Source organism: Onychostruthus taczanowskii, unplaced genomic scaffold (assembly GCF_017590055.1).
Source record: "Onychostruthus taczanowskii isolate IOZ18803 unplaced genomic scaffold, ASM1759005v1 scaffold82, whole genome shotgun sequence".
Classification (NCBI taxonomy): domain Eukaryota; kingdom Metazoa; phylum Chordata; class Aves; order Passeriformes; family Passeridae; genus Onychostruthus; species Onychostruthus taczanowskii.
The window spans coordinates 5231567-5353284 of record NW_024506112.1 but is presented as its reverse complement, the minus strand read 5'-3'; the positions used below and the strand labels follow the sequence as shown (position 1 = coordinate 5353284).

Genomic DNA, 121718 nt, shown 5'->3' with positions numbered 1-121718 from the left:
GATCTGCCAGTGCCATTCTGGCAAGGGCTTCTCCCTCTATGGACACCACCAAGGAGGGACTTGGAGGAACGTGCAAGTTGGAGCTTCCCAGCAAGGGCTGTGCTTCCAGCCAGCTTCCCGTGGCACCCACAGAGAACAACTGAGTTGTGCAGCTCCCCTTTTGTCCCTTCCCCTCCCACTAAATCTGAAAGGACAACAATATGTGGATCCTTACCTGTGAGTAGCAACTCATGCAAAGCACACAGAGGAGACTTCCCGAGGGCCTGCTGTTATAGAGAACAGGTGCAGGAAGAACATGCAGCCATTAATTTCACCATGCATGACAGGTTACTGATACAGAAACGCCAAAAATAAAAGACCTCTTATTCTGATTTAGCAACATCCCAGCCCAATTTCAATTTACTTTTATGTACCTCAGCCTCTTCAGTGTTACTAAAGTGTTACTGAAAGATACATTTAATTAGGACTTCATGAACAGGCTAAAAACCCCATAATGCTTGGCAGAAACTTGTTTATACCATATATCAGAAATTAGACTTTGAAGAGCCATTTTATCTGTCACATACAAGTCAATATCTTGCAGTTCCTCTTCCCTCTCATTTGCCAGTACTTCAGCTGCATTCTCTTCTGCTCTGGAACCAAGTGGGTACTGCTGGCTCTGCTCCCAGCAATAGGGTAAAAATGGAGACAGATTAGGAGCTGCCTGAATATTGCTGAACAACCTGCTCTCCTGCATCAGTTCCCTATGCTAATTTGGCCTGGAGCTTTTTCTTTCCCTCTTTCTCCCCCAGAAGGCCCAATGATTAATCCAAACACTTTGTGTTAGACAGCTGCTAACAAATAGAAACCATAATAGGAACTTGGAGCACAGAATTCAAGTTTGCTGCTGTATTGGCACCAGGCAAACAGGGCTTGGACTATGTGCAGTGTGCCACTCAATGCTATAGAACTATAAGGATCACCCAGATCTGCCAGTGTCATCCTGGCTTCTCCCTCTATGGACACCATTACAGAAAGGACTTGGAGGGATGTGCAAGTTAGAGCTTCCCAGCAAGGGCTGTGGATCCTCACCTCTGCACAGGCATCCTCAGAAATCGGAGGACTAATGAGACGTGCTGTCCATGCACTAGAGGGAGCAGAACGAGAACAATAAGCAGCTGTCAATTTCACAGTGCACAGAGGGCTTCCGAGACATAAACTTTCAGAAATTGAAACAACCCCTTATTCTGATTTATCAACATCCCAGCCCAGAAACAGTTACTGCAAGCATTAGAGTATATCGCAATCCATCATTTAAGAAACATGCCATAATGATTTCCTGAATGGAGAAGAAAGTTTTCTCCTGGATTTGGGTGGTTTTTAGGGTTTTCTTTACATTATTTCTCTTCCAGAAAGATCACTAAGTGTCAAGTGACAATTCTCCAAACAAAATCAAGTAGAAGCCAAAAGACTGGCAAAACCCTGTGTCTACCATGCATCAGAATTTACACTTTGGAGAGACTCTGCATGTGTCACATACTCATTGTTATCTCTTGGCTCCTCTTCATTGTCACTTGCCCATAGCTCAGCTGAACTCTCTGTGTCTCTAGAAGCAAGTGGGTACTGCTGGCTCTGTTCCTTGTCCTGCACCTGTGAGCTGTCACCCTCGCTCATCGGAGGACTAGCAGGAGCTGCTGGCTGTTCACTAAAAGAGAGCAGAAGCAGAAGAACATGCAGCCATTTAAACATGGAGAGAAAAATTTCACTGGGCACCATGGATTACCAGCAAAGAAAACATTGGTACTTAAAACATCTCCTATTCTGATTAAGCAACATCCCAGCCCAGAAACAAATCAATCCAAAATTTTATGGACAGCAAGCATTTCAGAGTGGCCAGCCGTACTCTTGCAGTCAGTGTTAGATGGACAGCTTCTAAGAAGCTAAGGCTTCACAAACAGAGAAGAAAGGCTTCTGCTGGACTTTGCTGGGTTTATTTTAATTCTCTTCCAGGCAGGCCACTATATTCCAGGTCTGAAGTATTTGCACAGAGTTAGGCAGAACCCAAAAGCTTGGCAAAAACCTCTTCCAACCACTTATCTGAAATTAATGTTCTGATAGACAATTTCTCTCTCACATACCCATCATCTTCTCTTGGTTCCTCTTCATCGTTCCTTGCCAGTGGCTCGACAGAATCCTCTGATGCTCTGGAAACATGTGGCTGCTGCTGGCTCTGCTCCCTGTCCTGAAATGGGGTAGAAATGGAGGCACTTAGGAACCACCTGAACACTGTGCTTCCTGCTTCCCTGTCTCAGTTCCCTAACTGGATTGGGGATGGAGCTATTTCTTGCTCTCTTTCTCCCCCAGCCTGGCAATTTCACCTGTGATAGCCTGAACACTACTTATTGTATGAACAGCTGCTGAAGAGAAAAAACCCCAGACCCAAACCTGCTCATGTGCTTGGTGCACAAGGAGCTGGGCCATGCAAATTCTCTTGCAAAAATTGTCAGGTGTTCAACTACTCCTCTAGCAGAATTTCCCAGCAGGGCTGAGGAGTTTTGCTCTGCTCCCAGGGACAGCACCTTCCTCCTGAGGCCCTGCTCTGCTATGGAAGGTGACACAGCAGAAAAGGCAGAATTAGTATGCAGTTTTCCTTGCAGCCACTCTGCCACAGGACCTGTGCTCAGAAGGATGGGCTGTGGCTCCTGAGAGCGGCAGGGAACCCAGCTCAGTCCTGCCAGGTGCAGGGCAGCTCCTCAGCCCCTGGTCCTGCTGGGTGCTCTGTGCTGTGGCAGAATGGCAGGAATTGATCCAGTGCCATGGAGAGCACAAGGATATGTTCAGCTCACGCTCTACATGAGGACACTCATTTCTTACAGAAGTTTCTCTGTTATTACAATTCCTCCTTTTGGGTAATCTTCAACATGTTGAGTGTTGAAGAATGGGTAGGGATGACTTTTCCATTTCTTGAAAAATCCCAAAAGAGATTTAACACTATATAAAAACACTAAGATGCTAAAGGAATTCAACATACATTTGACATATGAATAATTAAGCTCCTTGTACGACCTCCAAAGCACTATTTATGAGAAATGAACAATTGAAATATGCTGTTTTTCTGGTCTGGGGTTTCAATGCTCAAAAAACCTCACTTTTTCTGTGCCTACACATCAATGATGGAATGAGCTGTTTTAGCAATGTCCCCTTCATGGGATGTGCACCATATACTCCTTGGAGGAATTTGCACAGGAGTCATTCCTGTGCCATCTGTAGTCTGGAAAAGACATCCCTGCCTTTCTCTACATGGCTTTGTTAAAAACTGCCCTTTTCAACACAGCAGTGCTGGGTCAGCTGTGGTCGTGCTTTATGCACACATTCAGCTTTTTACCTCCACCCAGATCTTAAATTAAATCCAAAGTATAAGAAGGAGGAATCCTGACACTAAAAATGTCAGTGGGGTTCTTGCATCCCTGGGGTAAGCAGGTGTGAATTTATGTACCTGTGCATCCTCTGGGAGAATAAAATTAAAGCATGTCACCCTCCATTCTGATAATATTGCAGCTGGCAGATGTGTGGGTCAGAAGAGGAGAGAAAGATCTTTGTTTTGCACTTGGAAACAAACTTGTCTGAAAAACTCCAGCTTTCCAAGCCTTGCTGTGGATTGCAGAAATAAGGTGACACCTAGATCCAGAAATGTTTGATTAAAAATATTCCAGACTCTTTCCCCACCCATTAAATGAGGACACCTAGCACCGTGGTTTACTGTGCCAGTTTTGGACACTATCATTAGGATTCAGCTGCAGTGCAAAGAGAATGCACTAACCTTAGCTGAGTTTCAGTCATTAAGCACATATTTCTATTTTCCATAGCTGTGTCTGGCATAAAAAATTTGTTATTTTGCCCCTGTGTGTTGGAAACAGCAGCAATTAGTGTATAGACAGCATACCTGGTAAAGCAAAATAAAGAAAAGTTAATGGCTAAAATTACTACTGCAAGAAATTCAGGTATTTAAGGTTGGCAAGAAACCCTAACTATTATGGATTAAATAATCTCACAGCTTTCAGAGATCTCTTTCCAACAGAGCACATGAATATTTGGAGTCCGTGTTTTCTAAGAGAAAATGAGTGACATTATTCCCACATTACCAAGGGGAAAAACTAGAGTGAAAGAGCTTCACCTTGCCAAGGCATGGCACATGCTTGTGGTGTGGACAGGGACAGCAGCCATCCAAGGCTCACTCCTGTTTTGCTCTGCAGGTTTCATGCCCAGGAAAACACATTTCAGGCCTCAAGTCTGGCAAGTGAGACAGAAAATGGGGGAAATTGTAATAGCTGATTATCTTTTTAGAGGCTAACACTGATATAATGTTAACTCCTTTTATCGTTTAAACTGACCTAAGTGATTTATTATAAAACTATTCTCAGCATCCTTCTCTATTTTGAAAATTTAAGTATTTTCTTAAATTCATTTTGAAAAGACTGCAGACAAGGGTACTTCTTTACTCATGTAATTTCTGTTTAAATAAAAGCTACAACCAAAGAAAATTAAGTTGCTTTCATTTTTACTCTGTGTATAGAATCTTAATATATTATTGACTTAGAAAATTGAATTTCTTTTAATGATAGTTCTAGTAAGCTGAAACTTGCTAAGCTACTGAACAGAAACCTTGGTAGCCAGGTAGTTTAAGTGTAGGTCTGAGCATGGAAAGTTCAAAGTTTTCTTCATTTTATTAGGGGCATGTAAGTAACACTAGACATATAGACAGGTAAAAGCATGATACCTAGGTTTCAATTTTGTATAAAAAATGGCAATAAAACCACAGGAACTTAGACTGAGATTGTACACGAGGAATTTGTTATGACAGGCAAATGGTCCAAGGCAAGAGCACTGAAAGTAGTACTTGATTATGCTTAAAGGAAAATGTGCTTTTCCTTTGGCTGACAGCTAGGCACCAAGACTGAAACCAACAAACCAATGCTTCAACTCTTCAGTTACTATTTGCTAATCAGTACTATCCTAGATCAATAATTTCTAGAAGTTATACATATATATATATATATATGTATATAATATATGTTTATATATGTACATATATGTTTAAACCTATTATAAAATCAGCTGAGTGCCATTTCATTGCAGGTTACTTAAAATTACCTGACCATAAATGTTTTTTTAAATGCTCTTTTTAATAAGAATACCTGGCATTGCACATCACCTAGGAATACAGCTATTTAGAAAGACATTTCTGCTTAATGTCATTGCATCCACCATGTAGCTAAAAGCCTAGCAAAAATGAGAAACAGAAAATATCGGTCTAAAATTCGTGGCCACCCTATAAGCAAATAATTTTATGTGTGCTTGTCTAAGGATTACCTTCGAATCATTTTGGCCACTCATGCAGTTTTCATTAATAGCAAAAATCAAAACATGGCTTTATCAGAATAATAAGATTTTACCTTTTTTTGTTTAGATCAAGCCACATAAAAATTAAAGGGCACAATGAACCTACTAGGAATGTCCCTTGTTTATTACTACCCCTGCCTAAATACAGCAATATTAAGACATCTTGAAATATGGCTGAAGAAGCAGATAAATAACACAATAAAGACAAAAATGAAAAACCAAAAATAAGGATACATGTCCATACATTGACTAACTTCTAACACAGCTTGGTGATCTGTTTCCTGTTATAAGGTTACTTTTTCCAGCATTACAGGATAGAAGGGAAACAAAAGACTGTCAAGAATAATGGAAAATCATGACTATGCTAGGGCAGCATTTTGTTCACCCTACAGCTGGTCCCAATGGGCCAGACAAATGAAAAACATAAATAGTATTTAGATATACACCTTGGACATCAAGATAGCTCCTTGCATAACTAGCTGCTACAACAATAGTCGTTCAGTCACCAGGACCACACTGTTTAGTCACCTTGTTTAGGCAATTTTATGCTCTATTAATTCTATACCATTTATGTATACAGAAACACAGGGCAAAGTACCATACCTAAAAATTAATATAATTGAGTTCATCTTTCTAGAGAAAAGTACATGCCACAGTTTAGCAATTTAATCTGTGGTGAATTAGGTGGTATCTCTTGCTGCAGGTCTTTATGCTTGTTTTCATCTGCTTCAGTTTTCAATAAGCATCAGTTCATCTGAAGTATAGTTCAGGCTTTACTATTCATAGCAACATAACTCCATCCTTGGACAGGAGAAAGATTCTGTTCTACTGAGAAGAAACCAGAGCCCATTGACGCCAATAGCGACAAGCTCACACCAGTATCACAAATGGAATGCAGCCTCACTAATCCTGTAAGCCATCAAGATGATGGATATTGTGAGATGCCATTAAAATATTCCCAATTTTGGGAAGGAAAAAAAAATTGTCATAAACTCACTTTGTACAGTTTGGCTCTTCCAAGAAAAAATGGGATGCCATCATGCATATAAACATAGCACTACTTCTGCAGGTTTTCTCCCTTGCTTCTATAAATCTTTTCTTTCTGTGAAGCCTATTTCTTTGTGGGGTTGCAGATACAAAATCATTTACTTAAGTCACAAGTAAGCAACACATGTGGGAAACTGTCATTAACATGAAAACAGGTACTTTAATAAAATGGGAAAAAATGGGAAACAGAGATTGGTATTTGGATTCTTGTTTCACTTTACCTGTTTTTCTAGACCATCTGAAGCATCTAATAAATGCTTGGTTATTTGTCCAAATAAGGTTGCTTTCCCACCTCTCTTTTTAAGAAATCCTGGTTTTGCCTGTTAAAAACCCCATTTTTATCTTTTGATCAGTAGCATACATGTTCCCTGTTGTACACCCCAAATGTATTCCTTCTTTTCAGGTAGATCAAAAACCATTACAGACTATTGATACAGATATTGCAAAGAATGTGAAGCATGTAAGAGCAGAGAATTCTGCTCTACTGAAAGCTCTGTACTATTGCATAGTATCAAACCATGCAGAATGTTCAACAGTGCCATAATTAAAATACTGATATTGCTACCCACTGCCTGGAGCAGTGAAGTGTGAAAACCCTTACTGTAAACGGCATCAGTTTCCAACTGCCTCACCTTGATGAGTTCTTCCTTCAGCACAAGAAGGTCATAAAGACACATTTGCTCACTCCAGAAAAGTAATCTAACATGACTAATGTTCAGATTGACATACCACTAATTTAGAAACTGAATTCTCATTGGACAAGTATTGCAGAAAACTCTGGAGACAACTGGTATCGCAAATATTTTGTATTTGCTATACATTCTTCAAAACTCAAGTTCCTCCTGCAACCACAAATAGCTGCAAAAAAAGTATTTCATCATCATCTATGGAATAACTCAAGCTAAAGGTAGGAATTCACTCCTACTTACTCACTTTTGTGCTTTTTAAATAAGTAGGTAACATTCCATATGTTCACATTAAAAAACCCCCAAGTATTTAGATGTTTATGTTTCAGGAATAATAAAATACTTTTGGATTCTGTTTTTTGCTCTAATACCTATTGTTTGTAATTCAGTTAGCCACATCTGGAAGCTACGTTCACAGTTTTCAACTTCAGACTATTTAAATTGAAACATGGCAGAATTCACAGATGTGTAATACCCCTAAACATGCAGTAAAAATCTCATTAGGAGCTACCTTCCTTTGTGTTTGTATTAGGGGGAAAATGGAGCACAGGAGAACACTTATTTTAATTTTAGAGCAGAGTAACCATGATTATATTTTCAAATGGTTCCACTCTGCAACGTTGGTCAAATTTTAAACTGAACATAAAATCAGTGAAGATGATGTATGTAGACACATGAACTGTTCTTAAACATTTCTTCTGACAGCAAATTTCTTAGGAATGGGAATCAACACACTTCTATTACCAATGCAACAGTGAAGGATCCATTCACTAACATCATGTCTAGCTCCCACTTTCTGGTCAATGGATAACAAGGAGTTTGGTTTCTTTAAGCCAAATGTCAAATGCCTGGTTACAGAATCCTTGCATATTATTTAAAAGTAAATCTGAAGTATTTTAAATAAAATATTGGCAAGGTAGTATACATTTTTAATAAGCAGATTGAGGCCAAAGTATTGTGATGAACTTGTATTAAAAATAATCTTCCTACAGTAGTATGGAATTCTTTAGCAAAATCAGGCCACCACCTGTTGCACAGCCATCTTCACAAACACAATAAATTTGATCTTCTCTGTTCCTCTGGTGATCAGCACTGCTGGCTGATAACTGCTCTGCTTACGAACACAAACGCTGTTTTGACCACGAATGCAATTTCCAAGCAGCCAAGACACAGCTTTACTGAAAAGGAAATCACCTTTCCTTCAACAAAGCCAGTTTTTTCTAAACATTTACAGATGGATATAATTCCATGCACAGTCATTAGATCCAGAAACTTCTCAGTATGAGAACCAAAAATTGCTTAATGACACATTACAAGTTGATTTGTGCTGCTCTGCATGCAGTTTGCTTTTCAGGACTTTGGGGGCTGCTTCCCTTTCCGAAGGCAATGCGTTCAAGATGCGGGATGTCTGCTTCCCAGCACTGCCTCTATCTGCTGGATGTCATTATGCACTGAAGATTTATGTTCAGCTTCAAATCGAATGCAAGCTTCACACTCTAAGTAGGGATGCCCACAAACATATTGTTCTTTGGAGAGCAACTCTCTGGCTCCATAGATATAACTTGGACAGAATAGTTATGTTCTTCTGCAGCCCATGCCCGATCCAGATCCACAAGTCCCATACACTGCTTTCCTAAAATGAGAGCAAGAGAGAGCACAGAAACTCAAAATGTAGAAACGTTAGCAGAAACGTGCATGTAAATATTCAATGTTAGGAAAACACATCAGTAAGCCATCTAAAAAATAAGTTCCAAATCTACTTTAAAAAACATCTTAATCTGGTTTACGTTCCAAATCACATCTGTGACTTGTAACCCTCATTTTGCAAAGAACTTGAAGAGATTATTAACTCCTTATATATGGAAAAAAGGCACAACTATTTAAAAGTATTCTCAAAACTTACAGAAAAAAGTATGCTTCAATATAAATGGGAAGAAAAATGCCTGGTTTACACCTTAGCCCTCTGAATTGCCAGACTTCTAGTCCCTTTATAACCATAGCTGTTTCCCTCCTGTACTTTCATCTAAAAATCTGAAAAATCTCTGGTGACTGAACATGGACAATAGACTAAAATACCAAAAAGTGATCCAGTGTAATTGATTTGAGACATATTATTCTAACTACTTATAAACAAACATACTCAATTGGTAATGCAAAATAAGCTTATTTCAGATTTACCTGCAGAAAAAACCCAGGAAGGATAGAGAGTTTTTTCTGCTTAGAAGTTTTTTATTATGATACAGCCATGACAAGATGATGGGACCATTTGTCTTTACTTATTTACTCATTATAACTGATTATTATGTTCTGAAAAACAGAATTGACTTGTCAGATTGTATTTTCAGCAGCTTGAAACTCTATTGAAAGAAAAATTTAATGCTACTTTGAAATGTTTTATCACTAGTAGTTAGTCTCAAGTCTCAAGTCAACAGGGCACAATCCTGCTTCAGTCTCAAACACAATGATCCTGCCTCTTCCCTTGTTCCTGACAGAATTGTATAGTTAAATGTATTTGGAGTCTGAGATGAAGAGAGAGGAGCACATCCCGTTTTCCTTTGGATTAGGAGTCTGGCATTCCAAATTATCCTCTGGAACAGCTCACCTCTCTTCCCTGAATATATAAAGAGCTTTTGTGCCTGTATCATTACCAACCCTGTTAGGCATCCTGGTCAGGTGCCTTGAGAAGCTTGGGGCAGGTGGCACCAACACACCCTGCAGTTATCCTTGTATTTCAGAGCAGTTGATACATATCACAATTGAATGCAGGGCTCAGTCCAACCTACCCTGTCTGTCCACAGTGAGTCCAGAGCCAGGACTCTCCTTCTCAGCTGGATTCCTTAGCTACAAAAGAATTTCACTGCTTTGAATTCACTATTATGACATTTGGCCTCAGTTCTGTTGGTGGCTTGAGATTTGAGGAGGGTAGTAATTGGGTTGGAGACAATTTAAAGATACAATAATAAGGGAGGGCCTGAAAAAGATTTTTCCAACTCAGTCCTGTATGGATTTGTATGTTGCAGGGAGAAATCACCAGCTTATGTAACCAACCAGGACAGAACTCTGCAAACTACGTTTTGTAGCCCTATCCTCCCACATTTGTGGTTTCATAGAAAACCACTTTCTGTGGTTGCTTCAAAAAAATGGCCACTGTCTCCAATATTATTATTATAATTACAATACACACTGTCAGGGAAAAACACTTAAAAGTTACATTTGTGGAAAAAATCCCTGTGGTTTTAGACACTGAGAACAGAGAAAAGTTACAATCCTTAAAAAAAAAAAAATTTGGGTCCATTTCAATTTTCAGTCCACAGCGTGGGGTCCAACACTAGTAAATGAATATTGACCTTTTTAAAATTTGTTTTTCAAATATTGTGATGATGACAAAAGAAACTGACAAATTTACTGTCAGCTTTTACACAGGATCTCTATTTTTTGCTTTTTACGCAGTGAGTGTAAGAAGCACTTTCAGTTGTTGAAATTAAGCTTCTTAAAAACATCATGCTTATTAACTAGTACTAATACTTTGCAAATGATTCTTCTAAGCCAAAAAAGCAGACTTATCTCTAAGAAGACTTAAGAGTTCCTAGCCCCTTCTGTCTTTTCTGGCCTGGAAGCCAGTTTACAACTTCCAGCAAAACAACAATACCAGACAGTAAAACAAAATTTCACTTGAATACTGAATGATGATTTTGGATGAAGAAAAACATTTCTATAGCAAGAATAGAACGGCAAGATGTGAAGCGTGACAAAACTTAAATTTTTCAACTGTTATCTGAAGACATCTACTTAATGCCCCACTCATAAATGTCCTACTTCTTCCTTTATGTATCAAGGTAAAACCATTACTGGGATGGTTTACACAACAGCTGCAGAAATTCATACCAATTAGCCTGCGTTCAGGTGGAAGCTGAACAGCTGTCTGATCTGCAAATCTGCAAAGGATCATGTGCTCCTACAAAAAAGACCAAAAAAAAAGAATTCATCAAGAAAAATCTGATTAAATGCTTAAGTGTATCAGAAATGCTACCACGTTGAAGACAGTATTTCTAAAAAAATTTACCAGTGTGGAAATCCCAATTTTTATATTGCAAATACTTGTGTAGGTCAAGTGTTTGTAATCACTGTCTCATTTCTCCTCATGAGTATTTATTTCTTGCTAAACTTCCCAATTCTTTGCAGCAGTTGAATGGGATGCAATGTACACAAGACAGCAATCTTCAAAGACATCCTGAAGACTAATTTTGCCTTCAATAACTGATGAGCAACATAGCCATCTTTCAGCACAGTCATAATAGGGCAGCCTCCCTGCATCAATAAGCAGCTGAGACAAGATTATTTAACACCTGATTTGAACATTTCTCCCAGGTAGTGATTTTGAATCCCAGGATAGGCTGGTGGGTCAAACTTCCTCTGCCCGACCAAATCCAATGAGATCCTGAAGGCAAAAAATACCTGGCTGTGAATAGGAAAGTTTCCTCCAACAAAAGCAGCACAATTTAGTTTCAAACTACCCCTGTTGCAATAAAATTTTCTGCAGACACTTCTGCAGAAGAATTTCTCCCTGCCCACTGAGCCAGGGGGATGGTGCAGGGGAGGGGCAGCAGCAGAGCCCCATCCTCACTTGCTTTCAATGGCCACCGCCCGTGCCAGCACAACGGCCCCTCAAAGACCAGCCAAGGCAAGGAAGGCAGGTTAGCCAGGTGGAGAGAGCAAGAGCCTTGCAGGTGTGGCACTGGAATTACTGCTCGGGTGACAGCTGCGCTTTGTGGGACAGCTGCAATTCTCAGTACAGGGCAGAGGAAATCAGAACCATCTTAGAATCACACAACACTCTCACACCTCCCACAATGTCACGGGGAGAAAAGAAAAATGGGCAACAATGCAAAGTGCTCTCCTAAGCAAAGCTTCCAGGGCTATAGTTCTGAAACAAGGACATGTGTCTTGCATCAAAAAGATTTTTTTTTTTTATTCTTGCCTGATATAAAATTATGATTTTGAAGATTTGGTTCTTGTAACAGGTGGAGAGAGCAACTACACCTAAGGATACTTCAGGTTCTTCCACTATTCTGAAGTAAGGATACTTACTCCAGCTTTTTTTAGAGAGCCATAAACATCCAAGCCTTCACTCCACAAAAACCCTTCATATTAAATCAAAATGGCAATTCCCTCAGTACACTCCACTCAATTCATAAACAGACATTTGACCGCAAAAAGTTTTCCCATATACTATAAAATAAAATATTATCATTGCTTGATACACAAATATTACTCATTTAAATATATTTATAATATCTTGATGCAAGGATATTTGGTCCCTACTACAGTGCATTGACATGAAGGTTTCCAGCTCACAGCTTCATAAAAAATATGGAAGCAAAATAAGAACATGTCATAACACATTTAGGGCCTTAAACATGTTACACCTGGTCAGTTCAGTTCAAGTGTGGCTCCTCCTATAGTACAAAAGAGGTGAAAATGTTAAACCCAGGTGTGACCACTGAAGAACAGAGAAGAGGGGGTGCCATGGACAATGTGGCCACTGTTAGGAGAGAAGCAGCAGTGACAGGTAGCTTGCGGAGCAAAAGAAGGATTTAGAGGAGAGGGAGAAGACCCATGTTAGCACACAACTCCTCACCAGTCTTCAGGCACCTGACAGAATTCGGCTCTTTGCAACAGCAAGTTCCCAGCTCTTTGGACCAGACCAGAGCCAAGGTAAGTCATGTCACTTAACCTGAACATCTGAACTGACTCTAATCTTTGGCTTCTTACAGAGTGATCCAAAAAGATAAACTAGACACTGTTATGACTACATTGTTTCCCCCTGACACAATGATTGTCATATTCCCTGTTGGCTGAAATAAAAAAAAGCAGTTCTAAAGGAATGATTAGAAACTCCCCAATGTGTGCATAAACAGTTAACTTGTTTACTAGAACACCCACCTGTTCCATTTCTACTAAATTTCCAGAGCTGTATTTGCAAATTTATACAGTTCTACTTTCCAATTCTCCTTGTGTCTTGACAGAATCTCAAAATGCATCACAGTAGAAATCTACAGCTAGCATAACGTTATTCCTTGCAACTATAAACAAATGAATTACAGCATAATGTTCTCATCAAAAAAGTTTTGGAAATGCCAGACTTCTGGATGTCTTTTTAGATCTCACTAAAATGAAAGATAAGAGAAATTAATTTAAAATGGGAACTGGAGTGGGTGACACAGACAATGTCTGGCTAACACATGGCAACTCTGGCTGCTAGCCAATAACCTGTAAGAATTTATTAATATGAAACACAAAAACACATACAGCTAGCTGCATAACAGAAGTTATTTATAACTAGGATTATTTGAGGCACCAACCAGCCTAGACCAATTGTATAGACTCTCATGTTACTAAGAGCACCAATATTTTTTGGCCTTATCTTTGACTCCTGTGCCCTTCTGCAACACAATTAATAAAATTCTGGAGCTTCTACAGTATTGACAAACCCCGTGATTTAAATCTTCATGGTTTAACAGATTAAGAAGAAATTCACTGATTTGCACCGTCCTAAACTAGGCATCCTTGACTTTATAATTGACACCATCTCTCTCTGTACTGTCAGCAGGTTTAATAATGCTAGTAAATAAATTTTTTCTGAGCTGAAACCTGAGTTCTTTGAGATGATGTCACAGTGATGCTGAAAGGAACATTAATCATGGGAAAAATAATCCATCATGTGGCTTCTGGCATCTCAATCTTTGGGCATTTATTACCTGATAAGTGACCTTCCCTTATAAGATGGCTGGAGATTTTCTGAATCCTTAAAACTCTCTCTAATTTAGGGATCAAAGAGGATAATCTCTATTTTCCTGCCACATACATTATTTTTGCACTGCCCACTGTTTCCAAAAGCATTTGGATATCAGAAATACTCTCCTTTATTTCCATATTTCTTTTACAAAGAATTATTCTGCACTTCCAAAAATCACTTCTATATTGTAAAAGCCAAGAGTCCTGTCTAGGATTTGAGCTGTAAGTTTACATAACCTTGCTTCTTTCAGAAGGAAACACGTTCTTTCCATGCCACATTAAGTGCCTCTAACCCTCAAATTTTGAGTTGCTCATCACTAACTAGTTTAAAGTCACACGACAAAACTTAACAGATCAGTACCAGTTTTCTGCTGCCCGGCTCTCTGCTCTTCCTTTTCCACTCTCCTGTTACCCTTCACTCTGTCAGATCTGTATGCTTCAGTGATAATTTCTCCTGTGTTACTCTCAGATTATTTCCACAGACCCCAGCTGCTCAGGGTCAAAACACACTTTAATATTTAAAAAATAACTTTTAACAACATTTTTAAAACTGCATAGAATATAAATACTGTATTAAATTCTTGCTGATCTGTTTAAGCTCTTCCCATTTACTATGTCCAACGTTTTAGAAATATATTAGAGGGAGGAATCTAATGTTTATTACTACAGTCGTATTTAACACCTAAACAAATTGGTATCCTGTAATTTTTAACTGATACACATTGAAGTACCTTAGGAACAGCTCACTTAGACATTATGACAAACAAATGGGGTTTTTGTGGAGAAACTATTTAATTTTATTGAAGAAAAAAGCCTTTAAAATTGATGGTGGAGAGAAAACACAATGGCACCTGCTCTAATAATGAACATTTCACATAACACATGCCCCTCCTCGCAATTAGAAGATAAGTACCTATATTTCATTTGATAAGAAGACCCAGTGAAATGCAGGAAACTGCACATAAACATCTTCCCTCTGTCCTTTTACATACCTTGTAGGACAAAATTTCTTTGAACTGATGACTGAAAAAAAAAATAGATCAATTAAATTCACATCTGAAAACATCAAAGGTGGAAAATAGAAGCAATCATTATATACTTGAACACATTTTTTAAAAAACCAGCAATATCTGTATCATACAGAAAGGCTTTAAAAATACCAAAACCCATTACAGTTCCAGTTCACTACAAAAGTGTATTTAGTGGTGGTTTTTTTTCCTAGGTTATTAATAAAAATTCTCTCTTTAAATCATTATGAATGCTAACATGTACTTACTATGGTTTTCTCACTGTCACACAAACACTTTACATATATTTAATAACACACACATATATTTTGTTTGTATCACAAAGCTAAAGGGTCTTTACAATGGAACTGGGTACAGAACACAGCTGCTATGGGGATGTGGCCAGGCTATCATGTTTTATGATCATATAACATAAGGAAAAAAAGAAAAAGCAATGTAGCTCAAAATGTAGCTCAAGACCAGGCTGATAGTTTTTCACAGACTTATGAGATTAGACTGAAAATTTCAGCAAACACAACCATTCTTGCAGCATCCACAGCAACAAAAATTTTCTAAGTGATCATTTCCGGTCACTGTGGTCTAAAAATTAAGCTGGTGAAAAGTTAAACATTAACCAGCCAATTTTAAAACAAATCTACTGAGAAAAATTATAGGCCTGTTAATTTTAGAATGCTTGGAATTTTATTGCCTCTTCATTAGAAGACTTATTTGTATTGTTGTGTCACAAGAGAAAACAAAAGAGATGGAAGCATCAAATTGACTAAGAAAGAACAGTTAAATGCAAAGGTTATCAAACTGACAAGTTATAAAAAATTACTTTCCATACACTTCTGTACCACAACACTTTGATACTATAGAAAAGTATGAAAAATATTTCACATGAATGCATATTATCTTTTTAGATTTGTTGATACCTTTTAAGACTGCGTGTTTCAGTTTCTTATTTTAGCAAATATATACTTAAGTCATTGATGTAATTCCTGGTAGAATTAAATCTAATTCATCTTCAACATCCAAAATTCAAAGCTCAGTTTTATGAACAAAAAAAACCCACCAACTAAAACACAACCCTTTTCCTCCACCTAGTTCTGACTCAGAAGCTGCTTAACCTTTTATCTTCTGCCACTTTTTGCTTATCTTTTACATTTTATTTATATCAAAGACATTAAAATTCTTAAGCAAGAGATACATTAGTATCTCCCACAAGGCAGATTTGAAGACAAAATATGTACACAATCCATTGAAAAAGTATTAAAAATATGAACTGAAACACAGGAGAGCTTATCTACTTGGGAATAAATCGAAGGAGTTCTACAAGCCGTAAACTGTGGTATAAAGCAGACCCATTTCTTTACACTGACTGCTTACATCTTCCTCCAACATTAAAATGTCAATTCCCCTTCTTAAAGTAATTTTCATGAGTTTTCTATTAACTTTGTGATTTGAAGGTAGAAGGTCTGCATAGAAGATACTGTATCTACTTTGATGATTGTATAAATCCTTCTGAACCATGAATAGATAAATCGAGAAAAAAAATAATCCAGGAATTACCAATCTGCCCATGAGGATGGGTTGACAAACAGGAGGAAACAGTTTCATTGTAAGTGTGAATCAGCTTAGCCTGGTCATTCTCAATGGCCTGGTCATTCTCAATGACCCTCAAATTATTAACTCTATACTCTTTTAGGATTTTATTCCTTCTCTTAAATTGATATTTCAGGGTTTATCTTGCAAACTTTAGTTTACCTTCGTGGATATTTGAACTTGACTGTATTTTGAATGAAGCCGTAGCAGCAGGGGGAGATGACAAAGGCTGCCCGTGCCCTGAGGCAGTGCTCAATCACCATGTCTGTGGCCACCCCGCAGGCGTGCAGGGCCACCTACAGCAGGAAAAACAACAAAGAAAACAGGGAAATTCGTCATTGGAACATTCTAAATACAATCCAGCATTTTTTTTTTTGGTTGACTTAGTTAATTAAATGCATGAGGAAATTTTTGCAACTAAAGCTGTTACACAGAAGGCCTGGTCCTTAATTCTCCAGTTTTTCATTTCTCTCCTTCATATCTATGTTGAGGAAAATTTAGGGTGTATTTCATTAACATTCACTGAAGAAGGGTCACTCCCCAAAAGCACTCAAAAGGCAGGTGCACTTCATTGTCATCTCAAATAAATTAAACACAAATCCCCAGGAAAAATAGTAGTTGTGGAATACATAATAACAGAAAAACTATGTGGTGATTTGTAAAAAGTTTTTGTCAAGCAAAAAGGACCTAGAAACAGAAAGAACTATGTCAAAACTGGATTTGAACTAAGCAGTATGAGAAGAAGCAGATATACCTGAAGGTCATATCTAAAGGAAAAAATTGTGCATAAATTTAGATAATTTGATTTTCAAGTACTGAGTAAAACCTATAGGAAACAAACACTGGAGCTAGGGGAGGCATCAAATACAACTTGCCCTCCTTTAATTATTTTTTTCCTCTCCTTATTCTTTTATTTCTTTTTGTTAGTGAGGGGCTCTTCAACTGAAACTAAAATAACATTTGATCACAACTACCTGCGAGCACTGACGTGTTTGGGCAACATAGAGGTTGCACCCAAATTCTTTCTGCTCTCCTACAGAAAAGCAAATGACTCAATATACTGCAAGGGAACACAGGCAGCTCTTTCCTGTCTACAGCTGGGATGCCAAATGCACCACTGAAATGGGGCATTACCTTCTCTGCCTCCTCCCATGTGCTCAGCACCACAAAGAGTAGACCTGGTGCATACTTAAACCAAGGATGTTTTTGAGGCATATTTCTGATTTTATGCAGCAGTGTGGATTTATTAAACTACATTGCTTGCTTTGTTTTTAGTTCACTGTACGTTTAGAGAAGAGGTTTAAGACTGCAGAGCTCAAATTTCAGGGTTCAAAGCTCTTTTTCAAGGTAGAGCAACTGGAAGATAAAAACTTTGCTCTCAGATATAGATTAAAACAAAGTCTTTTTTGTTTCCAGTCTGCTTGCTGTAAGCTCAGCTGAGGAGACCATTAATCATCAACTGAACTGTAATTGCATACAGATGGAAAAAAATATTCTTGTCTCAGGCAAAACACTAAAAAATTAACAAGAAAATAATTGCACAATGAAATTTTCTGCTCATATGAATTTAACAACAAAAATAAAACATCAGTTTTACATCAGAAACAGAATCTTAATATCACAGCTATCAGATTATCATGGAATGCAATTATAGTTACTTCCTCATCCATCCAAGTAGAAAACAAAGCTAGCTCTCTGCTTTGCTCTTTTTGCTTGCAGAAAGAGACCTTAAAACAGCAGCAGATAAACCAGTAGCTTTGCTGAGCCTTTATGACCTGCTATACCAAATGATTTCTTTGGCTTTCTGAAAACCCAATTAGTTAAGAGAAAATCCCAAATAAAATTCAAGACAAAGCTTTCTCAGTATACCCTACATATTGAACTCACTATGTGAAACAAAATAAAATGTGAAGACTAATGCAGATATTTGGAAATGAAGGGCTGGAAAAGAAGAATTTCCAAGTGAACTCTTCTGACATATACTTCAATATCTCCCTTGTCACAAAACTTGAAAGAGAGAATATAATGGTTTTTTTTATTAAATAAAAACTCCACAGGGTTAACATTGTTAATACAATGTTAACCCTGTGGTTAACATTTAAAACCTTTAAAATGGGCCCCCAGAAATCAAGACCAGAATTCCAATGACCACAAAATTGGATACTCACTTCATAAAACAACTATTAAGCATTTCACACACACAATTCAGTGTATTATTCATGAGATCCTGGTATTTTGAAATAGCTTTCTAGTTCACGCACTGAGATTTATATGACAATGTAGCACAGAAAATAAAACCAGAGAATTGGAAATTTGCACTTGGAAGGACTGGGCTAAAGCCATTTATTTTCTCATCTTTCTCCTGCATTAAATTTCTTTTCCTTTCTTAAATAAACCAACCAAACAGTTAAACAGCACTGTTCATGTACCATAAACCTTCAGCATTACCTATCCCCAGCTACAGTCAAAACAGGCTTTTAGATGGATGATTTAAAGAACAGTCAGTCTTGCATGGAAAGCTTGCACCTTGCCACACAGGTTCACATTCTATTAACAGCATAAAAACCTAGATGACAGGAATATTCACAGAGCGACAAAATACTATTTATGCCTTATTCTTCACTAGGGATGCAAAATTCTAGACAGAAGATTAATCTCATTTACTTTCAGTCTGTATAGACATACAGAATTTTATTCTCTCATGTATATCAGTTGTTTTAAGAATAATTAATCAGACAGAAGTTTTGAAATTGTAAAGTTATAATCACTTACCCCAATGTTAAAAGTCCCATTAAAATAGTCCAAATTTGCTTGAATGAACCAAATGTTGTTTAAACCTAGTTCATCACTTCTGTCTTTAGCACGGATCAGAGACAACTCCTTATTTTCTATGAGTACCACCTGAATTTCACACACAGGAGAAAGTAAGGCAAAATAATACTGAGAAATCAAAGTACAACATTACCAAGCAGAAAACTTTGTAGTTTGTTAAGAAAACCTCTGAATCACTTGTGGCAGAGTCTGAAATCTACAACCTTAGCTGGAAACCCGGGAACAATCAAAGACTTTTAATACTTGCCAATATTAATCAGCTTGAAAATATTTTATATATTTTCCTACCATCTTTGTCTTCTCTGGAAAGCACCACACTCATTTGGGGATTATGCTAAACAATTTGCATGTTCCAATCCTAAGTCCTCTGCTGAGACAACTGTGACCTCTATATGTCCTCTCTACATACACATCTTTTAAAGATGATTACCAGAAATCTTTTTATTGAGGATTTACCTGACATGATGGCATCATATAAGCAAGAACAATTCCAACATGGCCCTGTGAAAACAAAAAGAAACAACAAAATCTGAGTCACTTTTCAGTGTTCCCTGGTGTTCACTAATTATGTGATGAGCATCCCCGTAGCAATGAGAGAACCTTTGAAAGCAGCTAAAATTTCAGCATCTGCACATCTGCTTTTCTTTGCAGCAGCAACCACCTAGCACTGCAAAGATGAAAACTGAAAGAAATTGCACCACATAAACAAAAACATACATTACCCCTCCACTGCAAAAATCCACAATCAAATTTCCAGGTTTTGCAAGTTTTGTCACTGCTGCTACCAAATTATTCAGCTGCTGCTGCTTCCTGAGAGCCCGGTCTCGAGACATCTTTCCTGGGGATGACAGAGAAAATGTCTAAGTAATGATCAGCAGCGCTCAACACCGACAATTTTACACGGATAACTGCAAAGCACTGCAAATGCAATTTATCACTGAGATTAAAAACCACTGGAACACTTGCACATCTTAATCCACTTCACGCTAAATTCATATTTAATGTATTAAATATTTGGTAAAACCTTCTCCAAAAATAACTTTCTAGTTGTTGCTGTTAATGTATCCTTAGGAACAAGCTCATATAACCTTAATGTACAGCAATCAAACTCATGTAAGCTCTGGCCTAATTCTCCTCCAAACCTGTGATTCATGCTGAGAGACAGAGTTCAAACACATTCACTGTTTGAGGCTACAAAAGTAAATCCTCTATTTACTCTATCTATATACACTATCCTTAAGCATTTTGGTTTTAAAATTTGTACTCTTTCTACTGTCAATTTTTACTTTTTATATTAACCAGCCCTATTTATTTGAATGACTGCATGTGCAAGGAAGTACTTCTCAAAGTGACTATTTCTACATAGCAAAGACTGGCTTTCCATCACATCTCTAACAACCAGAAGTGGAAAAACTATTAATTTCTTTCAAATGTGCTTGGAAAAGTCCAACAAGAGTTGCTTCAGATACAATAAATTTGTTGAGTCAGCACTTATGTATTTGTAATGCTGTGTTTTGTCTCAGTGGGGCTGAGTGCTGACAGACCTATTAAAGACTCCTTTTGCTTGTTCAGACAGCAGAGTTTGACACAGATACTGACAGCTCATCTTCACAATAAGAAAAAAGTACTGAAATGATTCTTTAGTATTAAGTACAACTCCTGAAAACCATCAAATTTTCATACTGTGCAAAATTTGCAAATAGATTCTAAGATCCCTAAAAATCAAAAAGTAAAATAGTCACAGGTTTCATCAGCAAAAACAGATCCACTACTTAGTACTGTTAGTCAACGTCCTGAGTATTAATTTATTAAGAAAAATAATTTTTTTAAGAATTAGCCTACAGGCTTCAAAAACTAGCAATTAACTCTTCATGGTCACCAACTAACCAGGTTCATCCTCCTTTACTGTGCAGGCAGTAAGTAGTAAATACTCCCTTGAAAGATGGATAAAATCAAGCTTGAATCAATTGGACTTTTGCCTGCTCTACCTCTGTATTTTGAGCTTGGTAGCCAGAATTACAGAAACACAGCAAGCTGTGATGTGGTCTGCAGAGAATGTTAGTTAGCATGGCTAATTGGTCCTTCTCTACAGTAAACAGGAAATAAATTCAACTAAAACTTCTGCATCTAAAAATACTACAGTTCACTTTGCATTTCACAAGCTCTGTGATTGTAAAGGATGTTAATTGCTGTCTTCAAGAACAGTAAGAAAAAAAGTAGTTTGAAATTTAGCTCTACAAGGCAAAACCTTGAAGAACTTGATATTTTTTATACAATACACTGAAAGGCCCCCTAAAATTATTTGCTTCCTTCATGGGAACCCAACTAATAGATTGCCATGCAGTCCCAGAAAAATTAATTTTCAATAAACAGTCACAACAAAAATATTTTATTTGGTTGCACAAATCCAACATTACTGTTAATTCAGCCCATGTCAAGCAGAACTTTAAAGTTTCTGTGGCATTTAGAGGTCTTGTACTTTGGCACAAATAAATATCAACTTTTCAGAAGGCAAAGCCCCCTTTATTTTTGTGTTAACTTGGTCTGTATTCAAGTTCATATAATCCTTTAGTCCTCAAATAATTCTTTCATAATTCTCAAGTTAAACTTGAAAAGTCACTAAAGTACCCTTAAAAAAACCACATCCCATATATCACCTCTAAGAATTTAACCCTATTCAACTTCCAAGTCCTACCACAGTACATCTGCACACGCAGCTACCCACACATAACACAGCATGTGCATTCTCCTGTTACATACAGTAGGGTTGCATACTTCCATTGTTTCAGCACAAGTATCTTTTTCATTTTACATAAGCCTTGGTTAACTAATTCAAATGATAATATGTTTCTACTTTTCATGGAAATTCAGGGGAAGTGTATTCATTGCTATACTGTTTAAGTACAGCAAAAAGGCTCAGTAAATACAAAACAAGAGATACTGTTTTATACTGAGCTGAAAAAGTTTTTCTGAAAGCAATGCTTTTCTTAATGGTAGTTCCTTAAGATAATTCAGGATATTCTAATTATTTCCTAACACCCACAATATCTTTTGCTAAACTCTTTTTGATACCTGTTGACAAGTAGGGGGTGTTATTTGCTTCTTTGTTGTGGGGGTTGTTGTACTTTTGTGTCTACACAGAGTATTAGTCACATTAATACAGTGGTTCAGTGGTTCCCATGGAACCACTAGAAAAAGCAGAACTCAAGAAAGACGTAATGAATCCAGCTCAGCTGACATTTATTTACAAAGAAATACTCTAAGCAGTCAAAAATAATACCACCTTCTTCCAATTAACTCTGCCAAATCTTGCAATAAATACAATTAGCAAAGCCAATCATTTTGCTGAGGTCCAACAGTTGCCTTGGTTACTTGAACAACATTCTTCTTCAAATTCAGCTGCTTTTATTAAATCTGTGTGAGCCAGTGCTGAAAGCTCAAGATCTGCCCTCCCCTTCTCCAGCCTGGGACCACCTTCCAGCTGCCCCCTTTTACTGCACTGCCCTGTCTCCCTTCCCCTCCCTCCCAAGCAGCAACCTGTCAGCTTTCAGCAACATCTGTTCCCTACTTGTTGCACGACCACACCAGAGGAGAGAGGGGAAGCATCAGGAGATGCTTCCAGGACAGCCAACCCCAGCATCATCTCCAAGGATGCCCTGGCAAGGACCCAGTGGAATCACAGTCTGAAATACACACTATACCAAAAGGCAAAGAGGCATGCCGGAGGAAAATGTCTCAGTTCTCCTCTATCTTTTGTAATAGTGCAGGGAGCCAAATTTGATTGGGCAAAAAGGATGATTATATTTTTTGAGCACTACCTGATTTCAATATAGCAAATAGTGTGTCTGTGGCTTGTTCACTTGGGCATAACTCAAAGTAGGGGACACAGCAAGCACGGCTGTTGAGAGAGAAGTTGGACCACATCCTATACTGGGACTTGAATACCTCCTCATTGACATAAATCTGTCCATTTAAAAACAAAACGTTACATTCTCATGGTTTCAGCTTTGGGAATAAAGCAGACTTTCACTCCAGAGTAGCCATAAAACAATTAACACTACAAAATGTTTCTAAGCAATTCCCCAATGCAATCTAGATTGTGGAATGACACTGACCTTGGCTCTCCAGTTGTCAGGCTCAGTGTAAATTGTTTTCCTTATGTTCAATTCTCTTACAGTTGTGAAGTAATTCAGTCAGGATGTTTGAGTGATACTGGACTAAAAAGTATCTGTCACTGGAAGTCTGCCTCTTAGTTACAAAGAACATACTTCTTTACTATGTGTGTTAAGCCTAAGGGTCAGACTTTGAGCTCTGACCTGAATGCAGAATTCAGAAGCTGGCCTCTAAAAGAGCAGTTTTAAAAAACCTGTTGAATTTGATCATCAAAATCTTTCTTATAATGTGGGATACCTAATCTGCTGAAATTCACTAAGACAACATCATCACATTATCCAAAAAGCTTCACGTCTTTTACATTTTCCGCTCCATCAGAAATGAACCCCCAAAATCTAATGCAACTAACTTACACAATAGATGGATTTTCAAAAATTGAAAAGCAAATGGAACATTTAACAGCTTTCTGAACATCTTCATGAAATCTTAAAGTAAGTATTTAATCAGCATTTTCATAATGTTGAGATAATATTTCTGTGTTATCCTACCTTCAGCAATATAAAAGTCTAATTCACATTTTGGAAGGCCAGGGGAAAAAATATCAGAAAGAAAAGAAAACCCACTTTGAAGCATCACGAATATCAACTATCCTAGCAGACAAAGCTCTATGCTGGACTTTTTTCTTTTTTTTTTTTTTTTTTTAATTTAGAGAAAACTAGAGCAAACGTCAATTTTCTTTGTTTTTCATTCTCTTGACCTAGTTGCTTTACCAAGACTTTAGCCCCAAGGTATACCCAAAAAGGAACCTGTAGGTGGGAAAGTATATGCTTTCTGGCTTTGCAGAGTCTCACAGAGTTACAATGTGCTATGAAGACAGAGGGGCCAGAAACCCCTGAATAGCACCAGGAGAACTAAACGCTCACCTTTCCAAAAGGCACATCCACAAGCTGCAGCAGAAAGATGCAGTTAGCACAAGATGATGTGGCAACTCTGATGGCTTCTGAGCAGTTTGAGCCCTGTTATTGCAGAGGCAAACAAAGAATTCCTTTCTCTACCATTTCCTTGTCTGGTACTACTACTTTTAGGAATCCCCAGACGCTCTCTGGGTGCTACACCACTCCATATGGTGTGGGTCTCTCACTGCTTGTTGAGCTATGTCCCAGTGCTGCACTCCATGTACACGGCATATGTAAGCTTCAGCTTCCTCACTGGCCTTCTCCAGGCACTGTGACACTGGCCCAGAAAGCCAAACAGCTTTTGGCACAAAACAGAATTGTTTTGTACTTACAAAGAAAGTTGGTCATAATTCTTGTAGGTTTTTTAATGTGCACAGTCATGACTGAAGCCCTCAGAGTGTAACTTCTTCTCTTTAACCAGGTATGCAAGGACTAAAGGATATGCTTTATTATTTGTGTCATCAAAAGACAACATTTACCAACCTTTTCTTTTCCCCTAGATTTGGATATAATATTAAAATAATTGCAATGTACAAAATGAAGCTTGATCACTGAACAATTCTCAAGAGAAAACATGGTGTAAAGCAGAATAGCACCTATGGTAATTGCCTGCTTCATAACTCTGCTAACACAGACGACTCACAATAATCTATCATTACATCTTAGTTCTCAGTGAAATAGAAGTCTATTATATTATAACTAAATTTATGTGTTTGTTTACAAAGGCTAAAACATTTGCTCAATCAAATACAAGATCAGATAGCTTAAGGTTATTATTGATCCATTTGCTCTTTCTTTGCATTTGAAAATTGCTATTCTGATCTTTCTTTTAACACAGTGGATATGACAATATTGATTTCCTCTTAAAACACTTTTCTGATTTAAGTTCAAAAGTAATGGAGTTGAGGCAAATTAAAAAAACCAAACCATCTAGTCCTGATTCTATAAGTATTTCCTTACTTTTGCATCAGAGTTTTAATGCATTAGTCCTATCGTGAAATATACCACTTTATCACAGACATTAAAAAAAAACCTCCCAGTAACACTAACCAAAGGGCTGTGCTCTTATTACTGTCCTCCAGACCTCAGCTTCTCCCATTTTTAAGTTTTCTCTCCATTCACTCTTGGACAATTAAAATATGAACTAGTGATACAGTGAAAACACTGTTTTATAGATGAGGCTGCATTGCTGAAAACCTAATTTTCCTTCCTTTTTAGTATTAACCTTTTACAGAATATCTTGTTTTATAATATGCCTGTTTGAAGCAGAAGCACATCCTGAAGGCCAGAGTGTATTTTTATGAATAAAAGCAATCAGCAGCCACATTTTTCCGCTCAGTTCAGATGTAGGTGGTTGGGCGCTTTTTGTTGTTGTTTTTGTAAGCTTTTTTCCATCCTGCTGGATGTTTATCAAAACATACTCTGGAACTATGAGGTTTGGAAACACCCCACATGCTATTACTAGTTGGTAAAAGGACATGCAAATGCTTACTTTTCTAAGAGGTAACAGGCACATATGCCAACTCCGCAGCTTCACATATTTCTAAAACCAGCAATCTCTATTAAATGAACAAAATTGCTATAAAGTTGTCTTGGCATAGTAGGAATGTCTATTCACTATTTCCTATCAAAGCACTGCATTAATTTAGTTCATCCCAACAACTATTAGATTTTCAGGAAAGTTGTGTTTTGTTTCTTAACTAACCTCTGAGAAGCTTGGGACTAACAAATGGCCAACATTTTTTGCCTGGAGCCTCCTTACAGCTGAGAACACATGGCTACTCTGCACTTGGCAGCTCAGAAGGCATCGGTCGCCATCCTGCAAAGACCACACTTGGAACACTTGAATGTTCCTGAGAAGCGTCAGAGAACAAGCAGCATTCCTAAAGTTACTCATGTGCACACATTGTAAAAATGGCCTTAGCATTCACTGGGCTAGGGGAAAACAAACAAACAAAACCTCCTAAACATTACAAATGAAGCCTATAAACCACCCCTCTGGAGAATGTGCAGTATGCACTGAGAGTCAACAGGTAAGGCCAGAAAAGAAAATCCCAGAGGCCACATAATTTTTTATTACAAAAAGTTTTTTTATGATGAAATGTGATGATGTTTTAGCTAGAGTCAAGGGAATAGGAGAAGAGAATGCTACAATGCATGATTTAAAATATATTGGGCCATAATCAAAAGGACAGGAAAGACAACTGCACTCCATGAGAGCATTTTTGTTGTTTTTTTTTTAGGTAGGAGTCCCTCCTGATGTTAGTAACCAATCTGCTCTTTATTAAAGCAAGCTGTGCAAAATAGTTTTATCACTTCAGGCACAAAAACCCCCTACATCTCACATACGCTATCTTGGTGTAGTCTAAAAAGGTCAGACAGCTATGAAAATTGACCCTTGACAACCTAAGCAGGAACTCGGCCTGCTTTCTTTTTTTCTTTTTTTTTTTTTTTGCATTAAAGTATTTTAAGCAAGAAAAGAGTAAGGCACCTTTAAAAACCATAAAGATCTACAGACACTAGTAAAAAGAAATGAAAATTAATGTTGAGGTCCCCCTGAATGTAACTATGTTCTATTTTAAAAAGACTTGTTTTTTGGTTTTTTCCCAATTAATTATCTTCAAAACTTTTCTTCTAAATATTCAGCAAAAAGCAAAGTAGAAAACCAAGACCTAACATAACTAGAAAACAAAGACCTAACATTAATCTACTATTTACACTATTTTAAAACTATTTTGTACTAGATTGTGAAGCCTCTATATGTACTTAAATTAATGAGCGTTATCCACATTAGTATGTATTTGCTAGCCATGCTCTTCCAAGTTTTTCACATTATAATATTGCCAACAGCAATCTTCTTAAAAATCATGGGTCAGCACCTTTCCCAAAGCACTAGATTAGTTCCAAAGTTCTCAGCTCCTACACATTTAAGCTGACAATATCTGTTCACCCTTCTTCTCCTTCTGAAGCCTTTGAGACTCCTACTTTCAAGCTATTTTTCTAGAATCCCAAAGATTAGGGAATTACTTTGTTTTAAAATGTCATGACAGAATTATGGGCAGAAACAAAGACTCTGAAGTCACCCTTCTTCCACTTCTTTGCACATGTATTCATGCACTCCCTCTCTCCCACTCTTCTTTCTTCACCTCTCTGCCTAACCCTCACTCCTTTAGGGTCAAGATTCCATCAAGCCAGCTATTTTGCCTGTATCTTATGCTCCTTAGGTGCCCAAGCCCACCTATCACTTATGGCGAAGTGTTTAACATGTGATGAAGAAAGCACAGCAATACAAAACTTAAAAAGTGAAAGATGATAAAACATTTGGGGAAGAACAAAGGAAAGGGAAAAGCAGCCTCTGCTGTACTAAATGTGGAAAAAGGTCTCTAAACCAAAAGGAGTGCTGTTCTTCCCATGCACAGCATAGGTAGAACACACATTTAGTCATGTATATATACACATTATACCAAATGTCAGCAACACCCAGGCTTGGGAGGCAGGGGTTGCTCGCTTTCTGCAAAATCTCTTCCAATGAAGATGTCACTGTCTGACAAGGAAACCAGAATCAAAAGTTTTGTTTACCTTTCACAAGCCTAATATACTGATTAACAGCTACTGTCTTACTGAGATAGGGCAACTGAAGTCAGTTCTCACCAGCGACTATGAGTGCTTGTCCTTGTAAAAACAGGAGAGCTCCTTCCCCAGCAGGCAGCAGAGGCGGCTGCTGCCGAGGTCAGAGCAGGGGCCAGAAGCTCCTGCAGTTCACACTCACAGCTGGCCAGCAGCAGCTTGCCTGCAGGGGACCAGCTCTCAGCAGGTCAGAGGCTGCAGGAACAGAGATTTCCCTTTCTGAGCTCCGTATGCTGAATTGTTTATAACTGATTGTTAAGGAAAAGGTAAGGACTGAATTGCCTCTGTACAGGAAGTCGTGAATTGCAGAATTAAAGGAAAGCCCAAAAGACCCCTTCAGATACACTGTATACACCAACTCATGAATTCCCATCACCACCTCTAATTGAGAAAAAAATTTACATATTAGCTATATGGATAATTTGGATGATTCCTGCATTTGATTTGCTCATCAATAAGAGTGAGAGAGCCTGAAATAATAAAACAGAAACAAAAAAAAGCTGCTTGGAAGACAGACATGCTGAATTTGTCCCTTGTGTGTCAAGCAATTGGACAACTGGCTGCAGGACAAACAGCAGGACTTTCAGCTTGACTTCACACATTATGCCTGTTTACTTTACAAAGATGAATGGCTGGAGGAATTCCTCCAGAACATCCTGATGAAAAGGAATTTCATCTTTGAAATTTCATCCTGAATTTCTGTCATTACGAAAATTAAATCCCACACTGCAAAGGTTTGATGACATTTCAACATGCAAATAACATAATTTCACAGTGGCTGTATGTAACTTCCAAACAAAGGCATCCAAGTTGCACATAGAAAGGCCAAGGTTACACATTTCTCCATTCTCTGAATTCTGCCTGATCTACACACTGCAATTATAACAACACTTACAGCTTGATCCTGTATAAATGTGGAGTTTATGAAAATTTTAGGAAATTCAATCGAATTTGCTTTATGAAATTAGTGTCTTTGGTATTCATGTGCTTTATGTTAGCTAAAAAGGCTGAAAAAACATTCAAGAGTTCAGAGGAAATACAGGAATTACAGAGCTCCATCATAAGGTTTTCATTCAGTAATAGTAACTGCTTGACCACTCAACGTTTTCCTTTCATTTCTTTTTTTTCTAATTAAGTTTTGAAGCAAAGTTGGGGTAGAGGGGAATCAAAATGAACAGCAGTTTAGATAGCAAATACATTTATTTCCCTTCAATATATAGCTAAGTAGAGTATTTTCCATATAATTTAAGCAAGTCACCAGTGTTCTTTTAATCTCTGATGTGGAACATCAGCATCTGCTTGAGCCAGGTTACCACTGTAAACGCTGATGATCAACATTAAAGTTTGTTTAACCTCCAGAGCTGCGCTCTGGAATAAATAAACTTTTGCCATTAGTAGTCTGTATGACAGATTTTAGAAAAGCAAACAAACAAAACCACCACTAATAAAAATTTTCAATCAGCATTTCTCTTTGCACAGTGTTTTCCCCCCAGTGCTCCCTCAGCCTGTGAAGGCACAATGAGCAAGCCCCAAGCTGCTGAGACGGCAGTCCCGCAGCCACAATCAAGCTCCTCTTACAGAATGCCTGCTGTGCAACTTGCAGGTAGCGCGCCATGGCCAAGCACAGCTCCTACATCGCCCTTTGAAATGTTTGTGGTGCTCTTAGTAACCAGTTTGGGTGGAAACCAACATGTATCTCAGCATTCTCAGCTGAGAATGTGCTGTAACTATGTAGAAAGAACCAGACCACCGGCTAATCAAGACTGGCATTTACTACTAGAGAAAATAACCCAGGCTTTGTAACAAACACATTCCTAAAGACAGCCAGGCCATTGGTACGCCCACCACCTTTAAAGTTGTCACAGATATTTATCCACACTAACAGAATTAGGGCATTTTGTAGAATGCTTCTGTTCAAAGTGCTCCTTTTCATTGTTGTCTGTAATCCAAATGACCCATTCAAATCCTGCCAAGTTAGGTAAAGCACAAATTGACAATAATCAGCACAAACAAACTATGATGCAGTAGAAGACAAACCAATGAAATAAACAAAAAAAATACCTACTTCTTTCCTTTTAATATATAAAAATGATAGTGTGGTCATCTGGATCATATTACATAGCAATAATCACCCATTACCAACGAATGCTACTTTATTGCACCTTTTATGTCAGAAAGATTGTGAAGTAAAACAATCCTGCCATAAACAGAAATTCTTCATGACAAGTCAAAAACATGCAACATGATGACAGTAACATTTTATATCAAGTTTAGAGGATGAAAATTAAATAAAATTTCAATGTGTTTTAATGCATTTCTAAAGGACTACACATTAAAAAAAGAAAAAAAAGGGGGGGTGCGAAATGCCTCTCAAATAACACAGAACTGTCAGCTTATGCTACACAACACGTCACATGTTCCTAGAAGGCTTTCAGAGCATATATAAAATACCAGTTAAGAGACAAGTTGATTGTATCAATTCAAAAGCTGCCTAATGGTGGATTTTTTTTTTTTTTTAATTCTGGCTAATCCAATGAAAGATAACCTCAGAAACACTGATGAAAAGTTAGTTGTGCACACAGTTCTCCACAACGTACATACATGCTTGACAAAAGAGCAGAAGAGAGTGTTCTGTTATTATAAGGAATAAAAGTACCCAAGCTTGAAAACATTGTCACAGGTTAATTCACTTTCCTGAAATCCAAAGCAGAGGCAAAAGTGAGTTTCCAAGACAACAAATACATAAAATTGGCACTTGTTGCCCAATCAATGGTTCTAATAATAAAAGGCTCCTTTTTCTTGTGTCGTAACCAGCTTTGTGCCAGGTGGCCTTTTGTATTATTCTTACATAGTTTATGAAAGCAAGTAATCAAGAAAATCCATAAATCCCTTCAACCATCTTTGAAACAGAGACCTGGATTCAAATGGGGGGAGAAAGAAGTTAATGAAACTCTGGGCACCAGCCCAGTACTGCACTCCAGCTCCCCAGGCTTTTCAAGTGGGAGCATCAGGAAACAAAGTCATGACTTCATCTGGCCCTTCCACAGCGAGTGACTTGGAGCAGCTGGCTGCAGACAGAGCGGCAGTTTCTGCTTTACACATCACTTCTGTTTCCTCTACAAACTACCAGCATACTTAAGGCCACCTAACTAAACAGAAAGGTCATCCATAAATTTATCTCCCGCACAAAAACTCCGCACTAATTAGTTAAGGGAGAAAATGTACACAGTATCCCCTTCATGTCCTCATTTTGTTACTTTATAACAGTTTTGAGGGGACGGAGACAGAAACACTGTGCAGCACGAACAAAAGCGAATTCAAACAGCTTGCTGAATTTCTGTAAACTGAAGCCAACAGAAATGAAAAATTATGAACTCTTTTCCAACAGAAATTAATCGCTCTGTCAACTAAACAAAGACTCAGACTAAAGAAATATCTGCCTCCAGAAACTTAAAAAGAAAATATATCTCCCACCAACTGCCAGAAGGCATGTTCATGAAACATCTGCCTTAATGAAAAAATACACAACTAAACATAGACTAAGATATTAAAACAACAGTTAATAATTTGTAGCTTGTGTAGCAAATGGGCTTTGACACTAACTTTATGGGCCAGTATAATGTCAAAGGAGCCAAAAGCTGGAAAACAAGCTAAAAAACCCAGCACAAAAAGTCATCCCAGGAATGGGGCTTTTTTGGGTAAGACCTCTGGAGGCCCTATTGCCCTTCTAGTGCAAAAACCACCTCAGAGCTCCTTTTCCTACACCATCACCAAATGTGGATAGAGTTGTGGTACTGGAGGTCATACAGATACACTTACTCTGCCATCATCTTCTAATGCTGATGCAGAAATTGATCTAATAGGTCACCAAGTATCTGCAGCTACAGACCCCATCATCACCTAATAAACTGAAAGAGGGGATGTCTAGCATTGAAACAAATGAATGAATTTGTAGACTTATAGTGGTGGTACCTGTTAAAGAAATGCCTCAGTAGTGCATCTGCTAGGCACTGCCTCAGCTAGCAGTTCTAAAACATAAGATCTGTTCTAATATATATATAAGCACACATTTCTGATAAATGACTATAGGAATGCTTCACGCAATTTAATAATGAGGGCATTCTAAAATCACTACATAAGGAGGAAAATAAAACCTCTATACTGCAAGGATTATTTGGTATATTTGAACAAATTTGGCCTGTCACATGCACACACACAAAAATAGGCTTAAGCAAATGCACATCAAGCTCAGACAGCAATAGTCACCTTCAGAATGGGGTTAATAGTTTGCATGTTCTGTCACCCTACTGTCCTAAGTCTTCCTATTCACAAGCTCCACACAGAAGAATGCAAGATTCTGCATCCCATTCTACATCCACATTGACAGCCAGCATTCTTTCTCTGGACTTATAACTGTGCAGGGAATTGAGAAGGAAAGACCCCAGTAATACTGGTCTCAAGGAAATAAAAGCTCTCCTAAGTGGGTGAAAGGAACTGAGAAACACAGGGATCCTTCACCTTTGCACAGACCCCACCTCTGAGAGCAGGGCATATCCACACTCCTATTGGGAGCTCTGAGACAGATGTTCTGCAGATGCTCGAGCTCTTATTGACCCAGAGAGCAGAGGAAGCATTTGGAGAAGAGTAAGCTAATGGGGTATGGATGTTGTGTGCAAATTCTCCTCAAGCCAAAGGCACAAAACTGTCCTGACAGTAACTAATGCAGCACAGCACCCAAAGCCTAACCCATAGTGAGAAGGTTCATCAGTCAAATCAATAGTGTTGTACAAATAAAATCCTTAAAATGGGTGTTTCTGTTTTAAGAGTGGGATTATTGTGAGGAAATGTGATGGGATAATTTTACTTAGATTAAACCACTTCTGGAGTAAACCAAGCTAAGAAGATCCAAGTCAGAACATGCACATCAACACTACAAATTATACTGCAATTACATGGAAAAGTGTTTGTACATGGCAGGAGGAAAGACTATATGGGACTACAGAAATATCCTTAACTGAGTATTCAGTAATTTTAGGAGGTATTTTTCATTCAAAAAGCCATGAAAACCTGAGCTGCAAAATAGTAATCACAACCTCCATTGTGTACCTGCATAATGGCAAATATTGGCAGAAAAATGCAAGATAGTCTACAGGCACTGAAATTTGAGCATGGAAGAGAGAATCACTGGTTTGCCATTCAATCCCCCCCTAAGCACAAAGGAATTCAAGATCCTTTGAAAAATCAAAGTCTGTAAAGCCCATTTCTTCTCTTCTACTGCAGCTTTATACAAAAAATATAATAACAAAGTATGCTTCTAATTTTACTCATGCAGCAGCCACTGGATATCTTACAAATGGACAACAGACCACATTATGTCAGATTTGAATTCTACATAAAGCTGTATTGAGTTAATAACTAAAATACTACAGAGCTAGGGTTTTTCTTTTAATTAATTAATTAGTACTGAAAATATTTCAGAAAAATTAGTTGCTTACTGTGCTCTGTCCCTCTCTGACACACAACAAAATTAAATGAAATATAAAATTCCTGCAGTAGGGAGCACTCACCTATGTACCATATTTCTGATACAAACTGAAAGAAATAACTAGTCTTAATCCTTGTTTCCTCAGCATTGTATATACTGCACAGTAGCAAATCTGAGTCATCTTAATAAACAACATAAAACTAATTACGATTCTACTGAAGATCTCGTTGCTCCTTTTTTACATGACCTCAGCAGGACTCTTTCTACTCTGAAACAAAGTACACATATGGTTGCAGTGAGGAAGCGTAAGCTCTACAAGCCACTGCAAAAATTAAATTTACAAAATAAAACAAAGTCAGAAGGAAGTTTCCTTATATCTGTTTAGCTAGCTTCAGAAACAGTTTTTAAGCAGCTATTTCCATATTTATTAAAATTATCAACAACTTATTCAAAAAAAGCTCTATTCATAAAAAGTCTTGAACTAGATATGAGATACTACCTAATTATTCAAAATTAATTTATGCTTGTAGGACTTTCAGGAAAAAATGTACCACAAAATCTGCTCATCTTTCCAACAGCCCAATCGCGAACAAGGGTGTCCACCTAAACCTGCATGTTTTGAATGTGACACAAACCCAGGCAAAGTGCAATCTACAAGCAACTCCAATGTTATGCAGAAAGTTGTTCCTGTGATTTTCAGCCCTACTGCTTGTCATTGCAATAACCTACCAACCTGATCTTTACATGAAATTTCTGACCTTGTGGCTCAAATAGGAGTTCAGCATTGATAATCTGTGCCATATGTTCTACTTGCTGCCTACAAGTGGGAATCAGCTGTGACCATGATATTCATGGCACAGTTAAAAACATACAGAGGTGCAAAATGCATGTATTAACCACAAAAAAAAAAAAAAAAAAAAAAAAAAAATTTGGGGAATTAGGCAACACAAACAAGAACTGACTAACCTTTGTTTACAAAACAACTAAGATGCAAAGTGTCAAGAAAGCTTGACTGAAGGTGTGATTTATTTTCTGCATTTTGCCTTACCTAACATCATCCAACTAAGTTACAGAGAGCTTATAATGCCAATATACATCAAGTGAGATCACAAGTGGGCCACAGCATCCGGTAACAAGCACAAGCAGAGGAATGTCAAATACGTGCTGCAGATAAGATGGAAAGTAATCCACTTGGCAGATGTTTTTGAGTAGCGTAAAATAGAGGATTAGGAAGTGTTTTGTCTCAGTTCAGGTTGGGTTTTTTGGGGGTTTGTTTTGTTTTTAGAGAAGCAGATTATTTTAATGAAGAAATCATTTTCAGGTTTTCAAAAATGATGAGAGCATACTGAAGAAATAATGGCAGCGCTTCAAAAAAATTGCCAAGTAATAGACTGTGCTCAAAAAAATACATTATAGAACACTAACAATTCTAATACTAACAATAACGAATTCTAACACATCCATTTATGCTGGCTTTTATAATCATATTCCTCAATATTCAGCATTAGCACATATAGAAAAGCTATACTTCACGGGTAAATAACCAAATTAGCTACAAGAATAAATTCAGAAGCTGTTCAAGAGTAAACATCCTTTTCTTAACCCTTGATTCTAAAAGTTACATACAAAAAAAAAATAACCTCCTGGTTAGAAGACTTTTCACAGTACTTGCTTACAGTTTTGTAACAGAAATATGAGACATGATTCAAGATATTGCATCTATAAATGGACTTATTTCTTGCACAAAATCCTGATGTTGGAAAATATTGTGCAAATATTGTACAAGCAAAAGCACTGTGTTGTTTACTAAAGACACTGGTTAATTAAATCCCCCTGAATTTGTACCAAAACTCATGACGCCATCCAGGATGCAGCATGAAATGTCAGCTCATGGCAGTCCATGACATGCACCAATACTTCTCCCTGTCTCAAGCTATGAAGGACAGCAAAATAAAACCAGTTTCCATATGCAGCCTCGAAAATTACATATCCAGCCTAAAACATTAACCACCTGAGCAGTGGTTCAGTGCAGCCTTAAAGATATCAGGTACAAAGTTTGGGACAGCAAGGAGTGTTTGTATAAAGCAGCAGAGTTTAAGAGTCCATTTTTACTTTTGTCCAGCACACTCTGGTTCCTAACAAATGAAATTCTGCAGAAAACAGGCAATGCAACAAAAAGCCAAGGTAAAAAGTTTATACCATTGTGCTTCATGGAAGCACTCAGAAGTAGCTTAAACTTTGAAGTGAGAGGATGTTCTTTTCTTCCTTATTTCTTGTCACTAAAAACACAAGAACATATGGAAGATCTGCAAGTGGGGTATTCAAGAGAATTTAAGCAAATTTGAGTCCTTCAGCAGTGAGATACATCAGAAAATTCCAGGGAAAGTGCACTGATGGAATGACTACATGAATGATACCTCAACTGGTCTACCCACACTACTTCCACAAGCCATTCAAACACCAACACAAAGACCAACAACTCCATGACAGACCTGCAAAACTTTTAAAGCCCAAACTGAAACACAAGCACCATATCTCTCTCCATTATCTCTGGATGCTTAGATCAATATTCCACACTAGGAGGGGACAAATTTTCTTGTTTCAGATTAGGTTTGACTCATTTTAATATTGAGATTATTCTACAATTCTTCTACACTTAGAAATAATTCTGCAAACAGATAAACTTCCTACTTGCCTTTGCTCTTCAATGCCTTAAAAGTTTTTAAAGGATGTGAACTCCTTTAGATATTGCTATGGTAAGATGCCAGAAATTTGACATGAGACATGAGCCAAAAATTAACTTTTCAGAAGCATTTCCAAACCATCTGGAGAAGCGGCATTTAGAGTACAAAATAATTAATACCACCTTCAATAAAACACTAAACATACAGTAGTCTGGCCTTTCCTTTGTGTAATTAAAATTTTTGAAAGCATCAAACTACTCAGAACAGATTATGAATCATTCAAAATAATTTTATGGGGTTTTTTAACACTATGAGGTTTGGGGTTTTTTTCTTAAACACAGCAGCACTGACTTCCTCAAAATTGCTGATTAGAACTTTAAATGAACAACTGTGCATAAAAAGTTGCCTTCAGGAAAAGCCAAAATCAAACTCGTGACCTTATCCAATGTAAAACTGTATCCAAATCAAGTAATCAAGTAATGCATTCATGGCTCTTAACACGAATATCCAAAACCAATGAAAGCGCAGATGGAAGCCATAAGCAACTCCAAGAGGCAGAAAAATTCCTCCTGAAACTCACACTTTGTCACAGCTGATTTATGGTTTGGAAACAAATTCCATACCTCAACTGTGCAACATAGCAAGCCTGGGAGAAGGAAGAAGAAGGTCAATGCAGCCCCTTGCACAGTGCTCACCTTTGAGCACAAACACTATGTTCAAGGTACATCTTGTGCTGGGATGAAACATCCTGTGATTCATCAACTCCTTACAAAATGTCAGTGAAGAGCTCCCAGAAATTCACTAATGCTGCACAAAACTTGACAATACCTGGGTAATGATTCTGACTTACTCTTCTATACTTCTAATGTACAAAATTGTGATGTTGGAAAATAAGTTGTTCAAAATATGTTTGCCTACATTTCTGCAGGAAACTTTCATTTAATAACCACAAAATATGATATGATAGTTTATGAAGGCACATAAAATCTGGGCAACCACAGACTCTGAAAACTATCAGTAGCCTTAGAAATAACTACTTAAGGATATTAAATACTAGGTAGGAAAGATTGATAGTTTCAGTAATCAGGTAAAATCAAAACTATAAATTAAGAACACAGCTTGAATTATCTATTCACAAATAATCTACAAATAATCTAATGGGTTCTCCAGAGATCACTAAAAAAAAAAAATTAAATAATCTATTAAGTATTTCAACTTCCAGAAAGTCCTACTTTTCCCCCAGAGAAACAACAAATGTTTTTAAAGGACTTATCCGGACAACAAAATATGTGTGTCAATAAACTTGAGTGAAAACATAATTTAAATTCTTTTGATGTGTTTGCACTATTTTGTCACCGAGAAAGAGAAGGAGACACACTTGGGCTCAGTTTCATTTGCTTTCTGGGTTGTAGTCTTTTCTGTGTATAAGCACAGAGACTACACCTTCCTTCTCACACTTAGTCAATCTGATCTTATCCTCTGCGTAATTTTCCAGTGCCTTTATTTCTAAAAGCAAGATTATATCAGGAAGAGAATTCATAAGAGGTTCAATTAAGAGAGAGAATCTTTTTTGCTTTGTTTCTGGAGTTCATTTTTAATGTTTTGTTCCTGTGCAATGTCTAGACCACACAGCTCTTCACATTCCAACTCTTCTTTCCTTCTGACTTCCACTTTCCTACCATCCTAATGAGGATGGTCACATATTCTCATGTGCTCAGAGTGTTGCTACAAAATAAAAAGCTAGTGAATTACTGGTTAGTTCCTTTACATCCTTTCATGTGCCTATTTTTGTTTCTAACCTATTCAATAAGTTATTTCCCTTTCCTTTGAATTCCAGCCATAACCTAGCCTACGATGCTGCCACATTTTTTATTTCCAAAACATTGACCCTTGAACTATTGCAGTATTTATTGACCAATTAAAAACAATAAATCTCTTGCATAAATCTCTGCATGTTGTTACTTGTGAGACAGAAAAAGAATTTCCAGAAATTTCCATTAAGCTCCTCATTTCCTTAGAAATATCTTCCCAGAATTGCCCCTTTTCCCCAAAGAATATAAAACTCCAGCAGAAGTTGAGCTGATCAACTTTCCCTCTCCTTCACTCCCTGCTCAGCTGTTACCTCTTTTCTTGGACTTGAAAACTTTCAAGGCAGAAGTTATTACTCTGCTATGTGCTTATACAGCCTCAGCAATTATTGCTTTCAGGTGTACTCCAGCACAATGAATGTGTCAACTGTTAAATTACCAACTCTAATTCAAAGAGGGGGTGAAAAATGTTTTAAATCATTTTTTACAACAGGTGGTCCCAAATTTTGGGACTAGAGATTACTGAGCTCAAAACTGCCACGTACAAAGCATCTTTCTCTAGGATGACTCCTCAGTCCAGGGCACAGCTCCATCCATCCAGGTACAGCTCCAAATCCGAAGTGATTGTGCTGCCCTCCTGTGGCTTGTGAAGATTTGAAGCTCCAGAAGTCACACACACAGCTGAGAAAAACTCTGATGCTGCTCTTGAAAGACACACTGCATAGCTAAACATTACACTTTGAAGAAAGTAAAAAAGCCAAAGTGCTGTTGCAGGGGTATCAAAGGTCTCCTGACGCCTCTGCCTGAAAGGACACCTTCGATTTGCAGAGGAAGCACAGAACAGCCACGTCACTCAGCTGTCCCTCAGTTACAACGTGCAGAAAACAGCAGTGTAAGTGACCTACAAAAATACTGCAAAAAAACCCTAAGTTTAAATCCTTGTGCTAATTATGCTACACAGGTAAGTGAACTATGAATCCCCACACTCTCGGATATGGCAAATGGGTGACACAAAACAGCTAAAGGACACAAGCTGTACACCTACCATTGATGTAACTAGGATTTAAGTCTAATGACAAAACATACAGAACAATCTTCAAATAAGCAGTGAAGACATTTTACAGCAAGAAATAGCAGTATACTGAAGCAAATAAAATATCCCATTTAAAGTCAAGACTGGTGCTACAGAAAATCAATTTAAATTTTACAGTAACTGGTAATATTAAGATACTAGTATATTCTGGAAAAAGATGATGAAGAGTAATGTCAACAACAGTTTAACATTTTATCCAATAGCATATCTAGAATATTTGAAGACAGAAAAGTGTTAACTCCTCCTCCTCCTAAATATTTCTAATTAATACAAATATGATAAATATGTCATCACTGCCTTCTCTACACAGTGACACTCTGTAGCACCACATCACTCTTAAGTACACCTTATTGACCATTAAAAGATATTAATTTCTAGATTTCTAGTCCCCAAAAATACCTCTGATGATGATTTTGAGCCATATTCAGAAGAAAATTTTTGAATCATATTAATCATCTGGGTATTTGCTGGACATTGTTCCACACCATAATGCTAACAATGTTCCATCCATGCTAGAATGGATCAGCATTCCTTCACTCCTCAGTAGGAATCTTCCACAAAAAATGATCTGCCCCTCCATGCTGTGGAGCACTTAGTACAAATGTAACCTCTAAACCTCCGGTTTAAGAGATGAATTATGTAACTCTGGGGCTCTGCGATCCCGTGAATAAGGAACATAGAAATATAAAAGGGAGAAGGAAACTAATAAACTCTAATACAATTATGTCAGGAGTAAAAGAAAGACCAAACAGTTTAAATGAAACAAAGGGCAGAGTTACTTAGCAGGCTACTTAACATTTATTAAAGATTTCTGATTAAGATATGAAAAATTAACAATCTTGTTAAAAAATATCTGCTAGGCACCTATAAGTTAGTGCTTTTGGGGTTTATGCCCTTCCATGTGTCTAATAACTTCAGAGACAAAAGAGAAAAAAAATCTCACAGTCTAACAAATAAAACTTATTTTTCTGTCTAGGGCAGATCACACTCTAATTCTATGCAGGTAAAGTCAGTTTAGGCCACTGACTGTCAAGTGCAGACACTGTCAAAGTTAACTGTGGATTAATCAAAAACATGCTTCAACCATCAGAACCAAGACAACTGTGAATTTACAACACAAATTATGAATTGTCTTCAGTGCTCAAGCCATAAATCTGTAAAACATTTCAACTGCCAAACTGCAGTATTTAATTTTAATTCTTTAGTATGTTCAGTAAACCAACACAAACCACAGCAGGACTAAAAAAGCCTACACTGAACTTTATGTACAGTACTCTACAAAACAAATCTCTCCAAAGCCCAATAAACTCCCAATTAACCAGGACTTGTGAACTGTAAAAATCATACCTCCAGGAATCAGACCTCATCAAAACCTGAACTTTTGTTGCAGGGGATATTCAATATGAAGCATTAAAGCTTCAGCAATTCTCTGAGGGCTTACACTTACTCCACAGAGCAAGGGACTGAAACAAAGGTGACACCTTCCAGTATGACAATCAGCCACATGAAAGTCCATCAATCACTCATCACAACAGGATTTTACAGAGCAGGCCAAACACCAAGGAGAATGTGTCCTCAACTGAATCAAAATGCAGCTGTTAGAACTGGGTATCATTCTTTCTAGTGTGATTTTTAATAAGATACACTAGCAACTTGTTTTTTCTTTTCAGATTTTGAATATTTCAGAGGCTGTAGGCTTGTCATTTAGACCAAAACATCACTTAAGAAAATGCAACAGACTTCAAGCAAACATAAATATACTGAACTTGTATTCCTTATAATGCATATGCATTGATTTCATGAGGCATAGAAACCAGCCATGTTTTCAAAGAGTATTCATTTTAGTAAAACATTGTGCCTAAAAATCATTACTACATACTAATTTAACATGTAATAGCTTTGCCTCCTGTCTCCAAATAGGCATTATACAAATATAAAATAATTAATTCCCTTCCCTTGTTTTGCTTGGTAACCCAAGACAATCACAAAAGAAAAAGGGAGGAAGACTACAGTAACAGTATGAACAGTGTACACTGTCATCCGTGAGTTATCTGGTTTGGTGACATGCCTAAGTTATCATTTCCAGTTAAACCTGAAGAATTTTTTGTCTACAAATTAGTAATTCCATTCAAACTTCCACGAAAATTGTCCTCAGGCCAACTACACAATGTTATATCCCCGAACAGTCAAAAGACCCTAAGAAGTCACATATGAAATACAAAATTTTGCAAGAATACTCTTTTTAAGGCAAGCCAGTAAAAGAAGATATACCAGTATTGCCTATATTACAAAAAGGAGCATTTTTGCTTTCTCTTTGTTACTGAAAATTATTTACTTCTCAAGTATGTATCAAGAATGTGAAGCAACCTGGCTGTACTGCCATCAGAGGTTTTCCAAATCTTGAGCTGCAAAATATAATGCACACACAAATGTGGTTTAAACTTACTTAAATGAGTGCAGCAAAACTGTAACTTAAGGGGAAGTTAATGAGAAGCAGCTTCAGTTGAATTTCCCCTGGATTGTTACACCCATGTGGCTTGCAGGCAAAGAGCTCTCTGATATGGAAAGATCAGCTGAAGAAGAAGGATGAGTTCCTGCTTCAGGATGCCTGAGTCACTGAAATAGGCTAAAACACTATTAAAAAAATCTTCAAAGTCTTTCAAAGAGTTCTGACAGGCTTGAAAGGGAAATAGAGAACTTTAAAGTGTTTCTTTAAACTCTTTTTGTTTTACAGAATAAATGACTGTCTGGATTTAATTTCAAAAACACAGTAGCTTTTAACTTTCAAAATAAAATACACAATTGGCATATCTCGATTAGCAAGTTTTCATAAAATGTCAGATCCCCTAAACCATCTTTGATTTTAAGCATAATGCATTTTCAACTCAGAAAGCATCTTTCAAGTCAAAATATTCAAAAGGTAATACCAAATAAAAAGCAGAACAAAATAAAAGTGACCTATCCGTACAAAAAAAAAAAAATCCCAGAAACAACCCGGATATACTGAATCAATTTTGATCATTTCAAATCAAATAGCTCTGCATCTAATACACCATTTATTCCACAATTATAATATTCAGTTCTATGAGCAATTACAAACAACTTTAACATGGATGCAAAGTCACAAACTTTTATATTGGTTAGAAGACAATTACATAATCAAGTGCTGTTCCTTTCATGAAAACTAATTCTGTTTATGATGAGGGTTAGAAAACTTACAACATTTCCTTTTCTCTGTTGAGAGGCCACACTACAATAAAGTATCCTTTACTTAGTAACAGTTCTGGAAGCTGAAGCTAATACTGATCCTTCAGGATTGTTGTTTGGTAGCCACCAAGACTGTTTAATCAAACCACCAGTTAATTCCACCGAACTGGAACACCATGCTCTGTGTTACTCTTCTAGCCTGTGTTATTCAAAGGTAATTAAGTTTCAAAGATGTTTCTAAACTACAAATGTAAACATTGCTTCACTCTGTAAGTAAATACCATCTCATGCATACTGTTACTGAAATAATGGTTCATTTCAAATAAAATACCACAAATAAAGCACTTCTTTTAAGTTCTTTTACTTCCTGCTTAACAAGTATTTAAACTCCTGAGAAAAGTAGTAAGGCTTTGTAAGACTGTAGGTCAGTTACCTCTCATTCTTGAATTTCACAGTTGGATAAGAGAGTCAATAAATAAAAAACTGTTTTAAAGAAAAAGTAATAAATTTCTGTTATTAAAAAATCTTTTTTTGTTTGTTTCACAGTGAACACAATGTTTGATGAAAAAGTGTAACAGTACCAAAAGCTTATATCTCCATATATCCTCAGAGTAATAAAGCAGCAACAAGGGTTATCACATCCAACCCCACATTCACACACTTTCCCCTTCCCTCTAATGTGCTTTGGATTAGCCTAAAGGAAGCACCTCTAATCATATCCAGCCAAACTGATCTTAATACTCACAAAGCCTTTGCAGCAAGTAGGAAATGAAACTGAAGACAATGAACCCATTCACACACACAGGACCAGGAACACAAGCAAAAACTCCATGACTGACTGAAGTTCCAAAAAGGTATGAAACCCCCTTTGTAATACTGCCTAATAAAACCACAGGGATGATGTTGCATTTCTTTGCTGGTCACAAATTCAATATAATCTCCTCTTTCCCAAACCTCACATATAATCAGCAGTGGCACAGTATTTCCATTAAACAGTCTTATTTCAACCAGCCCCTCTTCCCAAAATTTTCAGCCTCTGTCCTGCTAGGGAAGAATGAAAACATTTCCTATGATGACATACATCAGTACAGGGAAATAATCACATGATGTTTCTGATTTTCCTTCTGTCTCACATTGTGACCACCTACACTTTTATATTCTGACCTGCCACCCTCTTTTTACTGTCTGTACATACTGACAACCACAGTAACTTTATTCATATGGAAGGTATCTATGGATGCCTTTACTTCTATGGAAAACTCAACACAACCAAGCACTGAGCTTGATTAGGATTTTTGGGTTGTGTCAACTGCTGACTGAAATCAAGGCCAATCTTTTGTCCCCAGTTTGCTCATCAGCTGTTGATGACCTGAGGGAAATTATGGCACCATGTGTCACAAACAGACTGAATTTTAATACAGATTTGAAATTGCTTACCTATCTTAGCTCTGAAACATACTGAAAACTGGCATATTTCTTATGAAACAGTTAAGTAGCTTCACCAGAAGAAGCTCCTTTTAAAAACACACACATACATACAAACTCTCACCTTCCCCAGGACTGACTGCAGATGGAAGACTGGTCCAATCTAGGGTCCAGCTGGGGCATGGATGAGGAGAAAACTTTGCTTCAATTCCATTTTCCTACATGAAAGAAGGAAAAAAATAAGTTAAGACCCTTTACCCACTTAAGATGGTATCAAAATTCTCACTAAATTTAATGGCATCAGATCAACCTGCAACACTGTCAGTTTAAGTGAAACTGAACAGGCACATGACTCTACATTACACAAAATTCAAATTACGTATTTCCCTCATTCTCATAAAAAAGCCCTCCTAAGTTTTTTTAGGAAATGCTGTCAGCTTCTATGCAAAAAATATTGAATTATGGAACATGATGGACAGCTTTCTTTAACAGAACTCCTTAGGGTTCCCAGATGTTCACAGCTTTAATCAAACAACGAAACAAAAAAAAAAAAAACCCAACCCAATTGGAAAGGTTGGATAATGAAGCCAAACATAAAAGCAACAGGTTTTTTTCATTCTTTATATAAATATCTTTAAAAGATAAATACAATATTGCAATTCAAACAAAAAGTTACTTTGATTATTCAGAATTATTTACAGGGCTCCAGCAGTCCTATTATTGCCCAATTTCTGAATGAATCAAATATCAGAAAAGAAAAAAGTAGAATCACTTCTAAGTCAATGCATATCAGATTTAAGACAAACAAAGGGCATTAAACTGTTCAAGGCTTTAAAAATCAGCTTGTACAATTCTAATAAATTCTACCTACTCCAAATCAAGAAAATATGCCTATAAAAATAACTCACTAAAAAGTTTAAATTACCATTAACTTAGTCATGGTTGGCCTTGGACCACCTATAAAATGGCTGTCTTCGTGATCCTCTTCTAACTCATCAGGAACTGCAGCAGAGTCCTGTAGCTGTTCCTTGGGAAGAGACACCAACTCTGGAAGCTGGAGAAGCTCCATTTTGCATTTGTCAGCAGCTCTCTTTACCCCAGGTACTTCTTGAACTCTTCGATACCAACTGGATATCAGTGGCAAGTTCACCACTTGTTTCTTGCTGGAAACCTAAAATAATAAAATTAGAAGATTAGTGGCTACTGTAAATTTCTTACTACAGGCCACCAAAAGGCACAAACTACAGGAGCAAACTCAGCTCCACGCTGAGCACAGGCACTCACAGCACGATGGCAATCAGCTGGTTCAGAGCTCCACGTGGAATTGCCAGTTGGCCATTTAGACTTTATCTGCAATTCCCATTTGCTTAATAGGGTGAAAAGGTTTACATGACCAACTTCAATCATGATTTCAGTCACAGGAAAACTCCATATAAATAATACTCTTCAATATATGCTATTTCCTAACATAGGAAAGATTAGTTTTGGTTGGTCATTAGACAAAAAACCTAATGCAGTAATTTGCAATGAATACTGAACTCTAAGCATGACATTATGGCACCGGAATGGTTTTTCCCACAAGTACCCCTCAAAAGCTCATCCACCAACAGCTGTTTTGCTGGGAACTGCAAGCCTGAAATACCTTAGACTATGTGGTAACAGGCATACATTACCCCTGGTCTTTATTCAAGTCTTTGCACTACATCTGTGGCTTTTTTTTTTTTTATTAGTACTGATTTTTTTTAATCATTAATTACTTTTTAGAATCTTAAGTTCATATTTTTCTTCAATAACGGTAACTAGTATATTTATTTTCTGAATTAAGAGTATGATTATGAATTAATGTGGCCTCCAATAGAAACTAGCATTTTAAGTGTCAAAAATGAAATAAAAACATTTCGTAAGTAAGAATAACTTGCACATATTTTAAAAAAATATACCCAAATCACTTTTTCAGATGAAGTCCAAATACTTTTAAAAAGGATGCACTTGACAAAATTAAATAACTTTTGTTTAGATTCCCAAATGTTCTAGAACAACGGAGATCATCCTCTTACAGGAGAGGTGGTGAAGTCTCCTTAGAGACACTCAGAATATAACTGGACATGATCCTGGGCAACTGGCTGACCCTGCTCTGAGCAGGGTGCTTAGACAAGATGAGCTCCAGATGTGACTTCCAACCTCAATTTTTCCAACTTCAACTATGCTGTGATGCTGTGCCTGCTTTAAACAGAAAATTAAAAATCACAACTACAGGAACAGGCAGAAAAGGCCACGCAAAACCAACATTCTTCTCCAGAGCTGTCCAAAGAGCAGAAATAGAAATTGGTAAAGAACACTTGAAATTACACAAGATTTCCAAGAGCTCTCCTGCATGCTGTGTTTATAATATGATTAGGGTAATCACAAGTAATTAGCAATAGCTAAAGAAGCAAAAGGATGAACTGTGTAACTTTAGTATCTAATTTAATAAGCTAATAGTAACATGGGCAAAACCACATTAATTCAGTTAAGGAAGAAGTCTTTTGGAAAGCAATTCTAAGAGGCACTGTTACACTCGTTATCAAGTCTTCTAAATTGTATTTTTAAAAGTGAATAGTGTTTTTTCCCAGATGAGGACCTCAGCTTTTGTTATACTTCTATTAATTTTCAACAGTTACAACTAATAGAAGGCATAACAAAGGTAACCTCAGAATGATAACAGCATTGCAATGAGGTAATGAAAAACAACACTTCAGCTTCATTATCTTACTTTTGGTAATTATAATTACAATCAGCTAGTCAGGTCTCCTCATATTTATAGGATGATATTTTCCAGACACATACTCACTTGAGACTTCATTATTATTCACACCCTTATTTCAAAGTGGAACTGCAACTACAGTGATTTTTTTTTTAAACACAATCCAGGAAGTCCAGTTATACAAGTGACAAAAAACACTTGAATACAGAATTGAACTCTGGGACTTCCATCAACAAGAATAGTTTCAACTCACGGCCTGCAAGATGCAAGTTTTTCAATTTTGATGACAACTGCAGGCATCAAGGTATAATTGCTTAGAAAATGATCATTCACCAGAGAACAGAAATAAACAAACACTATCCCAGAGCTCTTGTAAATTAGGTAAAAACAAAACTGAAAGCCAGGTTTTCAGGGCAATCCTTGGTGTGAGTTAACACAAGTGTACTGTAAAATACCAGGTCATGAGCTGCAGAACACCAGGGCTCAAGGGCAACATATAAAAAGTCAATAAATACAGAATTCTTGGCTGCTCACAGTACATCCACAGAATGATCCCAACTACATCGCTGAAATCAATTATGCATCTGATGCAAAAATCTTCTCATGCCTAGCACCACTAAACCAAATATTACTGTAAAAAGTCATGCTCTTATTTTAAAAAGTCTTGGAAAAACAAAGGCTGAAATACATTAAAGTTTTTTAAATAGTAAGGAAGCATTTTGTTTTAATACTTTTGTTTAGTATCATCCATACAGAAGTTGCTGCTCACCTCCAATCATGTGATTTGCAAAACAAACAAAGCAGATGTGAATTAAGAAGCATTTCTGTAAAATAAGTCATCCTCTCAATTCAAAGGCAGCATATTGCTATCATCATACAGAAATCCGCTCAGGATGATGATAATGGTTAAAGAAGTTATAAAGTGGACATTTGTCACATTATTAATATTTGATAGTCATTATCTTTATTTTTGAGACTGTTATCCTCAATCTGACTAACAGCATCTTCTCCAGGAATTCCATTTGTTTTCAAATACCATAAGGGAGATTTGGCAAACCAACTTGCAAAATCAAAATGCAAATGTTCCTGGAATACACACCAGCTTAGTTATAAATCTCACGGAGTAACTGCAGGAATAGAACTGTAAGAGGCAAATTCACTGTAACATTTCACTGTGAAGGGAAATAAAGACATAGTTGTAATTTCCTTAAATCTCTCCCTCCTATGCATCTTTCCCCATAAAAGCTAGTACACAGACTGTGCTGAGCAAGACTCTTGCGCAGTCTTACCACAGAAGTTTTTCCCACTGTAGAACTAGTTTTTAAGTTGAGCTAAAGTCACCTGAACTAGTATTTTTAAATTATTATTTTCTGGGCAAATTGGTGCCAGAATATTTCAGTATAATATTTTAATAGTTAACAGAGTTTACTAACCATTAATATGCTTTATATCTAGAAGTAACTTTAGTGGCCTCACCAATCCCTGTTTTTTGTGTTTGTACAAAAACAAAACAAATCTTTGATTTTGGGTTAAGGTTACTTTAGAAACACCACAATATGTTCAAATTAACATATTTTACAACTTTTAGGTTCTTAAAAAACATACATGTACACTAACTGATAATTGTGGAATTGTCACCTTACCAAGAACTGATGGATGCATGGCAAAAGCACTAGATCTGCCACAGTAAAATAAAGCCCTTCTGCAAAAACGTGGTCCAAGAGCGGAAGGTCAGAGGTTTTTGTTCTCCTGATGTGAGGGGCCTCCCTGTTGATTGCATCTGGTGCTTCCTGGGCAAGTAGTTTGGAGAAAGCTACACTCAGTTCCAAACTTGAGGGTGGATGCTCATGGACTTCTCCTGGTCTTAATCCCTCTGTTGCTTCTTCACCAAGCACAGGCACTGCAGCCTTGGCACCTGCCTTCTGTTGTTGAAGTTTCTGCCTTCGAATTTTGTCATCATTATGTACTCGGACAGGTTCTCCAAGCTTCCTTTCCAACAGTAAAATGTCAGGAGGAATAGCCTGGCAGTGCTCAGGAGAGCCTGTCAAAAATCTTTCAACAGCCAGAGGTATGCTGATCTCACAGAGCCTGGTCCACTGGCTAACCTGTCAAATAAATTTACGTGATTAATGTCTCTACAGAAAGTCAAACAAAATCCAGGGTAAGTTTCAATTGCTTTGGTTACTCAATCACTTCAAGAAAAGGAATTCCAGTTTTAAATACATTCTTTGTTAATCTTAGAAACTCAGATGTTTCTGTATTGCTATCACAACAGCAGAGTTAGGAAGCTAAGTCTTATATATAACATAACAGTAATCCAGTACAGCATATTTTTATTTACTTATTATTGACATAAAATTAGGGTGGCTGTGTAACTCATAAGAAACAAAGCTGTGAACTGAGTTGAAGGGATGGTGATCAATGGCAACCATGGAAACAGCAATCATGCCAGGGTGGAGTTCTGCCACCTGAGAGGCGTGAGGAAGGCAAGTCTAGATGGATGAGCTGCCAGATGAGCAAACTGCTGCGTGATAAATGGACTGAAATCTCAACTCAGGGTAGTGCTGGTTAACAGGTCACACTCTACCTGAAGGCCAGTTAGGAGTGGAAATCTTTAAGGGTCTATGCTGAGGCTTATCCCATTTCATCATCTTTACCTGGAGGGGGGAGATGGAATACACTCCCATCAAGGATGACAGGGAATTGATAAGAGCAGACAACAAATTCCCAACAAACTCCAAGGTAGAGCTGCTATTCACGTGAGCCTGCACAGACTAGAGAATGAGCTGAGAGGAACTGATGTGAAACTCAGAATATTCCATACCTAGGAGGGGCATATCCCCTGGAATGGTACAGACTAGGGACTGACCACCTGGCCAGTTAGCCACTCTGCTGAAAAGACACTAGACAACCTGGTGAGGATAAGCTAAACAAAAGCCACCTTGACAGTAAAGACTAACAACATATCATGCTCTTGAAATCAAAATCAGCAAGAAATTTGGTATTTCTTCGTTTACTTCAAAACTTTATAACTCATTTATACTGCTAGACATGAAACAAAGATCTGACCTATTTTTTAACATTAGGTTCTTTTTGTGCTGCTAAAAAGTAGCATCTTCAAAAATAATTATTTTTCATCTTTGTGCCAAAATACAGGAAATTCTCCATAAAGAAAATTGCATTTTCTAAGCAGATTAAGTTTTATACTAAAAGAACTTACTTGACATGAGTATTAAGAGTCTACTTCAGAGCATTTAATGCTTATTAAAAAAACAATCAATGTATCTAAGAGAGAGACACACTCACTTCAGCACAGGCTTTTAAGCAGGTCTTCTTAAAGCCCAAGAGTTCCAAAACATCCTTTTTAGATGGATCTGCCTCGAATGTTTTTTGTATTATATGTCTTAAGACCACAGAAAGCCCAGCTCGGCAGAATTTGCCATCTTTCACCACAACAGCAGGTAAACTGCAGCTCTGCACAACCACTGGAAGCTGACACCTGGAGATTAAGTGGACCTCAAGGTCACCAGCGAGGTTTTTTGTCACACACTGATCACCCACATCTTCGCCAGTTGGCACTAAAAAAACTTTAAATAATTTGCAGTCACAGTAGGATAGCAAAAACAGAGAGATAGATGTATGAAGAGGAAAGATACTATCTCTGTACTGATGAGAAAAAGCCAAATATAAATGTTCTTCGGCGAAGTTATCTTTCATCTTCTTCCTGAGATGAAGTTCCTGAAATAGAAATCAGAGTATGACATCCATAAAAGAATACAGAATTAAAAAAAAAATTAAAAAAAAAAAAATTAAATCATTGATTCTTCCACTATCTGCTACAACTGATTTTAACACAAGACACTACTAAAGACATCCTGCCTGAATAACTGGCAGGCTCCTTTCTGAGAGAAAAGAATGATTTCACATCTACACTGTCTCTTCACATACAAGATCATGGATAGGAAAACGACCTCTGTACATTTTTTTTTTTACATTTTAGCATATTTCTGACATCAACTAAAACCTAAAGTAAATGTTTCATTTTCAATTTTTGAGTGCGGAAACATTTTAGAGAAAGGCTTTGGTTTTTTTACATTAAAATGTCCCATAATATTAAACATGCATTATTAAAAAAACAAGTTCCTGAGCACATATCTACAACAGTCAGCTCCCTAACACAAAGATCTGTCTTTTTGTAACTGCTAAAAGGCATTTATAGCAGGGAATATGGGAAATAATATTGGTTTCTGTATTAAAAATTAATCTAGAGTTGGGTGAGATAATAACTGAAGGACCCATAACCAAATAAACATTCATGTTGTGATACTACATGAACACCTCAAACACACAACTACTTTAAAGCGGTCCAATTCAACAGTAGCAGAGCTGAAATTAATATCTTCTCAGTGTATTAAAAACTCACATTAATTTTCCTTACAGCGGGTTGAAAGCTACATTTTTCCTACTACGATATTCCACAGGAGTTGAACATAAGGCACTGATGCAGTGATTTTTCTGCTCCATCACTCAGCAGAATTGCCCACTGCCTGAGATGACAGGTGGCAGTGAAAAGCCTCAGACACTAGATGGCCCTCTTACCACAAGCGACACGGGGCACAGCTCGAGCACGGTGAGGAAGAGACATTTAAATCTTGCTGAGAAAGGCCAGAATAGGGTTTTATAGACATATATATATAAAGCAAGAGTGACACTGGAACAGCATCAGTCTCTCACATAACTGCCTAGATTAATAAGGTCTTTGCATAATTACAATTGCTTTCATTTTTACAAATGCAAGTATTTTAAAATAAAGTTTTAATTTGATACATCTTGATTATTCAATTTCTTTTTTTCCATATAGACATATACATCACACTTATTGTATTACCTACCACAGGACCAAAACAAATTGTCCAAAAAGAGGGAGTGGAAGAATAAAATCAAGTCCATGACATTAAGAATACTAATGTCTGTTACAGTGACACATTTTTAAACCATTAAATGACAAGAACTGCGGCTGTGCTATGAGTACTGCTGCTTTTCTTTAATTAATACAGTGCCACACAAAGAACAGGACAGCACACAATGCCATACCTACTTCACCACAAGATATTTTATCTGGGTAAATCTTGACAGCATGGAAGTTGAGGCAGACTCTATATTCCAAGTGCACCTCTGTGGTAGAAATCATCCAGTGAAGGCACTGCCAGAGAGGTAAATCAAGAAGAGTTACTGCTCTGACCATAGTCACACCCATAGCTTCTAGCATTTGAACTCCTAGTCTCAACTACAGTACCTCTTTCAATATTGAAAAGTACTCTTATATGCATTTGGGTTAATATTTTTGCTCTCCATGAGAACTCAAAGAGCCCATAAGTCCATCTTTTGCTAGGCATGCAAAACACTCATACACATTCACCTCATCACTGAAGTTTTTCTTCTGGTTGATGGTCCTGGACTCAATCAGCTATTTTGGTCGTTTTCGTGCTATGCAAAACTGCTTAATATTTTGGCAAACTCTGACAAAGTTTCTATTTCCAAAGTATATTATCCTATAGTTTCCATCTATTAATCACCCAATCTTAAAATTCATTTTTAAAAACTTCTTACAAGTAATTTTAACAACTGGGCTTCCATAATGACTGCAACTTGACACACAGGTCATCAGAATACCAACACATTCAGTCTGCATTTATTTGAATTGTTAGTTATTGCAAAAATTTCCATGTCCCTCCACCACACCAGTAACTGAACATCTCACAGACTGTTCTCTCAAAGAGCCTTGCAAGGTGGAAGTTTCCTGTGTTCCTGTTACACGTGTATAAAAGCAAAAGCACAAAGAGAATTTATAGTTCAGTGCCACACTGGAAGTCTGTCCTAGGGCAAGCCAAAAACTTGGACACTTTCCTTAAGGGCTTGGTTGTTTGGTTGGCTGTGAGATTTTAGGGTTTTTTAAGGTCAGTCTATGACAATGAAAATTACAGTCAGGCTAATTTTATTCTCAAATCTCTCACAGAAGAGAAACTAAAATAATCTGTCCAGGAGTTGTCTATAAGTGACTTTACCTCTGTTTTCTCATTGTTTCCTGTGAGGAGAAAGGCCTTCTTGAATCATCACTTCAACTGAGCTTTACACTCTTACACTGCCACACTCCACCCCTCTCCCATATTTTCCTCCTAAGAATTCCTCCCAACATTTTGCCTCCAAGCACTGACATTATAAAGTCGTTTCCTGTATTTTTTGTTTCCAGTACCGGTGCTCTTCCACACTGGTTGGGCTCTGCAGAGTCTATATTCCTTGTGGATCTATGCACAGATTTTCAATTCAAAGACTTAACAATCTGGTTACCCGTTCTCACTTAAGTCTTTTCACAAAACTACTATCTATCCATTAAATTTTATTAATCCCTTGGCAGCTTACTGAGACAAAAGCAGACACAGACATACACAATAAAATGAAATGTGCAATACAGAACTAACTAAAGCTAACAAGACACTGCACTATTTGCTCACAGTATTTTTCCCAGCACTTTTTTCTCTAATGAGACCATCAATTCTGTGGGAAGAGATGGATTTTTATTCTATTGGCCATATTTACAGTAGCCACTGTTTGAAAGAGGGAAAATGAAAAGCAGTGACCAATACAGGATTTGCACCGTAACTTAAAAGACAAAGATAAATCATGTTGCCTACCTTTGGTATAAAAGACACCTACTTAAAAATTATAAATATTATGTCAGTGTAACTTTCACTAGCTGTGCTGGTTTTTACCATTTTCTCTTCCCTGTCAACATGCACTAAACAATAGTTAAACTAGTTTCACTCAGCTGCCCTGTTAACAACGCAATAAAGAAAAACTGCTTTAAAAACAAGTGCTTCCCATAAAAAAAAACTAAAGACAAATAAATAACTACATAAACATCCTCTTCCCTTTAGTCCCTGAAAAGGATCCTATTCATTTGTTGATTACTGCACAGTAAAACGGAACTTTTGTTAAGCAGGCACGTTAGCATTTGAGAAATGTTTCACACAACGCCACTTAAAACGCGGCAAACATTTAACTTCGTGCAAAGCATCATTTGTGCCTTAAGGCACATAACTTGAGAGCCTGCAGTTCCGTCTCTGTCCAAGACGATCCATGCGCCCAGGGCCGCCCCTGCACAGAAGCGGGAAGCACAGAAGAGCTTCGGAGCCCAGCTTCAGGCGGCTCTACGAATGAAGCCAAAGCTGTGGACGGTTCGGGAGAGCCAGACGCGGGCGGGCCATGAGGGACAGAGCCGGGATATGAGGGACAGAGCCGGGATTCAGGACGGCAGCACACGCCTGAGCTCGGCTGCTGCAGAGAGCGACACCACCGAACCAGGACTCCCTCGCAGCCCCGCTCCCTAAAGCCTCTGCTCCCAGCTGCTCTCGGCGCCCAGGCAGCGCTCCAAACCAGCCCCAGCGCTTTGCCATCACCGCCTCCCCTCCGTCCTGCTCCTTCTCCCGCTCCTTTTCCTTACCCCGGCCCGGCCGCTTCCGCCCCGGCTCCGCCCCTTCCTGCGCCGCCCCGGCCCGCGCGCTCCGCCCGGAACTGCCGCCCGCGGCCCGCGCTGCGCGGGGGACTGCGGTGGCGGCGGACCTGCTTGGGCGCCTTCCTCGTTCTCCTCCTCCTCGTCGTTCTCGTCTCCGGTGAGACACCAGCGTGTGGGAAGAGGGGACCTGAGAGGAGGAAGAGAGGATCGGGAAGAGGAAATGTGCAGTGGGAAGGGAGAAGGAAGAGGGTGATTGGGAGGAGGCAGAGAGCGACTAGGAGGATGAAGGAAGAGAGGGTTTGGTAACAGGAAGAGGGAATTTTGGGGTTGTGAGGGGAAGAGGGGTGTGGGAGGAGGAGGAGAAGAGGGATTTAAGAGGAAAAAATTGGGTTTGGGAGAGGGGAGGAAGAAGATCGGGAGAGGGCAGAGGAGTCTGGGGAAGAGAAAAGGAATTTGGGGGTGGGAGGATGAAGAGGGGGTTTGGGAGGAGCAAAAAGGTGTTGGGAGAGGAGAGTGAGGGCAGGTTTGGGTGGGAGAAGGAGGGTGTTTGGCAGGAGGGAGGGAGAGGGAGCCCTCAGGCGCGGCTGGGCGCCCTTTCCCTGCTGAGCCCGGCGGGACTCGGCGCTGCCAGCACGGGCACGCCCGGAGCCGCGGCCCTGCCGAGTCCTGCGGGCAGTAATGCTTCTAGGAGGGTGGCGTTTTATTCCCTTGAGCGTTCTGAAGTGTTGCTTTTGTTGCCTTTCCTTCGTTCGTAAAAAGAAATCCCAGGGAGAAATCTGCAGCAAGTGTGTTGCCGAGGGTCACGTCGTGGCTTTGGCGTAACTGTTTCAGAAATTAGCTTTTAACTAAAGTTTGCTTCTCTCTCTGAGAGATTGCCAGGAGGATGATACCCAGGAATTTGTACACCTGATAAATTTCAGTGTAGACGTTGAATAATGCGAAGGTGAAAACAGCAGTGGAGGTGTACTCAATTTACCCGTGGCTTAAGCCAATGAGCAGTTCTGCGTTGAAACGTCTTCGGGTCCATTTTCTGCAGAATGTTAAAGCTCAGTGGTAGCAGGGCATAACAAATCTCAGTTGTGCAGGTACAATGATCACAAAATATCCTGAGGTGAAAGGCACTCACAAGGATCGTGCCGTTTATCAGGAAAAGGATTCCCAAGGAAAATATGTCACCTCTGCTGCATGGAACAAGTGTGTCAGTGAGAGCAGAAACAGATCGGGGTCAGATAGTTGATGTCTTCTTTGACCTGTAAGGTCTCCCAAGGCCTTTTGCCACAAGGCAGAGCTTAAGGAGAGGAGGAGCTATAAGTTGTGGAAGAGTATTGAAGCAGGATTGTTCCCCTGATAAGTCCATGGGCCCAGGTAGACTGCATTCAGGGGTGCCAGGAACTGACAATGTCTTCACAAAGCTGCTTTCTGTTATCTTTTAAAGGCCATGAGACTGGGGGAGATCCCAAAGACTGGAGAAAGGCAAATCTTGTCTTCATAAAGGGCAAGAAGGACAAGCACCAGAACTACAGACTGGTCAGCCTCATTCCTTCCCGCTGTGGAAGGATCGTGGAGGAAGCCATTTGTGGCATAAGGAGGTAAAAACTGGGTGAGCAGAGCCAGATCTACCAAGAATAAATCATGCCTGATCAATTGGCCTGTCCTCTGTGACTAAATAGCTAGATCTGGAGATGGAAGGAGTGTTGGATACCATCTGCTGTGGGCTTAGGGGGATATAATGGGAGCTTTAATTTACCTGAGGGTATTATTGGAAAGATAGAGCCAGTCTTCTTACTCACATGCACAGTGGGAGAATGAGAGACAGCACAACTTAAAACCTCCAATTCAAAGCAAGGAAATGAGGACTGTGAGGCATTGGAACAGGTTGCCCAGAAAGATTTTTGCATTCCTGTCTTTGGAGATTTTCGGGATCCAGCTGGAAAAGTCCTAAGCAAGCTGGTCTGAATTCAGTGTTGACTTTGCATTGAACAGGAGGTTGCAGAGGGTGGGGTCTCTTCCTCAAGGAATGATTCCATAATCCTGAAATAATTCACTGTTTCTGTGGAGAAAACAGCAAATATAGGGCATTATTGTAATTTTTAAAACATTGGATAAACTGGTTACAGTGATATTGATTGGAATACTAATTTAAAAGAACATTATAAAGTATGTTGTAGAATAGAATGTAAAATTAAGGATGCCAGTACTAGTAACTCCATAGCAGGAGATCTTATACGTGTCTCAAAAGATTCTTTGAAGACGATGACAAGGAAATTAGAACTGATTAATACAATTGTTCTCATTAATACAGTTATCCAGACTACTGAAGTGCGTGAGTTTTGAAATGTCCCTTGTGGAAAGTAACTGAGAAATTATCCTGTCATAAATCAAGTGCTGATTAAGATATTTAAGTAGCAAAAACTGGAAATAGAAATTCATTTTTTCCCGCTTTTAAGATTTTCCTTGACCTACTCTTTTAAGACTCATCAGATCTGAAAGTGACCTGGAAGAGGCATTATTGGTAAATAAACAAAATCTGCCACTGTCACTGTTAATAGATGTTGTCAGGAAGAAGGTAAATTCTGAGGAACAAAAGGATCCAAAGTGACAGGGAAAAGTGAATTGATTTTATGGTGGTAAATGGAAAACAGTGCAGTGAGTGTGTTGGAAGGAATTATAAGCTGTTGATTCATGTGACTGTGTTTTAAGGCAACTGCTACAGATCTTGAAGATAGCTGAAAAGGATATGTGAGTGAAAGGCCTTTAATCATAAGTGGCAGTAAAAAATAAAAATATTGATGAGTCTGTAAAAGGATGGCATAATAGCAGAAGTCCATAATAGCACTGCAATATAAATAGAAGATGTGTACTTTCTTGGAAAAACATATTTAATAGTGCACCTGCCTCAGAAAATAATAAGAATTGGAGCTCAGAAACAGATGGTTGAAAATATGACCATATCTGAAAATGTAATGGAAGTAGATCCATTGAGCTGCAACTTATCATGAATAAGGTAATACATGGCAGGTATGCAAAACAATAGATGGCAAATGAATGAAAAAAAGAAGAGGGCTCCTACAGCCTATAAATCTAGTAAGTTTTAAATTGGAAGACCACGTCTTCTCTAGAGTGTACAGTTAATGTTGATTGTATTTGGCAGAAGACAAGAAATTAATGAATCCAAAACTTCTTGGATGTTTTATGAATAACAACTCGCTGATTAACATCTCTGTTTCCCCATGGATTTAAATCACTTAGAATAGCCCACCTTGGGAAGTAACAGAAACCCAGGTTGAGAAAGGTGCTTTTAGGGTTAGGCTGATGGGGGAATGCGTGGTTGCAAGAGGTTCTGCTTGTTTGATGCAAAACCTGTTCTACTCAGGGTTCAAGGGTTTTAACACAGCCCTCTATCTCACAACTGCATTATCAATCTAATACAGAAAAGACAGTGTTGTACTCCCTCTTTTCTAAACAGCATTTTGATTATTTCCTGTACAAAGATTCCACTTCAAGAAGAAAGTCAAAGAGGTCTGTCTTGCAGAATCACCTATGGCTTCATCATTGAAGTCATAGGTGGTCCTTGTCTCAAGGCTGTCACATTGCTGTATGCTGACTTGACTGCCAGAGGAGCAGTTTGTGCATGCAAACATGAATGAATGAAATTGGATCTTGGGTTTATAAGTGTCAAACCACTGTTTGATACTTAGAAATGGTTTGATCTTTGAACATCTGGAAAGGGCCACTACCAAAAGCAATAATTTGCCTTTTGGACCAGGACAGACGTTGTTAGTAACCTGTTTGACAGCAATATTATTATGGTCCCATAGGGAGAGTATAATTATAAATTTGCTTTTTTCAGATGATGATATTTTTAAGACAGTTATTGATATGTCCATCTTTCCATTGAACATACTTCCCTTTTCTAACTCACTAATAGATTTTTTAAATTTGAAAATACATTCCTAGACTGAGCATACTTGAACTGTTTACTAAGCCCAGTTTCCTCTCTTCTCATGAGAAATTTCGTGTGATATGTTAGTCATAAGTATAGTAGCCTGGGACGTTATCATTATAATTGTCCTCAAGAACAGAGAAAGAATTGCTGCAATTACATAGCAAATAAAAAAATAAATATGGAGAACCCTTTTGAAATTTGGGGTTTAACAGTTCCTTTCAATATATGTCTTTTAAAAGCTAGAGCTAGAAACAAATCTGGGAAGTGTTACCTTCAGAGAGATGAAAATTGAATTATGTTTGCATTTATTCTTAAAATATTAGAGAATAGCTGTTGAGGCTGCCTGTTTCTCATGTACACAAGTATATATTCCTAGTAGAATTCCTCTTTTGCTCAGAGAAGAACTTGAAGGATTTTTTTTTTAAGAGAGTTCTACAAAATTTCTGAAATTAGTGTTTTGATTCTGCAGTTTCCATTCAACAGAGGGTTTAGCAGAGTCCTGGTTTAAGAGTGTGTGGTACTGACACTTGGAAGACATGCTCACAGAACAAAGAAATTCAGGACATAATCTACTCACAGATCTCAAGAGCAGCCTGAACATTTATCAGAGGTAGATGGATAAAGAAAAGGGGATATGTGCTTTCTGTGCTCTGTGAATTCACTTTTTGTAATCATCAGAGAGACCGAATTGCCAGGACGGGTCTTGGGCTGCAGTCTGTGCTTGATCAGTGATACAGCTGAGTAGCTGGTGGGTAGCACTTCCTGGCAGAAGTTCTGTGGCCACCAGAAAATGATTTGTCAAGTAGCAAAGATTAAGGAAGAGAGAGGAGGCTCTTGAAGAGGTTTCTTAGCTCTCTGCTGGGTCCATTGATAAAATCCCTATGAAGTTCTCTACATTGAACTCCTTGATGATCTCAGTCAAGCGATTCTCTGGTGTCTCGTGAAAGCTCAGCATGAGCTAAAGGCTCCTGGGGACTTGTAGGCAGGTGTTGAGGGAGCAGCCTGCCAGTGCTGGTGTTTTGGCCAGAGAGGTAAAAGCTCACTGCTATGAATATCAAAAGAAATTCATCAGACAATGCCTTAGAAGCTTCAGCTGAAAAAGCTGTCCAGACAGTGCTTTTGATGAAAGAACTGATGAAAGGCTTTTCACTAATGTCTTCTAGATCATTGTAGGTAAAAAACCCAAACCCACAAACATCCTGATGTGTTTTAAATGAGACTTGAAGGGATTATTAACAATAACACTTCTCATACATTTTTAGAAAATATCAGGAAACTTCCCATGTTATTTCTTAAATTATTAATTGCCATTTACTGATTTAAGTTAGGTATCTATCTCTGTAGGAACAATTTCTGGTGTAAATGCTGTTCCTTAGAGTTTTTTAAAGAAAGTAACACAGTGCTCCAGAGTGCAGGAATATATTGCTATGAGGCAAGCAGTTTTTTAAAGTCATTGTAATATTTTCCTCAGTTTATTTCCATGGACACTGTGGCATCTCGCTGCTCTGGATAGTCATTATCTGACATTACACTTAGACTGTCACATGAGTATGTGGACAGGTCACAATCTGAGTTACAAATTTTTTCACTGTTTCAGCTAAATTTAAAAATGTATTTTTCAGCTATTTCATAGTTGCTCTTAAATGATCAATTAGTTAGAAATCACTGTACGTGCAAAAAGTGTTAAGGAGAGGGGTGGTAATTGCTTTTCTTGAAGTTAATATTAGTATTTTGCATACTTTTCAATATTTTTATATATGAAATATGAAGAATATGATTTTTTTTTTCATTTAAGTAAGTATGATGAGTTTCATTTCTGAATATCATATATGCCATAGAATGAATTTGACATTTCAGATGTCCAGTCATATTCTAAATTCTTCAGCACTGAAGTTCACAGTCATCTTCTAATGATAATTAATTCACTTATAATCCTTGCTGTGGTTTCATATAATTTCATTTTAAAAAGAAAATAAATCTTCTATTTGCCACATGCTGTTTGAATTATGCTCCATGTGAATAAAGTTGTCATTGTTTTTCTTTTTTCTTTTAACTCACGTTGAAGACACAACAATGGCTGCTACAGTGAACTTGGAGCTGGATCCCATTTTTCTGAAAGCCCTGGGCTTTTTGCACTCAAAGAGTAAGGACTCTGCTGAAAAGCTGAAAGCACTTCTTGACGAGTCGTTGGCCAGGGGAACTGACTCCAGCTATCGTCCCTCTCAGAAGGTACTGGCTGGGGAGCATGGCTCCTTTCTGTGCGCCTTAATAAAGCTCCTGCTGTTCCTGGTTCCTCTTTTACAGCTGAAAAGTTAAAAGAGAATCAGAAGTTGAGGAAAAAGTAATTATGGAGTGTTCATATTAATCATTCCTCTTTTCCATACAATGTAATCCTTTCAATTAATGGAAGTTAATGGGAAAAAAAATCTCTTTACCTTGTTGATCCACCAAGATTTAAAAGAGGTGTTCAGCATTATATCAGATATGCTGTGTAAGGTGCACCCAAACTTACATATTTCTGCAGTTCCTTTTCAGAACTAAAAGTTCTTTAAAATATAGATTACCTTTGCCACAGAGAAATAAGAAACAAAATAAGCTATTTACCAATAAAGCTGTATCTCTTTCCTTGAAATTCTGTTGATGAAGTCATATGAAAAAACCACCAAATGGTTCAAAGCAGAAATTAATTGCAGGCTGAAAGCATTTCTGTCCAATGGACAAGCATTACTTTTCATCTACTGAAAATCACTGAACACCTGCTAGAGAGAATATTTGACTCTGAGATGAGCGTATGGAAATAGCCAAGCAGGGACATCCTCGTGGTGCTGTGTATTGCCATATGGATAACGAGTATTGTTCTACCCTAGGATGCCTGCATGTCAGCCTGCTGTGTTCTAATGATGGTCTGTATGCTGATACATTTGCAATATTTCATTTCTATGTGGCTCCAAATAATGAAAATATGCAAGTACTGCTCAGCATACATCATGCTTTATTGTATGGTCTAGCTCCTTTCTGTTCATTTTGTTAACTCCCTGAAACCCAACACAGGTCTCAAAACTCTCAGGTGCCCTTTATCTCGGAGGTCAAAGAAATGTGTGGGTTAAAGAGGAAGCAGGGAGCAGAACAACAGTGCAGAGAGGTAGCTTGGCTGGAAGTCACCTGCCCTCAGGTGAAACTGAGGTTCAGGCCACAGGAAGAAACATTTCATTCTCCTCTCTTCAGTATATATCTAATATCAGCAGGACTGCAAAGGTCAGAAATGAAAAAAAGTGGAAGAATTCCCTTCCTTGCATTCACAGGCTGCAGGGTTGATTTGTGTTTGACTGTGAAATCCAAGAAGATCGTAGGGAGCACAGGATTACCACAGTCAAGTCAAGGAACTTTGGAGGGCTGAAGCTCAAGGCTTAGGACCTGTCCCAGTATACAGCAGAGAATTGCTCCCATTTTACCTTGCTCATGCCCATCAGTGTGACTAGTCACTCATTTACAGGCTCTGCTGGTTATTATCCATTTGCTGACATTAATGCGTCATTAATGAGAACCATTGATTTCTGTTGAGATCTGTATTTATTAATCTGATAGACAAATATGGACTGAGATTAAGAGGAGGTCGATATTTCTCTCCATGAAGGAATGAATTATGTCTGGTTATATCAGTTGTCAGCTTCTGTTTCTAGCTTATACTGAATTTTGTCCTCAGAACTATCTGAAAATTCATGTTCATTACCTCTTTGAATTTTAAAAGCAGAAATATCTCATTTTATATTCATATTCCAAAGAGGATCTGTCTTTGGAAAAGGAGCACCTTTTCCTCAGAAAGGTGAGTGGTAAGGGAAGATTTTATTAATTCTCTGCAATTTAAACACTATTTTATTGATGTGATGTGAAAATAGTTTGAGAATCTTTTTTTAAATATATATGTAGATGATCAGTGTTGTATGGTGTATTGTTTGCCTGTCCTATTATCTCACTAATTGCAAATTAGGTAGGAACCCAATAGCAGAATTTGGCTTCAATTTTTGTTTCTGTTTCCAGGAAGTAGAGCAACCAAAAGTATCTGTCACCAAACCCATAAAGCAAGAGCCTAAAGCTTCATCGAGTTTGCCTTCTGGCAACAACAATGGCAAGCCCACTGCATCAGAAAAGGTGAAAAAAGAAACAGAAAAGAGATCTGCAGATAAAGTAAGTTATTTTTGTTCTCTAGTGAAATAACTTGGTTAATAAACTCAGAGGTGTTTTAGACAAAGGCTGCCCTTTTCAACTCATTGTATCTTCAACTCATCTAGCCTGTGAGCTACATTAGCCAGTCATGTTGCCATTTAGGCAGTCTAATAAATGTCTTCTTGTAATTATTCTGTGATTGTTTTCCCTGCTCATTGTGGGGAGGTTGGACTTAAGGGGTGCCTTCCAAACCATTCTGTGTTTTAAATCCTAGGAGATTATCTCATAAAAGATTACCAAAATGTAGCAAGTTGAAATGTGATAAACCCAAAGCTTTTTCAAGGATTTTGAGGTGAAGTAAAAAAAGGGAGCTTGAGCTTCTAGTTCATAAATATTTTGAAGAAAATATGTAATTAAAGAAAATACGTTGTGTGTATGCTGCATAAAGTACACCTTCTTATACTGCTAATATAACTGTTCCATTTTAACTCATTTTAATAATCTGCTAGCTTGTTGCATTTTCACATTCTGTGTGTGTTTAATAGATGAAAGGGGATCCTGCTGAAGGAGCTGATGCACCAAAGAAGCCCAGGGTAGAGAAGCAAGAGGCTCGTTCCTCTCCTATTACAGTTCAGACAAGCAAGGATTTATCCATGCCTGATTTATCTAGCTTTGAGGAAACCAGTGCTGATGACTTTGCTATGGAAATGGGATTAGCCTGTGTTGTTTGCAGGTAAGTCAACGTTGCTTCTTTCCAGCTAGGTGTAGTTACCTTTTTTTTTTTTTTTAATTGAGTTAATGCTTCTCAAAGTTTTTATTTCAGAAATAACTTAATCCAAATCACTTAATATCCAAAATTGACACTACATTTAAGGCTCCTTCATGAATGAGAATGGTTTCTTGAAAATGGAACTTTTAGTGAGTGAACCAGCTTTTCTTCTGCAGGAAAGGACAAGTGAAAAATAAAACTAGATAACATGCAAAACCTATAATGACAAATATATTGTTCAATTATTGGAAAACAAAATATTAATGGCTAGTGATAAGCATTTTTTTTTAAATTTGTTCTCATCTGAAAGGACTTTCAGGTGGTATTAATATGAGATCTGTATGAGTTACTCTTCTTTTCCTAATCATTTGACATTAGTTTACACTTAGCCATGTTTTATCAGCAAATATATCTTGCAGTGAAAACAGGTTGTTTTTAGGTTCCACTAAGGGTTCTAAAAGTGGCCTTATTAACATGGTACTAGCAGTCCATTTACTGTTAACAGAAGTACAAAATACTTTTGAATAACTACCCTAGGATCAAACCACTCATGTCAGGATTTTGTTTCACAGATCATTTATATCCTTGTTAGGCACCAATGCTGCCAAAAGGAACAGTTTGGCTCTCCCAATTTTACCTCCTTCCCTGGACTGTTTAGGGGGGGTGTATTGCCAGTCAGTTTGTGATCAGCTGAATCAGCCCTTGGATAAGCTCTCCACGTGGGTTTTTTAGTAGGTTTGAGTTTCAGTCAGCTCAGTAAGAGTAAATGCTGGCACATGTGTGGATGCAGGAGTGTAGAGCCAGGACAGAGAAGAGGGACAGGCCTTTTGGCAGCAGTGTGCATTTTAGCTCAGCTTGAGTCAGTTGGGAAGTGGCATCCTATAATATTATTCTTTCATCATTTCCATGGTTATTCCTGTTGTGAAGATAGGAAAGTGTTGTCAGTGCACAGAGGATAAATTTCTGTAGTTACAGGTGATTATACTGGTGACCAGTTGGGGACTGATGGGATTTCATGTTATTCCCATGTGTTAGCTCAAATATTTAGTTTCTTATTATAGACATCGAAAAAGGAAGAAGTGTATAAATATCTGAACTTCACCTTTTTTTCTGGCAAATTCCATTTTTCCTGTCTCCTAAAAGAGGCAAAGCCCCATTCAGTGGTATGTTAAAATGCTACTAAAAATAGTAAGGTATTACCGTGTTTGGCAGGAGGGGATAATGAAGTTTTGTTTATACAGTCTTGACTGCTGTGGATGATTAATTCTGTGTCTTCCCTGGCAAAGAAAAACACTTGCAGGCATAATGAGAAATGCCTGCAAAGTAAAGAAACAGAAGAAAGAAAATGCAACTCCTGTGCCCAGTGTAGCCAAGACTTGGAAAGGCACAGGCCAGATACATGGCTCCATTAGCTGTTCCACAATCCATGTTTATTTAACCTGGCTGCTGAAGGCTCTGCTTCTACCCGTTCATGGTCACCAACTCTAGTGTTCTTGCAAAAGATGTATCAACCCTGGCTAACTAAAATATCTGTGATGCCAGACAGAGGGAGAAGCGCTGCTGGGGAAGGAACAATGCATTAGAGAGAGTGGCAGCAGTCACCCCAACACTCTGGATTGTTTTCATTTTACATGGAACCCGCTGAAACTGATGTCACATGGTTGTCTGTCTCCAGCTCATACTGGACTGGATGTTTCTCAGAGGACTTGTGCTTTAAACTTCTGAATCCAGCACATTGGTCAGACAGTATTCCTCTATTTATTGCACCCTTTTTAGGGTAATATCTTGAGCCAAAATAATAACATCCCTGTACGTTTTTAAAATTACATCTTTTAATAACTCAGTTACTCAAACAGTTGTGAATGAAAACATGTCAAATTGCAGAGTAGGTGGAGTTCAAAGCAAAAGAGTTTATATTCGTATTGCTTAAGAAGGCAAGCCAAGGAGAACCCAGCTGTGGGTTCACAAATGCAAAAAAGTGCTTTTGTATATTAACTATTCCTTTTTAGAGATGTAAAAACTAAAGCAGAGGCATGAAATGTTTCTTCAAGATTTGTCAAGTGTCAAATGTATTTTCGTAGTGATTAGAAGTAATTATTGTTGATGCCTGTGGTGTTTTTCTTCTTGTTATATCAAGTTTGTTGTTCTTTTTTACTAAGTTAGGCATAAGGAGGGAGGGAGTATTAAAGTAACTTCATCCTCTCCAGTACTTGCAGGCTGGGAAAAACAGAGCAACTCACCAGTTATAGAGGCTCCTCACTGGCTCCTCTGTTGTACAAAGAGGAAATACTACATGAAATTTATAGATAATAGTGAAGTTTTCCTCCCAAAAAGAAAAAAAATTTAAAACACTGGTTTGGAAATAACACCCTAATTTTCTATGAATATTTGTTTGGTTGGTTGATAGGTTTCAATACTTGTTTGTTTTGAAACCTAAAAAATCATTAGGCTTGTTTCTTATCTTATAATTTAAAAGTAAGTAGTTTAACTTGTTTCTGGGCATGATGAGTTCATGGGTTTTTAATCAGTTGGAGATTGATTTTTGTAGTTTTAAAATAGGGTGAGTCTCCTTCCTTGAGGCTCTTTGTTCTGATCCAGTTTATTTAGGAATAAGAAACAAAATGTCTTTTAAATATCCTGAATGTAAAATAATGGACCCTAGAATTTCAGAAAGGTTTCCCTTTCTGTTTTTAAGTAGACTGTTTAAAAGAGAAATCTTTCTTAGAAAATGTTCCAGTACTTATATGGACAATACCTTCAGACTTTGTTTTTCTGTTATATAAAGAAATAAGGGATTACCTTTCCCCATGTATCTACAAATAGAGTTTCCATGGTTACCTGGGTACCTGCTCCTCGGGGATATGAGCAAAAGCAGCTTAGCAATTAAATAGCTTGATTTGTCATCTGAAAGAAGGAATCGTTAGGAAAATGGTATTTGGGTAATTCACAGGCAGACTCCCAGCCATGTATATATCACTAATGTGTCATTTATACGGAGTGATTACTTTCAGCCAGGCCCACACAAAATGAAGCCCTCATCACCAGCTTGCATGTTTGCTTCAAGGCAGGACTGCACAATTAATCCTTTCTATTCCATCTCTCCCTGATCCTGGTATTATCTCACATTCCACGTGTCTGTTTATGGGGTAGAGACCAAAGGGATGGCTAATAAAACATCTTCAAAGTAGCGTAGAGCTTGGGTGATGATGCTTTTAAATCCTGCAGCAGAAAGCACTCCTACATGCTTGCCATTGAGAAATTATTTGTTCTTGAACTGTATTGCTCTGCAGCTGACAGCAAAATTACCCAAATGGAGACTGTCCCTCATATGCTATTATAATTAGGAAGTCATAATTGGCGTGCTGTGATGCATCCATAAAATGCCCAGGTGAACCAAAGCGGGCAAGACTTACATCTCTACTCTAAAAATTAAACAGGGAAATCAAGACTGTCATATACACATTTAATAGAATGGAAGTCTTCATATCTCTTGAAAGAAATTACCTTTATAAAATACCAAATTTCTAAAATATTAGTTAGGAAGAACTGATACAGGAAGAAAAGGAATACATTCAATTTGCCACAGGTGGAAAATATATGTGAAAGGAAAAATATTTTTATTTTTTTATCTTAAGCCTTGCAAAATTTTCAACAATTGGATAATCCTCTAAGTGCTTTCTCCCATAATCTGTTCTTAACTATTTGCTCTGCAGGCAAATGACAGTTACTTTTGTGAATCAGCTAGTGGAGTGTCAGGAGTGCCATAATCTCTACCACCAGGATTGCCATAAACCTCAGGTGACAGACAAGGAAGTGAATGATCCTCGACTTGTCTGGTATTGTGCCCGCTGTACCAGGCAGATGAAGAGAATGGTAGGAGTCAGTTTTTTGTCTTGTGTGAGCACTATTTGAATACAGCAGGCTATTTCTACTGTGTGAGATTATTTCCTGGGTTAGACAAGTCTTAGGAAGCACATTGGAGAACCATTTTTCTCAGCAGTAGAGAGAAAAAAATCTTGCTGCAGCGGTGGTTTTTAATGTCGCATCTCAGAGACTATTCTGTAATACACTTCTTAAACAAAGCTTTTTAAAAATCAGAAGTGAGTGAAGAAGAGTGAAATAGGATTGTTTCCTGCTTGGCAAGCAGTTAAAACCTTTTTTTTTTTTTTTTAAATTTCAGGTGATACTCAGATTTTAGTAATAGCCCTGCACTTTAAGTTTTCTTCTCAGCTTTGGATATGAATGATTCTTTTCCTGTAGGACAAGACTGCCAGTTTTAGTCTGACATGTTGAATGTTCTCAGGGTCAAAAATAAGCTGAGGGTAGCACATTCCAGTTAAAAAAAAAAAAAAAAATTAAAAAAGTGCCTTTATTTTGATTTATCTGCATGACTGAACAGTATCCTACCAGATTCCCACTCATCTCATTATGAGAAAGAAACATAAGAGCTTTGGGTGCATACAACATTAGTGACTGTAGTTCTGATGTTTTAAAATCACACCTAGAATGCAGAAAAATACAGCCAAAAAAATGTGTTTTGAAACTGTTCTGTGATAACTGAGCAAGTGTTATCTGTTGAAATGGCTCCACTAAGAAACAAGGGAAGAAGGCAAAGTAAGATCCTGGCCTAGGATGTACCAACATTGACTGAAATATATGATTATTCTGATGAACATCAGGCCTTTGAACTCAGAGGAGTGTTTGCTTGAGGTCAGTTCCTGCACAGGGTAGCCAGTTTAGCCATTGAGCAGTTGCCTTCAGTATGGCCTTTCTTTTTTTTTGTTTTGGCATGAATTCTGCCATTTTGCTTGCCACTTCTTAGCAGGCTCTTGCAGCCTACATCCCAGTACTGCTGGACTGTGTCCTTGTCTTCTGCAAGTTCACCTATCTTTGCCTTAGTCCTGTAAAGGCCCAGTGCTTTGCTGCTCTCCAAGCATCAACACTGCCACTCTTTCCACACTGAAATAGCAAGCTCTGTTCAGGATGCTTTTTGGCTGGTTCCTGTCCGCAGTACCATACCCAGCACATCTGCACATCTCCTGTTGCCTCATTTCTCAGGGACCATTAAACCTGAAATTGTAAAGGCTAGATTGCAATCTTAAAATGCTCATGGTTTTTGTTAACAGTCAAAACAGTCCATGTTATGTGGCCCATAACTTATTCAGGGTGTATTTTTTCCTGCCACTTACACAGGCTCAGAAGACACAAAAACCACCTCAAAAACCAGCTCCTGCAGTGGTTTCAGTTGCACCAGCTTTGAAGGATCCATTGGTCAAGAAACCAGAAATCAAGTTAAAACCTGAGACCCCACCAGCTTTTCTGGCATTCAAGAGAACAGAAGTCAAGGTAATGTAGATTACATTTACCAGAGGAAGAGTGTTTCACTGCGCAGATAATAGGGTTTTTTCAATTTGACCAATCTTTTCACATAAGAGCCATAATTGGAAATAGTCTCCTACACTGTGTGGACTGAGTAGTACCAGAGCACAGTGGGTTTGCTTGAACACTGAAAGAATGGAGGGCAAAAACCTCACTTGACATGTGGATGCCCCATCTCTGCAGGCGTTCAAGACCAGGCTGGGTGGGGCTCTGAGCAGCCTGGCCTAGTGGAAGGCATCCCTGCCTATGGCAGGGATGGAATTAGATGACTTTCAAAGTCCTTTCCACAACCTGAACAATTCTATGATTCTATGAATTGTATAAAATGCATTATTTGCTCTCTCTTGTCAAGTAACTTAAGTGTATTTTGACACTTGGAAGGCTTTTTCTCATGGCAGCAGTGGCCTTGACAGTGCTGGGTTTACACTTGAATTTGATGATCTTGAAGGTCTTTTCTAGCCTAGATGGTTCTGTGATTCCATTGTAGGGAAAGTGTTGCTGACTCTGTGAGATTGAATTTAGGAACTTCTTAAATATAATCTGATCTAGGGGGTGGCATTCCTGCCCATGCTGGGAGGGTTGGAACAAGATGATCTATAAAGTCCCTTCCTGCCCAAACCATTCTGTGATTCTCTTTGATGCTGTGTTGCCTCATGTTTCTGTTTTTCCAAGTGAAAACATTGTCAAGTTAAAACATTGTCAAAAGGTCAAATTGGTCAAAGGTGGTAAACCAGAAGCAGTGTAATAAATAATAGAGTAGTCTAATAAAGCATGAGCCTTTCTTAGGAAAACACAGCTTTATCTGAAAACCAAAGCAATTACTCATGTGCTCAAAGTTACGTTTGCCACTGCTCTGCCTGGATGCAAATCATCATGAACACTTAAGATGGGTATTGCTCTAGCACTTATACTTATGAATTACTTTTTCACCTCAGCAGAGTTCTTTATGTGCCTAAACAGGTTGTAAGAGCTGGGATCTGATTTCTTCCATCAACTTCACTGTTTAGAAGTTGTCTGGGTATACTATAAAAGGAGTATTACTTTAATAGAGAGCTTTAGTTTTTGTTTTGACTCTGCCAATTGATCTAACTCTGATTTAAATCAACATAACATCCTTACCTCTGAGGCCTGAGGGTTGTAGGGTTTAAGGTGTGGGAACGCAGTGTGGATAGCACAGTGCTTTGCAGGCAAAGGGAACCCATGTTTGCTGAAAGTGTCTTTTGCAGTACCTGAATGGGAAAAGACTATAGGATAGTACTTGTTTGTTGTTTTGTTTTTTTGGTTTTTTTTTAATTCTGTCTGTGGTACAAGTTGCTAAGAACCAAGAAGAAAGGAAACAGTTTAGATTCTGCTACGTGGACAGTAAGACTGTAATAAATGCAATACTTAATTGCTTGGTGTCTAATTTTTGTCTGAGCGTCTGTCAGCTTGTTGAAAACTGACACCTGGTAACAACAGGAGGCAAATAAAAAAGAAGGCAAGCCACCACTTTTTATATAGTTCACAGATTTGGGCTTTTATTGTTTATGGAGGGATCACAGTGCTGTGTGGTAGTCTGCTAAGTGTACAGAAGAAAGGGGAGAAAGGATCCTGTGTTCTGTGTGCCCGGCAGATTGAAAGTTGGCTGCACCTGGCATCCTTTCCTATTCTTGTTAGTACTTGTCAGCTGTGGTGACCAGTGATGAAATATTGTCCACTGGGTGTTCCTGGGAAAAGAACTGAATCAGAGGCTCAGTGTATTCCTGCTGTGATGTGTTACACAAATAGATGCTGCTATAATAAGAATGCTTATTTATTTTAGACCTCAGCAGCAGTTTCGGGGAACTCTGCCAGTACAAGCGTTTCCTCTTCAGCAACGAGTGGCCTTACAGGATGGGCTGCTTTTGCAGCCAAAACCTCCTCTGCCAACCCATCAACTGCCAAGCTGGGATCGACCGCACAGAGTGCCAGCGGGAAACCTGCGGCTTCTTCAAACAACCAGAAACCCGTGGGTTTGTCAGGGCTGGCGACTTCAAAGACAGGACTGGGGGCCAAAATAGCTTCTGCCAACAACAGCGCGAACCCCGTTCAGCTGAAGCCTCCCCCGCCGCTCACCCTGGGCAAGACGACGCTGAGCCGCTCGGTGAGCAGCGACAACGTGAGCAAGGCGGGGCTGCCCAGCCCCGGCGGCGCCGCGCCCGGCACCGGCGGCGGCGGCTCCGCGGGCCCCGGCGCGGGCGGCGCCGGCAAAGGCGCGGCTGACACCGGCAGCCAGCCGGCATCCCTCAAGGGCCCGACCTCGCAGGAGTCCCAGCTCAACGCCATGAAGCGGCTACAAATGGTCAAGAAGAAGGCCGCTCAAAAGAAGCTCAAGAAGTAGTCGGGCCGCTAGCTGATGTTGTGTTTGCGAGGCGGCGGCGTTGGTGTTTTTCCTTAAAGGAAATCCCCCAGGTACTGGACTGAAGGGGGTTAAATCAGGGAAGCCCAAACCTTATGTAATACAGAAGGTCGAACTTTAATAATTCTGGTATTCCTTCTGCCTTTCCAGATCTGTGAATTGAATATGTTAGAGGAATTCATTATTACATGAAACTTGAAATTGTAGATGTCGGGTCTTTTTTAATATTAAAACCCCCACATTTGTGTAGATACTTAATAAATTGAACTTGCTGAAACCATCATTCTTAAATGTTAATAATAAAAAGATTATTAATCTGAGAAGTCATTGCCACTCTTCTTTCACCCCATATTCCAATACTTAAAAGGCTTCAGATGTTCAATATTGTGCAGTTTATTACCTCAAATTATAAAGCTTATTAGAGGAAAAACTACTTAAATTTCAAAATTTAACTGTTCAACAACAGTATATTTAGATTGAGATTTTAGGTTTGGCAGTTTGCTACAATTGAACTGTTTTGGTTTTATACAGTGAGAAACTTCACCTAAAAGGAACAGAAGAGAGTCAAAACTGTCTTCAAGTTTTCTTAAAATGTAGAGCATCATCCTGTATTTGAGAAGTATCAGGTACTCCAGCTCTCCACTGTTATCCTGAGTTGTTCCTCATGGTTTGTGCTCCCTCTCTTCATCCCAGCTGCTCCAGGTTGTGTTCAGCTTAGAATAGGCTCAAGGGAGGCACTGGAAAATGACCTTGAGTCTTACTCTCTGTGACCAGCACGTGGCAATTTCCCTCCATTCCTTCTGTGATGAGGGTGATGAGGGGAGCATCTCTAAACATGAAAACATCTTGGACTGTATTGGGTTTGCATGGCCAGTATTATTTTCTCCTTATCATACTCTGATTTGATGGGTAATAAGTCACATTAATCTTCCCAAAGCCGAGTCTTGCCCATAATAATAATAATTAGTGATCTCTCACGCCCCTTATCTTGACCTGTGACCCTTCCATCTTATTTTCTCTGCCCCCACCCAGCTGAGGAGGGGAGTGAGTGACAGAGCAGCTGGGGTGGGCACTGACATCTGTTCATGGTCAACCCACCACACAGACTGGCATAGGTAGGTGAAAGCTTCTGTTTTTCTTTACTATCCTGTATTTTAAGTGTGTGTAAAGCTTGATACGTGGCAGCTATTTCTCATACCTCATTTCCTTTCTCCACAATTAAGACTTAGGCTAAAGTTCCTTACACAGCCAAAGGAATAGTTTCACTTACTCAGGATTGCCTCAGCTGCCTGGAAAATTTGCATATTTTTTCAGCTGTTATTTCCTGTGGAGGGGAAAAAAAGAAAGGTTTTATCTTTATAGTGCCTGCAGCTTCTAGGGCTGTGTAAAAATAACAGCATGAGGAGGAGGAATCCAGAACTTTTACTGCTTTTTGATCAGCCCATCCTTCCTCCTTTCCAGCACAGAGGGTTTCTAATGGTAGCATAGTAGGAAAAGACACTGATGCAGTTTCCATTAGCAAACAGAAGGGATATTTTCTTCCTAAGTGATAATCAGAAGACTGTTGCCTACACTAAGAAGTAGTGTGAAGATAGATTCTTTAAATGGCCAAGTGCTCCTACGTGAAGTGTTCATTCCAGTAGTAAAACCTGCTCCCAGAGGAGTGTTCAAGGTGCTAGGTGCCTCTGTCTTGCCTCTGAACATAAAGCTTTGCTGGTGAGAGTGCAGGAGCTTACATCTCAGCTGTGCCCATTACTTTAGGTACCACCAATGAGGTGAACACAGGCAGAAAAAGAACGATCCTTGTTTTCAACTTGCGGTAGCTAATGCCATTTAGAATACTCCTGAGACCTGATTCAAGTGTGCCCTGTGTCTTTGCATCTATAACTGGCATGGATGGACTGTAGGGTCCCTCCATTCAGAATGAAATAAGTAATGCTGTGCTTTTTGTGCCTTTCTTTTCCCTCTAATAAGGCCAAGTCTGGCTGCACTCATCGATAGCACTGCATTAGCAAAATCTGCAATACAGGTACAGTTTGCATCAGCAAAAGACTTTCTTCCACTGTAACTTTCCCAGCTTCCTAAATGAAATACAAAGTCATCTTCTGTTGGTATAAAAATGTCAGTTAGGATTGTGATTCTTTGAAGTATTATATCAGAAAGGATTTATAGCACAGACCAGGTCTTTTAAATCAAGTGTTTAGCTTGAATATGTTAGATAGGCACTGCTGAAAAATAGAGAAGATTGAAGGGAACAGTTGCTTTCTGCTTTGATGTTATAGTTAGGATGGAATTAACAACTGTATTTTCAGGAAAGGAGTCTGTTCTACAGGCTTGTTTGACTGAAGTTGTGTGTCAGGTTGAGGAATGTCGTGTAGGGCAGGAAGAAGGAATGCCTGTCTGAAATTTGAGAAGCATGCCTCCTATTTTGTAAAAATAACTGGAAAATAGTCCTGTGATTTTTCTGTCCCCAAACCAAATTGCTCGGTGATTTACTATAAAAATAGCTACCTGACTTTTTCTTAAATGTTTTAGAGATGGGTGTGGTAGTATTTTACTTCCACTTAAATAGGATGGTTTTTTCATAGATGCCCAACTTCCGATACCCTCAGTAATGTGAAATTATAGGTTACTCTGGTTCCATGAGTGCTCCTTCTAGCTGGACTAGGGGATGCTGGTGATATCTGTGTCTAAAAAGAAAGGTCTAACACAAGGCTGTGTGGTTTACAAACTTTTATCTACTACAGCTCGTAGTGGTCACAATCTCAGAAGCAGCTGGAAAAGAACAGAGCTGTGCTGACATCTGGAACCTTGAAGTGTATTTTTAAACTTTCTTAGTATTTTTGATAGTGCTTGAAAAGCTCTAATGTATTGATCAATAAGCTAGGATGCATCATAGAAATGCAGCATTTTCTCTGAGGCAACTATTTCTTCTGCTAACTTTGCAGGCAGATCTTGGATAGCATATAAAGCTCTTTGCTTCTGGAAAACATCATGTTTATAAAAATAATAATAAGAAACATCTTTACAAAAATAGATTTTTATTATTACAATAACTTAAAAGAAGATTTTTTTTTTTTTACTGTTTCCCAACAATATTGTAATAGGAATTATCAGTAACAGATCTATGGGAACAAGGATTATCATGGCTGTGTTTCCTAGTGCAGGTGGTAGGTCCGCTTCATCTATCTTCATTTTTAAAAGCTATCTTAAAATGACAGCAAAAGCATACTTTAGTGTTTGAAGGAGGTAATTACTCAGTGAAGCTTCCAAAGATGAAAAGTCAGAAGGAATAATTCTTCAGTCTGTGTTTGCATTGAAAAGCTGAACCCCTGCTCAAAGATCACCCAGCCAAAGGGAAGATGGTGAAGCACAGAGGTGCCAGAGGTCAGAGCCTGGGACTCTGCTGTGTACTGGCTTGGACATTTTCTGGGTTCCAGGTTATCAATGGCAACACATAAAAATATTCCCTGAATGGAGAAGCACTTCAGTTTCAGTGGACCCAATCTTGGAAGTACTTGTACATATTTATTGTCACAACAGCTCAAGTAAAACACACATTTGAACAAATGCAAGATCAATCCAGCAAACTGCAGCCTGTCCCTGCTTCAATCAAAATAAATTAGTTTTGTCATTAATGAGAATAAGAAATCTCTTAGAATACTGTAACCTTCCCTATATTAAAAAAAAAAATCCAGTGGCAAAACCATTGCATATTCTTACGAATTTCTGGAGCCCTAACACAGCTCAGTTTCTAGTATTCAAAGCACCGTCTTAACAAAAATGTGACTGAGCAACTCTAACATGAATTGTTGTAAATCCTTAATTTGGAAGGCTTTAGATTCAAGGAGCATCTCTTAATTTTCTACAGTTGCTGTTTGCGTTCACCCGTTTTAAAAATAAAAGTTTGCGATATATTCATAGTATCAAGTGATAATGGCTAACAATTTGAATTTCTGAAAAGGACTAAGCCAGTCCACCTGGGTACCTAATTACATACTTTTACTGGATCCCAAGTTACAAGGCTACAATAAAGTCATATAATTATCCCACAACATAAAAATTATTATGGATCCTAATCCTACAGGGATTTCATTTGGCCTACTAGGAGTTCCCAGGTCCCCCAGAAATTCATCTGGTCAACTCCAGTGTATTCATCCTTCATTCCTTGTTGCTTCAGGATCAGGATACCTATATTTTGGAGAGCAGCATTGGAGTACTCTTTGAGACACCTTCACAGAGTCTGATTCTTCATGGGGAATGTACCTAACACTCAAAATCTGAGCTCTCCTGTGACTCAAGCTGAGTTCTCAGCACTAAGACTTCAGAAACCTTTTTTTTCCTCTTTCCCTTGATTAGTTTTGCTGTCTGAAATAAAAACTTCATCATTGTGCTTACATGACTACATTAAGCCTATTAAGTACAATTCAGTCATTTCTAAAACTGTTTCAGCTATTGCAAAGTATAGATCTACATATAAAATATTCTAAATTGTAAGACAGAGCTGAAAACCTTTGTGTGTGTATTTTCCCCATAATCTCAAATTATAAAAGCCAAAGCAGTAAATGGTAGCGGTGAGTCTTTCAGTCCATTCTTCCAAGCTGATACTCCCTCTGCACTTTTATTTTCTTCATTTAACTAAAGGTGAAGCTTTCCATAAAAGCAGCTAAATCCATTGATTAAATGATTGAGAACCCTTTTTGCTTGCTATGAGAACATCAAGATTTAAGTGCCTGAGATGATGTACAATAAAGCAAAATAATGCTCACTGGATAGCAGTAGTACACAGAGATTCCCACACCAGATTCTGGATATCTATCTATGAGAACTCTAGAAGTTTCTCTATCATATGATTTAATCCAACACAAATTTCAGGTTTAATCTCTGTGATCCCCTGCTGCATTCAATCTCTGAGCAAGACTGACAACTTTTTCTACCCTTCTATGAAAATAATCTGAAAATTGACGACATTAAAGAAAATGAAACCAGGTTCATTAGCATAGCAGAAACTATTGTGCGTAGCAACTGCCCTAACTTTTTTTTGTGCCCTAACTGCCCATCCTTTTTTTGCTGACAGGTTATTTTCTATTACATCTCACTAAGCATTTTGAATAATTTTATCTTCAAGCCTCACTCTTTAAACTATGGGAAGTAGTAGCTCAGACAAAAGCTTTAGAGCAATTTCTGTTTGCCCTCAACCATCAACACAACCTGCCCCCTCCCACCCTTGATTGTAACAGTGTTGTCATTTTTGTCATCAGTACAAGCAATTATGCAAACCAGAAAATACCTGGCAGGAGTTTACTTTCAGTTACACTATTTGCAGCAGGCATAATCACTTCTTTTGTTTCCTTTTGCAGTGCTTTGCACAGGTCTTTGCTAATCACTAGAGGACCTCGGCATTGCTGTGGTGAAATACCTCGTGTCGAGCACTCAGATACCAGTGAGAGTCACAAGGAGGTGTTTTCTGTTTGCTGTCACCATTCAGTCTGTCTTAAGTGCAGGGCACCAGCCTGACCTAGGAATCACTGCAGTCAGTCAACCTAAAGAAACTTATTAACTAGATATTATGATCCCTGCGTTTGACTTAAGCAATCAAAGAGGCACTAAATGTTAATTGAAAGGCATCACTTGACTTCTTTTTTTCTTTCTTTTTTTTTCTTTTTAACTAGTAAATTTCCCAAGACTAATAACACAGGTTTCATTTCACTACACAGATCTTGCACTAAAGCAGTTAGTGTGGAGATGTATGTGGATTTCAAACCTGGGGCACTTCCATATTGCTACAAACTGTTTCTACCATATGAAGCAGTTGTGTAATTAATTTGAAAATTATGACTGCTTTATGTCACAGTGCCTGTTTCTAGTGCCCCCTCTTTTCCTTCCTGCATTTCTATATTTAACTAAACATACCTTCTTCCCTGGGACTAGTCACTGGTACCACCACACCTGGTATGTCTTAAATGTTGAAATGTTTCCTTTAAATTAAAGCCCTTTTTCTTTTCCCAATCCAATAATCTCCGCTGAGAAAAAAGGTTCTTCACAAAAGCAGCTGAGGATAAAAACAGACAATCAAAAAAGCTCAAGTTTTAAGAAGTGTCTGTGTTCACTGAGATAACAGTTCAGAAACAACTCAGCCTACAGTATCCCTGATGACTGAATTTGTCCTTTTTCAAGGCTAATTCTCTTCATCTTGAATATTATTTGCTAAATATCATGGAAGAAAAATGTAATTTCATCTGTGATTTGTACTTGTAGGTTGAGTCTTGATGTATGACGCTTTGACAAAAGAGAAAATTATGGGGTAATAGAAAAGCAAGCTCTTCAGCATGTTAATCAGAATCAGTCTTCCTGTTAAATGTTTCCTCCCTCAGGTCTTGACAAGGTGATGGCTTTTGGAGAATGGAGCTTCTCAGTATCATTTGTGTGCTGGATACCATGGCTTCTGTCAATCACTTGTGAGCTTGCTTTGCTTGCAGCAAACCTAACAGATGATTATTCTGTCTGCTTCAGGGAGTCTGGCTCAACAGGCCCTTCCTCTCCTAAGCATATGTCATCTTCCCTAGATAATTAGATGGTACATATCCCTTCTGACCTTTTGCTTCAGCTAGCCACCATTCCTTATTGCCGCTCAGGTCGGAAAAGCGAAGTATCCTCACCCTCTGGTACTCCTGAAGGCTGAGTTCTTGATCACTTCTAGCTTGAAATGCATAAACAGCATAGAAGATCTGAAAAAGAAAAGCCACAAAAAAAAAATCAGAATTGAGAAGTGTAGCCACATGTTACTGTGTATCTGTGTGTCAGTAGCAGTTCTGTATACAGAAATGTAATAAAATGTACCAGCGTTCAACTACATGGCCTGCAATTTATAGACAGGGCCAAAATAAAAAGTAAAATTGAAGCATCTGGGGAGTTCTGCATGACAAACCAATCTCCAAGACCTCATCACTTTGCAGCACTGGTAAGATTTTCAGCTTGCACCAAGTGCCCATGGGTTGCATGAAGGATTTTTCAGCAAGGTTTCCTCATGGAGAATCACCTGTGCTTAAAGCTCCTGTGCTCAAATGTGGCACATGGGTCACTTCTGTGCCTTGCTGATCAGCATTCTTGTCACAGCTTTCTTGTCAACAGTAAGTTAAAAATCCCCCAAACTGAGCTATTTTGCAAGGTCCTGCTCCATATGAGAACCTTGAGGTATACATGGGGTGGGATAATGCAAGAGTGTTTTCTGTGACAGGGGACTGCAATTCACAGTTTAACTGATTCTCTTTTTCTACCTCACAGCTATTTAAGAGCAGAGAATAATGAATTCCTATATCACACTGACAGATTGGTGCCACTCTTTTCTGGTTTGAAAGGAAAACATTTAAATTACTAACAGTATAATTTTGGATTTTAAATAGGAACAACAAGAAGACAGGCGCAGTGTGTATCATACTTACCTGCTGATCATCCATACCCTGAAGAGCACCAGTCTCTGTGCCATTGATAGAAGAATTTTCACAGAAGTGAAAAGGTGAGCTGCTGTCACTCTTCTTGTACCCTGGGCTGCTTGTGCTGCTGTCAGCAGGGGGCCGTGAAGAGACAAAGAGGCTGATGTCATCAAAATCATCATCACCAAAGCCATTTTCTGCTACATCCTTCTGCGTTTTGGCTGGATTGTATGGCTTCAGGAAGGAGGAATACACATACCCTGTGAGGACTAGAAACCAGAATAAAGAGACAGAAAATAAATAAACAGCAAAACGCCGCTAAAATAATTTCAAAACCAACCGTTTTATGCAGCTGTCAGCGTGACAGAGGCAAACAGATGGGGCCAGAATGAAAAGAAATCAATATCCCAAAGGGAAACTGTTATTGGGATATTTGTGCAGAGAACTTACTTCCTGTGTCAACAAGCCATCTGCTTGTGCTTCCAAAGGGGTCCTTTTGCTCCACAACAGCCACCAGTTCTCCTTCATGCAAGTCAATGTCGAATTCCTGCGCGGCGTTGCACTTGCGCTTAGCCTGGTACAGCGACTCGGTGCTGTACGTGGACAGCAGCTTGGACCTGTGCTCCTCTGTTTGCCGTGGGGACTCCAGCTGGAAACAAACAAATCATACTCATCCTCAGTAATGCTGGGGCCATTTCCATATAAAAATGCTGCACGTGGCAACTGACCCAGCGTTTTAACACACAGACCAAGGAGTTACTTACACCGGGACCAAATCTCCTCTGCATATGCCCGAAGAACCTGTCCCACTGCTATATTAACAGGTGAGCAATAAAGGGCAGATTTTGAAGAAATGTAGGAATTTCACTAAAGACCTCTTAGTCTGTCCTCTGCTCTCAAAGAGGTGGTGTTCTGTATGTGAACTCTCTCCTGCCTAATTGGTTTTCCGTAGCCATGACCTTTGTAATCCGATGTAATATCACCAAAAAAGCATAATCCAAAAATGGGCTGAGGTGTGCTAAGGCCACATAACAACTTGCATGATAAGGCATTAGGCAAAAAAATCAATGGTACCCAAACTGGCTCATTTCTGTGTGAAATTACCTCTCTAATGAGGGCAAGATGGCATTACCTGCTGGAAGCATATTCATTTCAGGGTTTGGTTAGAGGGCAGGGAGGGGAGTGCTGCACGTCAATGGGACCTTAACATACCACAGAAGCAAGAGCACCTGTGCCTTCACTGATGCTGAAAGGAATTCTACAACTGCCCCAGCTTCTCCTGTAAACCTGCACCCAAGTCCTTATTTTACTGTAAACTAAACTCCTAAAACCTCCAGAAACATCTGATAAGATTCGCAACACAGAATTCCTGGTGGATTTTCTGAATCTTCTGCTGTGGGTGTGTATGTTTGTACATATATGTGTAAACACCAGTGCATATAACCACAGCTGAGCACAAGGAAAAAAAAAATCTTCTGAATAAGAAAATTAAGATGCACTATAAGAGTATTTAACAAAAGAAGTTACCAAAGTTTACATATATCTTAGCCTTACCATGTGCTTAAAGGCCTAAGGACAATCTGAGGTAATTTCAAGTGGATTTTCAAGATACTAGCATGAAAAAAGTGAAAAATCTTTAGAAGTTACTGGTCAATGAAAACTTTACTCCAACAATGCGATTCAGAGTCGTGGTGGAGAGACAAAGCCCAAACCTTTAGGTGGCATAAAAATGGATTTGCTTCAAAAGTGATCGAAAGAGGATGCTTCATACACAATTTGGATGTATGGTACTCACCGGAGAAGGAACAGGTTTCTTTTTTTCCAGGCTCAATTTTCTCTCAATAAAGATTGCACTGCTGTTTTCTTTTACAAAATTCAGCTTTTGAACCTCCTCTATCAATTGATTCTGCACTTCACAGATGCTTGAGGAGGACAGCTGCAAACACAAATGTGGGTTAGATCTCATGTACAAAATGGTAGGGAGATTGGAGAGACCAGATTTAATTTAATTTGCTGAGTGCTAGGAGTCAGGAAATCTAACAAGTTATGTCTATTTTCTGCAGAGCCCATAAGCAGTGCACTCTCTACGTATGAGATGTAAAGAGAAGAAAGGTCTTTGCTTAAAGAAAGTTTCTAATGGACGCTATTACATTTAACAGACATAGCAATTGAAGTTAAATCATTAAAAATATTCTAAATGGTGATGAAAATGAAGAGCCTCGCATTTATGCTACTGAGCCACTTGCTTTCAGATGCAAATGGGCATCTCAGCAGCTATCAGAGTGGTCAATGTGCTGCAAGGCTTGGAGTAGTTTACTCCACAGCTGTGTGTTTGTGCAACTGAGAGCTGCCAGCAGGTTAAAAATTGTTGGGTAACTGAGTCTCTGTCTGTTGCACTGAATAAGTGCTTTTCGTGTATGTCAAATACCAAATGCATTTGCTGATGTAAACAGGAAAAAAGAAAAAGAAGGTAATTTTGTAGCCAGACCCTCACTAAAAACAATGCCCAGTACAACAGCTTTCAACACATGAAAACATCAAATTACAGGGATGAAATTTCTTCATGCAGAAAAATCCTTAATTTTCCCATTAAACACCATAGCTCTATATGTTGATCCTGACCTTCTTTGCTTAATTTTTCACCTGCCCTTACTATAATGTGCTCTGTTCCAACCTTGATGGAAAGGAATACTCCAGAATTGCCTTACTAGAGTTTGTTTCCCAAGCAGCCTTGCTTCTGTTCAGGTGAGTGGATTTGTATGTGTGGAAGGCATTGTTGCAGCTGTGTTTCTCAGGGGGTTCAAGTCCTCCAGGCGAGTATTCATTACTGCTGAGAGATATCTGCAGGAGTTTCTACATCATATTTGGGTTTTAAAGCACCTTGATTTTCATAAAAATTTTTTCATCGGATCTCCTAACTTGTTTCTCTTTTTGCAGTCATCTGCGACTCTGCAGGTCTAGCAGCAAAGGAGGTGTTCATGCCCTTTCTTATAATTTCCTGTTTTCTGGGCTAGTCAGGGTACATGCTAAGATATGCTGGCAGCTGCCTTCTTTCTGCCTCCCTGTAATACTCTTGCCATTACTATCACTGCAACAGCAGGAACAGTTCCATTAGGACCATTCCCAATGAAAAGCCCAGATCTGACAAAAGTTCAGAACAGAAGTTCCTCAAAACTCACTCCAGAGTGACCTTACTGTGGCCTTCAGAACATAAAGGGGGCCTACAGGAAAGCTGGAGAGGGACATTTTACAAGGGCATGTAGTGACAGGACAAGGGGGAGTGGCTTTAAACTGAAAGAGGGCGGCTTTATATTGGTTTACTGTGGCCCAGGTGAGGCACTGAAATGGCTTCTGCAAGAAAGCTGTGGGTTCCTTATTCCTGGAAGCTTTAAAGGTCAGGTTGGATGGGGCTTTAAGCAACCTGGTCGAGTGGAAGGTGTCCCTGTTAATGGCAGGGGAATTGGAACTAGAAGGTCTTTAAGATCCCTTCCAGCCAAACCATTTTGATTCTAAGAACTTAATCTGTACTGAGCTTGCAAAGGGAAAAAAAACCCCAAATCTGACTGTGCTCAGCAGAACAAACAAAATACAAAATCAGTAAATCAGTGTAGCTTTGTAGATATGTGTCCTACATAACTTTTACCAAAGCATACAGAAATAAGAAAAGAGAATTTAAGGCACAGCTACACCAGTTTCTAATGTACTTACTGGAACAGGCACCACGACAGCTGAGTTTGATTGAAGTGCTGCAAACATGATATTCCTGAGCAGGGTGATGAAGCAATGTAGACAGTTCAACACGATCTTTTTGGCTGCTCTGTTGAATACCTGAAGTTCTTCCACTAGCTGTGCATTTAGAGCCTCATAGTCTTTCTTTGCCAGGTCCAGCTCTTCTCCAGCTGACCTCTGAAGGTAGCTGTTGTAGTCCAACAACTTGTCATAGCGCTTCTGGATGAGCTTCTGAGGGCCTGGAAACAGGGCTTGCAGTGCTGACAGAGGAGTCAAGACAAGCATGTCCAGCTGAGCCATCTGGAAAGTATAAACCAGACCTACTCATTACCTCATTGATACAGTCCATCCGATGCCATAAGGGGCTGAGCCTGATCCTGCCCATCAAGCAATCTGTTAATCATTCTTCGCAAAGCTTTGCTTCCAGAGGCAGTTTCAAGCAGGGTCCAGCATGACTTAGAATCCCCTTCGTAACGGGAGATGTTAATTTTTTAGATGTTAGCTTTTCAGCTTACAGTGTCTGCTAATGGCAGTGGTCCCTTGGAGCAGGCAACCTCAGGTACTGCCCCTAGGGAGCTGCCACTGCAAGTACTGGTCAAATGAAACTGGGATTTCCTTAGCTGGAAGGCCCACATCAATATATAGTCTAAAGCAAATGAGGTCTTATTAAGTGGCAGCCTTGAATTCTCTCAAAGCTGCTTTTCTTTTTTTTTTTTTTCCTTTTTTTTTTTTTCTCTCTCTCCTGGAAACAGCTGTAACTCAATTCCTGTTTAAGCAAACACAAACAATCACTTGATTTGATTAAATTAGGTTATGCTTGTTGGTTTTATCTCTAGTAATCAACAAAATTAGACACCTGGTAAAAAAACCAGTCTTCCTTACACTTTTCCATTAGTCTCTAATTGTCTCATGGGATTAATATTGCATGAAATAAAATTTATTTTTGTAAGTCATTTGTTCAAGTAAAGCACAAGCTTGTAGTGAGTGAAATTCATCATCATATTAAAGCTCTTGGACATTCTGTGTGAATTACGTTGTTGGGTTGGATATGAGAATAAAAAAGCATCTGCCTCTGCATTCTCATAAACATAGCAGAGTCGAGGACAAACCCATTTTAGCCCCAGAGTTGCTCTCCAAGGCCAAGATGATGTACACTGGCTAAATAGCTCCTATTTTATTTCCAGCTGAAAAACTGGGCTGTGTTTAGTGAACTGATTTTTGATGCATTAAGAAAACAATTCTTCCAAACTGCTGGACCTGATTTCTTAAAAAGAGGCTACTGGGAATTTCTGCCCTGAAAATTTTCCAAAAATCTAATGAGAGAGGAAAGTATACATTATTGACAAATGCACCTCCACCTCTGAATTTTTCCAGCTTGAGCAGCTGTTTGAATAAGCAGCCTGTCCCATTTTGAAAAGACATTTAAGTATCTTATTAGAGCCAGGCTCTTTCTAGAGTTCATTTTAATTCTGAAAGCAGGTGAGTTGAAAAACTATTACTATTTTTTAAATCATTTTATTAATTATTGTGGGCTATATTTGGATTTTTCATGGTTTCCCCATATCAAGGATTTGACAGCTCTATGTTAATATCTGATGATCTGAGAGGCCTTTTTCCAGTTAATAAATCTGAGATTTTTACAGATCTGTGATTCCAGGAGCTAACAGTACATAAGCATAATACCAATCACAAAAATCACTCAAACTGCAAGTGCTGGTAACAAAAGTAGCAAGGCAACAATCTCCTGCTCTTTTCTGAAGTTCAGGTGAAACAATTACAGAACTGTTTAGGTGATATAAATTTGACACAAAGATTTTAGTATGAACCCAGGAATTTAGCTTCACAGGTTTTCTTTTGTTCTTCTAAGGAAAACACAATTCATTTATATTGTATTTTATCTTAGTTCCTACAGAAATTCAACCAAACCCCCCATTTATCTTTCCCAACAGATTCCTAAGCTGGGTTTTTTTCCTCTTTTCTGTCCTAGTCTTCCTCACATACACCTGTTTTCTCAGACATACAGATAGCTGCGTAACACTGGACATTGCATTAACTTACAAAGTCTTCACATAGATTTGCAGTGTTGGTCTGTTTTTCTGAACAGTCATCGACTTTGTCATCTTTATCTTGCAGGATTTCCTGAAGCTCAATTATATTCTGGGCAGCCAGATGTATAGAATCCTAAATGAAAACATTGGAAGATGAAACTATTACAATCCATTTTAATATGCTGCATTCACTCATGCAGCTACTCAATAAATACTTCTGGAATCAGAAATATTTTCCATCTCTAACACCTATGCAGTTGCTGTGCAGTTTCCAGTCATTGTGAGGTTGTTACTGTGATAATATTTTCCTGTCCTTTGTCTATTTTCAATGTGAACTACTTAAGAATCAAGCTGTTAATGTTCAACTGAAAGAATTATGCCCTAAACTAATGAAAATCCCACTGGAATTCAGCTACTCCTCAGCAAGAAGCCAGCTTACCATCCTCAAAAATCTCTTTTGGGGGACTAAGACTACAGTGGTGTATTTCAGTTACTCAGAATTTAAATCTTAATGAAGTGTGGATCCATTTGGATAAGGAGCTGTCAGCACCACTCCAGGCAGCAGCCCTGCTTGGCTGAGCTCCCTGGCTTTCCCTGTTGCCAGAACCAAACATGGTGTGTTTGCCATAAGCCCCGGCCGGCTGGTTATTGATCTTGCCTATCTCCCAAACAACCTCCCTGCCTGGCTAGGGCACTCTTACACTTGGACAGGCCTCATGCCATCTACAAAGCTGGCAAGTAGTCCATGGGAGGGGCAGGTTGATAAATCACAAGCCAACCTTCATCTCTGGAGAGGAGGGTTGAAGCAAAGACATTTTAGAGAACTCGAGCACTCTGTACATCTAATGCTAGCCCTCAACACAACCTAAACACAAAAAAAGGGAAGGAGTCCTTCCATCCAGGATACATATTTTAGGATGTTTTAATTCATGTGGCTGTTGCTCAGTTCTTCAGTCTCTAATGAGAAGATTGGTTCAATCTCAGTTGGTCCCCCACTGCAGCAGATGGGGGTGACAGCTTCACACAGAGATTGAAAGTCCTGACTGTGCCACAGACAGAACCTTCTTCTCTGCACCTGTGGGTCTCCACAGAACCTGCCTCTGTCAGGGGAAAAATGCAAAAGTGTGGCCTTCCAAACTTCTTTGCCATGGGCTCAGTAATGCAGTGGAGGCACAGCTTATTTATTTAATATTCTGACATTGACAGCCCTGGTTATAAATAATTTGGTGTTGCCCAGCCAGTAGCAGAAATGTGTGTCAAACTGGTTATGGACAGGGTTTGTGACCACAGATTGCAAAAAGGCCTGTACACACCTGGAGATGTTGTGAACAGAGCGAAATGTTCTTCACACACAATTTCACAGTCTTCTCTAGACTTTGAAACAACTTTTCTTCCTTATTAAAAGTTCGATCTTTCACCTAAAATAGACATTTGCACTGTTATTTTGGCAGCCCAGAAGAGCCTGGCTAATGAAAGAAACATCCAGAGCGCTGCTAGAAAAATCCCTGAACTCCTCCCTTCGAAAACAGATCAACCCCTAATTCTCCCAAGCTCCAGCTGTAATTCAAGAAAAGTCAAAACCACTTGGCAACATGGCAGAGAGTTTCATTTTTAATCCTTGTGGGAGCAGGGAATTTTACTACAAAGCCGACAAAACGCTTCATTTTCCTGTGTGCTGTTGCCTCACCTGAGGAAAGGACAGGGGAAAAGGTGGAATAGGTATTTATTTTGGAGGAAAAGGTGGGATGGATATTGCAGAGGAAAAGGTGGGATGGGTGTTTCAGAGGAAAAGGAGGGATGGGTACTTCGGAGGAAAAGGTGGGATGGATATTGCAGAGTTAAACGTGGGATGGGTATTTTGGAGTTAAAGGAGGGATGGGCATTTGGGAATTAGTTAAAGGAGGGATGGGCATTGCGGAGCGGCGGCCGCAGCCGCGGCCCCGGGCGCTGTCCCGCACGGCGGCTGTAGGTGGAGCTGTTATCCCAGAGCCGTGCCAGCCTTTCCTCTGGAAACGCCGGCAGCCGCCGATGGCCTCGGGAAACTTCATGGTGCTGGCTGGGGACAGCCTGCAAACGCGGTCATTTCTGCCCGTCTTTTCCTGCAGGGGCTTCAGAAATGTCAAGTCACGTCTTAGTGGCTTTGCCGTGGGGGTGTCAGCGTGTTTCCAGACACGTGAGTTGGGAACTTTCTCCGTCTAATTAAGCAGGAGAGACGGCTGAATCTCTAACAGATGCATTCTGATACTAAAATGATCCTCAAATGTTTTAAGCTTAATTAGAAACAAAACCAAAAAAACATAAACCAGAAGTTTCTAAAGGAGGGAAAAAAAAAAAAAAAAAAAGGAAAAGAAAAATCACATATCCTCTTAATCAAATTTAATTCCCTTTTTTCTCTGATTTTATAGCCTTGCTGGTGTCTGTCACATTCTGAATACAAAAATTTCCACTGTATAAATAAATGAACAGAAGAAAATATATGTGGGTGATTTGGATCAGAGAAAAAGGAGAAACACTGATAAAAAGCAAACCAGGAAAAAATGGCATGTATCTTGTAAAGTCACATCTAGAAAGGCAAGTGTCCTTGTATAGTCAGCCATCTCATGCAGTGAGCTGCACTGGATATCACTTTCAAGGTCATTTATAATTGATTTTCTTTGAGATTTCGTTTTAAGCTTTCCTGAAAATGTTTATCTTGCTAGGTTTTGAATTACAACTTTGAAATCATGAAGGAGGATTTTACTTTTGGCCGCCCAACACCCATCAGACTCAACACAGAGTTCTTTGTAGTTTTGATGGTTCCAGGTCTTTGCACATGTAGAGGCAAACCCTGTGGCCTTTCCTAATTAGAGGTATTGCTCATCTTCCTTGGTGGATTCCAAACCTTAATGCTACAACATGAGCAAGATGGACTGAACACGTTCTCAGCCCTGACAATAATTATTGCCAGGGTATCTGCAAAATGCTGACCTCAGGCTCAGTTTCACAAAACTACCTCTCACTTCCTCTCTGCTGAAGATCAGAAGTTTGAGAAACTCTTGTGTAAAAAAAGGAAAAGGTGGAGAACACATCACATTATTTTCTATTTCAATCACAAAGATCTTTCCTGTCTTCTGTGACAGTCAGAAAATGACGTTACAAATTAGGCAGGAAAAAAAGCAGCACCACAAACTCCATTTCCAACACATTTTGAAAAACACCCTGTGCAAAAGCAGAACTGAAGCTGTCAATGCAAATCTGCAGTTGGATGAATAAGTACCTGAGGTTCTCCCCTCGTCAGTATTTTCAGATGGCTGGTGACCCTCTTGGATTTCTTGCTAATGGAGTGAATATTCAGTCGGGAAAACTTTTCTTTAAGGGTTTCATCATCATCGTTCTTCCTATACTTCAGCACTGCAGACAGAGAATTTCATTACATCAATAGTCTATATTCACAGGACTTTTCACCAGGACAGGCACACAAATATGAAACCATTTGAGAGCAGACACTTTGATGTCATTTGGGGTAATCTCATGTGAAAATGCTCAAGAGGATGAAAACCCCATTATCAACAGTAACCTTGGGAAGAGTGAACTTAGGGCTTCGACCTGGCAAATCTAAAAAAAATATTGCTATTATTGCATCTTAATTATTATCAGTGTTTGCAACTGCATTACAGACACTATAACGTTAATTCTTTCCCTGTTTTCATACTGGAGTTACCAGTCAGGTAACATAGTCCACTGAGGACAAGGGACATTAAGGCATTGTTACCCTCTTGAAGCTCAATGTATTACACAACTTGGGTGGCACCAGCTAAAATTTATATAGTGAAATATCTGAGCTGAAATATGTCTTGTAGTGGCCAGTCAAACCTACAAAGAAAGAACTTTATGTGCTCTTTTCTTACCTAAATCTTTCCTCCTTTTAAGTTCATTGATGTTCACATTAATGTTTTTCATAGCAAAAAGGGCATCTTGTAGTGGCTTGTGGTCAGGGTGAGAAGCAGGAGTTGAGTTCAAGAGCTCACGGAGTAACAAGGGATATTTCATCAGCCGTTGCACTGGTTTGATCAATAGGGATCCCAGGTCCATTAGATTTGGCTTTCCTCTGTAATTTGCACCAAAATAATTGTCACAAAATTAGAAATTCCTTGAATTGCAATTACCACTCAAGTCAAAAAATAAGATACATCTGTGAGGGAACAGGGGTGTTGTAAACGAAACCCTGCTGTCGCCCCCTCAATGAGAAATACACCCCAGGTCTCTGAATTTTCTGTTTTCAGAACTTAGCAGACATTAGCTCTGAAACCCTCCCACTCAGTCTAAAGGTGCATGTGCTATAACTCACACATCACAACACCCAGGAAGGGAGATGTAGGTGGAAGTACAAATAACAGGAAGTTTGAGAAATGCGTGTGAGAGCAGGGCTGTTACATCCTGCTCTGGGCCCTCAGGCTTAAAACTGCAACATCTCCATGCTGTGAGTAACTGGGATGCCTGTTCACAGTGCATCCCTTCTCACAACACCCCTGACTTGGCAGTGACCCTTAAGCTTTATGGCCTTTCACTTGTGGTTTTTCTTTGCTGACTGCTGGTTAGTTATTTCCAATGATGCCTCGGCTTCCAAAGGGTACCAGATCTGGCTTGGGAAATGTTGAACACACAGGATATTCACACAGGCTTGATCCAGCTTGCTGGAAGGCTCCCTAACATAAAGGCAAAGCAGGCAAGGGGCCAGGGTGGCAGAAGGATGAGAGCAGGACAGTCTCAGCTTCCAGCATGGGCACAGGGATGCTCTGTGGCTCTAGGCTCAATCCCCAGTGGCTGGGCAGCGCAGCAGAGCAGCATCCCTGGCCATTCAAGTGGCTGAGGCCATGAAGGACCCCCTGAGCTCTTGGGCCCCAGCCAGCTGAACTCACGCTCCAGCCCTGCTCCAGACAAAAGCCTTTGCTTGCACTCTCCAGGATGGAATGGGAGAGGCTGTGCAGTTTGTGGGCTGCTGCAACAGCCTCAAAGGAAATGGGAAAGGACTGAACCACACATGCCTTCACTACCTTCCATGTGCTGAGTAGAAACACGGCGTCTCCCCTGAACGGATAACACCAGGTGGCCAAGACCAGGGCCAGCCATGCTGAGGTTCCAGCAGCAGGACAGACATGTCCATGGCCTCCCCTCATGACAGCACAATCCTCAGCAAACCAGGCACAGCTCCAGCACCAGCTACCTGCCACCTCCCCTTTGGCACTAAAGGTGAGCTCCTGGTGACAGTGTGGAAGGCAAAAAAGCAGAGTAAGCTTTCCATTTGCATGCCCAAAAAGGCTCTTCTGGAGCAGAAAAGGCTTCCTGACATTAACTATGCAAGAGTTAAGGGCAGACAAAGAAGGATTTCTGCATATGGAAAGATGAAATAACACAATGTAGAAGGAAAGTACAAAAAATAGGGAACAGCCTCATGGTTTTGCAGGCTGACATCTATTGTTTTGTGTAACAGAAAGCGTAAAAGAAAAAAACCCCTTCATTCCTACTTTTATATGTGTAAAAAGTACAAGAGCCAATCCTTACTTGCTGACTAATTAACTAACAATTTGAATGCCTTTGAGAAGAGACATCTGCATATTTAAACCATCTCTCTCAAACAGGCATTATCTGTAAAAAAGTTCTGCATGAAAAAAAAATTAACAGTAGATGCCTTTTAAGGCTTCCTCATGTCCTGAAACATTCTCATCATTTCAATCCCCCTCATTTCCCCTGTATCTTACATTAAATAGAGAGCTGTTTTTCCTTCTTTCAGCTTCTGGCAGCAATAATGAAAAAAAAATCTTAAATTGTTATTGTTTTCTCTGAAAAGCCCTAAGAATGCAAATCTATAAAAGCTGCCTCATGAATGGAAAAATCTTCAAGTGTCTTCTCTTTATATAGCTGCACTTTGGACAGCTGCCCAAGTGATAAACAGCCCTCTGTTTGGTATCTGCATGACACAGTCTTGCAATATGGTGCGAGAGATAGCAGGTTTGTTATAAGATAATGACTCCCTGGGGCACTAAATGTCGCAAAGTCTGACTCATCTAATTCTCCCCAGCAAGATTAGCTGAGATAGCCACTCTGAGTCCCATTTGCAGTGCACCCTGTTAGGACCCACCGGCTGCTGGGCAGGACACGGCCTTGCCACACCACTCAAGCAGGAGAGTAATGCCTTGTGACATCTTTTGTGCAGAAAATTAAGTTGATAATTCATTTGTGATGCTACTTCAGCCTTCCCCCCACGTTATTTCGAATTTAGCGAGTATTCTAAGCCACATGTAACTGTACTAATCTCACAGCAAATTATTACCATAGTGCTGCAGTAAATGCAGCCGGCAAACTGCAGTACTGGCAAACTGAGCTCCACGGCACAGTCTCCCTCCTGCCTCCCAACAAAACTAATACAGACACATTCCCACTTGTTTAAAAAGCCCGTGGTGGTGAGCTACACAAAGGCAGGTGAGGCAGGATTTAGTTTCATTCGCTCTCACTGCAAGGCAGCTTGGTCCAGTGGCAAACACGACAGCCTGCTGGCTGGGCTGAGGCTGGTGTGATGTGCAGCTGCCACTTCTGAGATGGTGAGCAGGAATCAGGCTGCAGCAGGACTCAGAATCTTGGGCTTCATGGTCTATTATGCATGCCTTTATTTTAGTACAAGACATGTAGGGCAAATAATTCACTGTGCCATAAGTCTCTCAAGCAAACCCAGGGAATTCAGTGAGGCTGCACAGTTGTTAAGCCAAGCAGAATTTAACCTATTGAGCTGCCAGCAAAGGGCAGCACTGTCTGGTATTTATGTAATTGTTTTCTTGATCATGCTTGAATGAAAAGCAGTCTGGGAGCAGCAACCATCACAGAACATTTGGGGGGAGTTACGCTGTATTTTCCAGTTCAAGAGTAATCAGATTTTTGGGCGCAGTCCTGCCCAAAGGCTGTTGCAACTCTGCAACCTCTGATTTGCAGGTGATGGGACTTCTTGAGTGCCCCCCTGTGAGGTAGCCAAGCTCAGGGAGGGTCCCACAGCTAAACCTGCTCATTGCACTCTGCACAGCTTTGTAAGAGTCCTTTTAAACTCAGAAGGTGAGTTGTCTCCTACACTCCACTGGAAACTGTTTGAAGGAGAAAACCTGACATTCATATCTATTAGGGCTGCACAAGGCAGATCAGCCAGTCTTGTGTGATTTCAGTATGAGCTGCTGCCTCACATGATCATATTGTGACCCTCTGGATATTTTGTATCTCTTGGAGCCCCGCTCCTTGTGGGATCGCAGTACACAGGAATATCTCTTATCAAAACAAACTGCAGAGAAGCTATTTCCTATCACAGACAAAAGCTTGAAACCCCCAAAAGTAGAGTTTCAACATGCCAGTCTTTCAAAGTGTATTTTATGAAGATCATCATTTTAACATGCAATTGACTGACTGACTAACAAATTCTCTGACTTGACTTGACGTCTGTTCCTCTCCTGCCAGTATAGACCGCACTTGCTCCTCCTTTCTCCTAACGTTTTGTCTGGGGTTGTAATCTTTCTCTTCAGTTCAGACAGCCCCTCCTCTGACCTCTCACCGCAGGTAACTACAGGCAGTGCTGCATTTCAATGAACCCAACGTGCTGGATGTCCAGAAACTGCAGCTGTGATAAATTCTCTTTTACAGCTTTTCAAAGATGTCACATTTGGCACAGGAGTCCCTTAACCACAACTGATCAGTGGCTGGGGGACTTTCCTGGCTAAGTTGCAATGAACTTGTTCTTCCAGCCACTGTCGGGGGAGGATCCTAAGGTGGGCTTCTCACACAGGGCTGCTGAAGGGGTTGTCAGCTTAGAAACAGCTTTACCTGCAGGCCTGCCTGAACTGTAGCAGGAAATTGGATTTCAAAGACTGACACTATGCTGCTGACAAACACTCAGAGCATTCTGCGTATGTCCTGGAAAATTCTCCAGGGCACACTGACACAAAAGGCTTGTGTTCTTACACATACTAAAGATTAATCAAAGATACTTTAAAGATTATTTTACATGTAAAAAAAAAAAGGCATAGTACTTACTCTTCTTCATATCTCTTTCTGCAAAAGAGAAAAAAAGAAAACATGCATTAGATTCCTCCTAAAAGGATTTATGCAGACCAGGAGATTCTCAGATACACTTCAGGACACAGGGTAGCCATCTGTGGCAAGCTAGCTTAGGTTTATGGCTGCTACGTGTCAGCAGAACTGCACAAAGCAGTCAGAGGGTACTGGTGAATCTGACCCTATAACTTTTTGAATGGACAGCCCCAAATGAGAAAGGATTGTCAGAAACCTGGCTTTGGCTGTGAGACTCAGCCTTGTCCTCACATTGTTAGTGAAGGAGGTTTGGATCACTCTGCTAACAATTGTAGGTAACATCAAGCCATTAATACAAAAAGTAAAACTAAACGGCATTCTTACACTTTACATACATCTGACTACTCTCTTTAAACAGAAATGTATTTTTAAAAGAAAAAGAATACATTTTAGCCTTTTAGGGTGTAGAGTCAATGAAACTGTGAAGTTTTTTGTAGACCACACATCAACTGAAACCTCTCACGAGTAGGATGGTGTTGATACATATACCAAAAGCATCAGGGACTTAAAATTGTAGTTTGCAAACTGGTGCACAGAATGTTTTCTTATGGTATGAATACACTCAAATGCAAGAGACCCAAATGTGTCCACCTCTGCATCAGGCTTTCCTGGCATCACATCCTCAGCTACACTTTTTTGACTGCCTGCACTCTTATCTCCGGGCCCACCAGTGCCTAGCTGAGCATCTGGAAGCTGCTGCTTTCATTGCTTCTGCACTGTCAGCATTTTGTGTGCTTGTGACGTCCCTCTGCCCCTGTAACAGTTGACCGAGCTACTTCAGGCTGAGAGCTGAGCAGGTAGTTGCCAGCATCCTTTCATTTTTACCAGCTGCATTTCTTTGGCTAGGCTAGCAAACAACATCCCCAGTTTGCATAATCACTGCTGAAACATGGGGCTCTACAGAAACTGGATTTGCACGTCTCCAATGCAGACACCTACATTTTGGGATGCATTTTTTCCTCTTCAGTCAAAAGGAACAGGAATCTCAACATAGCTAATTAAATCTGATTTGTCTGTACAGATGTGCAGAGTGTCACTCTCAAATTGCTCCTGATATAGAACTTGTTTTTCACATGTCAGATATTACTCAGTGGAGGAACAGAAGCCCCTACTAATGTCAGCTCATTTAAAATTTTTTAAAGTGGAACAATATTCTTTCCAAGGGAAAAGAAAAATATTTAACAAGTAAACATTTTTCAAAGATAGTCAGCACCAGCCCCCACATTTGTTATGTCTCACAATGGAAAACAGCCTGTAACTTATTTGGTAACAATCCTGCATAGTTTTCTTCCTAGGGCAAATATTCTCCACTGGGTAGAAACAGTTTTAGATGACCACAGTTCTGAATCTCATCATGCACTTTCAGGTCTTAATAGTTGAATTGACTGCAATCTTTAGGCACTGGGAAAAATCACAACATAATATAAACACACCAGTGCTTTTATTGTTGGTTCCTGTTTAAAGGCTAATCAGGAAAGAATAAGGCAAAACAAGGCTTCATTGTAAGGCAGTCCTTGTCACTTCCTGCCAGCAAAGGCTACAGTGGCTCAGCACAAAATATCCTTTCTCTTCACAAAGCCCAGCTGTGGTTTTGGAACAGGAGCACCTCTTGCTGGCTCTGGAATACAAGCAGCAACATCCACCCCAGGATGTACATGGATATAATTTTTTATCTTTATTTCCTTCCATGTCCCCTTGCCTCAGTAGCATGGATAAATGAACAACAGTGGTGGCTTCTCTTGATTAGTCAGGAAAGATTATTGTAGGCATCAGCACCAAAACACCCATTTAGCGGAAATACCTGGCCATCCATTAGCCTGAAGGCCTGAGTTTATATGAATATTTATTTCTTTCAACTTCCAGGGTGGCTAAAACTTGAGAACCCTGCAAATATACTTTGTTATATATTTAAGAGCCAAACATGTTGCACAAGAGAAGCTTCATTTTCAACATAACTTGTCTTCAAAGCAAACATTTCTCTTTTAATGTTATTAATATTTTCCTTCACCACTCTTTCCAGATTTCACTTGGACATACTTCCCATCTCCTAAGTCTTAACAGATCTCTGCAGACCAATCACTAATTAGGGCGTGGCTGAAATATCTGTTGCTGATGTACACTCCTTTATTTGTGATAACTTTACATCTCTCCTGCAATGTGCAGCATGGGCCTGGAGCTGGAGCCAGACCTCTGGTCTGAATGTGTGGCATGATCCCTCCTGACAGCTCTGTGTGACGCTTTTGGGAAGGTGAGGGGCAAGGGGATTTATGGGTGGGAAGAGAAGTGCTCTCCATGGAGTGGATGAGCTGGTCCCTGCCACTGGCTGCAGGAGGAAGCTGTGCTGGAAGACAGATGGATCCATTATTTGGCAACATCCCCAGTTCTGTACACATTTTCCCAAGGGGCTGGCACTGGAGCCAGTGGCACAAAACACCTCCCTCTGGTGGGAACTGGCAGCTTGCTCCACCACTGTTTCCTCTCAGATGTCCCGCTCATGAGGAGTTGGGAACTACACAGCAGCTCCAGATATTGGGGCTTTGTAGCAGCAGCCCAGAACTGCCAGTGCACTTGAGCAGCTCTATAACAGCCTGTTCCAATTCAAGGAGCAGACTAGCTGAAGACAGGGGGCAGCAAGTTTCCTGGGAGCTGGAAAAAATGTTCCTAATAGCCCACAATATGATGCAGCAATTTTTTTTTTTTTTTTGCCAGTATGGGGCACTGAAACTAAGGAAAGAGCAACCTTTCTTGTGCTATTTTTGGCCATCTAAGAGAGAAAAAAATCTAATCATGGCCCCTGGCTTGTCATCTTTTCATGAAAGCAGCATAAGCCAGAGCTCCCAGCAAGCCTTATAAAACTCCGGATTTACAGGGGACCTTTCATCTACATCCATTTAAAATGTTCCCTGCCAGGCAACTGACTATGGACGGAAATCATCATTTGAAAAGATCTTACTTTAAGGACTGTACACAGTCTCTTAAATGCTGCTTCAGTTCTTCATCCTTTTCATAGTATTCCAGCATGGTGTGTGCATCATCATGGTGATAGCAATAGATTTTATATGTGTCTTCTAGTGGGCCTTTAATCTGCAAGAACACTTCCCCTGTTAAGGAGAAAAACAAAGCATGTCAAGTCAGACAACAGCATCTCAGAAGGAGTTTTATTATTCCACCACATTAGCCGTGAGCTAAAAAGGCTGGCTTCCACTTTACTTCCCTTAGAAATGATCTTGTGTGTTTATGTGCATTATTTATTACATGTATTTCTCAGCTGCTCATCTTTGTCATAGCCAGGCACCATTATATCAGTGTTAATGCACAAAAATTCCCTCAGGGGAAAAACATGAAATCTCTATACCTCATACCCCTTCCAACACAACCTCCTAATTCACTGCCCCAGCTTAATGCCCCTTCATTGGAAAACACACAGGAGAGCTTAACTAATAAAGGGAGACCATTTTTGTGTCATGGTCTGGCAGGAGGGATGAATGTAAGCCTGTTAGTTTTCCTTTTGACTTTTTATCATGAATATGAACTTAAATGGGTAATAACAGGAATAATGACTCTATCTTCCATTAGCCATTTCAATTTTATCTGTTTTGCAAAACCTTGAAATGGCAATTGTTATGACCTAGAATAGAGAATTTTCTCTGCACGACAGAAGAACCTCCAACCCTCCCCTAATTACATAAAACCACCATGGATTACAGCCATTTTTATATAATATTTAGGTGTATATATGGCTGAAGAGGGAGAACACCTCCATTTCCAGTCCTCCACACCACCATTTTCCCATAAAGAACAGTTGGGAATTTTAGAGGCACTAAAGTAGTCCTACACTCATTTCCCATTTACTTCTGGATCCTAATTGTCTCAGCCTAAAATTCTTGTGTCTGTTTCTGTGTATGTAAGAAATCTGAGCAGGGAAGGCATGCTTCATCTCTTCTGCTGAGATATTAGTTCAGTTCTTACACACTTATGCAGCAGCCCCCTGATCAGCATCCTTGGAAATACATATAATAAACAACAGCAAAGCTGAAAACTCCTGTCGGGCATTTACTAAAAATTATATCTATGTGGCAACCAGTCCAAATAGATGTTTATAAACATTCCTGTGGAGTTACAGCAATGATTATTAAAGTTAAAAGCACAGCACTGCATTAATTGGGAGCTCTCTATTCATTCACAGAGCAAGCACTGAGCTGTCAGGCATCCTGCATGTTTCATCCTGACTGGAGTGTGCTGTTCCATAATACATTGCATTGAACTGCTCCATCTTAAAGTGAAAAATGATTCAGTTACCACAGTAACACAGCCCTGGGTTTATCCCCTAGCAGTGAAGGTTAACTGAGCTGTCTAATGCACATTGGTTTCAGGGTGCAAATAAGGGAAAAAACAATGAGGAGCTAAGACCACCATAGTAACATTTTAGTTACTGTAAGGGCAGAGTCAGAAAAGCACCAGCATCCTGTAGTTAAATGCTCTTTAGCTGTCTTCTCTGCCTTGTGCTTACTGCTAATGCTGATGGCTAACAATGCACATTACATCCTGGCTTTCCCATGAACTCTATACAAGTCTTTATTAGCCAACAACCTAAGGGGAAACCTTAACAAGCCTTAACCCTGATCCTGCATGCTTGGCACCCAATTCTAGAGATCATGAGCTCTCACAATTTTCACTAACATTAAGCAGAGCTCCAAGTGCTTAGCAGGAGCTGTATTATGCTAAGCCCTCAAGTGAGGTCATGTATTCAGTAGGAAAAATGCAATGTAGCCTTACAGCTCATTTCAGTGTATAGTACAGGCTGAAAATTAGCTTCTCCAGAAGGAAAGAGCTGGGCAGGTTCTGTTCACTGAAGTACTGTGCCACAGTGACTGATACTGCCATTGATGCTCAATGATGAGAAAAATCATGTGCTGATTTCATGAACAGGGCCTTTTAACAGCAGACGGACTTCTCAAACCTAAAGCCCGTCTTGGTTCTGAGCTGTATGGACCAAATCAGATGAATTTTGGGCATATCACTGTGGGAGCTTCCTTTATGAACCAAAACCACATTGTATTTGGCACAGCTTTAAAAATACTCTGAGAGACGCAAAGCTCCTTGATGCCTTTTCTGGAGCTGGTCATCAGTCTCAAAGAGAAATTCCTAGGAGGAAGACTTGAGCAACAAAGCAGTTTCTCCCTGTTGCTCTCAGTTGTGCTTCCAGTACAGACAGCAGTAGGAGAGGGAGGAAGGAGTCTAAGAGCTAAAGCTAAGTCTTCATATTCCTCCATATACAGAGGAATATGAAAAATATGTACCCAGAACAGAGAGGAGAAAAAAAATCACAGAAGAACTACAAAAGTTATTTAACCTATTTTATCTCAGATTAGGAGAAGATGGGTTTTGAAACCAAACACTCATTAGTCCTCATCTCCCATGCCTTGGCTGTGGGGTGGAGCAGTCACAGTGATACAAACTGGATCCCTTTGAGGATGACAATTACCAGAAGACACACTCCAAGGGCACATCTTATGCAGTCCAACCATAAGGGGCATGTGAATCCACAGGCACAGTCTACAGCCAAGCTGAAGTAAGACCTCCTAAAATGTGTAGTGTGGATACCATCTCCTTAGCATAAACTCTCACTCTGCAAGTCTGCTCCTATTGGACATTACCACTTGTCAATGTGGACATAGCATAAAATGTGGAGAACACAGACTAAAATAAGACATGACTATGAACAACCACATTGTTTTTCTTTCAAAACAGTGAATTATTAGTTCTTTTGAACCTCACCATGACTGGGTTGCCTTCCAAAGCAAGATACTTCAATACAAGATTTTCAAATACATTAAACATGACAGAATATGATGAGTGTGCTTTTTCTGGCTCAAACAACTTTTACACTGAAGATCCTGAAAACAAAATTATTACTTTGATGTACTTTCAGAGGACAATAAACCTACTAACTTGCTGCTTATAGTGATGCAATTATTCTCCCTATTTTTGTCTCAGCCTTCGGAAGAATGTCTCACACCTTACTTGACAACCTTTTTCCTGTCATAAGTTAGCCAACTCTGTGATCAATGATCCCATGCATTTTCATGGTTCTTTGTCTCATTCTGGAGAAATACACCCTAATAGGTGGATGAAATTGTTTGTCTTTACTTCTGAATGTGGCAGGGAACTAATAGAATGATTCTCTTGGCTGTGAGAAAGGCACTTCCTGCTAGAATAGAACATTGCTTATTAAGAGTATGACTCATCATGATGCACTTTTACTGAAATACTGCCAAACATCACAGACGCATCAAACTACGTTAAGCTGTTGCCTTGGCAAACCAGATTGAGATGTGCTAGAATTAATACTTTTCCCAAGCCTCTTATGCTTTAATATCCTGTTTCTTAGTAAAGTAGTAACCAATATGTTTTACTTGATTATTTGAGAGAAGAGGGAGACTTTTTATAAGGTGTTACCTATGGTATGTGGTCAGGTTTGGAAAGAAAGAACCTCTCTTGACCTCTGAATCACAGCTGGAAATTTTTAAACAGAACTGTTTACTTTTTTTTAACTAAACTGTCTGACTTTGCACTGAAGCAAATTCAGAATTCTCACCTGATCCCTTAAGGTAGCTCACCCTAAGGTGCCTCTGCACTGACAAAGCAGTCATGGGAGAGCTGATGTGTGATGGTAACTTCTTAAATCTCTCCAGCTGTGCCAGAATGTCATGTGAATCATTCTTAATGTTCATGACCTGACCTGCAGAACTTGTGACTGCTGTGATATATTCAGGGCCAACCTGCTTGCTGAAAACACCCGTGATCCCTACAGACATTCCCACACAGAATCCCACTAACTTCAGATTCATTACATCTTTCTCTATTGTCCTGTCCCTTAAAGCACATTTAACCACATCTTACAGGAACTGTATCACCAGTAGATACATGTTTCGAGTGTTTGGAGTGGGTTGGGGTTTGATGCACTTGTTATTCCAAACATTTTTAATGCTTTTCCTGAATCGCACAACTCTGAGTATGCAAAATAAGAGTTTGAGTCGGCATAAGTGGATTTAGGTAGGCGATATCAAACTAGATTAAACAGATCTTAGCAGTAAGTTGTGTAACTCATTGCAACAGGTTTTACTCATTCTAAACCCATTTTCTTCTTCCTTCCTTCCCCTCAGCATCCAGATGGATGGGGGAAAAAAAGCATCATAATCATACAAGTACAGTACAGCAAGTGGACAGGTTTCACATGTCATTTTTCCTGTGTCATTTTGGACAGCTTCTAGCATGCCAGCCTCTGAGAGGGGTACTAGCTAAGTCTGATGAGAGCAGAGGACAGGAGAGTGTTATGTTTATTCTTTCACGTAGCTTTGTAGAACTCAAGAGGACAGTAAACATACCGATTATTTGCATGGGTGGTTCCACATCTGTTGTGGCTTCTTCCAACAATGACAGCAGTTTGGCTGATAGCTGATGGACCAATTCAATGTTGCTAAACAAGCCATCCACGTCAAAGCGAGCAATCTAATGGAATACAAATATTAAGCAGCTACTGACAAAGGATAAAGAAGGACGTTGTGTATTACACAGCTTCTCTTGCTATGCCCTGAGTGTTCAACACTCCAGGAAGAACCACTTCTGCAAAACCTCATATAAACATCCTCCTTGTGACTTCAAGGACACATCCACAATTTTCACATTAGTATAATATGGCTGACGCAGTTGACAAAGTGTATGTTATCAAGTGTTTTTAACCTTATTTGAACTATCCCTAATCTGAAACTGTTTACCTAGGAAGGAAATAAATATTATCATCTGAATAAAGAAAAGATCCTTAGCTGGCTTTGAAATGTTTGTTTACTTTCCCAGTGGGGAAAACAATAGTTGACAGTGGGTTTGATTTCCTGATTACCACTCATTATCAGAGGCCACTGCATAAACTTAGAGAGCTTAGCACTTTGGTGCCAGCTACCAGGTACAAAGACTTCTAAATAGCTGGTGCCATTTTAAGTTAGTTGTCCTATAAGTCCAAAGTCAAGATCATATAACTTCCACTAAAATAAACACATTTCTAATTCAGAATGTTACTACAACCTAAAGAACTTCTTACAGAGCCTGGGCACACAACATGGATTTCAGTGAATTGTATCCATTTCTACCAACAGAAAATTTGGTTCTGTGTCCCTACTCATTTTGAAGGAAGTAAAATATTTCCAGGACACGTACTTGTCATTGCTTAGAAGAGCAATAGTTACAATTTGGGGATCATTGGAGATAACCAGTGCTCATACTGAGAACAAAGACAAGAACAATTTCATCACCCATATCAATACTCTCTGAACCTACCTCTCCATTTGGAAGAGAATTGCTGATTTACATAGCAGCTTACCAGATGCGAGGAAGATCAAATTGCATGCTATTGTAACAAAATCAGAAATACGCTTTCAGTACTGACGCAGTTAATTTCTTTATAAGCATTATAGGGGCTAAAACATGTTTTATCCATTTGGAAATATGAAACAGATTCATTGCCTAGACCAATTTTCTAAACACATTATAAACTTTCAATATGGTAGTTTATTGGACAACTAGCATTAAAAACATATAACATCCCTGAAAGCCTTTCAAAAATGCAGATGTTATTAGATTAAGACAGTTATAATCTCTAAATTACTTTTCCTGTATACACCTAGCACAGGACTTCTGACTTCCTCTCCGGCATGTCTACATAGTATTTGGAACTACGTCATGCATGGGCATTTCCACACATTAACACAGTGACAAAGGACAAAATCTAAAAGAATGCTTTCAGTTGGGTGAAAAAGAGTGCTGGAATACGGCACATTTGTCAAAAATCTCAGCCAGTTCAACCAGGGAATACTCTTGCTCGGTGCTGGCCAGGCTGGGGAGGAAGTCAAGTGGAGACTACTTCTAAGTGGATGAATGAGTGAGGGAGGAAGAAGTCAAGAACTCCTTAAAGTTATGTCAGCAGATGCCAGCTCTTCTGAAAATGGGTTGGAGCAAATTCTGACAGAGTTTTAAAGAAGCAAAAATATCCTGCAGGTGTTTTAGCAGCACAGGTTAAGAGGCACTGCCAATGTCACCTAAAGACACTTTGGCATCTGCACCTGTATTTTGTCACCAGTTTAACACAAAATCCTACATAAAGATTACATGGGTTAAGGTCTGCTTAAAAATATTTTTATTCTATTTCTGCAGCAGATATCATTTGTGCAGCCTCTGTGGATGCTATATTTCAGGCCTCACAAACACAAATCTTTCTCTGGACAATCTCCTCTAATTCCAGCACCATTTTTCTACAAATCGAAATACTGTTGAAGAAAAGGTGCTCTTTGAAGTCTCAGCTGAAAAAGAAAATAGGTATCATTGGCCTAATAAGGTCTTTCCCATGAAAGGTAGTTTATGAGCCTTCTTTCTTAAATGTACCTCTTCTGTGTGGAATACAAATATCTCAAGTCCTCACTGGCCTGTCATGCATGGTATTTATCCACTACAGCTGTCTGAAAGGATAGATAAAGTTATCTTAACAATTGAATTTAACCTTCTTGCAGAGGTTCGTGTCATTCCAGTCTCTACTGTGGAAAAAAACTTCATTTTGAGGTACCAGTAAACGTGTCGTGGCACGTAACAAGGGTTATAACTAAAGAGCAGAATGGAGAGCTGGAAGGTGCTGCTGCAGCCCATAGGCAGGGATGTGGCCTCTAGACAAGTACCTCGATGCAGGCTTTATGCAAGTGCAGCACAAGTGGTCAGGAGCATATCTGACCTTCCAGGCTCCTCACCAGAGCCCTGACCCATCACGTCCCGGAGCGCTGGCTCCAGACCCGCTCACAGCACCACGTCACTCTCGTGCTGACACTTGTGCTTGCATGGAGGTTGTCCGCAAGCAGAACGTGGCTGAGCTGAGACCTTGGCATCACCGCCTCATCCTCCGCCCCTGGCACTCACCTGCATGTTTCTCAGGGGCTGAATCACTTCCTTGATGCAGAGATCCAGGTCGCTGATATAGTCTTTCTCCGTCTGCAAGAGTTCTGCGATGATTTTCATCCTCCTGGCCATCATGCGCCTGCTGACTTCTTCTTCGTCTTCTTCAGCCTCCTGCAGCGGGGTGGCAGGGGTTGAGGACACCGCCTGTGGAGCCATTTTTTCTGGAAGAAAAAGGAAGAGATTTGTGAGGAGCGTCATAATTCCACATGCTTACCCAGCTTGCCCTGCATGACCATGGGTGGTGGACAAATGGCCATGGCAAGCAGGAAAAGAAGCAGAAGAAATGGCAAACCCAGATCAGACTGAGTGTCATCCCATCTCCTTCTAAAAGTGGACAGGGGCATGCCAAAGCAACTCATCCATTTGGCATTAAGGGGATAACCCATCCCCAGCTCCCCTGGTTTCAATGTTTGGTATCAGGCCGAAATTTTCTGTGGAGCACGGGAGAGTCTAATTCTTGCCACACTGAAATTCAAGGATAGCTGATGCCCTTTTACTCCTGTGAAAACAGTCGTGGTCTGACATCTATTATGATTTGGAGGATGGAAAAAAATGTGCTCCTGTGAAAGAAAAAGGCTGTTTACCATAAAAAAGCTTCACAATAATAACCTTTGTTCTGTACAATGTAACGTTGAGTCTATTCATGGGAAATTGAGGACTGCAAGTACTGGATGACAAACTTTCAAGTGAAGACAATGTTACTAACAATGATGATGAATCCTCCAGTTCTGTTTAAAAATAATTTTTTGAAAGAGACCAAGGAATTCAAGGAGAATATGAGAAAACCTTTAATGATCAATAACAACCATTTCTTCGAACAACAGAGATCATTGGGATTAGGACATTCTTCACTGGTTTTTGGTATTTAACACCTAGGATATCTGATTTGTTTCAAATACAGGAAAATGCAAGTGACTCTTCTACAGATGGGTAATTTATGTACATTACAGGACCTGCATACAACCTATTTATCTTTAATGATGGTCTTCCCACTTGCTGGTCTGTAAGCTAGCCTGCAGCGATCCATGTCAGCTGTAAAAAGGACACTGACAATCCATATTTTTCATTAAGAAACACACACAAAAAATCCAAAAACAAAACCAAAAAAGACCCAAGTTGAAGATTTCAGAGGCTATTCTGGTGTTTTTCTGCTAGCCACAAGATGGTGCAGAGTACCAGCAAAGATGGACATATCATTAGCGTGCTCAAGTCTGCATCACTCAGGCTGAGCTCTGACAGCCCCGGCTTTTATTGCTCAGCAGCAAAGGATGGGAATCTCTGCTGACGGTCAGACTGCTACACCTTCAAGTCAGCTTCTTGTACAGACTGTAGTGAAGGAGGCAATAAAAAGCAGTATCAGGTGCTTTGCTCACTGATGATATTGCAGTCATTTGAATCGATTGTTAGGGGTAAGGTCATGAGCACTCCGGTGAGCACAACTCACCCATACTACACCAGCCAAGGGGGTAGAGGATAGCCCACAGCTGGACTTGTGGGAGCCAAGCAGCATTCAGGACAGAGGGCTTTGGGCCATCTCCCAACAAGAGGTGTAAAATACAATAAATCAAATATATAATCTTTGCCCATACCTTCGACAATTATGCTGACCACTGATACTCAGAAAGGACAGGTTTTTTATTAATGACTCTCCCACCAGGTTTTCAAATGAGACTGATGTGACCACAGATAGTTTTAAATATCTGCTTTTGGGACAGCAAATCTGTCTCTACATCACTAGTTTTAAACAGTGAGGACCAAGAACCTAAACAGACTGGGTGGGGGAATGGAAGGCAGGGGAGGTAGGGGAGCTGTTTTCTCAAACTTTTTTGTATTTAGATACACTTTTCAGCTTGGAGTTTTTAGCCTTGAAGTTTGTGTATAATACAGGCATGAACATTTTGTCCTCAAGTTTGTACAGAGACAATGAAATGGAAACATGAAGAGAATGTCTCCCCTCTGCAAGGCCTTGGCTATCAAAATAATTTTATGCTTAACCTTGCCCTGATGAGTTTTTGCTGGTGTGAGTGCATGAACTGCACAAGAGTTTGCACTGCTGCAGTTCTCATCCACCAAAGGTGCTGTGTGATGAATATTACAGACTCTGCCCTTTAGTGAGGAGGAGAGCAAAAGCAGTACCAGTGTAACTTCACAACTCCCTCTGAGAAATTTACCGCTAGGGTTGCAGAACAGGACCACCCTACCTGCTGCTGACATGCTAAAACAGCAGGTACTTTTTCCTCTAAAAGCTTACAGTATGTAACCACATTTATAAATTCACAAGGAACCATACGAACAATCCACTTCTATTTCACTTTTGCACCAAAATCAGGATTTTTCTTGAGACTGGATGTGAAACTGTTTGCATGCATCTAACTCTGTGTGAAGAGTTCAGGGCAGCTCCTGAGAAAGGACAGAGAGGAAGATCTCAGAAGTGTAGTTTTGTCTCAGACAGAGATGTTATGATATCAGATGGAATTTTAAGGTAAACACAAGATGCTGTATTTTACCTTAAAAAACAGAAAAAAACTTTCTAATCTTTTATACTGGTGGCAGGGGAGGCCATTATATGAGCAAAATAAAGCCACTCCATTTCACTTCAGGCTGGAAGTCACAATCCCTCTAGAGGCTGTTCTTTCAGTTTGTGTCATTAGATAGCCCTGACCAAATTTGATTCTTGAATTATGTCAGGGCTCATCTATTATCATTATTGCATGATAGATAATAATGCCAGGAAAGAAAAATTATTCCAACAGGAAGAAGTAATCATGAGAAATATCAGTTAGATGTTGTTTCCTTATAGAAAATATGTTTTTTAATAAATGTTTCCTTTAGTTAAATATAATATAATTTTCCATTTTCATTCAATACGTTCACTTTTTCATTTCAGGCATATCTGTCTATAGAATGCAACAGCAAGGTCTTGAAGTAATGATTACAGCCAAAACATATGATTTCATGTTCAGCTGATTGCTTTTGACCAGTTTGAGAACATTAGTAGTTTGCTGAAATCCTTGTGGAGTAAGTGCAAATTTAATGATTGCACAAACAGTCAGTGCATATCTGGAATATAATCAGACTCATTTCTACCTGGTAATGTGTACCAGCCCTGGAACAGTTGAAGAGAGGATTAGCAGGAAAAGACATCGCTGAGGACTAACTGCTACAGTAAGAATTTGACTCATTTGTCCTCAGAGATACCAGGTATAGAAAAATGACAAAATAGTCTGTTGAATAGATTATTAAACCATTGCATCTTAAGCCCAGTTTAGAAAAAAATAACAGGTACTTTTACTGGACATAAGAATAAAAAGTAGAAGGCAATGTTTGTAATTAATGCTTTTGTGATGTCAGCTATCTGCAGGAATTGCCTTTCTGGAGGACATTCCTTTGAAGATGACTTAGGTTTTCCAACTGTGTATTGAAGTACACGGCTCTAGTTGCATGAAACAAGAGGTTCATTATGTGATGACAAGGACAAAGAAGCCACATTTCTTACAAAAGCAGTTTCTTGCAAGTGTGAAGTCTAAAGATGTCCCCCAGATGGAGACACCCCACAAGGTGCTTGAGAGCATGGAGGAACAGAGCTTGCAATGTGCAAATGCAGCAGCTCTCTTCTAGGCCTGAGGCAGGTACTGGGGAACTGTTCCAATCTACTTAAAGGGAGGAGAGGCAGGTTTGCCTCAATCCACAACTGCAGAAAGGAACCAGGCTCTAAACATACCTGAAAGCGAGATTAAAACACAAACGAGGTTAAATGTTGGGATCCAGAGCGATAATGCGACTTTATTTTTCATAAAAGAGGAAAGAAAGAGGGAAAATCAGAAGAGTAGGAGAATGCCAGAACAATTACAAGAAGCACAGGAAAGGGGTTACCACCACCAGGGGTCCAGCGCTGGCTTATAGGGTGCGACGGGGGAGATCCGCGCGGCTGCAGTGGGTCTTTCTCCGATGAAGTCTCTCCGAGAGCAGCCCAGTGACCCAGCGAGGAAGCAGGGCCACAGCAGCAGGACCAGAGCGGGATGGGCAGCATGGGCAGCCTCATTGGAGCAGCCAGGACAGCGAAGGACAGCACAGACAGCAAGGATTCCAGCACTGTGTAGATTTTTGCAGCGCAGCCCCCAGTGACAGCTTCGGCGTTTGCTTTTAGAGGGTTTTGAGAGAGGCAGTTGTCACATCCACTTCATGAAGTTCATTGGCCGGCTCCTTGGTGTATCAAAAAGTTTGCTGCTTGCTCGCTTAATGTATCAAAAGTTTGCTGCTCGCTGTTCTGTTTTATCAAAAGTCTGCTGCTCGCTTAATGTATCAGCTAAAAGCTCTATGAATAACTTTCAACAGGATGCCTCATTTTCTAAAATAAAACAGCTTCTAGAGTTTGTGTTAAAGGTAACTTAACACTTTAATTTTCAAACCTTAATCTTCAAAGAGATAATGGAGAAACATTCCTTACATTTTACTCCTTCACTACAGGGACCCTCAGCAAGTGACCAGAGGAGCAGCCATAGCAGGCCTGCAAGATCTCTGTGCGTAAATCTCCCTGGTTTGCATGCCTAGAGAATGAGCAGCTCCAAGAGGTCTGTTCTAGCTATCCTTCCTCCCAGGTAAGATGCTCTGATTGGATATTATGTTTGCTCTTGGTGTGGGGACCCAGATTTCCCCCCATCCAGTGCTTGCCATGTGGAACCAAAGGAACTAGCACAGAATACAGGAGCAAGTACAGTAATGCTGGTGCATGGAGTGAGTTACAGACCTTTTTGTTACCTAGGCAGCATTTGAAAGATGCCAAAGGAACACAAGTTCTGTACTCGCACTGTGCAGATACAAGGATTTTGCCTGGCACAAGGGACTGGTGAAGGCATAAGTTATCAAGGTATAACAAACAAATTACAGAGTTACTGTGTTCTCACATGTTAAACATGAGTTTTGTATCACCCTGGATAAATTATTCCTCTGTGAAAGCAAGTCCTCAGATAGCCTTTACCCCCAGATAACCTAGCAATTACACAAGGGAATGTACACCGACTTTTATCAGCTGGATTTGGGAATGAAATGCAGGCAGCCAAGTGCAGACTGCTGCTGTGGCAGCTTTCCTCTCCCTCCTCATGCTGTCGCTCTGGCTCTGTTCTCTACATGCCTGCATCCACTGCAGGAGCAGTGGAAGGCTGCAGGGCACTGAGACACTGGGATCCATGGAAGTGAGGGAGCCTGAAACAGGACAAGCAGTGGGGAAAGATGGAGTGTGACTCTATGTGCAGAGGAAGTGCATCCCGTTAGATAACACACCAGAGTTTACTCCAGATGCCCCTCCCTTTGTGAGGGACCACATGGGGTGTCCTTACAGCTCCCACCAGAGTTCTTACAGTGCAGCAGTAGAGTGCAAACATGGTGCAAATTAGGCCACTGAAGACAAGGTTGGGCATTGAAATAGAAAAATATTGGGAGGGGCTTGAGGAAAACCTTTTTTCTTTCTTTTACTGAGAGACTCATGACAGCAGCATTGTTCAGGAGCAGGTTTGCTGTGCACAGGCTGTGAGTACCACATGCAAAAAGCCCTTTTTCTGAACTCAGGAAGAAAACACCGCAGGGCCAGAGTGACCTTGCACCCGTATTCACGGGCAACAGGTTTGCTTATAAAATCTGCACCAGAGACTTCCGTGCAATTAGGTCATTCAATCTTTGATCATTTTTCTGTTCCATAAGGTACAGAGAATATTTACATTCAGCGTGCAGGTTCTTTCTTCAATTCCTTGACAGCAGACCGCTCTAATTATGTGTGTGCTGACAGGACTACAGAGAGCTCCCATGTGACCGTGGTGGAAGGGAAGAAAGCTTATCATCAGGTGACAGAAGAATGCCCTTATTGTTAGCTCCAATACTTACAAATAAACCTTCCCAGAGTGTCACATACCGGTATAAATACACCACCCCTGTGGCACTGAGCTAATACGTTAATAGAGCAGGAACTGAGGGAGGGCTGTATCTGAACCGCTTCCTCCAGGACACAAGCACCTCAAGATTTGGCATGGATTAGCTGTATGAACTGTGGCCCACAATGCAAAGTATCCCAATTAATAAAATGTTTGCTAATATGCTCAGAGGAGGATCCATAACCCTCCTCGTGTCCCAGTCTTCCCTTTGGCTGCAGTTTCCAGTTCTACTGTGGTTGCTCCTAAGACTCCTCAGCCCCACAGCAGGGCTTGGTTGTGCTAAGTGCTGTGCAAACACTGTGGCACAAAATGGATTCTGCTCTGAAAAGATGAGCTCACTTCCCAGCCTGACAGACACTGCAATAAGTTCAAGGAATAACTCCAGCTTTATTGCAGCAGAACTTAACAGAATTAGATCCCTCGAGCCTAAATTTGCAAGGGAGAAAATAGAAGTATTTGCTAGATCCTGACTTCTCATCCCAGGGCACAGGGGGAGAATTTTCATTGAGCCATCTCTTGCACGTCAGGAAATAACCTGAAATTTTACTCCTTACTGTTCTTTAGCAAGCCAGCCGCTCCACGGATCAATACATTCTGCAGTGAAATAAGATATTATCTGCATTGTAGTCCATAGAAAGTTAGCACAAAGCAAATAAGGAACTGGGGAGTGGCACAGAGGATCTTTACACCTGGTGGGACGTGCAAGAAGCTGACAGCATGGACAGCCCATGCAGGAAGGAAAGGCGTTCTCTGCAAGCAGGAAGGAGGATGGGATGGAGAAAGGTGCCCTGATTGAGATGGAGCAAAGGTGTATGAGTTGCCTCTGGCTGGGCTTTTGTACACCAAGGGATAGTAGCTTTCCAAGAATCTGTATAATTTTGCTGGTTTCTGCATCATTACTGGTGTTAGTTATTCTCATAACTCCATTAGACAGAGAAAACACAGGGCATTCAGGGTTCAGACATGAGCTCTGAGGCAGTGTGTTGTGGTAGCTCTGTGATTTGAATCACTGTCTAATACAGGTATGTCCCTGATGCATTTCAAACTGAAGTGTGTGCAAATCATTTACCAGGGCAGTTGACCCGTTCACAGCCAAAGTTATAAGGGAGTTAATATGTAATAATTTGTAAGACGGTGCTTTTTTGAGGCTTTAATTGTTTCACTGAGCACTGCAAACGTGATCTCTGATTCCTTCAGGAAACTCACTGCTTTCAATAGCTCATTTTTCACAGTAAGCACAGGTTTGGCATGCAATTATTAACAAAAACCAGCAACCTGCCCAAAACCTAACAGACAGTGAACTATGCTTCAAATGCCTTTTCATGGTGTGCCCTTTTTGGTTAATAGCATCTATCCCCATGACACACTGTATGCTAATCTGCCCTGATCTTGCAAACATTTATGTGCCAATAACTGCAACAAGCAAACCCCTTGTATTGAAATACTGGACTGGAAGCTTGGGGTTAATTCAAAGACTGATCCCAACATTCATACACTACATAAATATTAATATAGTTACTTTTAAAGCTGCTGCTGATGGATTTTCACTGTAGAAAAGATAACTCATACCAGCTAACCAGCTACAGATAATACATTTGAAAAGAGAGATGCTAAATATCACTTTTTGTTTTGAAACTTCTTCATTCCTCTTGAAAGAACATACCTGCTGAATTTTCTAGTGAATGTAGAGCAGAGCAATGCATAGAAATGTCTCAGGAGCTCTGCCTTAGCTCTTATAATGATCCTTGATATTATTTCTGCATCTCCACTAGAGATGCTAGTGAATATATCTTCCTCAACCCCACTCTTCCCTCTTCACAAAAGTAATGTCCAGTTGATGGAAGAAATATATATGGCCTGATCAAGCTATTCCTGGACTCTTCCAAGTATGCAAGTGTAATCTGAGGTCTAAATGACTGCATGGTTTTATCATGAACCTGGCATTTGATGGCAATCACCTTATTTTCCCCTATGTAAAATGGGGCTGGCAGGCATTTGGTTATCCAGCTCATCACAGGATGAGCTGAAGTACAGACACAAATGCTTGCCAAGATCCTTGAGAATATAATAGTTGCTTTGCATTTTATTTCCTTTTTCAAAAGAGTGAAGTCAGGAAATGTTGCATGGCCATTCACACCAGATAAGCTATTGAATAGATACATCTACTATAGTCATTATCCATGAAAATGCTTTCTTGTGTCTTAACGAATCCTTAATTTTAAAGTGAAAAACATTTGCAGAAGTTTTCACCTTTGGCAATGCTATTGTGCACTGCTGTTTGTAGACTGACAGAACAAACCACCTCGATTACCCTGGAGAGCTAGAGTGAGAAAGGAGAAAGGCTCTTTCTCACTCTTCATAGACAGCACTGGTCTACTGTATAAAAGAAAACTTAAAAGAAATCCAAGAGCAGAAATTGAATTCTTAGGAGTTTTTATGCCTGACTGCTTGCTCTCTTGGGCTTTTTCTTTTGTTTTCTTCACAGGCTTTTATTTGGGGGCCTCTATTTCCACCATACTGAGCTGCATTTTGACCATATACCTCAGAGCTGCTAGAAATGGCTGTGGAGGGCAGCAGCCCGGTTCCTACTCAGGGAAACCTTTAGAGGCTGCAGGGGGCTGGAAGGGGCCTCGAGAGGTGCCTCGCCTACGCTCCACCTTGCAGAAATGTACTGCAATGCTGAGGCACGCACGGGTGTGTAAAGACACCGTGGTCCCTGAGCTCTGTCCAGGCTGCCAGCCACCAGCACACAGCAGGGCCCTGCAGCCCCTGTGCAAACCTGCCCCAGTCACAGGAGATTTCCTTCTGCAGGGCTTGCTGCTATTGCATCTCTCTGTCTTACTCATCCTTGGCTGTGCTAATACCTACCCCAGGTCTGCAGTTTATGTGTTAGAGAACATATGAACAGGAGCCAATAGAAGGGAGAGGCAACTAAACACAGAACTTTTCCCACAATTCCTATTGGAAGCAAGTGCAAATTACCATTTGTATAATTTTACAAAGCATTTACCACTCTAGGGTGATCAGAAAGTCCCGACCAGGTGACATACACCAGACAAGCTGTCACCACCAGAGCTGCTGGTTTTCTTAACAAGAATGGAAAACTCAAAAGCTTTGTGCCAACAAAACCACTTCCTTGCCGTAAGCTGCTTTGCATCCAAGTGCTACGAGAAAAATGCAGAACACAAAGGTGTACAGCCATAGCACATCGTCAGTGCTGGCATCGTCAGTGCTGGCAGGCAGCACACTAGGTCCGGGATCCGTGATTGTTATCAGATTCAGGCACATCTTTCTCAGAAAAATTTGATCCAGATCAGGCCTTGACACACAACTGCAATTCTGTGGCGACTGCAAATATACTTTACAGGAATTTCTACCACCTTTGTATTTTCACTCTGAGGACAGGCAACTTCTAATCCAATGCAAAGCCTGCAGGTACCTTTTTAACCCATCACTGCTTTTCTCAAACAAACACAAGCAAACAGAGTGAGCTGATACCAGCCCGTGCTTTGCAATATGCGGCCGTGGCAGCCTCAGCATGTGGCAGGAGCTGTAAAGCTGGATTTAGTGTCTCCTTGGACTGCTGCCATAAACATAACCTCACGCACTGCCATGACTTCCTGGGCTTCCCCACCGCCTCTGCTTCAGATTTTAAACAGGAGGCATTCATGGCTTGAATGTGGCTGACACAGGACAGAAAGATTTCACACTTTTTTGCTGGATACTTCTCCGTTAACCTTGACCTCACCTGGACAACCTCATTTAGAGTTAAAATCTGGTTTGATGGGACGTGTGCCATGAGCTTGCCACAGCGATCCATGCTTGTGCCCTGAAACACCCCTGCCAGATTCCTGAATCGTGGCCCTGACCTAACTGAGTATTTTTCACCTTCTCATTGATTAGCTATCATGAGGAGGGAACAGCATAATTGATGAACCTCTCTGTTCTCAGCATATGCAGTCCCCATAGAAAACCTATTATTTTCAGGCTTATTATTTTATTTTCTGCTTTTATTGTCTCTCTGAAGCAATGCTACTTCCTAATTAAGTGCATCAAAACCACAATACAGCAATCCAAAGTATTTTTCTATTTTATTTCCTCATAAAGGATTATGGTTGCAAGAATGACTGTCACTAAGCAGTTATAGCACTATTAGTAATACACACTTATAGTATAATAGTACTCAAACCCTGTTGTTCAAGACCCTGGAAACCCACAGAAATTCATCAGCTGGTGTTCCAGAGCACTCCCATAAATTGCCATTCGCATTCGTCATGCTTTTCCTCAATTTGTGGCATCACATTTAATTTTTGATTGACAAACCCAGTACTGACATACTTTACTACAATTTGCGGTCCATATGCAATTTGGTTATTTGAAAAGCAACTCTCTCCATAATCACAGAATGGTATAATTTTCATCAGTATATCCATCCAAACGTGTATTTGGACATACTTTAGTTCAGGCTTGTACAATCTATGCAACAGTTTGTAGACCACAATATTTTTAATTGAGAAGAAAAAAAAAGGCCTTGATGCTTCTAATGACTTGGCACATAACCTGCTTAATGCGACAGCCAAAGACAGATAGGATGGAGCCATCCTATTTTCACATTACTGTTTGTGTTCCAAATGCATTCTGGTGAATGAGAAAGATTTTGGTTGCATACGAGTTTTGCAGGTACTCACCAAAACCTTCAATTATATTTTGCGTCCCGTCTACAAAACAGCATTTAGAAAAATTAGGGGAAAGATGTCACAGCCTGGAGGTGGAGGGGAAGGCTGAGAGGCCATTGCTCATTCCAGCTGTGGTGAGGGGGGGCAGAGCCTGCCATTCCCTTCTTTATCTGAAGGCTGCAGCCTGGAGGGCACGGGGACACCACCCCAGCTCAGAACATCCCTGGCAGCAGAGCACCAAAAAAGCTTCCCCGGTACCTTGCAATTTCTGGCTGTACTCTGTCCTGTCGGATTGACTCCTCCTCAAGTTGCCGTGGTCCCCGGCGGTGCTGGTGCTCTCTACCACGGGCTCTGTCCTCCTCCTCTGCCCCATGTACAGCTTGTTCCTTAGCAGGGTCAAATTCCTCTTCCTTCCCCCGGTGCCTTCCTTCCCCGGACAGTCCATGCTCGCCACGGACAGCCTTGCGTGCTGCTGGTGGTGGTGGAGGGGGACAGTAGCTGGATTTTCAGGGAGGTGGCCTCTCTGCCCAGGTGAAGGCTGGTTGCCTTGGGCTTGGGATTGCAGCAGGGCTCGCCAGGCTCCGCAGGGCCCCGGGCTCAGCCCTGCCACCTGTGCCGGAGCAGCTCCACCCCCGGGAAGCTGCCGCCCCGGGCAGCGTTTGCATTCACCTGCCCTGTGTGCAAGCGCCTGGCGGGGCCGCTTTCAGAGCCAGCCCCAAACCGCAGCCATTCCCGGCCTCTCCCTGCTGCAGGGCACGCTCCTCACCCCGCCGCAGGGCCGGGGCTGCCGGCACAGAGGAGCGGGAATTGCCTCCTCCCGGCTCTGGCAGGGAGATGGCAGAGCGTGGCATCTCCCTCTGTGCCCTCTCTGCACTGAGGGCAGGTGGGCACAGAGAACAAGGCCAGTGGAAAGGGGAGGCCAGCCACCCGCTCGACCCTCACTCCGGCAGCCTGGTCAGGACCCCAGCTCCCTGCATATCAAGTTGCATCTGCCAGTCTCTTGACCCCACTGAGAAGTGCAGCTTTTGGGCTGGAAACTCCAGATCTACAGGTTTGAAAGGCGACCAATCCCCTAGGACAATGAAGGAAAGGGCTGAGGAGGACATGAAAGCCCCTCCGGGAGGCAGGAAGCAGCATGGAGCTGGTGCTTGTCTCAAACCAGGCTCTGTCCTACTCTGCACTACACACAGAGAGGCCAAAGCCGAGGTGAAAGCCTGCCAAGGGCCTGTGAAGGATACCACAGCCAACCACCATGCTGTGATAGCCAGGGGAGAGGACACGGAAACACCTGTTCATAATACCTCTGGATTAGCCCCTGGAAGAGATCTTATTATCCTGTCTGTTAGCAACGGCCTCTGGCACACATGTACTGTCTAGTGATCCTCTGTCGTGCCAGTCTAATCAAGCTCATGTCAAAACAGCAGGACGTGCTGGCATCTAAGCTTGGACCGGGCTTATCCTGGGAAGAGCCCCAACAGCCATCAGTAGCAATCAGTGCTGCTGCTGTGATACCCAACCCTGCAGCCCTCGCTGCTGTAGGAAATGCCTGGTGGGAGCCCTGTGGTGCAGCCTAATCGGTGTCAGTCTCACGCACAATTATTGCCACAGCATCTGCCAGGGGACACAATGAATGTCCCTCTGACAGAGGCTGGCAGAGTGTTTGGCTTTAGCACTGCCACGCTATGTCCCTGAAGGACTGTCTAGTAAAAAACAAGCTGGGATCAGACGTAGTAGTGATTTCCAAGTTTTGTTTTTCTTTACAAAACTGGTCCTGAAATGCAATCTCCTCATCAAAGCCCTTCATTTCTACCCAGTAGTGAAAAGAAGAGATTGTGAAACTGTTAAGCAATAAACTACGTCAAATTGCAGCACCATGCCAGTGCTGCACAAAGTGTCCAGCCCAAACACAGCCTGGCAGAGGAATAAAGTGGTGAGGGGAATACTGGGAAGACTTTGTGCTCTCACAGAGAAGTCACATATTACATAGGCATTTCATGTGTTACGTCCTTCCTCCTCTTTGATATTTCCTAAGAAACTCTTTATTCTGCAAGTCAGACCACAAAAGTTCCTTGAAAGGCAAAGCAGGGGTGACAGCAGGGAGAGGCGTAGGCAGGGACAGACTGGTGACACATTTGTGACAAACATCAAAGCTCTAGCAACAAGCAGTACACAGACTAAAGTGGGAGCTAGGGAAATCAATCAGAAAATTTCCTTACACTGGGGACTTTGGGAGGAGCTTTTATTTGAAGCAATAGCTTGGTATTCATCGAGGGTGGTAAAACTGGTTTAAACAGTCACCACCCTGACTGCCCCCCTTCCCCAGATGAATTTGTTCCCATTATTGCTGCAGGGTGTAAACACACGCATTTGAGATGAGATGGAGGAACTGATCTGGCAGAAAACTCCTTCCCTCGCCCCTTTTCCCTGGGCTATTTTCCATCTGGATCTGTGCTTCTGATTAGTTCCTCAACCAGCTAAGGAAGCAATTGTGGCAGCATGAAGCAGGGGGTGACGCAGGGCACATATGAGCAGCTGTGGGTAGGGCTGATAGTTGCTTAGGCCAGAATTACCCAGAGAAGGTATCTCTCCCCACCAGGATTTCAGTGCCATGCTTCTCTGAAAACAGAGGTCCCATCATTTTAGATTCGATTTCATTATATTTATTTAAATTAAAATGGTTTGGAGGAAAACTGGGAAATGTATCTTGGCTGGGTGAACATGGAAGAACAAACTTAATAAAATTCTTGGCATTGTAAGTTCTGGCACATGTGCAGAGTTACAGCCAAGACAGGATATAGTAAAGTTTGCTCAGGTGTTTATTACGACAGCAATCTCCCCACATGCAAAAGTTGTCTTCCTCTTCCTCTTCAACTCGGTCACAGGGGGTAAAAAAGTACGTGTTCATTCAGCAACAAAATTGTTATGGGGAAAGCCAGCTGTAGTTGCTGCTGCTGTTGTACTTGGAATGGTTTACATGGCTTTAGCCAGCAGCATTATTTTGGATGCAGCCAGGAGCCCAAAGCAGGCCTACACCACAGTTTAGAATGTAGATGAGAACTTATTGCAATCTCAAAATATCTCCTCTGTGCCACCCAACACAGGAAAGGCTGAAAATACCATATCTTCTGTGACACTCCAAATGAGTGGGACATGTTCAGGACTGGTGGCTTGCCCATCCCCTCTGGAGAAAGGGAGAGTTGAGAGACAACCAGGTTTATCCATCATCACATTAAATCCCATCATGGATTTACACCAGTAGGCTATGCCTGGCAATCAGCAGGCATAAAAATAATCAGATGTGCATTTGAGCAAGACCCCCTATAAACTCCTATTGCTGTTTGCTGATCTTTACTGACTATAACAAAATGCCACAGAAAGCACGGGTCAGAACTGTGTGTGAAGTATTCACTGCCACTCACAACAGTATGAGCAACCCTCTCTCAATTTCAAATTATTCCTGCTCTCTTCTGGCCCCATTAGCAACTGATGGAAAACAGTACCAAAGTCACTAATCCATAAGACAAGAGGAATATATGGTATCTACATGGACAAGATGCTCTTTTTACAATGAATGTGGAAATCTCTTTTACTACTCTGTTATGCTCAATTCCACAGAGCAAACTGGAACCCAGTTGATGCGAACACTCACAGGAGTTATTTGCACGGAAGCCACCCTGCTTAAGAAACAGAACAGGTGCTGATGTCAACACAGAAAATATTGGAATTGTGTTCCCCAGCAACTGTATTGGCCACATATAAGAGCTGATTGTTGTATGGTCAATGCCAACCTTTATCTCAGTCCTGAGTTATAAATGAACCAGAAGCACCATAAAGACTGATGGCCATTAAGTAAGCAAACAGTTATTTGTTTTCTTGTCATACATCACAGCTGTTACAGAAGATTTCTTTATAACTCAGGATCCCAGAAGTTATACAAAAAATACCGGTGTGGGTTGACTGCCGTGCCTGTTCCCTTTGAGTGGATGCACAAACCACTGCTGGAGTCCTGTGGCAGTGGCATGGGATTGGCATTTCCAAGTTTGCTCACTGCAATGGCCAGCACAGACACCAAGGAAAAGAAAGTCTCAGTCTGCAGCTGCAGTGACTTTGCCAGTTTCACCTGTGTAAAAAGATCACACTTGACAGGCAGTGGAGAAGCAGAAAGGCACCATGGTACTGCTGCAGAAAGCTGTCCTACCTTCCCCACAGGTGGAGCATGACAGCAAAGAGTGCAGATGTCTCTGTAGCTCCCCATCTCCATACAGAGAAGCCTAAGTGCAAATAAAAGCAAGACTACCTTGCCACTCAACCTGTATGCACGTGTCATAGCAAAGATGTCTTCTGAGGGACAAAATGTGGAGGCTTTGATAAGAACAAACCTGTGTAAGGCCCACTGAGGACTTTGAGCACAGGAAAGTGGCTGGTACGTACACTCTACCTGTTTGCAACAGGACTGGTAAGATAAGAACAGCATGACAGGTGAGGAAAAAAGCAATAAAAAGATAAGGCTTAGGGACAGGTAAAACTGGAGCCTACACGCTGATTTTTCACAATGAATGAATCAAAATTACTTTGAAATATACATAGGAAAAAACTTCAAACACCTTTCAATAGTACAAAAAGAGAAAAAAGCCTGTCTTGTAGGTGAAAAGTTATTTAGTGTGGCAGTCTCACCTTCACTCCTACTGTTGATCTTGCCAGACTGGTGATTCCTGTAGGGAAACAGGTCTTTAGAAGTAAGTGCACAGTGATAATTTCTTTTAGCCCTGTCTACAGTGTTTCTTGTCTAAATATTTGTAGGAAAAATTCATAAAGTACATGCCTGCTGGGGCTCAGGCTAGGCTGTGGATATTTCTAAGAAGGAATGGCTCAACCTTTCAAGATATGCAATCTATCTCCTCTGACTGCTGTGATGCTTTCTTACTCCAAACAAAGCCTCTGCTCCAGTTTACACACACAAAAGGCTGACGTGTTTTCTGCCTACAGAGGGGGACCCATCTCTCAAATTGAAACACCTGCCAGAGGGGAGAAGGGATGCTGAGAAAAGGGTCGGCAGGGCTCGAATTGTCCTTGCAGCACTGTGGATCTGTCACTATCCAGCCAGGGCTTTGTGCAGGTCTGATAGGCTTGGAGCTGGGCCAGCTCCCAAAGGGGGACATCTAAGGGCAGTGCTGCTTTGAAAGGGCTGGGAGGTGAGAAGGAGAGAGAACTTGCCAGGAAACTGAGCAGCTTTGATTTCTTCAGTGTTACAGCCATGTAATTTTCTAAGGAAAATAACCTGACTCTGTTGATCAAGTAGATGGCACTGTGATATCAAAGCTAATGAGGAAAGACAAGCAAGAGAGCGAGGCATAGGTAAAAGAACAGAAAGATGATTCATTACTGGTGTGTTTCAATGTAAAGTAAGAGGGCATAGAAATTACCAAGATGAAATATTTTCTGTGGAATTCTTTCAGAACCTTGTCTGGGAATTCACAAATCAAGAGAGGAATGGAACCTAAAAATGGACTATCATGAGCAACTGGAAAGATTTTCCTTCTAGGTCTCTGTTTTGAATCATTATAGATTTGCAGCTTCACACTAAAATTTTATATTTCCAGACAGTATTTTTATAGCTGAACTGGAGCCATTTTTTTCTTTTTCTCTATGTTCCTATTTGTGCACATTTGTGAAAGAATGAACCAGAGAGAATACTATTTGGTGATTTTTGTTTTGTGATGGGGGAGTTGCCTTGGGGTAACGATGATAAGAGTCTTTTAAAAAATTAAGCTTCAGTTCATACTCACAAACAAGTTTAATGGGAGTTAGGGTAGGCTGAAAATCCTTGGTTCACAGAGCTTAAAATTAGCTCAATACAGATGCCTAGGAGGGAAGAAATGGACATAACTGACAAAACTAGACTCAGTCGTGGTGTCCTGGCCTCTTGATAGGCAAATCTCTTTCTAGGCAGAGGTCCAGAGAAGTAAAGTCTGGCAAGCGAACCTAACACACTTCACAGGGGAGCCTAACAAAAAGCATGGTTAAAAAAGAAACAAACAGCTTAGACAAAACAGCTCAGACAAACAATTTATTCAGGGAAAAACAGGGTGTAAACTTAAAATCTTCCTAACAGTAATGAGTATTATGACTAAATCCAAATTTTGCATAAATACAGATCAGTCTCTTTAAAGCAATTTGGTTACTGAAGTGAGTTCACTGCTACAAAACAAGGGTTTGCAGTCTGACCCAAGGTACTCAGTGTCTTTGGGACAGGAGCCTCTGCTCTTACTCACATTGAGATGGAAAGGAGTGTTATCGGATAAACCTAATTCCAGTTACTGAAATACACAATGATTCCTTTCAGTTAGATGACGCAGTCTTTCATTGCCATCAGGCATCCATCAGTGAGCAATATACAAATCCATATGTGAGTTGGCTGCTTGTAGACATCCTCTCTAGACATCCTCTGCCAAATCCAGCTGTGCCAATCAAAGAGGTCACTGACTCCAGTGATTTGTCATCCTTGTCCTGCTGAGGACTCAGTGCAAAGATCTGCAGGAGTTGTTCATGGCCCTTAACTTGCTTTGGCTGAAAAGCAGTTTGAATAACTTAGCCTAAAGTCCCTAAACTGCCTCAGGTAGCCTTGCCTGGCTTGATCTGCCCTAGGGAGCACTGGTTCCAGCTGATCCATTGGCAGGTGAGGGAGACGGTGTTGGCTGAATGAGTGAGCACTGGCCAGCAGGCCCAGGGAGTGACCTGTTCCACTGAGGTGGCTGGGCAGGAAGGAAGCCTGGCTGTGCTTTTTGCACACAGGTAGCAGCAAAACAGAAGGCTGGCAGGAATTGATTCCTTCAGATTAATGGTTTTATAAGCCATGAAGATAGAACTTCTATTACAGCAAAATTTAATGATAATGATGTGATCACCAGCCAAGAGCAAATGCACTGAAATAGCACGTAGTCGTACTAATGAAATTCTTCAAAGCTTTATTAGGTGAAAAGATGAAAATTATTTTCATTCACGAGGATGGGTTTCCTTAAATTATAATACAGACATTATTTTTTGCATGTAATTTGCACAGCATTTTAATGGGCAAAACATTAATTTTTAAATATTTATGTGTGTTTATAAAAATTTATCTAAAATCCATGTAAATGTAAACTGCAGAGTACAAACCTTTAAAATAAGGACGTCCTTCAGGCTTAGATGGTTATATTGCTGCTGAGTTTTTGCTATACTCCAGTGACATTTTGCTGGAATGAGATTCACCCCTGTGCAGAGGGCAAGCATAAAACCTAAGCACCATGTAAGTTCTACTTAAGTCTTAAGGACCTGGCTCTAATTCCATTGAAATAAATAGCAATATTTTCATTGTTTTTCAGTGGGAGCTGTTACAAGGTCAATGAACGGGATCAGTCCTATAAATGCTTTTTGCTGGCCCAATTGGAATGATATGCAAGGAGCTAGATGCAAAATGCTTGGCAATGAATGTGAAAAAATCCCTTGGCAGTAAAGACTTGGTAATCCTGGAGAATTTGCTCAAGGTAAATGCTGGAACCAAAACATTGATTTGAAGGATGGTAGGTAAATTTATTCTAACCAGGGAGCTGGTCTTAATAAAATATGACTTGAGAAGTATTGGCATACTTCACCTGTATTCTGTGTAATATAATGCACAATACTGAAAAATACAATCAAACCTATTTAAAGCATTATTATTTCTGCAGTACTAGGATAATTTTGGATACCTTAGAGTATTAAAGCACCATGTTCTCTGCTCTGGTAGCATTAGCAGAGTGTCAGTGTGGTTTTCTGCTGTATCATCTACCCTTGCTAGGTAACATGATGGTTATTTATTTATGCATCTAAACGGCGCCTGCACAGAAACTCGTTTATATTTCATAAATTCTATGTGCTTCACAGCTGATTTCCCATTACAGATGAGAGAGTTTTAGGTAAGACCATGTTCACAACACAAAGCAAAGAAGATCTCTGTGCTAGGACTGTGCATCTGACCAGGACTCCTGGACACTGCAGTATGTTTCACTTTCCAGCTTGTAGAGGAAAATAAATATGAATTGGACTCCTACTAGAATAAGCTTACACCCATCTGTTAGCTTTGCAAGTGTAAAAATCCTGTGTTTATTCTCAGTAAGTGATTTTCAAAAGCTCTAACCTTCCATAAATGAAATCCAGATTCCTCAGAACTAAGCAGAGGCGGAATGCTAGGCCTGTGGCATGTGTTTCCTTTTAACCTTGCCCATTTCAGCAGCAGGCCAACTCAAAGAAAGCACACAATGGATTTTATTATAATAATAATAATTAAAAAAAAAAAGTCATACAGGTTTTTCCTTTTTTTAATTACTTTAATTCCTTTTTTTATGAAAAATAGATTGTTTGCCCTCTAGACAAACTTAAAAAAATTAGAACTACAGAGACCTGCTGGTTTCTGAGGGGAGCCTAGAAGAAAGATGGAGAGGGACTTCTTACAGGAGTATGTAGTGATGGGACAAGGGCAAATGGCTTCAGACTGAAAGAGAGTATGTCTAGGATTAGATATAACAAAGAAATTCTTTACTGTGAGGGAGACACTGGAACAGGTTGCCCAAAGAGGCTGTGGATGCCCCATCCCTGGAAGTGTTCATTGCCAGGCTGGATGGAGCTCTGAACGATCTGGTCTGGTAAAAGGTGTCCCTGTCCATGGCAGGGGGGAACTACAATCTTTAAGGACCCTTTCCCCCAGGTCTATGATTCTATAAAGAATGTCACCCCTACATGTTCAGTTCAGGGGATTACCCCTGAAAGCCTTGCATTTGGTGAAGTCAGATGCCAACTCCTCTGATGAATATGAAGTACTATTTTTTAGCTTCTGCAGAAGTGGTCAATGGCCCTGCAAAATTGCCTCTCTCTTCTCAATAGAAGTCTATTGTTACAAATGCAGCAAGAAGTGGCACGAATCAGAAGAGACCATAGCTTTTTTTTCCCTCCAGAGCCTTCTTGTAATGGGAAATCCACACACTAGAATACAGCTCCATCAAAGATCCAGAGCTCCAACTGACACATTTCAGAGGAGTACATGAGGGAACAGCAGTAAGGCCATCATGAAAATCTCCTGCTCTAGTGTAAAATAATTGTGTCCTTGCTGCACACATTGAGCACACAATCCTGACACTTTTGAAGCTTGATCTAC

The 121718-nt window shown here is 39.9% G+C and overlaps 3 protein-coding genes across 9 annotated transcripts; 1 reads left to right on the top strand and 2 right to left on the bottom strand.

Annotated features, from left to right (window-relative positions):
- Positions 1–8065: 8065 nt before the first annotated feature.
- On the bottom strand, positions 8066–54131 carry GSTCD (glutathione S-transferase C-terminal domain containing). 5 transcript variants are annotated; one of them, XM_041424498.1, is made up of 13 exons: positions 53994–54131; positions 51587–51695; positions 49799–50230; positions 48136–48597; positions 44675–44920; positions 43874–43967; positions 20074–20189; positions 19808–19852; positions 19292–19420; positions 16682–16815; positions 14900–14930; positions 10998–11067; positions 8066–8745 (listed from the first exon to the last, which is right to left on the bottom strand). In XM_041424498.1, exons 3-13 carry the CDS (start codon positions 50207–50209, stop codon positions 8609–8611), a joined length of 1875 nt encoding a protein of 624 aa, XP_041280432.1. In that variant the 5' UTR covers positions 50210–50230; positions 51587–51695; positions 53994–54131; the 3' UTR covers positions 8066–8608. The 5 variants fall into 5 exon arrangements, 4 of the variants coding, with proteins under 4 accessions (XP_041280432.1, XP_041280430.1, XP_041280431.1 ...); XM_041424496.1 differs by lacking the exon at positions 53994–54131 and having other exon boundaries at positions 51591–51689; XR_005954092.1 differs by lacking the exons at positions 8066–8745; positions 53994–54131 and adding an exon at positions 13056–13279 and having other exon boundaries at positions 11011–11067; positions 51591–51689.
- On the top strand, positions 54055–70953 carry INTS12 (integrator complex subunit 12). 3 transcript variants are annotated; one of them, XM_041424500.1, is made up of 8 exons: positions 54056–54162; positions 55441–55594; positions 60017–60180; positions 61990–62136; positions 62661–62848; positions 66598–66757; positions 68078–68230; positions 70065–70953. In XM_041424500.1, exons 3-8 carry the CDS (start codon positions 60025–60027, stop codon positions 70620–70622), a joined length of 1362 nt encoding a protein of 453 aa, XP_041280434.1. In that variant the 5' UTR covers positions 54056–54162; positions 55441–55594; positions 60017–60024; the 3' UTR covers positions 70623–70953. The 3 variants fall into 3 exon arrangements, with proteins under 3 accessions (XP_041280436.1, XP_041280434.1, XP_041280435.1); XM_041424501.1 differs by having other exon boundaries at positions 55441–55605; XM_041424502.1 differs by lacking the exon at positions 55441–55594 and having other exon boundaries at positions 54055–54162.
- A 6229-nt stretch (positions 70954–77182) lies between these two features.
- On the bottom strand, positions 77183–112997 carry ARHGEF38 (Rho guanine nucleotide exchange factor 38). The gene is made up of 14 exons (XM_041424507.1): positions 112808–112997; positions 101911–102110; positions 99342–99465; positions 94907–95054; positions 91897–91914; positions 87738–87937; positions 87107–87240; positions 85164–85268; positions 83861–83983; positions 81782–82102; positions 79869–80009; positions 78524–78722; positions 78083–78342; positions 77183–77368 (listed from the first exon to the last, which is right to left on the bottom strand). Exons 1-14 carry the CDS (start codon positions 112992–112994, stop codon positions 77183–77185), a joined length of 2346 nt encoding a protein of 781 aa, XP_041280441.1. The 5' UTR covers positions 112995–112997.
- Between the last annotated feature and the right edge of the window lie 8721 nt (positions 112998–121718).

What these genes read in the sequence shown, in the direction of transcription:
- GSTCD (XM_041424496.1), bottom strand. Translation starts at nt 51,683, where the DNA reads ATGATTTCTACCACAGAGGTGCACTTGGAATATAGAGTCTGCCTCAAC. An exon ending in ATAAAATATCTTGTGGTGAA is followed by an intron (nt 50,231 to 51,590) that starts GTAGGTATGGCA and finishes TTTCTATTTCAG; the next exon opens with GAACTTCATCTCAGGAAGAA. An exon ending in TGGATTTTTGCAGTGGAGGG is followed by an intron (nt 19,853 to 20,073) that starts GTAATGTATGTT and finishes TTGTTTTCACAG; the next exon opens with GGCCATGTTGGAATTGTTCT.
- INTS12 (XM_041424502.1), top strand. Translation starts at nt 60,025, where the DNA reads ATGGCTGCTACAGTGAACTTGGAGCTGGATCCCATTTTTCTGAAAGCC. An exon ending in TTAGCCTGTGTTGTTTGCAG is followed by an intron (nt 62,849 to 66,597) that starts GTAAGTCAACGT and finishes TTTGCTCTGCAG; the next exon opens with GCAAATGACAGTTACTTTTG. An exon ending in TCAAGAGAACAGAAGTCAAG is followed by an intron (nt 68,231 to 70,064) that starts GTAATGTAGATT and finishes TATTTATTTTAG; the next exon opens with ACCTCAGCAGCAGTTTCGGG.
- ARHGEF38 (XM_041424507.1), bottom strand. Translation starts at nt 112,994, where the DNA reads ATGGACTGTCCGGGGAAGGAAGGCACCGGGGGAAGGAAGAGGAATTTG. An exon ending in AGCCCCTGAGAAACATGCAG is followed by an intron (nt 99,466 to 101,910) that starts GTGAGTGCCAGG and finishes GTATTCCATTAG; the next exon opens with ATTGCTCGCTTTGACGTGGA. An exon ending in TCTGTTCACAACATCTCCAG is followed by an intron (nt 83,984 to 85,163) that starts GTGTGTACAGGC and finishes GTTTTCATTTAG; the next exon opens with GATTCTATACATCTGGCTGC.